Source organism: Mizuhopecten yessoensis, unplaced genomic scaffold (assembly GCF_002113885.1).
Source record: "Mizuhopecten yessoensis strain PY_sf001 unplaced genomic scaffold, ASM211388v2 scaffold2995, whole genome shotgun sequence".
Taxonomy (NCBI): domain Eukaryota; kingdom Metazoa; phylum Mollusca; class Bivalvia; order Pectinida; family Pectinidae; genus Mizuhopecten; species Mizuhopecten yessoensis.
In genome coordinates this window covers 171358-315536 of record NW_018404823.1, presented here as the reverse complement: position 1 = coordinate 315536, position 144179 = coordinate 171358, and the positions used below count along the sequence as shown (strand labels likewise).

The 144179-nt window shown below is 36.2% G+C and overlaps 1 protein-coding gene, 1 long non-coding RNA gene and 7 other non-coding genes across 9 annotated transcripts; 7 read left to right on the top strand and 2 right to left on the bottom strand.

The window, feature by feature from the left end:
- Positions 1 to 21484: 21484 nt before the first annotated feature.
- On the bottom strand, positions 21485 to 27515 carry LOC110446766. Its single transcript, XM_021492061.1, has 3 exons — positions 26943 to 27515; positions 25621 to 25723; positions 21485 to 23552 (listed from the first exon to the last, which is right to left on the bottom strand). The coding sequence occupies exons 1-2, from the start codon at positions 27439 to 27441 to the stop codon at positions 25644 to 25646; spliced, it is 579 nt and encodes a 192-aa protein (XP_021347736.1). The 5' UTR covers positions 27442 to 27515; the 3' UTR covers positions 21485 to 23552; positions 25621 to 25643.
- A 36541-nt stretch (positions 27516 to 64056) lies between these two features.
- On the top strand, positions 64057 to 89153 carry LOC110446764. Its single transcript, XR_002462502.1, has 3 exons — positions 64057 to 64133; positions 64583 to 64636; positions 89091 to 89153. It is a non-coding gene; the product is annotated as an uncharacterized LOC110446764 (long non-coding RNA).
- A 23459-nt stretch (positions 89154 to 112612) lies between these two features.
- Trnag-gcc lies at positions 112613 to 112683 on the top strand. The gene has a single exon. It is a non-coding gene; the product is annotated as a tRNA-Gly (tRNA).
- A 350-nt stretch (positions 112684 to 113033) lies between these two features.
- Trnag-gcc lies at positions 113034 to 113104 on the top strand. Its single transcript has one exon. It is a non-coding gene; the product is annotated as a tRNA-Gly (tRNA).
- An 843-nt stretch (positions 113105 to 113947) lies between these two features.
- Trnag-gcc lies at positions 113948 to 114018 on the top strand. The gene has a single exon. It is a non-coding gene; the product is annotated as a tRNA-Gly (tRNA).
- Positions 114019 to 115053: 1035 nt separating this feature from the next.
- Positions 115054 to 115124, top strand: Trnag-gcc. The gene has a single exon. It is a non-coding gene; the product is annotated as a tRNA-Gly (tRNA).
- A 459-nt stretch (positions 115125 to 115583) lies between these two features.
- On the top strand, positions 115584 to 115654 carry Trnag-gcc. Its single transcript has one exon. It is a non-coding gene; the product is annotated as a tRNA-Gly (tRNA).
- A 378-nt stretch (positions 115655 to 116032) lies between these two features.
- Trnag-gcc lies at positions 116033 to 116103 on the top strand. Its single transcript has one exon. It is a non-coding gene; the product is annotated as a tRNA-Gly (tRNA).
- A 5730-nt stretch (positions 116104 to 121833) lies between these two features.
- Trnag-gcc lies at positions 121834 to 121904 on the bottom strand. Its single transcript has one exon. It is a non-coding gene; the product is annotated as a tRNA-Gly (tRNA).
- Positions 121905 to 144179: the final 22275 nt, after the last annotated feature.

Genomic DNA, 144179 nt, shown 5'->3' with positions numbered 1-144179 from the left:
TTTAGTGGAGACAGTGTAGACAGTTATGGTACTTGAAATGAGAAAATTAATAAATGTGCTGATGTTTAATTAACATTAATGATAAGAGCTATACTAAAAGACATGCACGTCTGTCTAAAGTGTGGTCTACTGTAGGAAATGGTCATTTATCACAGAATGTACCTTGTTATCCAGTGAATATACCCATGTCATACTAGGACCAAGTACATGACGTCACAGACTAACGCACTGGCGTCAAAATGGCGGCTTTTTACATTGTCCTTTTACACGAATAAATGCCACAAATCTTGATTATGTGATAAAAAGGATCTTACACACGTTTTCATTTTATATGAAATTTATGAAACTCGTCACGAATTTTACATTTTAGCTCGCCAGAGGCTCGCTAAATTGAACGATTCTCTNCACCTACCTATGGTCAGTACCTGGCAACTGCCCCACGTAGGCCTCGAACCCGCGACACAGTGGTGGAGGGCTAGTGTGGTAGCAGAGTTAATTATCATCAGGCCACCGCGGCCCAAGCTGAGGAAGGTGAACGACGGACTAATCGGTCGGACTGACATAGATGGGTTTTTTTTTATTCAGGAACTGTAGTTTCTGTGAGATCTGTCTCAGGGCGTTGTAACACATATATCTTAGGATTACTTAAAGTGTATTTTGATGGAAAACAAGATATCTATGAAAAACTTCAAAGAAAGTTTAATCAAACGGGATTAATTGCTTGACATGGGTTTGGCGTACTGCTGATTTGCGACTGTAGCGATCTATGGCATGGCTGCTCGCTTTTTCAGTTTTTAGTGGAGACAGTGTAGACAGTTATGGTACTTGAAATGAGAAAATTAATAAATGTGCTGATGTTTAATTAACATTAATGATAAGAGCTATACTAAAAGACATGCACGTCTGTCTAAAGTGTGGTCTACTGTAGGAAATGGTCATTTATCACAGAATGTACCTTGTTATCCAGTGAATATACCCATGTCATACTAGGACCAAGTACATGACGTCACAGACTAACGCACTGGCGTCAAAATGGCGGCTTTTTACATTGTCCTTTTACACGAATAAATGCCACAAATCTTGATTATGTGATAAAAAGGATCTTACACACGTTTTCATTTTATATGAAATTTATGAAACTCGTCACGAATTTTACATTTTAGCTCGCCAGAGGCTCGCTAAATTGAACGATTCTCTGCTGGCTCGTTTCATAAATCTCATATGAAATGGAAACTCATGTAAGATCCTATATATATAGAGTATGGCTGAGTATTAAATGGCCGTAAGATAGCTAGGTTGGTCAGAAGATATATTGCTATTAAAAAACTCATAAGAACAATACTACAGAGATGAGATTACTCCCATGCTAACAGACGTTCACAACCAAATAGCATGTCGATGTGATGAGTAATGGCAAGGAGAGAAATATTTCGCTGTAACCAGAAAAACCGGAACAAATTAAAATCTCATCAACTTTGTGGTAAAAGCGAACATTGCTGTCAACGTTTGGTAACGTTTCTCGACAGAAAGTTCGAGATAAAGCAAAGGCCTGGCAACTTTAATTACCCTGCACGGCGTGTATAGGGTTCATGTAGCACAACCAGTGGATGTTTATATGCGACGTTTCAATAACCGGGTCATTTTAGTAGGGGTACAGAGTTAGCAACCTTGATTATATTATAGGTGTATTGACAGACGGGGCTAGTACCTGTGGTCGAACTTGAAAGATGCACAGATAACGAGGACTACGAATTTATTACCAATAATAATGACATAATTAATTTACAATTCTAATGTCCATCCTGTTCCACCATGTATTATTGCCACCCATTTGTATATATGTATTCTCTACACTGTATTGTTTATGAGAATAAAACAATTGTCATTGTCATTGACGCTAGTAACAACGATAACAGTAACATCAGCATCAGAAACATTTCATGAACAAATATACCACCACATCAGGTGCATCACCGACCGAAGTTTTCAATTATATAACGTGTCAAACATCCTTTGGGACACCCCCACTCCCACCACCATGAGAAACAGAAACAAACAATTACATCTATATATCAGAATCACGGTAAACCAATCCGGGTTGACGCAGAAGCAATAGACGAGAGGTCCGACACCCGATGCCTGATTGTGTAACATGGTAAGCAGTATTTATACTCTATCCGGCTATCCAGGTTTTCCTCGGCCCTGAAGATGAAAAGCTGTGGCCATTTAACCAAGACAGACCACATCTGTTATGGAGTGATATACGAGACGAACGCTACTGTGGCGCTCAGGTCCCTCTGTGTTGTGGAGGTAAAAACGCATCTCTTAGCCTTTGATTATACATAATTGTATCTATCGTTTAATGGTTAATATCAAGGCTCCATTATATCTCAATTTTCTCCCCCAAAAAACCGTGTCTGCAGATCAAGGTTCATAGACATGGTATCAAATCGCTTTTGTGTGTGTACTTATGTATTGTCCAATAGATGCCGTTTGGCAGATGATGCGGATTGTGGTCTCCGGGGGCCGGTGTAGCCCTTTACATTATCCAGACCCGACCAAACAGCTTCTTTGTTCGGCCTCTGCCCATCTTTTTATCGCACTGCCCCTTTGATATTCCGTTTAGGATGTGAATTCAGCATCTGTTCCAGTGGAGTCCGAGACAAGATCACAAAAATATGGTCGAGCATCACTCGTTTACCTAAGCGACCTTCTTCAATATGGCGTCAACTTGCTTGTCAAATGAGACAAAGGACAAAAATTATATAAAACGTCCCACAAAAAATTATTTTTACAATAACGACATGCGTTCTGTTCTGTAACATTTTGTTGTGAAGAAACAGTCTTGAGTCTGACAAATACATTTCACTCAGCAGAGGCGTTGACCGTCATCTGTGATATAAAGTACAACGCAACGCACACACGACGTTTTAGAGAACCCACCATGATCTATTGGTAACTATGTTTTATCTAGCGAGCCGTATGCGTAGGAAAGGAGAATTCGTCAAGAATATTAAAATCTCCGGCATATATTAACTCAAATAATTTTAAGCCACAGATACATACATATAATCGCGAATTAAATTCGAGAGGATGGTCGCAAATATCAGGAAATAATTTGCGACTTGCATATTTGCAAGCACAAAGCGATGTGCAGTCGATGAAATGCGATATTTATCATTCCACAGGGCTATATATAGCATTAGAAAAAACACTGGACATTACGCTATTTTGGAAAGTTACGTTACGTTGACAATGATGTAATGGAAAGTAGAAAATATATACTATTGTATGACGTACCAATAATTGAACAGATTGAAAGGAAAAGATAATTTGCTGCATTTGTAAAATGATTGTATTCGTCATAAAGATATAAAAACACTGTGTAATTTGGTAGATTATGACACACAACGAAAACAAAATTTAAATTTTCTGATATTATCTTGTTTTTCTTTCCCAGCCGAAAACAATCAATCGCGAATGTTCGGGGATCAAAAATTAACAACATGCATTAAAAAACAAGCATACGATAAAAACTAGAAAATGCTCATTTTTGTGCGGAAACATACGACAAAAACTAGAAATTAGAGCCATGTGTCATCAACCATGCGGAACTTGCTATAACAATGTAACATGGAAAACATTCGGGAATAAAAACACTGACAAGTTCTAACATTAACAAACATGTTTAAACAAAAAGGAGGGCTACGAACAGCATGTAGTAACAAAAGCGACAATCAATCGACACATGTAAAAGTTCACATAAAGAACATGGATGATCAGGTGACGTTTGATGAATCACCCGGTCACATCCTACTGACTTTCCAGCGCACACGTAACAACCGTTGATAGAGTACGATGTGTCCCCACTAACTTTAACTTAAAGGGGCGTAAGGCGAAGTGGATGCATATTTAATGATAAAAAGCATGCACTAAATGTTGTCGTGCCCAATTTAAGATACTATTTATTGAAGTTTACACTAAAAGCTGTTTTCCTCGATTCTTGAGAATCGGAAATATAAACTCAGGATTTTCAGAGGACATAATTGTAGACATTGGAGTGTGCTTCATTTGGTTTGAGATATTACTTGGTATTACATGTAAACCGATATGCTGATAGTTAAGTTGGTTAATCGTATTATTTGTATCAAATATTTGAAATCACAGTAAAAGAAGTGAAAATATAAATTATTGCTTTAATCGTTGTTGTTTTTCAAATGAAACGCCCGGTTACATGACCGAAAAAAATTGAATAAATAAATAAATAAAACTAAACATGACCTATGCACTGATAAAGAGTGCATTTGTTCTAATCAAGTTTGAGAAGAGTACTTAAAAAGAACCTGGCCGTTTGATTAAACTGTAAACAAGCTATGACACATATCCCCTCTTTGGTCCGGACATAGTAGGTCGACGACTTTTCTATTTGTTGACTTTCGAGATTTAAGTAAATAAAATAGAATCTAATTGCTGATCGTTCTGAGTAATAAAAAAACTTAAACTATTTTACTTGCGCAATACACGTGTTTATCTATTACTCAAAATAAACTATGTTAGGTAGTTTCGGGATATTTTATGAGGAACTTATCGTTAAGTTAACGCGATATAGAGATAGAAGTCTGCATCGTGCCGCCGTCTTATCTGTAAAACGCAGAGCAGACTCGGACAAATCACGGTCGTTAGAAAGTTTGTATTCATGTTTCCAAACCAAATATTTAATTATACATTCCGCCTTTGATTGACTGTTAGCTATGATCTGATAAAGACTGGATATATCAGCATGTCTGTTTGATGTCCAATAGGGCAAACAGGTGAGATCACAGGTACCTCCCAAAAACTTAATCAACCCACAGACACAGGGAAAACATTGACAAAATTCTACTAATTCATGGGTAAATAGACTACAGAATGGGCCGCTTTTTATCCCCTCCTCATTAAATTGGGACGTATTGATTTTGAGCCTGACTCTGAGTCCTTCCAACCGAGCTATTTGTACGCTGTAGAACTACAAATCTGACCTGCTTTATATTGAAAGCTTGCGTTTATATTAAATATTTAACAATATTTTGTCGCACAGAAAATACAAAATCTCAAACACAAGATATCACAAGTGCATTTTTTATCATGGAAGTAAATGATATCTTGTACAGGAAATATGTGTATCAGGGCCGAATTTCCTCAATTTCTCTCACTATATCACAAACGTCATGTAGCAATTCCTACGTTGAGCCACTAAGTTATACATGGGTCAGGTAGAGGGTGTCCGGTCGTTGTCCGAAGTAATAAAATGACCATTAGGGCGGACATACCGGGGCGGTAAGATTTCCGAGTGTTGTTTACGTCTGTATGTCCGTTTCGGCCAGTCACGGGTATTAATTGTGATGAATCAACAGATAAGTACCCATAATCCCCGTAATTAGTTTTATTCACTTCCGGTAAGCAAAATAGTTTATTTCCGAAGGCAGGAAAGGACAGTCTACAGCGCACACGACTTGTTTACAAAGACTGGCTGCCCGGAATATGACGGGATTTATAGACGGAGGGAGAAGATTTGACCACGTCATTTCATTCAAATTAGCATCCTTTATTTTAACATTTGTTTATAAGTCATAAGATTACAAAAGGTTTACACGGATTACCCTTTGTGAAGACAGAATCTGTCGCAATTAATTTTTCAACCGAGATCTCATAAAAATAGTTGTTTCGTAAACTTTATTAACCTCAAAGTATGATATATATCTTTTAAGTTTACTTTCTAAACAGTGTTAAGTATTTTCATCATGATCTGGCTTTAGTGTTCAGTTGAAACACCAAAATTAATAAGTAAATAAATAAAATAATTACAAATTGAAGTCAACAAAATGTATCGCACTGAGGAATTTTTGAACAGAACATTTTTAATAAAGAGTTTATTTTTTTATTTTTCAACCGTTCAAAGTCGTGCTCAAGTACGTGTACAGTAAACTGTGAAGTTGAAAGGAGCTTCATCTAGTTGTTTACAACAGCCCATATACCTAACGCGTAAACAACAACCGGTGTGAGACGATATCCTGCTCGATCGAATAAAAATCAAACGCCTAGCCTATAACAGCCGGATGGTGTCTGCTTCCTGATTCCGTCAAATACACATCCCATCTATAGTGCCTTCATAATATACATAAGATACGAGCTTGTACGTAATACAAATGTAAATAAACAATGCACGTCCATAATTGTATGCATTGCAATTATTTGTTACTCGTAAAAGCAATTTAAAACATACATATGTACACGTCATTTACCGTATATTCACCGACGTAAGGGAACTCAACCATTTGTTTCCTGCTGATAATTATTTTAGATGTTTGTAATTTAATATGTGTCTCTGAGGAAATAGAGGAAATGATGCAAATCGCATAATAAGTTGAAACAGTGTAAATAGGCTTAGTAAGAAAAAAAAGGTCGGATCTACGTTTCTATTAATACAGTTAATTATAATGCCTCTTTTATATTTAATGTGTTGTCTTACATGGCTGACTTAACGAGCTATGTACTTCAGTTCACTTTTCTGCACCGATACAAATCTATAGGATCAGAATTGGACGAGGGTGAATTCCTTATTTGGAATTGTATACATTATAAACTTAATTCCATCTTCATGTATATCACCAACTCAATCAAAATCGCTGTGGTGCAAGTCCAGTTTCGTTTGGTTCGGGGTTTTGATGAAGACGGGTGTTTAGGAAGACACTGCCGAAACAAGTAGGATGCATTGTATCTAAGATATCTTCAATCTTAAAAGAGATATATCTCTATTACTTCCCCTCCATATATCTTTTAAGTATAAAATGTTAAGTTGAAGGCCCTATACATGTATAAGATGTGCATATGTATTCAAGGAGAATATATTTTATATACTGGGCCCGAAAAGATACTGTACATTATGTAAAATATTGCATATCCATGACAGCTGAACTAAAAAATAGACGATATTGCATTGTAATATTGTCCCAGGGTATTGGCTCGAGATTAGTCATGTAAACAGTGTCCTCGATGTACTATCGGAAAGTTTTGCACGTGTGTGTATACACAGTGTTTAAAGGTCTCGTTTATCCTTCTATCGGCTCAATAGACATTACAAGGAAAAAATCGCTGCCTCAACTTGATGACGTAAGCCGTTAAAGGCTCATTGGCGTGATATAGGGTGGGATATAGGGCGGGATTTTCAGTTTTGGCAAAACCCTCGGCAAAGCTTCGAGTTTTACCAAATTTGAAAACCCCTCGAGTGGAATTTCCCTATCTTACACCCCTGGAAATGAAAAACTCTTTTAATACATGCTTTGGAGTAGGTTTACAGCCACAAATTGGAGAGCCGGTGGTTCAAGGTCGGGAGGCCACGCATTACGACAAGTAAACAGAACAATATCTGCTTACGTCATCTGCGTAATCGGACAGTACCGGCGGCAAGTACTGCTTCCAGCATCCTTAATCACCGTCGTCGCATAAGTCCATAAACTGTAAGCTGTCGATTTGCCGAGGTAGGGCTACGTTCTTGCCGCCCGTATTGAATACCTCGATTGACCCGACGTCATAGCCAAACTCGCTCAGCAAGGACACGACAACATTTACAATGGTCTCTACGACAGTGGCAACAAGGTGTTTTCAGGACGCCCGTACAGTAATACTGCTCGTTTTGGCATTGGAATGTGCGGGGTGGGATATCAGGCAATGGGTGCACATACCTTGTGATCGTCGATAGTAGGCTGAACGTTCAACGTTTAAGGGAGCAGATCTTGGTACCACATGCTGTTCTATTCATGGTGACAAATGGCGGCACGTTTCAGCAAGATAACGCACGTGCTCAAGTCACGCGCATACCTGGTCTGTTTTCGTCAACAAAATGTGATTGATTGGCCAACCCCAGATCTCGATCCTACTGACACCTCTGAGATCAGTTGGATAGAAGAGTGAGTGCGACGTCGTTGTCAGGGGTAATTTCACGCGATATTGATCCTGTGAAGTTGGGTTTTACGTAGGATGGATAAACACTAGTAACGTCGCTTCATGGTGACATTTAAATGAAACTGAAGGTACAAACGCCTAGCTTTTTTAAATTAAAACGTTGCTATTTTTTTAGCTACAAACATATGACTTACACTGGCAATATCTCACTCGTTCTATATTCTACATATACCTCATTTAAGATGTATTTATGCATGTATAATGTCATTCGAGTACATTTTATATTGTTATGTACTGAAAAAACACCAACATTAATTATTCATTTTCAAAGTTTGTGTAGGGAATTCGTTATGGATTAACTCACGAAAAAGCAATCCCAGCTTGATCAAGTTCGCGCTGGTTCCCGTAAAGGAGCTAGGTATTCTCTTGTTTGGTAAAACATCCATTTAAACCAAAAACCGTTACATCATTTATAATATATTTCCAATAAAAAGACTGGGACACGATGACTTTTAACAAGACAACTTCAATGGAATTAAAATTTCCGTACAGAATTATCGATCCATATTGATTTGTGTTATATTTTGTCTTTGTATGTTGACGCTATTGTATATATTTTGTCCTTGTATGTTGACGCTATGGAATATTTTGTCGTTATGTGCTGACGCTGTTGTATACATTTTGTCCTTGTTTGACATGTAGCATGTTTTGCCCTTGTGTGCTGACGCTGTGGTATATTTTGTCTTTGTATGTTGACGCTGTTGTTTATATTTTGTCCTTGTGTGATCTTTATTATGTTTTGCCCTTGTGTGCTGACGCTGTTATATATATTTTGTCCTTGTATGTTGACGTTATGGAATATTTTGTCGTTATGTGCTGACGCTGTTGTATACATGTTGTCCTTGTGTGACATGTAGTTTTTTTTGCCCTTGTGTGCTGACGCTGTTATATATTTTTTGTCCTTGTATGTTGACGTTATGGAATATTTTGTCTTTGTGTGTTGACGCTGTTGTATACATTTTGTCCTTGTGTGACATGTAGTATGTTTTGCCCTTGTGTGCTGACGCTGTGGTATATTTTGTCTTTGTATGTTGACGCTGTTGTATATATTTTGTCTTTGTGAGATCTGTATTATGTTTTGCCCTTGTGTGCTGACGCTGTGGTATATTTTGTCTGTGTATGTTGACGTTATGGAATATTTTGTCTTTGTGTGTTGACGCTGTTGTATATATTTTGTCCTCGTGTGATCTGTATTATGTTTTGCCCTTGTGTGTTGACGCTGTGGTATATTTTGTCTGTGTATGTTGACGTTATGAAATATTTTGTCTTTGTGTGTTGACGCTGTTTTATATATTTTGTCATTGTGTGATCAGTATTATGTTTTGCCCTTGTGTGCTGACGCTGTGGTATATTTTGTTTTTGTGTGTTGACGCTGTTTTATATATTTTGTCCTTGTGTGATCTGTATTATGTTTTGCCCTTGTGTGTTGACGCTGTGGTATATTTTGTCTTGACGCTGTTTTATATATTTTGTCCTTGTGTGATCTGTATTATGTTTTGACCTTGCGTGCTGACGCTGTGGTATATTTTGTCTTTGTGTGTTGACGCTGTTGTATGTTTTTTTCTTTGCGTGTTGACGCTATGGAATATTTTGTGTTTGTGTGTTGACGCTGTTTTATATATTTTGTCCTTGTGTGATCTGTATTATGTTTTGCCCTTGTGTGCTTACGCTGTGGTATATTTTGTCTTTGTATGCTGACGCTGTGATATATTTTGTCATATTGTGTTGACGCTGTTCTATATGTTTTGTCCTTGTGTGATCTGTATTATGTTTTGACCTTGCGTGCTGACGCTGTGGTATATTTTGTCTTCGTATGCTGACGCTGTGGTATATTATGTCTCTGTGTGTTGACGCTGTGGTATATTTTGTCTGTATGTGCTGACATTGTTGTCATTTCAGACACAGTTTATGTTATTTCCGGTCAGAGTTGTTACATACTGGACTCGTATTTATGAGTTACTGTACACGTAAACACAGATTGAGCCTCTATTTCACTGATTCTCACATCAAAAAAAATCAAAACAATGTTGTTCAATGTAGCCCGCGTACCTGCGGGTTACATTAACAAATTAATGGGAAACACGAGATAAGAAACATACTTTCAATTAAACTGAATCACACAAATTGAATAAGAGGGCAAATGCATTAGCGCCAATTTGACATCGTTATCTCTGGCTATTGGCTTCCGTATTCTATCCTTATACACAATGGTACGACCATCGAATAGGTTAACGGTATTCGATAAGGATTGATAGTAAGTGGAGGGCACATTATCTACTGGACCGAACACACACACACATTTAACCTGGCGATCAGAATTTTGTCCTTTTTTCTGTTGTCGCTTAAAATCTTCAATGAGTAATGTTGTGGAAAATTTTATTGCAGTGCGCTAGACTTCAAGATGTTGTAAATTACTCGCCTATCTGCTTGTTTTATTACAAACCTGGAATGTTTAAATCGGATTTCATTCTCAGTATGTTTAACGTCGCGTGAAGATATCAATACCAGAACGCCATTACAATGAGGACTTCCATGTAATATGCACTCTCTGAAGAGCTGTTTCTAGATAAAAGCAGGCATGATTGAAATGTTGTCGTTAGCATTTTTCGTATAGGCATTTCTATTATGATGAAAACAAATTAAATCTGTTGGTTAACGAAATAATTTCGGGCGGTTTCGATAGACTATAAACTTATAACTATCGATTTTGTGTCAAAAGTCGCTGAATTGTGAAAACGTACAAACTATATAATACATGAGGGGCCAATACGTAATGCCTGGTGTTACCGCGACTAGATGCACCGAGTCACGCCATAACCACAAGTGCGCGTGTCATATCGTGTGAAGGGTCCACTACATTAGAAATACATGGAGTCTGGGAATCAAGCGCGTACACTGCACTGCCACGACAGTGTGTAAGTTCATAAAGTAATCGAGTTTATGGTGAACTCTTGTCCAAATTAATATACGGTGCCATATATTGAACATGTCACGCCCATGTCACGGTCGGAATATAGCCATCAGTGCGCGTGCTAATTGCAGCGTGGCACGTGTTAATGGGCCCGCTAATTCGGCGGGACATCGCACACGCGATGGATAACGTTATTAGGTTGTGTAAGTGGCTGTTCGGGAACTGGTCAGTGTCATGCAGTGGTCACAACCAATTTAATCCTGGATATTGACGGTTAATTTGACACGGTCACTTTGTCGGACTACTTCAACGAGCCCGTACATCTTTCCTGTTACCGGGCCTAATGGGGACACACGGGTGAAAGGTCAAACTCGATATTGTACAGATCCCACGGACCGGATGTTTTACGGATGCTGGAAACGTCACGGGAGTGAATCCAGCTCATCAATATCTCCATATCTACCTATGCTGCTTCTGTACCCGACCACCAATCAAAACACTGTATTTGCCATAGTAGCGCCAATGTCTATTTCTGTCAGGCTTTACACTTTCTGTCGCTTTTACACGCTCTGTCGTCGGTACAACGCTCTCGTAGATTACACTGCCACGGTATGTCACTTCATATTGTACTCATCAATAATGAACTTTTGATGAGGTGAAAATGTGGTTGTATAGACCTGAGAAAGACGATATGAATTCGAGCTTAATATCATAAGTTCATCAAAATCGGGCCAATGATAGCAAAATTGCATTCATAAAAATCGTTTGTGTCTCACGGTAGGAAGAGAGCACTAGTCTAATTCTTCCTCATAATAAAACCCAAAAGGGTCAGTTTTGTGACGCGGTATTTACGCCATTTCAATGACGCAATATCTAAAATCGATATATAGCAAATGCCTTTCTGATGATTATTCTAACACTCTTAATTTCATGTGAAATTCAAAGAAGAAATAATGAATTCCTCCCAATGATGCTTCTTATTAGAAATAAAATAAGAACATCGGACTTCAGTACTTTATGGTGCCTTATTTTGTCTGTTTTGGCATAAGATGTGCATTAGTGAGGTTCTTCATAAAGGTTACATCACGTAATTTACACATCTCCCGTGCCCAATATAAATAGTCCGATAACCAGGCTTGATGTAGCTACGTGACCTGTATGCACTAAACTCTATGTAATACCATAATCCCGTCGTACAACGACCTGAGTCCGACGGACGATCCAATCACCCAACAGGGACAACCCGTTGTGCCAAAGCGGCTGTTAACCTCGGCGCCAGCGGAAGTCAAGGTCCAAGACAGTGTGTCCCTGAGATTCACATTTCTGAAGTCAATTACTAAGTATTACATTTTAGGGGTTGGGAATCCTCATCAGCAACCGCGGGATTTCATGACTACAGCTAGTAGTGATAACGGCCACACCGGAAGTACGTCAATAATTACGTTTGGATTAATCAAGTCAATTAAAATCCGGAAGTTACCATTTCCTTTCTTTCTTTTGATACAAACACTGGCCAATTTGTATCATAACCTTACATAATTTTAACTGTTAAAAGAAGTAGACACCATTTAATCAAATCTTATCATAATTGTTGTGTCCGTATGAGTCGAATATCCTAATTTTGCGTGAGATAAATTTACAAAGAACATCCATAATTAACAGAAAATGTGTACTGCTTAAGATGATTTCTTACGTCTGCTATTATCTGAAATAAATACGTCTATTTTAGGTATCAAGCGTTTGCATTGCCTGGCTACCAAATATCTACTTCCGGCTAGGGCCGAGCTCGACTTGCCAGGCACAAATACGTACGACTTGTCATCAAGAGATAAAGAGACTGGTACTACTGGCGTTGAATGCACTTTTTTGTCATGTACAATAAGCAAACTGCAGCGAGCATAAAATCAATACCTCAGATATATTTCCTTTAGGTTGTACCAATAAATCGTAGTAATGTAATTCTTCAATTTAGACATCTTGCTCTCGCTCATAAGCATGGCGTGGTTTCTGTTATCCTTCAGTAGGCTTGCACCCTCGGAGTGTTTCAACAGATGCATGCGTGTTTCTATTCAAGGCTACACGTCAGCCCCTTCTGATTAAAACGTTATGAATTATTTGGCAGGAGAAACTGTATGGTAAGCGGTCACGTGACACATAACCGAATTAGTGTCATTTCTACAGATGGAGAACGGTTACTGACCCGTTGAAAAGAAAACCCAAAGAAATGAAATCCCGTTGTTTGACGAGTTTGCTGTTTCAACAACACAAAATGTTTGCACAAATACATCGGACGCGTTTCATGGTATACATCATTCGGAAAGCCTTGGTTCCATTTTGAGTTACTACATCATTCGGAAAGCCTTGGTTCCATTTTGAGTTGCTACATCATTCAGAAAGCCTTGGTTCCATTTTGAGTTACTACATCATTCGGAAAGCTTTGGTTCCATTTTGAGTTACTACATCATTCGGAAAGCTTTGGTTCCATTTTGAACTACTACATCGTTCGGAAAGCCCTAGTTCCATGATCTCTACTTATTAAATGTAAGATGTAAATAAAATGTCCGTCAACACACTTTTTGAAGTATGACACAATTCCTATACACCCGCTAACACGTTCTAGAAGAAGAAATATATAGACATAAAAATGAAGACACTTCATGCATTTAGGGAAAGGGCGTTCATAAGTCTTTTGTATATTAGATGCAAATAAAAATATGTTTAAATCAAGAGATCATGTGACATGCTAAGTACGCCGGTTTTATTTTCATCATTATACATACAACGAATCTGATATTGGTTCGAATCTCCCCTCGACAAGGGTCACTAGTTTACTTTTCTGTTCATGTAAGAGAAGTATGTAATTAACAATTTTAAATTGCCTTGACGTACCACTAAGCAACGACCGATAATTGCTTACCTTCCGGCGTATCCCCCCCCCCCCCCCCCCCCCCCCCCCGAAATGGCGTCGCCTACAAATGTTGAACTTCACATTCAGTCAAACAGCGTTTAAAAATCTCACACCACATATTAGGGGCGTGTCCTAAATCACACATTTTAAGACATACGATTTCGTTTACAGGCTGATACACCTATTATATAGAACAGAGGCTTACGTAACGCAGGAATCTATAAAGAACACTGTGACATTAAATAATATGCAAAAAATAACTCGCCCTTACTATTACATGCAGTTGTAAATGTAACCTTGAAATATAACGTATCCTACATGTGTATATATAGATACACATATTGACGCCATCAGGTGCAAATACGTACGAGTCTGTATGACTCAGAGCACGTTAGCACTACCGCGACAGGTTATAACAGGGAGACTATCTATCAATAACAGGGGCGGACACCGTAATTTCGAATATTGATGGAAATATATTGATGAGTCTAAAGGCTTATAAGTATATGTAATTGGAAATTTCGGAACATGCTGTTTCATTTCTCTCGGTTTTTTTTTCTCGACAAATAATTTAATTGTTTTTCTATAAAGTACATTTCAAAAGTGGTGTTCTAGACCTCCCTCCATTAAATCATCACGATAATTACCTTGGTAGGATGCTCTTCTTATATGTGTTAATAGGTCATATACGACAACGGGGGGAAAATGTCTGTTTCTTTATTTCCGGGTTGGACGAGCCGGCAGCGCAAATGGCCGGTAGCCCTAAGATCTAATTTACCGAGCTAGACATTGGAGGACCAACACCGGATGTGAATAAAAAAGGTTATGACGAGTGCATGTATTGTACACAAACACAGGGAAGCAGTGCTACAGTCACCGATATTTACTTAGTACGTAAAGGTTACCTTACTTTTCCAAAATTAATTGGTGACACGTCTTGAATGTTATTTACTGCTATGGTCATCACTCCTAATTATCATGCAAAACTTTACACGGAAGTCTTTCAGTGGGGCTCTTTATGGTCGACATGAAGGATTTACCTTAACTAAACGGGGTTTAGCGTCTTGTAACAGCTAATGTCATTTAAGGACGCGGTTGGCGTGATATTGTTGATCTGATGCCGACTTCATAGTGTTACCGCAATGAAATACACTGTACTATGCCATAGACACCCCTGCACAGTAGTCCGCCTGGTCACATTCCACTAACAACGGGTTAACCAGTTGTTGCGCCTAGCTTCAGGGTCTTTTGGATTGAAATAAATAAATAAAGTTAACTAATGAATAACAAGCACAATCTTTAAGGAATATGGTATCGCTTTAGGCAGAATAAATATCAGTAAAGAAATACAGGGTACCATTTTCGAGACAATGCCCCGGCTGCTAAATCTATTTTATTCCGAAAATAACTTTGGTAAACAATCCCCTACACAACAGCTTGCAGGAATACCTACGTGTGGTAGTGCATATGTATCCTAGGAGATGTCTGCATTGTGTTAGGTTCTTTATTAGGTATGATTGGGATGTATCGGTGCGTGTGCATCAAAATCGACATCTGCCTTTTTGCATGCATCTTTTTTGGTCAAAACTATAATCAGAAATGGGTCCAATACGATCTATACAGCGAGATCAAACATGGGTCTACATTCACACATAATCAAGACAGTATGTAGCGTATTGGTAACATCTACGTTCAATTACATTTTATAACACAATGGTCCTTAGTTTTGTGTGAAGGCCTGATGGACGTGTAAATGGGAAACCAAGCAGAAAACTCCGGTTATCACCTCCTGTGCGCGTACGTCTGCACGCCTCTGGTAATTCGAACTCGCATATGCATCGAGTCCAACTGCGCTCTACCGAGACTTACAAAGCACGAGACCAGAAAACGAGCTGATTGATTCCCTCGGGGGCCCAATGTCTTCTTGGCTATCTGTCCGAACTGCTCTCCGGATAAGGAGGTCGAGTTACAAGTGTGCTAGCACGTGAGGATTCAAAATGGCCGACAATAACGATGTCTTTGTTTCGGATATTGTATAGCTAATACATTGGGCTTCTAGTACCATAATAGTGCATCATTAACTATCTGATTTCACACACACTACATGTATATGAGTTTAAAACATGGATAGGGAATCAGGCAAACTCCTACGTAATCTTCTTCAAAACTAATTGAAGAATATTGATAGAATATGTTTAAAATCTACTTCCTTGTGTTCATACTGTACTTATTCCTTCATGATATATCCAATCGAAACTACGCATTAATCATGTTTGATTTTAGAATTAGTGACAAACCCGTCACCAGACTAAACGCCGACCACTTTGTGTTGACGGACAAGTGTGGTCATTGTCGGATACCTGTACCACATAAAGAAGATGAAATATAAACCCATAGAAACGCCTACATATGTGTGTCCTAAATATTAACATTCCCTACAGAACTTTCAACATGACGCTCTTTCACTGATAAATTTGCATAGAGTCAAACTGAATATAAACTTGTGACTTTCAAACGATCCCTCCAGATGTGGTTGGTATCCATTTTCTTCACCAAAAATAACTGTATCGTTATAGGACAAATTAAATGCATAATGACAAATAATTTCTCTGTCAAAAAAATTATCAGCAAAATTAGAAGGACAACTGATGGATAAGAGACTGGTGAAGTAGTTCAAGAGACGTGGTGCGCAGTAGACTGTTTGACTCGCGAAACACATTATCATTCCTGTCAAATTTATCAGAGGAGATTTCCGATGGATAAATCACCCCTATTCATACACAATTTCACGAACGCATCAATTCTCCTCTAGCTCTAGTAGATATCTGAAGTATGTGGACTTGTAACCTACTCTACCCTGGGTAAAATACCCCAACATGACACAGACGACACCAAGGGACATAACTCGTTATACGTTAAACCGATTCATTATCGATAGTATTGAATATGGAACCCAACAGAAAAAACACACTTTTTTTTCTTGTTTAGATTCAAACAGAAAATAACATTTTTTTTCTATTTCATTGTTTACCTTAAGTAACCCTTCCTTTTTGCTTCATACATAGCCTGGATCAGTAGAATACAATCGTAAAAATATGTTCCAGCAGAATCGTAGAATGAAACTTGGTTAATGTATTATTTGTAACTCATTATTAGTAGAATAATAATTTGTTGATAGTTTATACACTTAGAAATATTTGTATTGATTGTACCATAAGAATTGATCTGGTTTATAATTTTCACCAGTGAAATTTACGTCGTTTGGTTTGTACCAGTAAGATTGACCTGTTTTATAATTTGTACCGGTATAATTAACGTGGTTTATTTTGTACCAGTAAGATTGACCTGTTTTTATAATTTGTACCGGTATAATTAAAGTGGTTTATTTTGTACCAGTAAGATAGACCTGTTTTATAACTTGTACCGGTATAATCAGCGTGGGTAATTTTGTACCAATAAAATTGACCTGTTTTATAATTTGTACCGGTATAATTAACGTGGTTTAGTTTGCATCAGTAAGATTGATCTGTTTTATAATTTGTACCGGTATAATCAACGTGGTTTATTTTGTACCAGTAAGATTGACCTGTATTATAATGTGTACCGGTATAATTAACGTGGTTTATTTTGTACCAGTAAGATTGACCTATTTTTGATTTGTACCGGTAAAATTAAAGTGGTTTATTTTGTACCAGTAAGATTGACCTGTTATATAATTTGTACCAGTATAATTAACGTGGTTTATTTTGTACCAGTAAGATTGACATGTTTTATAATTTGTACCGGTATAATCAACGCGGTTTATTTTGTACCAGTAAGATTAACCTGTTTTATAATTTGTACCGGTATTATTAAAGTGGTTTATTTTGTACCAGTAAGATTGACCTGTTTCATAATTTGTACCGGTATAATTAACGTGGTTTATTTTGTACCAGTAAGAGTGACCTGTTTTTATAATTTGTACCGGTATAATTAACGTGGTTTATTTTGTACCATAAAAATAACCTGGTTTATAATTTGTACCGGTATAATCTACGTGGTTTATTTTGTACCAGTAAGATTGACCTGTTTTTATAATTTGTACCGGTATAATTAACGTGGTTTATTTTGTACCAGTAAGATTGACCTGTTTTATAATTTGTACCGGTATAATTAAAGTGGTTTAGTTTGTATCAGTAAGATCGACCTGTTTTATAATTTGAACCGGTATAATTAACGTGGTTTATTTTGTACCAGAAAAATAACCTGGTTTATAATTTGTACCGGTATAATCAACGTGGTTTATTTTGTACCAGTAAGATTGACCTGTTTTATAGTTTGTACCGGTATAATTAACGTGGTTTATTTTGTACCAGTAAGATTGACCTGTTTTATAGTTTGTACCGGTATAATTAACGTGGTTTATTTTGTACCAGTAAGATTGACCTGTTATATAATTTGTACCGGTATAATTAACGCGGTTTATTTTGTATCAGTGAGATCGACCTGATTTATCATTTGAACCGGTATAATTGACGTGGTTTAGTTTCTACCAGAAAAATAACCTGGTTTATAATTTGTACCGGTATAATTAACGTGGTTTATTTTTAACCAGTAAGATTGACCTGTTTTATAATTTGTACCGGTTTTTTTGTTTTAAACATATTTTATTGTCTTTTTTTCATAGCAATGGAATTGGGCACAAGTCTTATAATTTGTACCGGTATAATTCACGTGGTTTATTTTTAACCAGTAAGATTGACCTGTTTTATAATTTGTACCGTTTTTTTTGTTTTAAACATATTTTATTGTCTTTTTTTCATAGCAATGGAATTGGGCTCAAGTTTTATAATTTGTACCGGTATAATCAACGTGGTTTATTTAGTACCAGTAAGATTGACCTGTTTTATAATTTGTACCGGTATAATTAAAGTGGTTTATTTTGTACCAGTAAGATTGACCTGTTTTATAATTTGTACCGGTTTTTTTGTTTTAAACATATTTTATTGTCTTTTTTTCATAGCAATGGAATTGGGCACAAGTTTTATAATTTGTACCGGTATAATTAAAGCGGTTTATTTTGTACCAGTAAGATTGACCTGTTATATAATTTGTACCGGTATAATTAACGTGGTTTAGTTTCTATTCTACCATAAAAATTGACCTGGTTTATATTTTGTATCAGTCAAACTGAACTAGTTTATGATTTGTATCAGTCGAGTAACCTGGTTTAATGTGTGTGCTACTATAATAACCTGGTTTATATTTGAACCACGAGAAAAACCTGGTTTATATATTATACCAGTATAACTATAGTTTCTAACAACATAATTAACCATGGTCTCTAGTTTACCTGTATAGCTATAGTTTATACCAATAGAATTAACCATGGTCTATAGTTACCAGTATAACTATCGTTTATAACAATAGAGTTAACCATGGTCTATAGTTTACCTTTATAGCTATAGTTTATACCAAAAGAATTAACCATGGTCAATAGTTTACCAGTATAGCTATAGTTTACCTGTATAACTATAGTTTATACCAATAGAATTAACCATGGTCTATAGTTTACCTGTATAACTATAGTTTATACCAAAAGAATTAACCATGGTCTATAGTTTACCAGTATAACTATAGTTTATAACAATAGAGTTAACCATGGTCTATAGTTTACCAGTCTAACTCTATAGTTTACCAGTACAACTATAGTTTACCTGTACAACTATAGTTTACCTGTATATCAATAGTTTATTCCGATAGAATTAACCATGGTCTATAGCTTACCAGTATAACTTTTTAGTTTACCAGTATAATTATAGTTTATACCAATAGAATTAGCCGTTGTCTATAGTTTACCAGTATCGCTATAGTTTACCTGAATAGCTATAGTTTACGCAATGGAATTGGGCACAAGTTTTATAATTTTTACCGGTATAATCAACGCGGTTTATTTTGTACCATTAAGATTGACCTGCTTTATAGTTTGTACCGGTATAATCAACGTGGTTTATTTTGTATCAGTGAGATCGACCTGATTTATCATTTGAACCGGTATAATTAACGTCGTTTATTTTGTACCAGTAAGATTAACCTGTTTTATAATTTGAACCGGTATAATTAACGTCGTTTATTTAGTACCAGTAAGATTGAACTGTTATATAATTTGTACCGGTATTATTAAAGTGGTTTATTTTTAACCAGTAAGATTGACCTGTATTATAATGTGTACCGGTATAATTAACGTGCTTTATTTTGTACCAGAAAAATAACCTGGTTTATAATTTGTACCGGTATTATTAAAGTGGTTTATTTTGTATCAGTGAGATCGACCTGATTTATCATTTGAACCGGTATAATTAACGCGGTTTATTTTGTACCATTAAGATTGACCTGCTTTATAGTTTGTACCGGTATAATTAACGTGGTTAAGTTTGCATCAGTAAGATTGATCTGTTTTATAATTTGAACCGGTATAATTAACGTCGTTTATTTTGTACCAGAAAAATAACCTGGTTTATAATTTGTACCGGTATAATTAAAGTGGTTTATTTTTAACCAGTAAGATTGACATGTTTTATAATTTTTACCGGTATAATCAACGCGGTTTATTTTGTACCATTAAGATTGACCTGCTTTATAGTTTGTACCGGTATAATCAACGTGGTTTATTTTGTATCAGTGAGATCGACCTGATTTATCATTTGAACCGGTATAATTAACGTCGTTTATTTAGTACCAGTAAGATTGAACTGTTATATAATTTGTACCGGTATTATTAAAGTGGTTTATTTTTAACCAGTAAGATTGACCTGTATTATAATGTGTACCGGTATAATTAAAGCGGTTTATTTTGTACCATTAAGATTGACCTGCTTTATAGTTTGTACCGGTATAATCAACGCGGTTTATTTTGTACCATTAAGATTGACCTGCTTTATAGTTTGTACCGGTATAATCAACGTGGTTTATTTTTAACCAGTAAGATTGACCTGTATTATAATGTGTACCGGTATATTTAACGTGGTTTATTTTGTACCATTAAGATTGACCTGCTTTATAGTTTGTACCGGTATAATTAAAGTGGTTTAGTTTGTATCAGTAAGATCGACCTGTTTTATAATTTGTTCCGGTATAATTAAAGCGGTTTATTTTGTACCATTAAGATTGACCTGCTTTATAGTTTGTACCGGTATAATCAACGCGGTTTATTTTGTACCAGAAAAATAACCTGGTTTATAATTTGTACCGGTATAATCAACGTGGTTTATTTTTAACCAGTAAGATTGACATGTTATATAATTTGTACCAGTATAATTAACCATGGTCTATAGTTTACCAGTATAGCTATAGTTTACCAGTATAACTATATAGTTTACCAGTATAGCTATAGTTTACCTGTATAGCTATAGTTTACCAGTATAGCTATAGTTTACCAGTATAGCTATAGTTTACCAGTATAACTAGTTTACCAGTATAGCTAGTTTACCAGTATAACTATAGTTTACCAGTATAACTTTATAGTTTACCAGTATAGCTATAGTTTACCTGTATAGCTATAGTTTACCAGTATGACTATAGTTTACCAGTATAGCTATAGTGTGTACCAATATAATTAACCATGGTCTTTGGATCTCCCGCTGCATTCCTCGTGTTGATAAACTTTATAATAAGTCAACAAATAATCAGTGTAAACCTTCAATTTTATTGGGTTTTTCTTTCTTCTTTTTGTTTTACATTATTTTTTTCTATTTCAGTGTCAACAAGAAATAGTTTTTTGACAACACAACAAAGTTGCACTTGATGAACCATGATAAATGGAAACAAGTTGATGAGCGTTTTGAGTCTTTGCACTGTTTTAACTTCTAAAAGTTGATTTACACACTTTCATTTACATTCCTCTTGTTCTCCATACAAAAACACATACATTCCGGTACACATTCACCATTTCATTCAAACATGCAGAACAAATCTTGTAAACTTGCTTACTCAACTCAGTCGAGCATCATTCTCATCTTTCATATCCTGACTAAACCTTTCCAATTTGAACACATTCCTGATTCTGAAACTACACAACTAAAACTTCAATAATGACAAATTAATCAAAATTAATTCCAGGTTTGGTTTTCACCAAAGATGATTGTGACTCAACATAAAAATGAGATCGTTTTAAAATCGGGATTCATCTGGATCAGTAAAGATGGTAAATGACATGGAAGTCTGGGTACTTAAGTTGAAAATAGTTTTTTGAAAACATTCCATGATTAAGCAGAATAACATATAAGTCACTTACCACCGATTTATAATAAACTAAAGGATATCCGTTTGATTTCCTGGAAAATTGTCCAACAACAGCAAAAGGATGTAAAAAATTGAAAAGAAAAATCTCAAAAATTTTGAAAATGCACAAAAAAGGAAAACAAGAGAGAGGATGAAGGCAAGAAATTATTTGTTATAAATAAATTAAAAATTTATTACTTTTTATTGCGTTTAAAATCAAAATGTCTAGAAATAGTAACCGTTTCCACATTTCATACCAACTGTTTTTCAAGTTCAGCCAACATTTGTTTGTATTGTTTTTTTAATGTGTAAAATATTTACATTTTAATTAAATAATTTTATTCTGACAACACAAGTCAGACTGAACGTCATAAATATAGGTCTTCTTATTTGCTTTCACAAATATTTCATGTAATACATATATTATATACATTTTACTTAATTTTAAGTTAGAACATAATTTAAGGCAAACAATAAATAAAATGATAATATGCAAATGAGATCGGCCACAGCATTGCCGGCTAAACCTGGTCGAGGTTAGCCAGCAGCTGCAGTTACACAATATATAGAATTGCACAAGGGTTTAAACTTTTCGTCACAAACTTGGAAAATGAGGGCAGTGTATTATGGGACACACAATAACACAAGATAAAAAACATTTTTCGCTCCACAAAGATATAAATAAAAAATATTTCTCCCAAAGATGTATACATATTTTTCGCCTTTGGCATCTGTGCCCGGTTTTTTCAGTTGTAAATACCAGATGGGGTAGTTTTTGGAATGATTTAAAGTTTATTGAGAAAAAATGTATACCATCCGATGGTATGTTTTGTAGTTTTCACTCGTGGATAAAAATTAGTTAGTAATAGTTCGGCTATCCAACTATCAATATTTAAAACATTTACACCATATTTAGTAACATCAATTTTTGTTTTGTTTTGACATAATCCATCTTCATATATATAGGGTCTCCGGTGGCGACATCTACTGGGCACGCAGAGAACAAGGTACAGGGTAGACAAATCAAGGATGAAAAATATTGAATTTTCTAACATAACAAGAAATAATGCAATAATCATATTTTCATGAATGAAAAGCAAAATTATGAATTACTTTTTGTTTCATATGGCGGGGTCATTTTATTTTTCAAAACCACTACGGCAAGACGTATGAAAGTTCAAATTTTGGCCAAGAATATTGGTGAAATCATGCGCACGGATCCTGCCGCGCTAGGAGTCAATACTTCTGGTGGTCCTTGAATTTACACTGGGTCCAAATTCACTATTGGCAAGTTTGGTCACAATGTGTCCAGTGCTTTTTCTGGGTAATGGAAGACTTTGTCCTGTGTCCAGACGGACAATAAATAATCTTCTGTCCATTATTGTCTGGCTGCCCTCCATACCGCCTCTGTCCTCTCCTTGACTGACTGGCTGGAACATATCTCCAGCAACAAAGCACTTCTGTTTGCAAAATCTGTAATGATACAAAATAGATACCACATTAGTTACAGCACTGTGGAGTACTCTCTGTACAATAAACACATACTTCACATGGTAACACCTGATCATAGGCACGAAAACATGCAGTGAACTGCACTCGGTGACTCCCCAACACCAAATTAAAATGATAATGTATACAGTACGCAGCCTACATGGATATTCAGCCATTTGAATCCAGACCTCAAACAAACACGAATATGCTTAACAACTTAATTTGATCTAAATTTTGGATGTATTTTACATGTGAATTTGATTTTAACATATCTCCACTTTTATGTGCATAGCTTGCCTAACTTTTTATTTTTTTAAATTAAACGGAAACAAGCTGAAACTATATTTAATTTAAGTTTTTGTATATATTGGTCACTCTCCTAAACCCTGAAAATCTTTGCAATTTACATGTCACAAATTAAGTTTCACAAAAAGTCTCTCAAAACATTTACAACAGCGGTGTCAGGTTTTGTCCCTAAAAGGCCCCCATTTACTGCCGATTTCCCCCCAAATGGAGCCCCAGGTTTTATCACCAAGCGATCTCTCCAGCAGTCATTCAATGTCTTTGTAGGATACGCTACCATGTCGGGAGGGCATTACTCCTAAAACGGGTCAAGCTTTATGCAAATCAGTTTACCAGAGTCTACTATAACTACTACTACTACGTTTTGTGTATGTAGTAAATACACACAGTATGTGTGTGTGTATATATATACGCTTTCACTCTTGATCATCTGTCATGGCCGAGCCCGCTGGAGCGTGTTTTTTCCCCAGATCTGGGCCAGTAGCCATCTCGGGTTAAACCGGCCCACGGCCATAGCTCATTAATCTTCCCTTCATGTAGCCTTACCCCTGCGGTGGCTCTTACACACAATCATACTTCATTGATAGTAATGTGTATTGCCACCATGCAAAATTAACATCATTGAAAATTTCCTTATTTGTAACCTCCCAAGATTTCGTGTTTTGTGTATAATACTCTTGCAATATATTAAGAAAATTATGCATGTGTATTTGAATAAATGTACATAAATGAATGTTATTAAAATCCTGTGTCAGGTTTCCAGGGCATTTCGTTATTATTAAATATGATGTTTTCAAGCTGATTGTTTAAAGCAAAAACTGTACCGAAATTTGCTTCAACCTTTCATCAAGCCTGAAGCATGTCCAGCTTTCGCAGGACACCTCAGCTGACCACAGCCTAGAAAATGTCACCATGATGAATGGGACTGGACAGGCATTAACACTTTCAACACTAACAGAACAACGGACGGCCCTGTTCACTAATGACACTGGCCAGCTACCATGGCCGCAGGTCAAATAATGGGACCTTCCTCTTTACTGTTATAAGCACTGCAGTTCTTTTTTTTTATCTCTCACACGAAAGGCATTTTCCCACGAGTTGCCATAAAAGAGATTTTATTCCTGGGTTTTTACTATATTACGACTCGTGATATGTCTGTCTATGATAACTAATTAACTGTAACTTTATATATATTGAAGTTGAGGGGTTACTAAATGCAACTGTTCAACTTAAACCGATAACCATTTTAATTGTTGCAGTGTTTCCACAGTATTTTGCAATTTTTGAATATGTTTAGAAATATATAGCTAAAATGGGGAAGCAAAAATTTATTTAATATGAAGACACTTACACAAAACTTTTATTAATTCAATAGCTTGCGTTCCTAATGAGACCAATATTTCTACAAAGCAGCTACAACAGGACTAAGTATCAAAGATTGCAATCAAATACTAGAAATCTAACATTGTATTATCAATATACCAGTGGATTTCTGGGCGAAGGTTCGTAACCCAGATTCGCTACCACACAGGGTGTTAATTATCTTAATTCTGTTTACTATTGCCATGACGATGCCATCAAATCATACATGTTCGATATGTGATGTTTAAATATTTATCCTAGTGTAGGCTAGCTGGTCACGAATATCTTATGCAATTCACCATCAGTCAAAAACCGCCTATGTCTGCATGGATAGATAGTAGTTGTATATTGATTAGTATGGAACTATGGTCTAAATGATGCCTACCTGTATATGCTAAAGGTTTCTCTTTATTCCAGCCTTCTTGTTTTGCTTGATGTGGTGCTTGATGCAGATTGGGTAACAGCTCTTTTTCGTTTCCTCAGAAATGCTAAAAACAAAAGTAGAAGTGTTATTAATATGTTAATCAATATATGTGCATGTAAATGTTAATTTCAACTTGAAATTAAAAAAAAAATGTTTGAAACAAAATTGACCATTACGAAAATATTCTATCTAGACTTCAAAAGAGTAATTAATCTAAATTGCTGATGTTGCATAAACGTGTTTCCAACACAATATTCAACAATGTATTTTAGTATACATTGTTGCACAATGAAATACTATGTTGTTCATTTATTGTCCAATTAACTAACCCTTCTAACTCAATACACGATATTGATCCATTTTCGACATACATTACTGTTCATTTCCATGGAGCAGAAACAAACATCAGGGGAAAATACGATTACATGGGGCGGGAAACGAACAATACATGGAAAATCATGTGATTGTATTCGTGTAAACCTGTACACATACTACTAGTATTTAAACCTCCCATGAATGAACGTGTACGATCTTGGCGACAAACCTATCTGTGCCTGTACTTCGTACCTGCCAGGACATGTCCTCGACACTCGCCAATCATGACACACGGCAGCCAGATTTGAATGGCGCAAATATTGCTTCCCGCAATTCATATCCAAACATGTTTTCATTTAAATACCCGCGTACAATAAAATCAGCTGTGAACGAACATGTGCTTTACCTTCCCCACCAAAATATGAAAATTGTGAAATTGATGTATTGAACATGCGAGAGTGTCCCCTAGCTACAGTAGTATCCCAAATAGCGATTAAAAAGCGAAATGCATAATTTTGGGACATTGCCACATTTTATTGTTTACGTTCGTAGTGAAAACAACACGATATAATCAAGATGGCCGTCAACATCAAAACCATTGCACATATGGTTATCATTAATCGCAAGCACGATTTTCTCAGCGCCCTGACGCTATCTGGGGCCGCTACTACGCGAATTTACAACCGAGAATGTGTGTCACAACTGATACGGGCGTGATTCTCCCGAACTAGGTCAGGGAAACACAGCAATACTCGACATAAACACTCTACTACGTAACCCCAAACCACTGGCAAAACACCCAACAAAATACCCGACTGAAGCTATCAGAGCTACATTTAAGGACGGGGTCATAGCGGAGTGCAGGTGAAAGGGTTTGCGTTTAAATCGTACATAAAATGGAATACACATCGGCCTAGGGAAAATAGACAGGTCATTTCCCATCCCAAAACAGTCAAGCGGTTACTTACCATCCATGTGCGTTTGTTTAAGTTTCTCTGGGTTTGGTGTAGAATTATTTTTACAATCCTCGGAGTTATTGCACTTTTCCTGACTAGATAAAACACTGTCCTCGTCGCTAGTAGCACTATGTGTGGATAGTCCTTGTATACATTCATCGTCACTATCATCACTGTAGCCCCTACAGGGGAAGCGGGCACACGGTAAACGTGGTAACACTCGTCGGAATTTTGATGTATATCCTCTTTTGTAGAATTCCGGACAATCTGATGCTGGTTCCCAAACCAACGGTCCATCCTCTGGAACATCATTCACTATGTCATAGTTCCAACGAGATTTAGCCTCCGCACAATCTCTGGCATACAAATTTGACACCTCAGCCTTAAGGCTGTCCTTTTCGGGTTTTCCGAATAAACACCGCCTTACTCTCGATACATCCATGGTTTTGTTGTTTGTAATGTTGATATTTTCCTTGAGCTGTACCACGGCGAGCATCTTTGAAGCTATCATTGAAAATAGAGCTCCAAGTTAATACGTCTGATCACACTGAGAGTTACACACCGTTCTGTTTCAAGTCCAGACAAGTAGTCGGTAATCAAACGGACGCTCGACAGTGTCAGCCAATCAGAGGCCAGCTGCATATATGTCCCGCCTCCTCTAACTCCGATGGGCGGAGCGACTTGTCACATGATATGGTAGGGTGATTGATAGTGTAGCGTATACGGTAGTATTGTGAATCATACTATGTTTATATTTACAGTAATACTCACCGATGCATATGCAAATTTGTTTGTTTGTAAACAAAGAAATACGGCATTTTGAAAGGTTTAAAGTGTACAATATTCACAAAAAGCACGGAAATAATGCTTTCTTAAACATCTTTTATTTAAAAACCCTTAGAGAAGCATATATATCTTGAAACTGATTTGCATTTTGTAAATGACGATCGGCGGCTAAAAATAGACACATTTTTAGCGTGTTGGTACTTGCTCTGCTCACGTGAATTCACTGAACTGTGGCAAATACAAACTGTATAGTTTCTTCTTTTCCCCCCGATTCATTTAACAAAACGAGTGCATACGTCCCCGGTACTGGAAAATCAGTCTTTGCTAAGTACCAGTAAACTTTTAAAGGTTTATCTTTAACACTTTTAAATTGGTTCGTGCCTCCTTAACAATTTAAACCAGCGAACTGCATATATTGTGTTGTGAAATTTTTCTTTAACTACAAATATTATTCCGTGTAATTATCTGTTTAAACCACGGAATAAGATTGCTATCCATGTCCGTGGTTTAAACTGACTGTGTGTTAACTTAGAAGATTTGATAGCAATATAACAACTTAACTTTTTGTTAGCCACCAGTACACTTAAACTGAAGATAATTGTGTGTTCTTTACATACTGACATTATAAAAGCGATTCTCACTATACGTCAGTGTACACTGCATTTCAATAAATGAGGTATTGATGAGAATAGTTATATATATTCATATACCGATAGGGTAGTGGAAATTAATAGTTCAATAAAAAGAGTTTTGAATATATATGTATCCTCATAATTTTGATACTAGATAGTATTTAACCAAAATTTGATAAATTATTGCTGATTGACGAACAGTTTTTTGATAATCAATCATAAGGAAATCAAAATTCTGTATTTATTTATTAAAGACCATGTTTCATCGCGAAATTTTAGTTATTAACACAACGGAATAGACAAAAGTTTTACCGATTTTCGAAGTTTGTGTAAAAAGGAAGTTCACTACGGAGTGTCTAGACGAGGGGCAATGGAGTATATATAGGTAAAGAAAGCTTAACCTTGACGAACCAATGAAGGGGGAAACAATTTGTAAAATCCCATTATACACATGTGTACCACATATAATGTATACGTGACAGAAATATTGTGTCAAGGGAGATAACTCGTACGAATTAACAAACGAGAATCAGTTAGTTACTAATGTCTTCTTGAACATAGAAGTGGATCAGCAAAATCACTAAATTGTTATGCGTTTAATAATTCTGACGTCTATATCAGAGCACAATCGATTTTTTTATATTGAATCAATCCATTGTTAATATAATTCCTTACACAAAGAAAATCGATCGCATAACCAGAAGAGCAGATGTCGCCATGCGTTGTCACTAGTTATTGATTAATAAAAATCTCTTTCTTTTCATTCATGAATTCATTCTTGTTTCGTTGGACTCACACTCCCTTCTATATCGATCTAAAACGGAAACCCGTTATTTATGGTTTACATGTGTGATGAAGTCATATCATATATTCAGAAGAGGACTGTTTTTAAAATAAGAAAAAAATATGCTATCCTTTTTTTCTCTATAATTTATTTATAAAATTACTAAAGTAGACATGCAATTCTTTTACAATGATATATGTATTAAAATCACTTCGGATAAAAGCGTATTCTAGAAAATGACAGATTTTTGAGGATTACTCAAAAGATTAACAAGTAAATCAAAATTATTTAAATGATGAAAGTCAAAACAGAGTGATATTTGATACAGCATTGTGTCATTAATCATCATAACGCACACAATTATCCTGATAATGACGGGTAGGTGTGAATTAATGTTCAATTGCAACACTTTAATTGAGATGTTGAATTAAACACCTGTTTATCACACAATTCAACACATTGTACATGCAATTTATCAATTAAAACGATAATTTGCAGTAATTAAAAAAAAAAAAGATTTTAAATTCGCCTTTGATTCAGATTCAGATTATTTATCAGCCAAGAGCCATACGACTCACATGATTACCTAAGGGCACAAAGTACAAATACGCAAAATATTTGAAGAAGCTGTGATGTTTCAATTGTGTCGCAGGGTGATAGTTTAAGTGTGTTATTACGGTATCCTGCTGTGAATTGGAGCAGTACTTCATTGGGTGTTACAACAATTAATATTAAAAATCACAACCATTAAAAAAGTCACCAAAAGTACCACTCAATATGTATACTGTATGCTTAATGAGGGTATAGGAGTAATGCTTACACATATGTTGTTTAGTGACTAGTCTAATAGAGGTACTGGACTCTCAACCGGGAGACAAAGACAGGTTGTATTGACGGGCGACAGATGGTGCTGTACTGCGGACGCGTGGCGGTCCCTGACAGTGGCTAAATAACACTCACTTCCTGGAATCCTTACGTTAGGAAGGTTGTGATGATGAGCAGCACGGACGCCCTAATATACATAGCAATATTCGGGGTTTTGATTAATTAACAAGATAGGGCCGGCCCATGACACGTGTAGCTTGATGAATATTGGCGAGCACAATGGTAGATTACTCAGATACGTATTTGACAATACATAGCCTGATGCTTTCCGGTTATGTATATATATAGAATACACGTGTCAATATGTCTGAAACTGGCGAAATCACACGTGTCATTAATTAATTTAGTCAGATTGCGTTTAAGATACAAAATTACTTAAATTACAGAACTTCTAGCTTTTATATTGTTTAATTTGTGCTTATTTTTGCTACCAACTTCTTTAGTGGTCAGGCCTTCCCTTCCATATTCTTCCGTACAAAGACAAGTTGTTCGAGTATAATACGATGATTTTTATACTGTAGACATTTCCCCGTTTGTTGCTAGTTTGAAATTATCGATATTTTTGTGTTCTTTTCCAGACAGATACTGTGTCACATTCGGGAGACAGATTGACTTGTGTCCGCCCTTTTGTACGACAAAAGTGTCGCTTCCGATAGCCAGTCTTCAGTGTTGACATAGGACCATGTTCATGTCAGACAGTCCCGATATCATGTCTAAGGTATCCCATATGTTCTGTAACCTCAGCTGTGTATTAATAACAACTTACTGTACACCATGCCTACGTGCAAACATGGACACTTCAGTTTGAATATGTCAGCATCTCTCATGTATAACAAAAATAACATTCTTCCAAATTAACAAATATTTAAAAACGACGAAAAGGCACATACTTTACCGAAGAAGTACAAAAAAGAAGAAGTTTGAATATGTGACGAACTATCTTCTTTGCGGATAAACACCATAATTTAAAAAAAAAAAAACCCATTGCGGATCTGCTTGAAAAAACTATAGTTCAGAAAATTAAAAAAACTCCACTGATTGATTCAGAAATCGCTTATAACTCGGTGATTATTTACAACAAATTGCAAGTAATATACAATCAGTTTTGGTTTCCTTTGAAAATTCCGCTAATTTCTAAAATTTGTGAGAGTGTTTGTATTCAGAAATACGAGTAGATAGTATAAATCTGGTTATATATCTTAGTGGAGGTTGTAAGAGTGTCGAATGTCAGGACCAGGCTTTGATCTCGGATAGTTTTAATAGAAACAGGTTAGGAGGGCCGTCTCGTGATAATACATCCATCAATCTACAAATTGGTATCAATCCTCTTATCACTAATTACCTCAGATAATTACCACGCGCAAATTACCGAAAGTCTCGCGCTCACGCTCAAACCAATTTTTGTCCTGCTGTGAGAATTTTATCTTGAAGTTGTCCAGACTTGGTTGTGTCCAGTCTCGGTCAGTTGCTGGTCACTCCGTTTCCTATGATGATATATCATATTTCCCCGCCCCCTCGTCTAATCTCATCACAGCTTATTTAGAGTATACCCACCTTTTTATTTCAGACTTATAGCACGTACTAATCGAAGGAGAATGTTCATATTAAAACTAATGTTTTCGTCGATATTCATTTGCGAGGAGTCGTGAATCTTCTTGTATTATTTTCGCGAAAACCACGAAGGAGACCGCGTAAAAATATAGTACGTGCTTCAAACATTAGTTGTCAATTTAAATAATATATATTTATGTTTATTTGTACATTAAAAGATACAAGAAACGCTATTGCCAAACACGGAGTCCTAACAAGGCAATATAAATACAAATAAGGGAATAAATATACACTATATGATGGTTATAATTGATATTTTATTCAGTCCAAATGGGTGTTTCCAATTTTCGGTAATATTTTCAGTTGAAAGTAAAAACAAAATTATGGTTACCATCCCAGCACCAAAGGTCTGAACATAATACAACCAGCGAAATTAAAAACATTTTTCTTCTGCCTGGATTTGTGACGGTCGTTTAACTCAAAAGTGTATAGAAAGGGTCTTAAACGTATTCCATTACAGTGAGCTTTAGCAAGTTTCATGAAACTAGACGAATGGAGAACGAGTTTGAGATTGGTTTTCCTTATAAATATATTTAAACCAGAAAAGGAAAGACAAACACCACCAGGACCCGGTTGACCGACAGGATCCCAATTATATTTCCTATAAAGTTGTGACGTCATCGTATTAACTTGTGACGTCAGATGCATGAACATAATACTATTGACAGATTGAAAGATAAGTGATACATCAAGGTAAGATAACTCCATACAGCACAACAACTGACACACGGAAATGAATAATTATAAAAAAAATATGTCAAGAAAACATACTTTTTCTTCCGTTTCTGCGTTTTATAAACAACCTACTGTTGCTATTGCAATGTCAGTTTCGGTGCTTTTGGTACTAAAATCGCGGATAAGTGATGAGAAAAAAAAATGTATGTAGGTATAGGGGGAATCATAGTAGTTTTAATAATATTAATAATAATGTACAACATTTGATAAAGCGCCCTATCTAGCTAACATAAGCCACTCTAAAGCGCTTTACAGTGCATAGATATACAATTAATTCAATTAGCATATACATTAATCAATACAATGGTTGAGGAATTCGCAGGAGCTGCCTTACCAGTCCTATGCCACCTGGCTAATATCTCCCTATGTGTGTATGCCTGCGTGTGTGCTGGAGATGTATTGTGTTTAGTTTGTAGTGGGACCGTGCTTCCAACGGCGTCTTTTACTGTGCCACCTCACTTGAATTCTACAGCACAGATACCGCAACATCCACCCCAGACCATTTAATACTCAACCTGGGTTGTTGGAGTTGTGTGGGCAGGAGAAAAACACTTTCTCTGATATTCCATGCGTGCGACGACTTCGAGGATCGAACCCCGGCCGCTTGCGTGGAAGGTCGAAGTGTTTACCACTCGACCAATCCGCCCATACTTTTGACCTTAGAGTTTGAGTCAGAATCGAGGCTTGTCGTTTTTATTATTATACTTTAAGGAAAATGACAAACGGTAGTTCTTTTTCAAAGATATTTGCACAAGGATCCTAGTATACATTTCATTTGCAATCTTACAAAACACATATCTACTTTCAGCGTAGCAGTATTTCGTACTAAGTAGCTTCGTGCTCTCGAGATTGTAGGCCTCTCTCGTCTCCTAAACAGTGAGATCGGCAGACTTTGTTGTCATCATCAAGTATCTAAGTAACTTTACACAGCTTTCAGAAAATATGTTTACGCTAGGATTATCTTGACGATTTCGGTTTTCAGCGTCTTTGTAATCTGATGAATATAAATAAGATGGTGTTAGGGGCGGGGCGGTTCCTTTTGATACCGTCTTTGTCATTCTGATTTTGCTCCCCATGTATTACGTCATAACCGAAATCCCGCGCTGAACGTTCGCCGATTTCCGGAAATAATCCATTGGTTATCGTGTGTTTCCGAGATAAGTTCTACTACAAGTTATCCTATTTACAAACAATCAAACGCCGCCTTCTGTTTATACATACGGTAAGTAGCGGCTCGTGCGCTTACCTTGACGTAATGCAAAACCTCCAACAGTTGTAATCCCTCTGAATTCAATCTGGCCACCACATCGATAGGGAAAACTTAGGGAATGTTACGCATAGGACTTGAGGCAAAGCCCTGAGACGTATACATCTAAGTCATAACACGGTACGAGCATGTTTTACACGAAGCACGGCTAGTTTTCTGTCAGTATTCCTTCCCTGCGATACACGAAGCCAACTCCTGCCAAAATCCGGTATTTTGAAGAATGATCACTTATAAAAAAGATGACAGTATAATTCAGCTATGAAACAGTATACAAAATACTTATGTTTTATACTTTAAACATGTTGACCCAAGATGCCGAAGAAAGAAATCTGACGAAAGAAAAAACAACAGATTTTGACATATTCGGCTTGGTATTATCGAAGTTAATTTATTTGTCCTTGTTTATTTACACAAAAGTCTTGTTGACATGGAAACACAATAAAATCAATATTAACAACAAAAGAACAGAAGTGAAATGTTATAACAAAGGCACAAAATTCAGCGTGCAATGTCAGGTCATATCACGCATTAATATTCAAGGTTTCTGTTCCTGTATTTTTGTTTTATTTAATATATGTTAATTTTATAAGCATATCACACTGTTTCATACGTGAACAGCATCCTACAGGATAATTAGAGGTTAATTAATGCTCGTTATCCCTTAACGGAGAAGTGTACCCCCTGTGGATATCGATTATGTGACCAACAGATATACGATAGTGCAATATTGGGTAGAATCTCCCGCCATAAACTTGATGCCCAAGGGAAGGGGTATTTCTTAAGTATCCTCCCGCCTTCACCATTGCATACATACAAACAACTGAGAGACAAACTTTACACCCAGGGGAGGAGGCCGTATCGCTCTCTAATCCCTGTACCCATTCTCCTACCGCGCCTCTATCCCTCCCCTACCGCGCTTTCTCCCGCCTTTTAGCAAATCGCCATCAACACGATGCTGCCCAGATGCCCCGGCGCCCAGCAAACATTCCTATGAAAATCACAAGTCTTGCGACTCCCTAGAGTGCCGTCTGGCCAGAAACCAAAGGAAACAAATGGCCGTATACTGGACACGTAAGGAAGGCCAGAGCCCATCACAGTGGGGGGACCAACCAAGAGACTGGTCGGCGGCCCCTTAGATCCGTCGTCAGGTTGTTATGTTAAAGAGTGATTTGAGCCTAATTAACGGTAATGCGGAGTGATCTATGCCCGCTGCGAGTGTTAGTCTACGAAAATAATCCTCGTGTTTGTAAGAAGAACTTTTCGGTCAAAGGGAATCACTTCATCCCCTAAATACAAATTATCGCCCTTTTTCCTAGTAAATGAGAATTATCACCCTATAATCACTTGTAGATAAGTCCATCTTTCAGCCGACCAAATAGAACTCGCTTTGATACAGATTTGTAACGGTGCCGTGTTGAAACACTTTAACAGTCTCAGATTAATAATGCATTTGTAAACTAAGTAAAATATGGCCATTATTGTGGGCTACAGCTGTTAAGACTTGTCATGCGTTTTATTTTTCTTAGCTCGAACTTTATTTTCATTTAACCACTGAAGTCACATATAGAGAGATAGACGAGGTTTTAGTGCCCCGTTCTTCATCACTTTATGCAGAGACGTATGTAATATACACGTTTCTGATTTATGGTATATGAGGGAGAAAGAAAGATAAATATAGGATAATTTCGTCAAACTTCATAAAAATATCTTTTTGTCATGTTTTGTATAGTTACATCAATTCATACAGATATAGTATACGGCTCAGAAACGAATATAATCTCCCGAGTATATTGGGGGGAAAACCACACGCACAAAAGGAAAAACAATGAATTGATTCACTAATTTAATTCAGAGCTCGGAAATCAATTTATAAATATGAAAATACATAACGTTAATAAAAAACATGAAATAGACACCACAATGAAGAGAGAAGTAGGTATTATTTCCAGACTACCGATACTTCGTTCGGGTTTACTTTCCTTTGATGTTTCTTGTTTGTTGATTGTTGTTCCCAGTTTGTTTACAAGTCATCCTTTATAAGCGGAGAATCCCCTTACATGTGATTTTATCTCCATGTTTACACGTAACCTACTCTGATCCTGGACAGCCGCTACAAAAACGTACTTTCTGTCACCTTCTTCACCTGCTCATCACAGATCAAAGGTGGCGATAAGGCCGATTAGGTCCCGTACAGGTAGGCCTAAAATACTAGCGGAATCTCCGAAAAGGTCGTAAACTCGAGAAAACGTCAGATAGAGATAACGAAGAGTAACAAATTCACAGTTATCTCGAGTCATCCCGGAACATGTAAACATCTGTGACCCCTTGTCAGGGAGATACGTAAACATCTAGGAAGGTTTTACTCATCTGTAACCATCTGTACTATCAGAATTTGTTTTCCGCAATCCGAGGAATTCGTCTTTACACGTTATAGCTGTCATTTGACATTAGAGTAATATCCTACATTCATATATATATATATATATATAACGCTCAACAAAATATGATATATATATACGTGTCATATTTTGCTGAGCGTTATAATAACACGGATTTATTTTGTAGATTCAAATTGTCTTAGATTGGAACTCTTTTCGAAGTAGGTGACTAGCGAACTCGTAGATTCCGTGATCAGAGGAGTCCCAAATTCATCCGTATGAATAAAATCGGAATTTCCTCACATCAGGATAACTTCATTTAGTGAGAGGTTCGTTGGTGTTACATGGAAATGCATCCATAGCAACATATAACTACTTGCTCTCGATTACCAATATTTTAACAGGGAACCCTAGAAGCTATTCAGTCATACACACAACTGTTACCGGTGTTATACAGAATACGCTTATCTTTTAACGGGTTTACTGGTCATTAGTTTGAGTTAGTTTGTCATTACCTTGAGTGACATTGTATTCGATGTAATTAAACGCTTTAATATCATATTACAAATTTCAAATCAAAACTGGAAAATAGCCCCCCCCCCCTTCCCAAAGAAAGTACCTCCTAAATGAAACGATATATTTCTGTCAAAATAGTTGATCAAGTGTCAATATATCTACGCGATATTTTAATGATTCATGTCATGCCTTTGTAGCCAAGACTTATTAGAGATTTTATAACTATATAGCCCTACAAGTGTCTTTGTTTCTTTACCTGTGTAAATTGACATGCTGAGGATTGAAGGTCGTACCTACTTACCTGTCTGTCTACACCTGCATACACCTGTATAAGTGCCAACTTACCTGCCATCTATATACCTGTAATAATATAACACGCGTCGTTATTGTAACGTCTAATTAAATAAACGAGCGGAGCTGCAGATCCGGATAAGAAATGTCAACAGTTGGTGCGAGTGCCCTTCACCAAATCCCATTAAGCATTGTGAGCTTTAACATAATAAAACACAATCTTTAACGTGACTTTTTAAATCATAACCTGAAAGAACTGGCTACAGCTGGAGGTTAAAGCATCCCAAAGGAAAAGGAAAGAACGAACACATGTTTTTTGAATGACCTTTTATAACAAAATTAAATGTAAAATTCCGTATTCCATTAAGCTAACTAGGCTTTGTAGAAATGGCCCCATTAATTAAACGTAGTGTTGGTGAGATAGTAATAAAGTCATTGGCAGCTTCATTAGCCGCCAATAAATGAAATGATGTTTATATGGACGTGTCAGGGAGATTCTGGTATCACTTTGTTACACCTGGTGCAGGGATGTGTCGATACTACGTCAATAAAACTGGAGGTTCAGTCAAGAAGATGTGGGCGGAAAAACAGCACGCGCCAAAACAACATTCTTCATCGTGTCATGCAATTCAATTCAATATATTTCCGTAAGTTTTACAACTTATAGTGTCATTTTTAAATTTAAAAATGTATCATGTGAACTTGATAAATCAAACATAATTGAATAAAAATATATATATATACCTATTGGAAATGAATGTTTTGAGAAGTCGTTGATAATTATTTGTGATATCTTGTGCAGTGTCAGTTGCCTGACGTTTGGCAATAAATATGTTTAAATTTAAAACTCATAGTATTCTAAGAAAAAAATGGACCTAAAATGATAGTGAACGTACAAGTATTGTTGACCTTTATAATAGTGTTCTATCATCAAGTGTGTACTTTCCTAGGAGAGTTATTTATGTATATATTGGAAACATAAAGAGGCGCCAAATTGATTACAAACCAATGTCGGGGACGACCAAGTACCGCAACACATATAGGTGTGTATAAAATCCATTTAAGTCGGAAACAAATTTATTTTAGACGATATTCCAATGATGCCAATGAAAGGGCGATGGCATGGTATACTCCTCAAAGTAAACATGAGATAACAAAACCTATAACGCACCATGTATTTCTTAGAGATCTATAACGCCGACTGACCATCGAGACAACTGGACATCACATGTAAAGGCTGCGTTTCCACACCCCCTGGTCAGAAAGGTGTGACTGACCATTAGAAAGACACCTTAGCACCAAGGGAAATGTCCTTGAATTAAAAGATCATTAACCAGTGTTGCCTTATCCTCACAAACGATCAAATAATGTATGTTCATGGTATATATAGACAAACATCGGACATAGGTGTAATGTTTACTCAAGGATTTAATCCAATGGCCATGAAACGGTCGTGTAAATTTACACTAGCGAATAAAAATATCTACTTTTGTCAGCAGGTTCTTACCGAAATTGAAACAACCTGTATTACGCTCCCAGTTACATTTCATACCGTTCCAAAAGCTGCGATTCATAAACGAGAACTCTTTGGTCCAAGTAGCATTGCTTGCGTGGCTTGAAATGTAGTTTTAACGTCACGAATAATTTAATCCTTCTACATTCTTATATTTGATTACGTATTCCTAAATGTTTATTTTTTCTTATTATAGAACCAAATGTGTATACATGTAGCAATGATAGCGATATGCACTATTGATTGTTAAATGAAATGATTTGTACAATATTTTTTTCGGGTGGCCTGTTTCTAAGACAGTATGGCAATGACGTAAAACAAAAAAAAACTCAACAAGAATGTTGTGCTAACCTCTTGCTTTTTGGACAACACGTATGCTCTCATATTTTCCCAAACACCCACACTTCTCGAAATGTTTACGATGATTTAATATCGTCATAGTTCATCGACATTTTGAATGTAAAATTACGGAATCACCATCGAAAAGGTTGCCTATCTTTTGATAGAGATATGTTCAATTACGTTTATTCTAAAAAGAAGATTTTTTTTTTGGCGGTAATAGAACCGACACCTTCAGCAGTGTTGAGGAAGAAAATGTGATTTAGTATTGGACAGATGTGCCAAATGTCTTTCTTCAGAGTATATTTGAGTTGACAAGAGGCAAAAAACGTCCGTGATAATTAGCGGTCACTCGTGGTCACTTGTGGTCAGTTCAATGGGGTTTCTCCGGCCACTAATGGACATTTGGTCGAGGTTCTCACCTGGAGAAAGAAAACATGTTCTGGACTGATGTGTTTTACACCTTTAGAGGGGTGATAAATTTGGCATGCCTTATAAAATCAATTGTCCAATTATGTCGTTTTGAGAGCGACTGACCAAGACAAAGGTGACCTGTCCAGTCCATTAAGGCCACATTATAGTCCTTAAACCTGTCAAATTTCCATAATCCATCTGTTGAGGGGGACAGTGTGCATGTATTTATCATTTTCACAGTTTATTTGAGTGACAGTCGCTGACAGTAGCTATTTAATACGACGCGTTTTAACGCCGCCCTTTCAGTTTGGTAATTCGACAAATGGAGATTTATTGTTATCTGACATAATCGCCATCGGTCAGAACATTTAATTGGCAAGTCTGTGAAAATACATATTTCGTGTGTCCTATTATTATTGCTAATTGGACTTGTTCTATTTCATTAAGATTCTTGTTGACAGCTGTCGTCTGTTGAAAGACAAAACACAAACGTTGGGCTACCCTATTATAATATTGACCATACTCGACTTACATTTCTATTGTGGCCAAACATAATCACATTTGTCATCTGTATACATGCTAGTCCGACAGGACTGACCACTGCCACATTCCTTCGTTTGACATTGCGAAAACATGTCTCGATGTGAGGATAACATGCCCGGTCAGTTGTCCAGTCCGATGTCCAGACCGTTGTCCGGACCCCTGACATGTCCGCAGGCACGCTTGTCGATGTTAGATATTGTCTTGTACAGATTTCAACAGAAATTCAATACTCCATCGATGTTTTGCGTAACTTTATCCAAACACAGTTACAAGACTGAAAATGTCATCGGTGTATGGAATTCGGCCATCGCTTGGACATAGACTCGGAATGTCTAAATAGATTTGTGTTGATGTTGCTGATTTGCTGCCACTTTGATAACCGTAGCAAAACATGTTACGTCAAAAACAACAATTCTTCTCTGCCTTAGGATTCCACGTAGATAACGAATAGACGAATTAGTATTGATCTTTTGAATGGTAGTGGTAGACGTACAAAACCACTATATTCGTCTCTGGGTAATTGCGGTACAGAAGTGAAACTTCATTTAAATAAAACATTTATGTGTGATGCATAATATGATATGCAAAATTCTACTTCATCTATTAAAAACTAATGTGAAATCTTTCACAAAATCTAAAAATAGCAAACAGTGTAGTTTAAATTCCTCTCTGAAGAGAACAATAACTCTGAATATTTTGTTTGGAGTTTTGTTAACATTCGCCAATTAATTTGTTTGTTGATGCTATCGCGATCATGAAGAAGAGTTATGCAATGCTTCATACAACGTTAATCTATTGTACCACAACTTTTTAAAATCTTGTTTATCAACCCCGCATTTGATACATTCTATGTAATCAAGAGATATCTATTCATCATCGCCAGAGGGAGTTCCGAATGTCATTGAAAGTGAGGCCGTGTCGAGATGGTATCAAACGGGGAGACAAATCAACACCCGACAATATCCAATTGTTAGATAAGTATACTGTTATGAACTCGGCTGTCAATGGAGCTCTGCTGATAACCATCATTTTACCTGTAGCCACAGTTTCGTACAGAGACGTGGGTCTATTATCTATGTTCTGACCTTCTGTTTCCCACGAGAGAGAAATCGCCAGGACTTTTCGTCTCTATTGTGGAGTGGTAGAGCCGGGTAGCATTATCATTGATTGTGACCTAGTCGTTGTACCAATTTGCCTGTCATATCCACATGGAAATCACAGTATCTTTCTCAATCAATCTTTTCCCGATTTAATTCCTCCCATGAAATCTGCCGGACGTCTTACATTTTTGAGGATATTTTGCTATTTATTGACCGTTGTTTGTCAGCCTTCGACAACACGAACATGAATGATAGGCATTTTTTGACAAGGAACCCATTTCTTTCTTAGATGACATCTTTGATAAATGTGTAAGAGAGATATATGTATATTTGATTATTACTCATAATAATCCTGATAGATAGGAGTGCAAAGGAGGTAAAGTATGATGTTTTCCCAGACGGGCTACCAGCTCTTAGGTTTATAAAGATTTTTCCCAGAAACATTTTCCTACTAGCTTATTTCCCACAGTTTGGGAACATAGGATCAGACATCCAAGTGATCAAAATTATGTAAGTTATTTTTTATAAATAATTCGATATTCTAGAGACGCGACTCGTCTATATGATATCCGCATTTTTCAAAATTGTACGTAAAGTATCTGAGATTTTTAAGAATCAATCTTCTTTTGATACGTAAAAAATATTCATGTTGAGATATTACTCCTTACTAAATTACAAGAAGTAAAAACCAACTCTTGTAAGAAAACAGAAAATTTCATCATAAACGGTGATTTCGTTTAGTACAATCAAGTTGAGAAACAACATTTTGATGCTCAATAATATTTTTTCCTGTAAGGCTTACTAGCGATATTTTGTCTATCAAATTGTGTTCATTTTTAGAGCGTTAATGACACTCATCACGTTTTAATTTGCGAATTCGATCACCCAATACAAGTTTATGTTAAACTAGATAACGGTTTTCCCGCTTAAAAGCCGTGAGAACCTTGTATTCACTGATCCTTTACGTAACAAATTGGTTCACTGCCTTCTGAATTAGGCCTACTACTCACAAATTAGTGCTAAGTACAGCGGTTCCTTTAGTAGACTATCAATACAGAGAATTAATTTCTCTTGTACGGTAATATAAGGTGTGCTAACACCAGCACATCACAAGACCGTCCCGACAATGCCGAGGACTCCCGGGGGCACCGCGCGGGCTCGTCAGATCGGATGTCATCAAAATGTAATTACAGTAATGAGTGGTATTTGCTATAGGTAATTGATACTCGTCAACAAAATCACGTACCTGTAACAACACTTCTCATTGGTCGCCCTGAGCATCGTACATCCGACAATAATGTCAACTGCTCAACTTCCGGCTTACCTATTCAAAATGGCGGCTGTCAATTGAAAGGGGGAAACGGAAATCATTGTTTGAAAAGCCGAAGGCATTAGTCTATACAATCTCAATGTGTTTAGTGCCGTGTAATGTGTTTTTGTAAAAAGGTCAGTCTGTTTTCAATAATATGGCGTAAAAAAGTAACGCCCGTGTCATGTCATTTTGCAGTCATCCGTACGCATACTGACATCGAAACTATAAAAATGGTCGATGTTCTGGGAACTGGCATACCAATGGTTGCGGAAATGTCGATGTCAGGAGGACGGCAGCTAAATTGAACCGTAAAATTTCAGTGTTAAATTCTGACACGATTTGAATAACTGACACACGGTAATTAAATTTGTTAGTGATTTTATCAAGTCAAAAAGTAGTCTACTGGCGTTTTTGTCCTTCGCAAAAAACATGTTACTTATAATGTGCGTTCCTCAATGTCTCCCTAAATGCTGTTTGTGATGTTTTTTACCACGCATTCTACAATAATCAATGTAAAAGTGATACGGGCGAATACAATTATCACAGGCTTTGTAATTGTTTGATTTCCCCCTTTTTTAATGTAAATTTATAAATAATGAGTACTGTGTTCTTCAAAGTATCACTGGACATAAGGAGGGCGAAGGTTAGACTAAGGGTGATGGCGGAACTCTTACACCTACTTTTCAAACTGAGGTTTATGTGTGTATTGCAAGCCAAATTCATATTGTAATAAGTTTTATTGCTAAAAATAGTTTATTTGTGTAATGTTTTTTCTATACAGAAAATACTAACAGAGAGCATCACAGTTTATCAAGATTCAATCTTAAAATGAATATCGTATTTTGTTTTGGAAAATTATCACACCAAGCAATTTTCATTAATATTGATTAAAATAAATTAATTTCTTTAAAAGAATTTTATGACATTGATTTAACTTCGAAACAACTATTTCCAACAGTTTTGCTATATTAATACAATACAATACATCTCCAGCACACACGCAGGAATACACACATAGGGAGATATTAGCCAGGTGGCATAGGACTAGTAGTTAGCGCCTGATAAGGCAGTTCCTGAGAATTCCTCAAAATTGTATTGATTAATTTATATGCTTATTGTATGTACTTTAAAACGCTTTAGAGTGGCTTATCCTAGCTAGATAGGGCGCTATATCAAATGTTGTATATTATTATTAAACTCAAATTGCAATATACATAATAACATAGAAATATTTCAGGATATTTATATTGAAATAGTATTTTCCATCGCTGCAATACACTTACACCTTTCTCACCACTAGACTGTGTTTGTGTGTTCCCGTCGACATACCTGCCCTAACATCACGAATTCATGTAACATTTTCCGTTTGATTAACATCAAACTGATTTTGTTTACATCGGAATCACCAACTTTGATTTTCGTTCAGCCTTCTCAATATGTGGTTTAATGAACAAAGCTAATGACCCCTGCTGGACACACAAAGCATTCCTTCGCACTGACCGGACTAAATTGTTTACGCCCCACACATAATACCAGATGGTATCAGCGCTCCCGTTACAAACACGATAGCTTTGTTGGGGGTCATATCGATAACTAATGACGTAATAACATGGCGACGGTACTCTTTCAAGTCGTCATACCAATCGGTCTTCATTCACAGAGAAATCAATTTTCATAGCCAGATTGGCGTGTAATTTGTCTGTGGGTTGGGACAGTGCCCCGGGAGATCGTATACGCTCAACCCCTGGAGACTGGATAACGGTTTTGGCGACTTGTTAGCGACATTTGTCGAAAGGACATCAGTATCAGAGAAAGACTTCAGGGCACGCGCTCTCTGTCTCATCAAAGGCAATCGTTAGCACGCAGAAGATTGATGATCGAGTGTTGTTGGATTACTTCCCCTTACTTCCCGTCATACCTTCCAGGATCCTTCTGTAATTTTCATTTATTTTCAACATGTCTGATATTTATGAAACCACATATTACCTTTTTTTCATTTATTTACCATTATCGTTTGGTTCCCAAGTTTAACAAGTGGAGGTAACTCTAGTAAAATAACGGGTGCGTAACCTATCTATCGTTATCTGACATATAGTCATGATCTTACAGCATACGGTATATCCCTAGTGTCCCGGAAGTTCTAAAGTTTGATTCCTGACCAAATCATACGAAACACTTGTTCTTTACTCAGCGTGTAGGGCGCCGCAGAAACGAAAGTACTAGTCCGTCGGATATTGGCGTAGAATGGCCCCCTCCATGACAGAAAGACTGGTACCGGAAACTCGATTTTCTCCCGCAACTATCGGCCAAACTCGTTTTGTTAAACCGTCATCACGTAACACCGTTAATAGGCGCAAGGATATGATATGTGTTATTTACCAAACTGCTTGTTTTCATGATGTTTATCGCTTTCGAAACAGCTAGGTATAGACGATGTTTTCTTTGAGAACATAAAGTATATTACGTAGTTAAAAAAAATAGGTGTCAAGACAAATGTAGAAATGCCACTGTCGACAAACAAGCTTTCATTGAAATATTTAGGATACAGAGATGTATTTCTGGAATGTTTTAACCCAACGACCGTCCACAACAGCTGGTCCAGGGGACACGCTTTAGTGATCAGCGAGTGACCAACTCCATCAATTATGTATTTATGGGAACAAAGCTATAGTGATAGCGATACTGACCATATGGGTTTGACAATGGAACAATTTACATTGTAACCATTATCGTATCAGGTTAGAAAGACGGCTAATTTGCATAACCTCATTGAGTATGTCATATAATGAAACATTTATTAGACACCAATTTTCCACAAAACCTACCATTTTGGCTAAACAATGTACGAGTAGCGTATAAGGGGCGGGCCTAGCCGTGTCCATCGGAGTATTTGGTGCTTATTTGTAAACAAGTAAAATCGGGACCTACTCCTGTACAATGACGTTTGTGAGGACACGGGACAATGTCCAGTGACTTCTGTTACGACAAATTACTGTTCTCCCTAGTAGCTGGGAGTGTCATTTAATGACAAACGGTTACAGTTATGACCAATTCTGGTATTTGTAGGCGTGAGCGGCCGGTGAAGGTTCAAAGTTGTTAAATTATAAACTACAATTTGAGTAAAAGCTCTATAGTTGCCATTCCGCAAACAATAAGTTAAATTGTAGGCGTGTTTGTCCAGACATACCAGTAAAACAGATGTCAAATCGCTGTGCAAAGATTCCCGCACAAAATATTAAATCAGGGTAGCCGATTCTTGGAATCGGCGTCAGATAGCTTTGAAAGAACTATTTGCGCGAACAGATGATTTATTCAAAACCATTTAGATTTTCAAAAATCCGATACGAAAGTGAGATTTTTAGATATTGAAGTCAAGTCGGCAATATTTTTTAGCAAACGTAATTCTCCATCTGGAGTTGCAGACGATTTTTTTGTTTGTAAGCCTTTGATCATGATGTAATTAACGAGCGAGATCCTTCAATGCAACCTAACGGGGCGAAGTGAAAGCAGAAAATATTCCGGAAGAAATATTGAAACATTATATTTTGGCAGCGTATCCTAGACATTGACAAACTATTTCATATTACTATTTCAGACCATTTTCACAATGCAGACTTCGTCTGAATGTTCATTCATAACAGTTTATAAATTGTTCAAACTGCCGACAAAAAGGTCCTTGGTTATGTTATAAATCAGACATATTCAGACAATGTTATAGTGTCTGTCTGTAACATCTCGTGTCTTGATTTGTAGTTTGACCGTTTGTCTTAGTCCATTATTTTAGAAATTGAAATGAATGGTTTTGAGATACGATTCCGAAGGAGTACGTACTGCTACACATCCATGGTAAAGGATAGGTTTGGCCAGCACCACTGTCTACGAGTCCATACGTTGCCGTGCCATGTTCAATGGACTGGGTATCGTCAGATGACAAGTAAGATAAACCAGAGATGACCAAGTCCAAGATTACGATCTTAGGGGGCGGAGAGTTTAGTCTGACCGGACAGATGGGTCAGTAAATGTAATGGTCATTGTGATAACCTTTGAGCCTAAGGTCACCCATTAGTTCACAGTTACTGTACAACACATATTGACCTTTGTCGGCAAGGAAGGGTGTAGATACCGCTTCAATTAATGTGCATGTAAGACGATGATGTAGATTTACTCGAAGACGCGCTGATCCCTCGGGGGTCGGTCCAGTGCCTCTAGGGGTCGGGTCAGTGACCTCGAAAAGCCGGGCGTGAAAAGGGCACGGTTATCTTGTCAACGCCTGTCAATACAAGCGTTTTAACGACAGTGTTTTACGGGTATGATATCATTTACATCCTGTGTAGAACTTGTGTAAGGTAAGAAATGACAAATTATGTCGACATAAATATCTCGCCCCTCGGGTGCCGAATCCTTTGTCTGAGTGGGTGATATTGTTCAGCGGTACCTACCATCTTTTCAGAGGTGTCAGTATCCATGTATACGATGCTTCATTATTTTGTCGGCTTTTTCTTGCTGCACAGTTAATTATTTTTCTTTGTTTTCACCCAAAAAATATTTTTTTGCAAAACCTTGAATTAGAATTAGAATGGCCATAATTATTTTCTTATCAATCAGTTATTTGAAGTTGTCGCAGCTGAACGTGTTTTGTAAGTGATTGCTGGCTATACCTACTAGAAATAACACACAGTTGTTACTAGACACAAGAAAGGGAAAGTGATAAATCATTGTCTCTATATCGTCAAGTTCTGTAGAGTGCCAAACGTTTGTTCCTATATCGGGAAATACCTCACAGCGTATAATCTGACAAAATTCCTATAGAATACACTGTACTTCATTCCTATTGCAGGAAGTGATTCTGATAGATATTTCATTTCTACTCCATCCTAACCAGTCGTGACGTAAGCCAGTGACGTAAAGTGGAACTGATACCTGTTACAGAATCTCCAAGAACAAAACTACTGGGATAGAATGGGAAGAAGTACGTGATTGCAGATCTTTATATTTCAACATAAGAAAACAGACTAGACATCGGCTGTTATCACAGTATTAAACAGGTCTTCCCCGCAAGGCGTTATTCTATAAATTGACAATACAACAAAGCTTATGGAAAAAAGTAAAATTTTTCTATCGATATATCTTAAAAATTTTGCTCGGTTAAATTCAGTGTTGGCATTTTTGTATGCTGCACTGCTTAATATAAAGCTCTTCGAGAGTAAGAATCTACCGGTATACGGAAGTAGATTCTTACTCTCGAAGAGTTGTATATTTATTTCAATAACGTTTTCCAGATTTATAACAACGAAAATGAAATCACAACTTTACAAGACCTAAGCCAAAAGGAGCACTTTAGGATTCTTGAAGCCCGTGTCTAGAAGATCAGATGAAGACCAGAAACACGTTAGTCATATTGACCTCCACAATCAAGATACCATGTTTTCCTGAGCATAATACAAGTTGTAAATGAATCCTGTGTACTAAATTATATTGACCTTTTCAATATATCCTGCAGACGTCATGCCTTACGGTAAATGTTTAAGCATTATTCCACGAAAGTCGGGATTATATCTCAATATCTGCTCACATGTAAGAGTGATCAGCAGGTGCGAATGATATTGACAAGTGCGCGTGTCCCATGTTACTTTCTAAGCAAACACGTTATTTCACGTGTGCACAAATGTCAACGCATTTTGGCAAGCCATGGGCTTATCGGTACATTCATCGCTTTCGACCTCGTCTTTAAAATACCATCGTGGATTAGATATGTGTTCGCCATCTGTCACAGAAGCATCCCCTCACAATGGTCTGTACTCATTCGTTATCTCGTTACTTTAATTATTTTGTGTTGGAATTATTGACTCCTTCTAGAGCTAATAAGTTACATGACTACAAGGAATGACGATGAAGTATGACCTTGTACTACAGCAGTACACTATATCAAAATCTAAAATAGTACGCACTGATAATTTGTATTGTGTCATGTGTTGAAACAAAATGACTTTAGATCAGATGAGATGTTCAAAGCGTTTGTAAACAAATCCAATAAATTTGGGGTTAAACGTTGTGAAATTCAAAGGGACAACTGGGGCGATTTGTCAGAAAAGCCTAGGACTAGGTTGAAGGTGATTAGTCATGAAGGTTGGATCCATATTTATTTACGTTTCTGGGTAAATTCAATGTGTGAATGGTAAACCGTTACTTCAGTGCTCTTCATCGTAACACAATGCTGTTTTATATTATGATTCATCCAAAAGAAAAATTGTGACAGTAGTCAGTTTACAACCGTACTTGTGTTCCTGATATTTAGACACAGATTTCCAATTTATAAAATAATTACTAAGTTGTTTGGTGATTAACAGAACACCAATCAATGGATAATTAAATAGAGACTTGATATTCGTGTTGCAGACTTTGTCTGAACCGCGATTCAAAGGGACGCCCCATAGACATGCGAACAGGTTGGACAAACCTGCTACAGCATTTATCTAGAGAATTATCACAGACACTATTACCAAAAGCAATTTGCGTCTTTACAAATGAAAGCAGTTAATATTGATTGTATTTTGATGGGATTACATACCGATGTGAATACTTTCAAATCTACCGACACAGACTGGCTCACTTCCATACCGTTATTCACTATAAACAAACCGCATAATGTGACGAAAATTGGGGACGATTTGGTCATTATCTGGACAATGGTATCCCGTTTTTCCGCCAGAGGGCGCAGCGGTATCTCACATCTAAACAGAGGTGGCGAGATAAATGTTTTATGCGTTTTTTATTACAGAATGACACATTGTTACGACAGACAAGTGCCATTGGTCACTCGGAACCCTTTGAAGTATGGCGGCGACACCATCTGGACAAATGCTTAGCAATAACTCCAAGTGACCAATCACCCTCTGCTGAGCGGTCTTTCATTGTGCATGTTTTATGGTGCGATTTGTTTACAAACAACAAATCTGAGATAAACGAATAAGGTATGGTATTGACAATTGTTGGAATTTACAACTTAACAAAATAACAATGGCGAGAAATGACCCCCAATTAGAAACTGTCCCATTTTTGTCGGTTATACAACACTTTTAAGAGAATTACATAGTGATGTCTGGATATTCTTTAAAACTCTTCACATAATGTAACATCAGATGAAGGTCATTTTTAGTCTATGTGTTCTGTTTCTCTTCGTGTGGTTTATCGGGAAGAAACGAAACGAAACATCATAAAGGGCTTGATTAACCTCTCTACGCCTGAAATCTGAAAGAAAATATATTTCAGTTTTGTTTAAGGTTTAGAGCAAAAATGAAAATTGAAAGCAAAAATGAAAATTGAAAGCAAAAATGAAAAATGAAAATTGAAAGCACAGTTTTCACATAGAAAACCATTGCTGGAGTCCAGAAAATATTTTAAGTTTAGGAGTGGATGGAGATAATAAAAATTACAAACGGTCTCTACTAATGTAAATTATCCCTCTTAATCTTTTCAAAGAAAAACAATACTTGAGGTCAGGAATTACCATAAAGAAATTTTTCTTAACTTCAGGAATGTTCGTTTAACTGGGCCAAACTCATGGATGTTAATATCGAGAGTACACCTTTGTAAAGCAGATAATGTCCACAAGTAGACGAATAACCTACATTTGTGTCAATGAACTGCAAAAGCTCAAAAGTAAATAATTAATTTAGATATCAATACCGTGTGTGAATTCAGTGACTACATAAATTAGAAATGACGAACATTGTAGTTGTAAACGGTTTTTTTGTTGAAAATGATGATTGTATACGGAACTTATAGAGTCATTAGCCTCCATCCCCAGGTTATGTCTAATACAAGTGTATTGTATTACAAACGAGGCGACCATTGACCGATACCCTTAAATGTGTCAAGTATTCACACACGATGCATTAGACACATTGATTGAATCTGAAGGATATCATATGGACAAATCAATTATGTTGCGTATGTATCAAAAGTGTTACACCTCAGTCGCCCTAAGTCGTCAAACACGGGCCTTTGACGGGCGGCCATGTTTAAGTTGTGGACAGATGGCGGCCAGAAACATCAATCATACTGTGTAACAGTTACTAGCGCCGCTTTATCGCCTCATTAAGCATTGCATATGCTTTCAAGTAGACAATTGTGGTGTTGTATTGCAGAGCTTTGAAAATAAATCTTTACGTGGCCGGAGTGATTGGACATGGTCATTATTGACCAAACAATGGCCGAACTCCCCAGGGCAGATAGGGTAGTATCTTCAATTGGTCTGTAGGTGTGGGTATTTATGTTTCGAGTGGTTAAAACGTGTAATAACCAGCGGATGAATCACAAGTAGACTGACCTGCGGTCAGTTAAAGGCTTTGTGTCCAGTAATTGTCCCGACTCCCCTCGACCCCTCCCCTTTATCGGCGTGTGTATATGGTATGTATGGAATGGCCACTGTCCACTATTGTAGTACATATATCCGATACTTATCATTCGTATTACAATTCCACGGTCTCTCGACTGTCAACATCTGGCCCATCCGGAAACTTGTTGTTTAAGCAATTTATAATTCCAATGTGAACAATAGGATCTGAATAGTTCTATCTTTAGAAACCCCAATACATAATCCATGTCATAAAATAATGAAAAGCACGCGATCGTTCGTTTTTATGTTTTAATCAGAGACGTATAAAGCTAGTATATATACGTCTCCGTTTGAATGTAGAGAAATGTAGAAATGCCTAGGAATGAATACCAACGGGAAAATATATGACAAATAATAACAAATTAAAAAACAACAAAACCGACAATAAGCGGTAATGATACAGTAGAAATGAACTCAAACACACATGGCACACCGTTTCGTTTTTCCGTATCGCCTTCCTTTCTCCCTCCCTGTCGATATAATTAACCGACATGTTTGATACATTCCCGCACGCGTCCACAGCGGAAGTTCCTCAATCACGAGAAAATATATTTGAACAGTATTTCCATATTTCATTATCATGTATTTGAAGTACATTTTGCCTTTTGTGCCGGACACGCGTTTGCCAAGGTTTATCGATCCTTTGTTCTCGGATTTATTGCTATCACTGCCGCAGTAAAAATTATGTAGATATCGACTTTTTATATCTGTAATTGTCTAGATGGCACACGGAATGTGAAACAAACGGAACATCCATGCGCCCTATGCAGCATGCTATCGTTATCGCCCGATCTTCAGCACATAAAACAATGACATTTCACGATAGTTTCGATCGTCTCGGTAAGCGATCTTTTTCTTTGTTAGATGACGAATGAGAGTACAGGTAGAAATCGAGTCGAGCTTTGATCTCAGGTAGAGGTTTTCACCTGTCGCCATTAATTTGTTACGACAGATGATCAGAATTGGTACAGCTGCTGACGAAGTGTCAATCTCTGAAAAGGGAAGGTTACTCTAATATTAAATCGTCAAATTTCAAAAGAAGATATGTTCGATCATACTGGGCAATTAATACCAAGGGTATAGTTAAACTAATATTTCATGTACATATTGTATTACATGTATTGTTACTATGGATTGTAATCAACATGACATTCGATATAGATATTATAATACACAGACATCGTCACACGCCATTTCTCTCGGTACGTAGTGTAAGGACGCTCCATTCACATATCCAACTACAAATATAAATCGATGTAAATATGCTCCCTGTTGTACCTAATTATAGTTACAATAAACCGATCTGAATTAAGTTAAGCGTGTATGTTTTATATAAGAACAGCTGTTACCTTATTGTGAATTTGGTCTCCTCTCCAAATTTATTGCAAACGAAAAACTCAGATGTTGTGTATTAATTGTAAATTTGTTTTTTCAATTAGAAGATTTAAAAGAATGCTAGATTTCAATACCTGCCTTAACTTGTCACTGCTTAAAATACTTTCTCTCCGCTAGGCGGCGCGTTTTTATTTGTAGCGAACCCTGGCGGGAGGAAGGAAAACTAGTTGATAAGCTATCAAGTCTAACACAGTTACATGTTCTGTTAAAATTTAAGTGTGAATTATTACTTTCAAACCACGATAATGGCTGTAGAAAATAGATAATTAAAAAAATAAATATATAAAAATAAATAACAACTTTCACTCATTATTAAATTTGTGAGTAATACTAGGTATCGAATATTCTTAGAACGATCTTATCGGAGTCACTTTGATTGAATGAATGAGCGTGTGTGGATTCCTGTGAAAACATTTTTTTTTATTATATCCTCATTTCCCCCTGCTACCGACAGTTTATTAATTTTTGTTATCTGATAGTTTCACACTAAATGCACAAAATCAAGTTGATTCAAAGGTTATGAGTTGAACAAATATGCTCCTATAGTAAAACACATTCATAGTTTCATCAGCTCATCAAAACGGGTTACCAGTAACCAACTTGTCTTTGTCTCTTCTTCCCTACTCGTCCCATCCCCCTTATTTCTCCCTCTTTATCTCTCCCTTGTACATACTCCCTCTTTATTTACTCTCGATCTCACCCTCACTCACCTTTTCACGTTCTCATCCTCTTCTCATACAAATACATGTTCTTGTTAATCTGTTTTACACTAATATATCCGAGAAACAAAAACAAATTCCGCTACCGTTATATGCAAGCAGGAAACCGATATTGCAACGATGATTCTTATATTCTTTATTTAAGTAACCTAGAGCCCCCCCCCCCCCCCCCCCCCCCCCCCNCATACTCAACAGAGTAATAACTAAATGCTTGTAAATACAATTGTACATACATACATAATAAGAACATACTCGAATATCAAACAGTAAAATACTAAAGACTATACTTAAATACTAAATACTTGAAACACATTAAAAGTTGTCACGTTTCCTCGTAGCATAATATAGATACTTCCCAGTGTTACAGAATTCTTCGACACTGCTTTCCTACTGAAAATATCACCAGAAAATTAAAATTTACCCTCGTGTACCTTGAACTTGTTGACCGATAATTGGCTTTATTTGAAATCAGTCTTCACCGTACACTCAATAACAGTCTAACACTGCGCGTGCAACTAAAATTATAGATTTATTAATCACAATATATTAACGAAGCGTCATTACATTTTGGGTAATAGAGGATATATGCCCCTCTCACTGAACAATACAATACAACCACTATACCCTTTGATCTTCATCTCAAAATTATATTTCTTCAAAAGAAATGCTAATTTTAATTCTATTTCAATTAATGTTCATTGGGGAAAAATATCACATAATGATTTGAATCATTCTTTTGCGATTGGGTGGGTGAGCAATTTTTCATCCGGTCACACGCGTTTTAATGTTAGAGAAATATTAAAACACTTACAAACGAATTAATTTAAATTTCTCCGAAGTCACCTGTGGAAATAATGTTAAAATTACATTTTTAGTTTTTATTTGATGTTCGATTTTTAATGTTAAAACCAAATATAATTTGAGAACTGAAATTGCAATTTATTTCCAAATGTCTTGGCAATAACGATATGAATGATATGAGCAATCTGGTTTCCTTAATTGACCTTTTATGACGTAGAAATTGGTAAATATATAGGTCTGCTGCACGTGTATGATCTACCTCGCTATACAGATTTTAAAAGACTTGATTGATATGCAAGCCCTTTATGTCGCGGAACTTTTGTCGACTACTCAATTACTAGTTAACTTTTTTTGTTATACACAAAAGAAAATCGTTTACACGCATCACTCAGTTTTCGTAGGACAATTACAGTTTTCAATATTCACAATTTATTTTTTCGTATCAGATTTCTCGGAACAAACTGAACTTATTACTTTTTCGCAGGATATTTTTCTCACCAAACTAACGTTATATTCAAAAGCAGACAGACATTATCGATTTGCTTTCAAAGTCAGCGAACTTGAAAAGTAATCGTTCTTTAGTCTACATGTATGTCTCTGCGCTGTTAATTTGTACATTAGCTTTGTCATCTGAAGTATACAAAAAACACACACCGTTTGCTATAACTATTTCACCCGGAACCATTAACTTATACAATATGTACATCTCGACCCTGAATTATTGAAGTATAACATTTAAACACCGATTTGTATTCAAGTAGATAACAAAATGCTCCGAAAATAGATCAATCGATATTTTTTTCAAGTCGGCGTCAAGATTTAAAAATAAGCTGTGTCGCTATATAACGATACACAGTGTTCGGGTAGCAACTGAATTTAAACTGTATCGTTTACACGGGCAATGACGTGTGCGCGTCCCCTCCATGGGAATTCTACGGAAGAGGGGCACATACATTCGCTATGAGTAATACAACAGGGTTCGAAAGAAACAAAAATGCCTTAAAATCCACACTTATTGTCATTTGTTTGAACACCTCCCCCGTTCCCATGGTCAGTCATCGTACAATGGAAGGGCACAAAGGCCATGACGGGTTTATGGGGAGGGAGACTCGCCAAGGCCGTTATCGGTAGGTAGTCAGGCATTTAATAAACCCTACCGAAGGCGTTACCAATTACTGAGTAAAACACAGGTAAGATGTATATCCCCTTTATCTATCCCCACTCTGAAACTTTAAGTCATTAGTACAGTATTATGTGGCGTGAAAAAGGCCGAACCAATTCCATTAAGGTTAATTAGACGTGAAAAGGTCGTATTGTTAATATAATTTACAAAACAAAAACGTCGAGAGCCATTCCGGAATCTAAAGGACAAACGCCGGAAAGGTCGATATTGTATTAATATACAATACATACACGTAAACGGCTTTTCCGGAATCTAAGCGGTGTGAAATGATACACAATAGAGGCGTTTACAAAAAGCACTGTCATTCTTTTGACAAAATGATGCATGCATTTCGACGCTCTGATTGTTTAATAGACAAAACGCTGAGAACTCTTAGGGCTCCACATAGATAATGAAACGTTCTGCTCTGAAAATTTACATAAATAACATGGACAACAATAATCTCTCGCCGAAGATAGTTCCCAACAATATACGATAACGAGGTAGATTCTTATCGCGGGGAAATGAATGTTATCCAACACCTGTGTCTAAAGGCACGCTATACCAAATTTCAGAGTTACTTATTAGAACAGGGGCCAGGATTCGACCTTCCATTACAAAAGCCACTTACAAGCAATGGCGTATAGAAATGAGGTGACAATACTCCATTGACTTACCTGTATTTACCTGGCACAGGTACCGTGATTTATTACCTGTCTTGGGTACTTTTGTATTCCACTTTTGTTATGTCCAACAATGTAAGTAAATTGAGACGAAGACTGATAGGACAGTAAAATGATGTCTCTGTTGGCGTCCAACTAGGGCCATTCAAGGAGTCGTATAAAAGGCTTGACAGATTTTGCTGGCATTTGTCTACTGGTATCCTGTGCGCTTTGACGCACGTGTCTGTTTGTTTTAATTTCAATGATTTCGAAATATAACGCCAATTTGAATGAGATACTGATATTTGCTCGGCTCCACAATCTCAGCTAATACACTCAAATTGATTCACGTGTAAGTGCTATTTAACGGCACATTTTGGGGAATAATAATGAAGACAAAACTCTTCATAATTAAATATATACAAATCGAGAACATATCTGTTCTCAGATTAAAAATAATAAAAATCAAATTAAAAATATACCATTTACCGCTGTTTCGTGTAAAATGGTCACATAATGTAATTATGACCTGCTATTTAATTCATACCCTGTTACGCTAACAACTGAAAACTCTACGCTAATCATATCACATGAACACTTTATACTAGTTCGGAAAAGTACAGACGCTATTGTCCTGTCTTCTTCTTGGTTCCAGCTTCTCTGTGCAGATGCGTGGGAATAAGCCGAGGCGCTAGCCATCTTTAAAGGTCCCTCAAATTGCCCCTTTAGGTAAAACTGACACATGTCAGTTTTGATTGTAATGTCCAGCGTTGCCCAATGTCCAGACGTTTAAAGGTCCAAGTTCGATTCGGGTATATGAATAATAATGATAAAACTGATAAAGCAGTTTTGCATAAATTTGAATGGTGTCTGGTTAGCAATATAGCGATCTGATCAGGTAGGGGGCGGGGCACGTGTCATCGGTGTTCACAGGTAGGATATCTCAGGACAGGTAAATAAATCAAGGTTTGCAATATTTCAATAGTCACACATCCAACGATAACAACTAAGTTGACACAAGGCTGGACATCAATATAGCTCTGCTAAACAAGGTACGAGAGCCGTATCATCGTGAGAGGCAGGTGAATGGTCAAGAAATGAAAAACAAATTCGAACGGTTACGGGGTTTGGACAGTTGATGTTTCTCTTAAGGCGAGTGACGCATGTACAAAGGGTATATGGCGTGTACGTGTATCATGGTATGCGAGAAAATAGGTGTAGCGCAACGCGGGTTTCCCAAGGTCAATGGTCAAGTATGCATATCAAAATATCAAGTCCAAATACAGAACAGGTCTGAAATTGATCAACTGGGAAGAGATAAAGTAAAGAGATGCAGCCACTGGTCAAGTGGTGGTTAACATTCTTTCTACCGAAGTGTTTAGTCCAAAAGTCCTAACGGACCCTATATACGCAATAGTGATGTAAATTGTAAACAGTACAGTTGAATGTGTCACACCTGTCCGGCAGGTATAACAACGGGAGATAACTACGTGTTTATCAGTCAGCTGCCTGTACGACTGATATGGATTAGGAACAATAAAGGTGGGCGACAGGTAGGAGATATTAGGAGTGTTACGTGAAGACAAACCTACAGACTGTAGACATATTTAAAGAACTCATAATAACATGATTTGATATGAGGATGATTCAGGGGGGTGTCTTCCACTCTGTCGTTTAATATGACATTAAAAGTTATCATTCTTTCTATTTAAATCTGTGGTAACTTGTATCAGTTACTCAATTCTGTGATTAGTTCTGGATAAAAATGGAACGATTTTGTTTTATATATTCAGAAAAACATTAAAAGGCCTTGTGATGGTTAAATATATAAAAAATGACAATTGTGTCTTAGTACCTCCCCTGGTACTTCTTCCTGGCAATCAACCAATCTGAGTTCTCCCGATGAAAATCTAAAGAGGTGAAAGCGCTAGGGATGTATACTAAAAAAACTCTTGTCATTTGTTATATGTAAATATATCATGCATTAATGAAAATTGTATTGCGCATGTCCTAGCTTAGTTGCACGTCGTTTGAACCCATGGCTGTGTTAATTGCGCGTGCAACAAGATTTCAAGCATACCACCTACTTTATGGACATTTAGTGTTCGAGTTAAAAGTCGAATTAACATACTATGGAGACCAGATTGTCTCCGGCCAGCCATGATTGTTACACAGTTTTATGTGAAATACACCGACATCTCTCTAAACTCAAAGACAACATAAGGACAGGTCATTATGTATGTTACAGTTGTATACTATTAACACTTGGGTTTTATTGCTTGATGAATACCTAAATAATTCATGACATATTTTATCAGAACGATTTTTTTCACGGCAGGTGTCTGGTTAGTGACCGTTTTCTCGATTTTAACTGTTCATTAGAGATCGTCTTTTAATGATCTTGCCATATAGTTCTTCGTTTTTTATATAAATTGTAAAAAGGAACATTATTGTTCATGCCACATTGGTTAGTGACAAAATTGAAAACACATGTTAAATCATTTACCGGTTAAACGGAGACCTTCTCAATATTTTGCTTTTATCGAGTTAATTATTCACGTTAATGTTTAATAGCATGACTTCGTAGTTGTACGTAACAGTATCATTTGGCACGCGACCCAGGTTAGGGAGTCGGTAATCATGACAAAGGACCGCATACGGTCACGTGATACAGAAACACAGATTTCAGGTGATACAAATGTTTTTTGTTAGAAGGAGGAGGGGAAAGGACGAAATGAATAAAGGTTACCTGTAGCGAAACGTTTCTAATAATACCACGTGGGCTCTCCCTCCTCACAATCAACCAATCAGGTAAAAAAAATACCTGTTATCTGTTGGTTGGTTACCGCGTAGCAACAACTCTTAACAAAGAAACAATTCACTTATAAACAAAATGTTTTCTTGAAATCCAATATAGGAAAATGAAAGGGCAAAGAAAGAAGGGAAGATAAGGATCTGCTGTCGTCCCTTGTATAGCCCTTGTAAAGGAGATAAATAACATTAAATGCTTCTGAATCTCCCGTAGCAATTCATTAGGAAGGATTATTTTACTTCAGATAGCAAATCAGGCTCGAGTTTTGTTTTTGTCCAGAACTTTGAAATCATTATCTGCAGAGCGCCTTTGTCACGATGCGTTAGACCTGTAATGAGAAGACTCCCAGTGATTTATAATGACACGACTTTCAGTGATACACATCATCATATATAATTATGGTCACGTGAGATTACACAGGACATGGAAAGACGTATATCTCCCAGAAACAGTCAGTTTGGAAAACCAGCCGAAGAACAATTATTCAATGGAAAGCTGTCATAAATGAATTCCCTAAATTCATTACGATGCAGTCCTATAAAGCCTAGTCATACGGACTCACAACCTGTATAAATTGGAATTCATTAACTCAATTGTTATCCCCCAAGACATCACTACCATGTTGCTAGTTTTAGTCATTGTTAAAACACTGATGTAATTTTATGACTTATTTTAAATGATGTCCTGTTTTTATGTTTTATACGTTGCCGGTATGCTCAATATCAATTTCCCCAAAACGAGCGTGTAAAAATACTTCGAAAACACTTTTGTTTATAAAATGTTTGCCTGTATAGTTTCACTCTTCATTTAAGGATTGAATCTTGCTTTGACCGATTTCATGGGGTGATGAATTGAGTTGGTCTTGAAACAAATTTGATGAATTCCTTCAGTACATTTTGAATTTGTTTCTAGACCAACTCAATTCATCACCCAATGAAATCGGTCAAAAAACGTTGATAGTTCATTACAAGCAAATTATGTAGAAACAAAACAAAAAAAACCATATTTTAAATGACATATTTAATGTTTGTTGATGAATTCATAAGATATCACATTTTCTGATGCGTCATCGCGAAAGAATAATGTCTAGACGCGGTGCGCAGGCTCAGCTGCGAGTCTACGACAGCCATTTTTTACTAGCTCGAAGTAGATAGCCGCTAAATTTCGAGGTTCTACATTCTGGAATTTGAAGCTGCAGTAATTGAATGTCGAATCAGACAGGAAACCGTAAGTGGCTTAAAAGGACGAAACAATTTGATATGGCATTTGGCTGTTCGACCGCATCTACATTGTTTTCGATTTGTACCGGAGGTTGATACTGACACAAGAGGCAGGAAGGGTAGATGGAGGAAGAATTACTAGTGCAGTTCATGACTTGCCACTATTACTAGCAACCGGGAGCTGATAATATTTTGCTGATTGATCGATTTTGGTTGTTTGAACAATGTCTTGTGTAGCTTCACTAAAAATGTAAAATCTCATCAAGTGGCATCTTCTTTGTTTAATCATGTAAATAGTTATATCCCAGCGCAAAACCATACGTACAGGCAATGTTAATCTGGTCAAATTCATCGGCTAATGAAACCGGTTACATTTGGAAGTTGCATTGAGTCCAACTTGAGTAGGAATTGAAATATGTTCTCGTACGTAAGGCTTTCTTAACCAAAAGAAGTAAGACAACTGAGAGGTCCGGTCTGCTAATCTGAAGTACTGTCGAGTGTCTCCGTTTGAGATCGTCAGTTCGATCCTATATCCGACACGAGAGATAAATTACAGACTTGCTTTGGATGGTTTTAAACTTTACGGTTATTATCTTATAGTGTTGTAACAATTAATATCAAACCCTGATACCGCGCATACGTTACTAAGACGAGTCGGAACTCAGGGGTACCTAGCGGTAATTAAATATCTCCACCATCGTCTCGGCGGGGCAACCGCGTCATAGCTCTGCCATACGGACAAGTCGACGAGGCCCCGCCAACCAAGGTAGACACGAGATGGATAGCGGTCCGGGTGAAAGTTTACGGGCCAAACACTCGAGATCCACGCACAAAGTACGTTAAAATGAATAGACCAGGACGATATCACGACGATCTACGGTCCTTATCCAGATTAGATATTCTTAAGCACATTTCAATTGCGTCGTCCTCTGTACTTTATCATGTCTGTTCACTGTTTAAGGTTTAAAATTTGACATTTCAAAAACGTCGCACTAATTGATAGGTCTCTTTATGGCTGGCGAATATTTCATAATCAAATACAAACTTGACAAAGTAAACCAATATTTGATGACCTAGTGTCAAAAAGTGCAGACAATTTAGGGGGATGTATGCTTTCAAACAATGTTTGATTTTCAAATAAAGTTTGATACAGGGTTTAAATTATGTTTGAGTACTTATCAGGGTATGCTATACCAGACATGGACGTTGATATGTTTTTTTTTAAATGCAAACAGATATTTTGTCAAGAGGGATTTAATCTCATAGAGCACTACCACACAAACGAAGTTTTGTCTGATCTATACAACGTAAATATTTAGATATAAAGTAATACTTCACAATCATTCATAATTCTATTTGTACGCATACACGAATTTAATAAATTGTAGAGTGGTGTCATTAATTTCTTAATTAAATTAATTTAAAAAAATACATGCATATATGATTTAGAAAAATAAATCCACGTTATTCGACTGCAATGCATGAAGGCATACTAACAGAGATTATGTTCTTTTTTACACAACCAATGCAATGTTCTATGTGACGTTTCGATGACTAGAAGGATATGTTCAAGTTCTTTATTAACTTTAAGTCTTGCGACTTATCAGTGTAAACATATAATAAACAGGGTATTTACATATGTACAAAAAGCCACATTGGTCACAGGAGAACGAACAATACACACATACAAACTGTCATATATCTGATCAGCGCTTATTTGCCGCTATCAGATACTTCCCAAGATTACATAATTCTTTAATATTCTGTGTATTAAGTAATTGAACAAGCTTATAGGTACACGTCACCTTCATCAGACAAATGACCAGTGAAGAGTATGTACACAAAGGTGTAAAATGTGTACGAGTTGTCCACAAAATCGATGTCAATTTCGGCTACGCTGTAAGCGTATGTACAATAGTTGTTATATATGTACCGAAATGACTCGATCCAGCTACGCTTTGTTTAATACTTGGTCGGCAATAAATCGGCAATCACAGACAATGCCACACAGATAAATCATGTGATTGACTGGTATAACTCCGAAGAACAATTGTTCAATGGAAAGCTGTCATAAATGAATTCCCTAAATTCATTACAATGCAGTCTTATAAAGCCTAGTCATACATGCACTTTTACTGATGTTTTGGATAGAGAGAGCAATCTGTTCAGGCGGCAGATAAAGGAAGTCATCTGGAAACGCCGCAGTGGTCCAGTTCTAAATCGAGACGAGGGGGCTCTAAGACTCTCGCACATCTATACAACACATATAACAACTATTGTACATACGCGTACAGCGTAGCCGAAATCGTCATAGATTTTGTGGACAACTCGTACAAATTTTACACCTTTGTGTGCATACGCTTCACTGGGCATTTGTCTGATGAAGGTGACAGTGTAAATATCGTACTAGTAATCGAAACGTCACATAGAAAATTGTATTGGATGTGTAAAAAAGAACTTTTCATAATCAATACTTACCAAAATGAAGAAAATGTTTAGAAACATACCAACAGAGGTTCTACAATGTGGGAATATTGATTATAATGCTATATAATCCGAAAAAAAACCTCGTCTTATCATTAACCTGGAAAACAAGAGCCGGGTTAACCTGATAGAAATTGACAGAAGCTGACGAATCTCTTTCTACCCCATGTGTATGGCGATCAGTGCCGGTTAATAAAAATACTTCTAACAGGCCTTTATAGGAATTGATGTGAAGTGATAGTCATTTATTTATGTTACTGCTAAAATGTTAGTATGGTTCATTCAAGTCATAAGCAGTTTGTGCAGCATCCTACATGTATATTTAGATAATGATTATGATACTTATGTCGTAATGACGGAGCACAAAGTCATAAAGGCGCTAATCTTCACACCGCCATGTTCCACTTTTCACGATTTTAACCAATTAAAGTGGTGGAAGGTATTATTCAACTGTTTACCGACACCTCATTCGTTTAGTGAATGACCCGAGGTCTGATAAACAGTGTTAACTGTGGAAGAAAAAATCTCGAATGAATATTTTTAACGTATAGCAGGATCTATTTTAACCACTTTGTCCAATGTTTAAAAGGTGGTTAACATTGATACTGTTTGAAGTGTGTTTAGAACACTATTTTACCTCCTGTCGGATGGCAAAAACTACATTTTGTTACAGAAAATAATACATTGGGCGTATTGATAAAAAGATGATTCAAAACGGATGAAAACAATCTATGACAATGATTTTAGAACAGTCGTAATCCTGTACACAGATAATCAACACTCATCTTTGTATATTAGTTACTGGGTTCCGGTTTCGTGATTTTCAGGAAAGATAAATCCCTTTGTGTAACGTTAAGAGATTTTAAAGATGAGTTATGTACTGTTTAAAGTAAGCGTTTCTATACCTGTTGATTGTGTAATAACAGGTGTGGATTACATATATTTCCTTTATGCTGCAAGTCAATAGGGAAGTATTGTAAATAACACTTGTTACTCAAAGTGCCAAACAATAGTAATTTTTTTTAAAAGAAGATTTTTTTGTTATACAGCTGGTAAACAGATGGTTGTAGAATTACAAGTGCATCGCGGTGTAGCGACTCTCACACACCACGACAGCGCGACATACAAAACAACGGTGTTGTTACGGATTTCTTCATTTGTTTGGTTTCCGAAGCCTTACAAGACGATTTTATATTAGTACGCGTAAACACCCTGAATCATCTTCCTGTCAAACAAGAAACAGACCCTTTGATGAATAATAGTTAGAGGCGTCATTATGACAATCTACGATTACTGTCCTTTTGACCTTTTCGCAAGTAACAATCCTCCCGAAATTCAAAATATAACTTATACATGTTATGACTGTTAATACTAGGATCATGTAGTTAAAACTATAGGTTTTCGACACATTTTGATAACTTTACCTTAACCATCGCTCAATATTTTGATAGTTAAACCGTTTATTAAACGTATCTGAATACGTAGTCTTAAATAGTTGAGTTCATGATCATTTTCAATAAATGCACACGGCACTAACCTGTAGCGTTTGGTTTTGACTCCTAGTTTAGTGTCTTTTAAGAAGGCATACATGCAGAAGCTGTTATAGATGTGAGCATTTTATGGACCAATTTTGAAAGCTTACTCCATATTTTACCTAATTTGTGTCATTTAAGAAGGAATACCTGCAGATAATGTTTTAAATGTGACGAATAGTTTTATACTTTAACTTGTCAGGATCTGCATATGTGATATTGTTATTATTTAGTTATATTGCATATGTCATTGTATGTATCATGTCAATGTCCATTGTAATTTGTGTATTACAGGGCCATATTTTAAATTAGATGTAAATCTAAATATGTAACCCTGTCTATATAAAAGGTATTAATATTATATTATTCTAGTTTTGCTATAAGGTAACATAATATCTACATACATTTTGAGTGTAACAACACTTCTTCTTTGTCCTATTCATTATGTTCAGTCATGTTTGTATCATGGGCCATATGTGTTATGTGAATACAAAACACTGTTTTAAGCAAAAAGATAGCAAATATGAATTCTTTACAAAACCTTTGAGTTTTAAACTTGTAATACGAATACCAATCAACTGTTACAAGTAAATGTAAAACAGTGTACTTTTAACGATTAAAACACAAAGTGTGTTCCAATCGTGTATTTCATGAGCTCTTTACATGAGTATAAAAAGGGGGATCATATAACATTAACAAGTTGTATAGAGATGTAACGATTGTATATATTCTACGATTGGATCTCAGTAATTACTTCCTTGTTGTTATGTAAACACAGGTAAAGACTTATACAACACTGCCAATTTTAAAAGCTTGGCCAATGGAATGTTTGATTGAAGAAACAGGTGTATTCCGACCATAAACTGAATGGATCAGAAGAGATCGTAACTTGATCGAGTATATACAAGAAAGGTAAAGCAATGTTATGGGCGATGATTATATAAAAAATAGGAGTTGGCAAAACTGCAATGTTATCCAATTGAGACATTTTCATTTCGGAGATACATCTCACATATAAATACGTTGCATAACTTACCAGACATTAACATATATGACAAACTATTTCGACCTGTGCATAAGCAGTCCTAGCAATGTCTAGTTTTACCTAGCATTCCCTGCAAACGTATTTGTTGTTCCATCAGAAGATATTGAATACTGAACTATAGCTGTATGGTATGTTAATTCCATGACTGCTGTCGTCTGTTTTGGAAGATGTGCTGGTCATTGTGAGACTTTTGTCAATCTATTTGTATGAGCTATCACTAAGGGCTAATGGTTGAGAAAGTAAACAAAGTGCTGTCTTCTATCATTTTACATATACACTTACATATTATGATTTATCATTTGCTGTTTAATTGTAGGTTTTCTATTGACAGAAAACAGCGGCCCACTCTACCAAATTACCTCTTCCAACAGTAAGTTTTCCTAATTTGTTATATGAGACTGGTATTTTATGTGTCAGACGTGTTGAGAGTGTAGAAATTAATTTTGCTTTATATCTGTAAAGAATGATCTGGCATTGAAGGGAGTGAAGCGTTTCCAGACAGGTATTATTTGGTGATTTAAAAAAGGTACAAATGATCTCTCGATAGTCTTCTGGGGTGATCCATTTCACTTTTAAAACGCTAATCTCGATTTTGAATTATTGGTAAGAACCTTTTAATGGTTGTCGTAAACCTTTGATGGCAGTTCGATTAACGAGCAAGATCATTTTACGTAACCTAACGGTCACCGATATTGTTCAACAGATATTCAAAGGTTATTTGATCATTGTGGTATTATGCATTTTTATGGCACGTACCTACCTCCTCAATGTAAACTGGGGAGGTTTTTTTAACAATTGGGGCTAGTACGATAGGCATATAATTAAAAATGGAAGATTGTCGCCCTTAATGAAGTAAAAAGGTGAATAGTTTAACACGTTTTATTGTAAAAAGTAGCAATAGCACTAGGCAAATGCTTTCCCTTCCCTTTACTATAATATAGATATATATATATATGCTTACATGAGAAGAATGGCTATACAGGTAAGTTGTATGGTCTAAATAGGCTTTATAATATGTATGAATACTTTTGATAAAGATAATTGAGAACGTCTGTGATAGAACGCATTGAAAGAAAATCGCAAAATAACCATATCGATGACATAGAAAATATTTTTTCTTATAGATTACTTATCTCATGCATCTTGTATCGACCAAGTAAATCACACTATATGTGTACTAGTTTTGTAAGATCGACAACATGGGGAATGATTATTCAAACGCAGATGAACAAATACACATTGTAAAGACCTACTGCCTATCAAGACTGACGTAAATGGCTTGTAGCTTCCGGTTACATTCCATTGACAGATTGAAGAATGGGTTAATTCCTGTAGCAATAATTGAGAAAAAAAACTATCTCGGGCAATTTTATTCAATCGTACTTAATATTCCCGCAATTAAACCCTTTAAAATACGCTTTCGCGTCTTTAAAGATAATGTTCAGCACATGAAAAGCATTCTTCACTGTGAATCAACGAAACAATTCCCATTTCAAAGGAATATCTCAACCATTTAAAAATAAAACGACACAGTCGTATCATCGTATTGTGCTAAGTCGGTCACTGAAAACGACGAGACAGCGCAAATGGGAGATTTTATTGAAGAAAAACAATCAATGACCTATTAATTACAATTATTCTGACGGCTCCTCTGCAAAACTGAGTATTAGTAGAGAGCCGATTGACAGTGCTAAATATATTATGTATTTAAACCAATTTTCGTCAATTTAGAGTTCTTTTTTGGTTAAGTCGATAAACTCAATTGACCCCAGACATCCAACTTGAAGTTTCATTTATGGAAATAAAATGTACTGTTTGATAATTATCAAGTACGAACTCAAAGAGCGTAATTAAATTATGTATAATTCAAACAATTTAATCGTCATTATAGTCGCTGGAATGGTGCCTTTTTGGTTTCGACGAATGAGAATGTGAAATTGTCTTACTTCAAAACAAATTATTAGATAAAATGGTATTTGTTGTTTGGTCATATACAAAGCCAGTGTGTTTAATCTGCCATTTACCGACCAAACTGCCTCGCTGGATTAACAACGAAGCTGCAAATGTCCGTGCTTGCCATTGTACGATGTCTTTGTTTCTGAATTATTTGCATACAACTGGTACATCAGCAGTCACTTTGCATCACATTGCGCACCAGTAAACAGACTCGAACTGCTGCACCTCCCTCCTACAGACTCGAACGGTTTGGAGGTGTCTCCATATGTACATCTAGTAAGTCTATTGTCTGAGTAATAAATCTGGATTAAGTATTGTGCTACCTTGCCATGATAAAGATGATTCAGTGAACTGGTACTTGGTATAACATCTTTATATGGCCTAAGTTGATCAACAACAACAAAAACAAGCCCATTGTACAACTGTCCCATGACTTAACCATTCATATTTACAGTATTCTATATATAATTGGGGACATCTTAAACAGACGAGAATTTGCATTATGTATTTAACAGATCATGTCATACTTGACAACCTGTTATCGCCACTATCTAATGTTTTGTACACTCTAGTCGTTGCAGCCTCCTGGTAAAATGCTGTATAATTGTTGAACTACTTTCTTTCGCTTCTACTGCCATCCTTCGGTATCGTCTTCTAATGCATCTCTAGTTAACCCTTTGTCAGAACAATCTAACCAGGTGGTTATGAAATAATATTTCAGAATTGCAGTATTATCGTTACATGTTTCTTCGGTTTTACTGTCCGTGTGGCTTTCATATCTTTCAATGTATAACTTCCAATTTTTACGCTTCCTGAGTACAATTTCATATGATTGCGTTGTTTGTAATCGTATTTTAACGAGTATACCCAAAAGAACATTTAAATTTTGATCCTTTTATAGTTTATTTCTGCTCAATTTGATTTTTAAATTTATGTATTGCCTTAGTAGTAATCTTGTCAATTTATTATGAATTACCTATGCATACGCTGTTCGTTGGTTGAGGGCCATATAACCGATCAGTCTTTGTACTAAATATGTTTTAACATAATAATAATAATTAATATTATAAGATATCTGTGATTATTATAATGGGATAGTGCTTGAGGGGCTTCGTCGCAAGTTGTAACATAAGCTGTCACACGTGTTATGTAACAGGCAGGGTTGCAACAAACGATGACCAGGGTTGTGGCTGTATGTTCAGTATGAATTATTGCATACGGTACTTGATTGTTATATTACTGGGAAACAGTTCCCATAGAGTTTTTCAACATTAAACCAATTAATTGCAAACGTCTTGTAAACCAAGAGAGAAGACACACAGTGATCAGTATACTGTTTTACACCGTGTCAATTGATATTGTGTTTGTCGTTTCACCTCTCTAACCCTACCGTAGAATATAGTTATCGATGAAGACGTAACGCTAGACGTACTTTACTGCGGTCACCTGGGGTCGTCGATGTGTGTCGCCTATATTAGTCGTAGTAAGACGGTAGATGACTGATAGGAGGGCAGTGAAGCTGTTTAAAGGACGTGTTCCACGTTCCCATATACGTGCTGTATGTAACTGCGACAGCCTATCCGCATCTAAGGAGCTGACCGACCTTAGGGCGTGACCTGGACGGGCAAGGTTATTTTGAATCTCCGAGGGCCCGTTAAGCAGGAGACTAACCCCCTCAAGACGACAGAACACGGGCTTTGCCCGTGAAAAGTAGTCTATAAACTCATCAACCAACCAACCAAGGTAGCTGACTGCGGTTCCTGTAGGTCGGATCCGTCAATACAATGATAGATGTGTCTACAAAGACTGCCGAAGGCATTTGATTTTCCCCCTCAAATGCCGAACTCAGTTTTTGCAATGGCCCGATGAACTCTCATTTTAAAACCCCTTTGAGTTCAATGAAGACGCAAAAAACGCATGCACCGTGTGTGTTTTGTGCAGACGTTTCTTTGTCTTTGAGTCTAGTGCACTGGTTAATTCACTACTGTGTCTGTTATATTATGTTTACATGTCATTGCTACTCACGTCATATTTACAACTACGTTTTTTATGAACGTCCGATGATTCTTTTCATCAATTAAAGCAATTTGACATGAGCAAAAATGACAATAATTGTGTGTACTTTTGTTTATCAAAAATCTATATCTCGGCAAATTTATATTAGAAATCGTACAAATTATTGGAGTGTATGATGGTGAAATGTATAACATGTAAACTTTAAATGCGTGCACGGTTTTTGTCCATACTTCGTAGATGTTCCAACATGGAAGAATTAATATTAATTAGCAATAACGTTTTATATGCTATTCTACACGTGACAATTCGAGAAACATTTTAGGGAAACGTTACAGCTGACCCATCGGGGACACTGTATTTACCGGTGTTTTCATCTCGTTAGTGTCAATAAAGAACCGCTAACCTATATTGACAGGCTGTCGCTGCTCCTGGTCAATATGTGTCGGTTTTAGTGTGATCGATAGCCAAAGTGCCCGGGTTGCTGACCGTTGTGAGAAGAGACATTAGATGTGAGCGCACAATGATAGATGCATGTTGTTGTCAGTTGGAGGTGAGACCTACTTTGATAAATGGACACCTCAACATTAGTCAGCCGTATTAACATCCCTGACCTTCTCGACAATATCGTCGGATACAAACATCACCAAACGTTTGACACATCTCGTCGGTAAATACACATCGCCAAACGCTTGGAACATCTCGTCGGTAAATAGATATTTCGAAATGTTTGGAACATGTCGTCGGTAAATAAACAACGTTTGCATCCTTGCAGGTCGGGGATCGATAAATGAATAAGGCTGCTCTTACCCACTGCATGTATTGTAAGCGGCGACTAATGAGGGAACCCCTGCAGAATTGGGGACTTGCTTTAGCGACCAAAATAAATCTGCTGCACCCATTGCAATATTTTGGAGCTTTACCTTTCTTTCTATTTCTAACCACCTTTTATTTCCTATCGCCTTGCTTGGCAACACCTTACTTTTGGCTTAAATGTTGAGCGTTCGCCCAAGTGAGGAAGGTAATGGGTTATGTCCCCAGGCCGGGGCATAACAAAGCCCTTACAAATGATATTTGTTATGTCCTGCTTAACGTTCAGCATTTTGGGGAATGGCAACAAAACCAAACCAAATTGGAACATCACGTTGGTAAATAAAAATCTCCGATTGTTTGGAACATCTCGTCGGTAAATAAAAGTCTCTGAATGTTTGGAACATCTTGTCGATAAAAGAACAGCGCCTCCGAACGTACATAATATCGATGGTAAATATATATCCACTAACATTTGGAGCATCTAGTCGGTTAATGAACATTTTTATAAATTTGAAACGTCTCGTAATTTGTTTCCATGACAAACCAAGAACACAATTTACTTGTCAAGCACACAGGGGAAATATCCTTACAGATGTATATTTGCAACATCAGGCAATGTATTTTGTCTCCTTTCTACGAATAAAAATCTATTGTGCCATTTATTTTATGTAGTACCTCTGCTTTATCGAAGATTTTCCTCTGTGTCCTTTCCTTAATGAGATACTAAACGAAACACAAAATGATCTGCTGTTACTATTGTACTACTCTTGACCCCCATCAACATTACTTCATTGTCTAAGTATTCCTACCGTTTTATTTACGGTATGAATACTTAGACAATTGTCTTCAATGTTTCCTGTATGAAATAAAATGAGCTGATTGATCGTTAAGATTTCTTTTTCAAATACACAATAATTTTACAAATTGGTTGCCATGCTTCTGTCTCTAAATTTTTCTTTAATAATTGAACATAAATATATATATTTTATTAACTTTTGACGCGTGGCCATTTTGTCTCTTCAATTATATCTCTCATATTGACGGTTGAAATGTCGCGTGGATCAAAAGTTATCTGGACAGATATTAGAAATAAATTATGATTAATTACATTTTCATGACACGTGTTGTCCGTAAAAAAGGAATCATATTACGTGGAATAATTTAATTTTTAAATTTGAATTATTATTTGACTTCTTTAATAAACAGGTGATTCTGCTAATAATGCCTATGATTGATCACCGGCCAGTGAGCATATGCCCTCTGTGTGTTATACAGATATCATGTCACAAGCGAGGTGACGGAGTAAAACCAGCTCTGGGATTTCTAAGGTATCTCTACAACTACTTGTAATCCTAAATCCTTTTGTGTATCACATTCCCACGTGATAGATTCGTAGCATGGACAGTATATCAGAGGGCAGGTGAACGGCGGTAGCACATGGAAGTAAGTCCCTTGTAATTATAAAAGAAAATCGTGAACTTCAGCAATGCAATTTTAATGTGGAACATATACTTACAATGGAAATGTCTATTGTCAAAATATGCATTTTCTATAGAAGCATTTATTCTAAGTATTTATTATGAGGGACATGTCAGATCCATAGCCTCGGTTTATTGGCTGAGTGTCTCATCCTTGCATTACTTTTTATATCATGTCTTTCAATAACTGTGATATTGTTATCTCTTTTATATTTCAATGAGAACACACAACGTGTATGGTACTAGCGGACCCCTGAGTTCCTTTTGGTCTGTAAAAATGTAATGTAATGGTAAATTCATATTTGGAAACGTATTTCATAATTTCTTATCCCCCCCCACCCCACCTCCCAAACCACCCAGTGTTAGCTTTGTTTGTATATTTGGGAAGTTGTTCTAGCCTTTGTTAGTGTGCGTGTAGAACAGCAAACAGTATAAAATACACTTGATGATTTACAACAGTATTGAATTAGCTGTAAACGTTTTCTGCTCTAAATACAAACAAAACCTGACGCGGACTTTTTATCACACCGCTAGTATTATCTTTTTATCTCGAGACTGTTAACCCCGATACCCCGACTAAACCCAAAACACCTCCCATATTATAACCAATAACGATATTTAAGATTTTTCACAGCGATAGTTATGTCACAGCATTAAGAAGTGCTTTTGAAAGTTTATTTTACCTAGTGATGTGTTGTGTGTGAACACGCTTGCGTGACTGACTATTGATGTAACATATGTAATATCACACCCCTCTGCTTACTCGACTGTTTGGCCTTTTCCTACCCGCCCTCTCCTTTTTCTGGTCTCCTTTCTCGATCATTCTCTGTCCCACTCATCCCCACTCCTCCGCCTACTCCGTTTCATGCCCAACTATTATCCGTCCTTTCGGTTTCTTCCTTTCTGTATCCTTCTCCTTCCCTCTTCCCTTCTATCACCTCCCTGTCATCTCATTTTTCTGTCTTTTATCACTGCCTTTTTTTCACCTCGTCTTTCTCTCTTTTTCATTCCACAGCCTCCCTGTCAACTACTTTCCATCTAGTTGTTATCCTCGCCCAGCACCGACTCTTCCTTCTAACCTCTTTACCTCTCCTCCTCGGCTCCCTATATTTTACGGCGCATCTCATGGGATGAATATCATTTTACACCTTTACTACATCCACTGCATCGAAGTAAGAAAGATATATATTCCCTTGATTTAAGGAAGTATCACAATTATGCATGCAAAATATGGACATTGTCTTATCAAAACCTCTAATAGTAGGCCAGCATACCCGATATTCACTTGCAGAACATTTTACTCCAAAAAATTATTAGAGTGATGTATGGTGTATGGTGTTTTATAAGGCCGTCAAAATAGTTGTTTTGGAATGGGTTTTTTCGATTAATAAGTAACTTAAATAATACCAATTGTATTTACTTTATTTCTCTATCTGTTTATTTTCTGTAAAATGGCAAATTCCATTTAAACTTAAAATTAGGATGAGCGATATTAATAACTGCACTGTGCATGTATAAACAAATTCTGGATGAGATGTCCGTTCTTGATGATTTACAAGTAGTGATCTTCAACAAAGGATTTCGAGAATACCGACAAGGTAAGCCGCAAAGCATGCAAACAAAATGAAAATCGATTCTGCTGAATTAGAGCCAAGGTAATGATTTGTTTCAGTCAAATATCTTCTTAGAGTCTGCGTTGACGCCACCATGTTTCATAGCGCACGATAACATAATAATTTACCTTGACTACAAAACACTACTACTATTAAAATTACGTTCATAACGCGTCTTTTGTATTTATTTAGATTTCGATATTTGACCCTCTATTTATCTTCGTTAAACTTTGATTGACTTTCTTTGTATTGCGATCAGTTCTATTGGCGTACAGCTATGCCTTGCACCTTGATGGATGAGAATTCGATGACCGTATACAAAGGCACACCTGCTGCCGATGTAAGGCAATAAGCTATTTGTCTCTGTGCGCACGCGTGCAGGACGTGTGCATGTTACGGCAGATGGAGTAACGACCAATAACAGATCCCCTGTCTTATTTGACAACCCCCGTACTAAGACAACGCACACGTGCTCTCTACATCCGGCAACACGTATAAATACGTCTGACGCGTGTCTGGTAGTGACAAGGCGGGTATGGCACGTCACGAGGTGGCGGCACTTCAACAGGTTAGGAGTCTGACTAACCACGTGACATTTATTACCCGTCTTTGTGCAAACAGTGAGCGTTGTTGGTGATGCGTCTACATGATGTGTGTTCACGTGCTGCATTAAAAGCATTTTGTTACGGGCGCGGATATTGGGGAAGCAATTTTGATACAAATGTCACAAAATACAAATATCGCATTTTTATGGGTTCTTTGTTCCCACTTTATTTTTTTGTTTCATTGAATTTATACCATTAACCAAACATGTTAACATACTTTCTTCTGTAGTATTTATTCTAAATCGTACAAACTTCTGAATGTTTGATTCAAACGGTATTTCTTAACGGGTAAACATCTACGAAAATACAAGAGCAGTTAAGGTAACATTTTATTTATATATAAAATGTATACAGAAAGTATTAAGAAAAATCATTTTACATCTTTTTATTATTCTTGGTTGTATCAGCATAGGGATAGAAAAGCTATAAGTAAGGAAAAACATGAAAACCATTAAGCACGTTCAGGGTTATTATTGTAGGTACATGGAACACAAGGTCATTGCTATATTTGTTAGAATATTTCTATGTCGCTGACTATTTAACATTCAAAACAAAATTAATATACGTGACAAAATTAACTCGAATTTAGAGCCAAATAAAAATAATGTTTTTGTAAGCACTCTTACAAAACGTTTTAACGTTTTATTTATAACGCAAATGTAAACATGTTGTTGTCATAAAAGATCTTGCGGTCATACGACCAGGAACGTTGTTGTTATACAGCCATACACTTTGTTTACTTATGTTTGTGAATTATTTGTATATTGCTGACGCATTGGAATCATTTTATAATGATTCCCTCGCTCTTTCATTATTTTATTGCTTTGCATTGCCTTAGCCCTGTGGTCATTTTATAATTGTTCCCTTGATATTCAATCGATGTTTACGTTAACACAAATGGAGCGACGTCATTTGGAACAGTCGGTTGATGTCTGTTTGGTCAAAGACACAGTCGGAAGATTATTTACAGCCAGGTTGTGAACAAGTGAAAGTGGTCACAACTAGGTAGCAAAAGTCGTCAGCCGTGACGATTACAATCTGTTCAGCTAATGCATCACTCGTCTGATATTACACAAAGTATGGATATAAAAACGACATTCGGGTAGCGGGGTACCGACCTACTGTCGGCACGATAGGGCACTGACCGTACCGGCCGGTAGCGGTGGTACGGCATTACAAAAAGGCCATTAATTGTTTCCTTTTAGATATGAAGAAAATACATTTAGATTAAAATTGAAAGGTTAACGAGGAATTTTACTGTCCCTTATATTCAACTACTGTTTAATATTAATGATGGAAACTTGCTGTTAAGGATGTTGCTACTGAAAATGAAAAAACTGCAACAAATAAGTGGCACTTACATTCAATCATTCATTCATCACTTATTCATTTATTTAAGTACATATCGCTTTTTTTTTTTATTTATGTATATACATTTTTGTTTATCTAATTATTTATGTAGGGTTTTAATAATTCATTCCTTGTATTAATCAATTTATTTATTTATTAACGTCTTCACAACAGGCAATATCATCCGGCAAATTCAATAGACCCCAGATTATTATATATTACCCCTGCACTATGTCACATTGGTCTCACAACATTTAAATTCAATAGACCCCAGATTATTATATCTTACTCCTGCGCTATGTTACATTTGTCTAACAACATTTAAATTAAATTGACACCGTATTATTATAACTAACCCCTGCACTAGGTCACATTGGTCTCACAACATTTAAAATCAATTGACACCGTATTATTATTTCTTACCCCTGCACTAGGTCACATTGGTCTAACAACAGTTAAATTCAACAGATCCCAGATTATTATATCTTACCCCTGCACTAGTTCACATTGGTTTAACATCATTTAAATTAAATGGACCCCAGATTATTATATCTTACCCCTGCACTAGGTCACATTGGTCTCACAATATTTAAATTTAATTGACCCTGGATTATCAAATATTACCCAAGCACCAGGTCACATTGGTCTAACAACAAGTAAATTCAATGGAGTTTGAAATTGATAAGCTAAGGTATTTTAGGCACCCTCCACCTGTTTCAAAAGTAGTTTAGACAAATTTTGTACTTCCCCACGTTTTGCCCCTAAAATCACCGATGATTCCTAGAAGGACGAAGCAGCTGTATGGCGCAGTGTAAACTATTTTTGGCAGACTTTATCTATTACTAAATATCAAACGTGCAAACACCTGTGTGTTGTTACGACCTCCATTAACTTGTAGAGGTGTTTATATGAAGTATACTGAATACATATTTACACATGACAGGTGTAATCAGCCGACAGACGGCAGGTACGTCTCAATAAGTGTGTTTAATTCAATTAGCATTTGCAAAAACGACTCTTTAAACATGTGGAATACGAGGCAGATTGGCATGTAACGTGTTATCAGTACCGTTGCTACTTTGGTTGGCAGTCAGAAGGGTACTTTTGACCTGTGCAACGCTACTGTTACAATATGTTACCTGTCATGTTTTACACCTGGGTACACCTGTAATCAGTATCACGCACGCTGGGCTTTAATACCAGGTTCTAAGTTTACAAGCGGATAATTAAACTTCGTAGCTGTTGCGTTTCCACGTTCTCACGTGACATATGACTAACACCTTCCGGTTTGCATGTTCACCTGGATAGGAGGTCTGAAATTGAACCTATTTCATGTTCTCCGTGTTGACTCGGGTTGAAAAAGGTGTAAAACAAAGACAAGGTAAATTCAGTTTCAAATAGCGACTGTCCACACATTGCAAAGCATGCACGACAACAGGGAAACACATTTTTCTCTCGCCTGTTATATTTAATTTATTCACAACATTCATCAGACATCAGGTTTCGGTAAAAGACATTTTGAACGGTTAAAACCAATCTGTAATGTGAAGTTTTGTTAGCTTAATGATAACGTAACGCTAAGATGCGTTTTGCGTATTTTTACAACAACGTAGTTCGTAGCCTTACCTCCATATATCATAATGTAACATTATTATTAAAACCATACTGAAACATCAGTATTTTAAACGTTGCAATCAAACTATTTTGATGTTTGTCAAGAATAATATTTTCCTTCTTTTTCTTCTCCATTTACTTGTTAAAATAGAACAGGCATTTTGAAGTAATTAATATTCAGAATGCCTGCATTTCTTTCTCGTTAAAACGAAACGGGATTCTCTTTATAATGTTTTTCTCAATCTTTTTTCTTCCGTCAAGATATATGAAGAAGTTTTATTCATCTTTTCACGCTTACAACAATAGTACGTTCTCTTTATTTAAACTCCATTTAACATTAAATAAAAAATTGAGTTCAGGCGAGCGTGACGTAGTTGAATTACTTTTACAACCCCGTTCACGTTCTATTTACACACGGCATGAACATAGTATCTGAAAAATCAATACAGATTTATGGCCATGTTTTGTGGGAGAGGGATGTTGTAATATTTATGCATAAGGAAACATCTGTACGATAGGTTACTACTGGATGTTATCAGTGATTAAATCAACGTTAAATACAAATTGAATATGATACATTGCATGTCATTTTGAAACATGGCAATTAATCAGCGGCCTGGTCTTACATACCTTGGGTCATATTCACTAGCCAGCTGTGGTACATGAAGGTTAGCGAATGAGTGGAAAGGGGAGGAAAGTGGAATGTAGGGAAGGGAGGTCGATGGATGATCAAAAGTTTAATGGTGTTATTTTTAAAGAATAAAATAGCGATCGGGAGGGGAGTAGGTGTTGGGTTGCGAAAAAAGGGGGAGACGGGGGTCGCCCCATCATCTTTTCAAGGCCTTTTTGTTTATGCTTTTCTCATATAGAAATGTATTTTGGAAGTTTTTCTAAATCATTTTCTCGCGTTCAGTTATCAGAAATAGGGGAACTCCCAAAAGGACACCCTCTATCCGACACTGACTACTGTATGTCACCAAACCCTTACACAACACTGACTACTGTGTGTCACCATACCACTACACAACACTGACTACTGTGTGTCATCATACCTCTACACAACACTGACTACTGTGTGTCCCCATACCTCTAGACAACACTGACTACTGTGTGTCGCCATCCCTCTACACGACACTGACTACTGTGTGTCACAATACCTCTACACAACACTGACAACTATGTGTCACCATACCTCTAGACAACCCTGACTACTGTGTGTAACCATCCCTCTACACGACACTGACTACTGTGTGCCACCATACCTCTACACAACACGAGGTATAGCGACACACAGTAGTCAGTGGTGACATACAGTAGTCAGTATTGTGTAGAGGTATGGGGACACACAGTTGTCAGTGTTGTGGAGAGGTATGGTGACAAACAATAGTCAGTGTTGGGTAGAGGTATGGTGACACACAATAGTCAGTGTTGTGTAGTGGTATGGTGACACAACACTGACTACTGTGTAGAGGTATAGTGACACACAGTTGTCAGTGTTGTGGAGAGGTATGGTGACAAACAATAGTCAGTGTTGTGTAGAGGTATGATGACTACTGTGTGTCATCATACCTCTAGACAACACTGACTACTGTGTGTAACCATACCTCTACACGACACTGGCTACTGTGTGTCACCCATACCTCTACACGACACTGGCTACTGTGTGTCGCTATACCTCGTGTTGTGTAGAGGTATGGTGGCACACAGTAGTCAGTGTCGTGGAGAGGTATGGTGACGCACAGGTGTCAGTGTCGTATAGAGTTATGGTTACACACAATAGTCAGTGTTGTGTAGTGGTATGGTGACACACAGTAGTTAGTGTTGTGTAGAGGTATGGTGGCACACAGTAGTCAGTGTCGTGTAGGGGTATGGTGACACACAGTAGTCACCATACCTCTACACAACACTGACTAGTGTGTGTCACCATACCTCTACACACCACTGACTACTGTGTGTCACCATACCTCTACACAATACTGACTATTGTTTGTCACCATACCTCTACACAACACTGACAACTGTGTGTCACAATACCTCTACACAACAATGACTTCTGTGTGTCACCCATACCTCTACACAACACTGACTACTGTGTGTCACCATACCTCTACACAACACTGACTATTGTGTGTCACCATAACTCTATACGACACTGACAACTGTGCGTCACCATACCTCTACACGACACTGACTACTGTGTGTCACCATGCCTCTACACAACACTGACTACTGTGTGTCCCCATACCTCTACACAACACTGACTACTGTTTGTCACCATACCCCTACACGACACTGGCTAATGTGTGTCACCCATACCTCTACACAACACTGACGACTGTGTGTCACCATACCTCTACACAACAATGACTTCTGTGTGTCACCCATACTTCTACACAACACTAACTACTGTGTGTCACCATACCTCTACACAATACTGACTATTGTTTGTCACCATACCTCTACACAACACTGACTATTGTGTGTAACCATAACTCTATACGACACTGACAACTGTGCGTCACCATACCCCTACACGACACTGACTACTGTGTGTCACCATCCCTCTTCACAACACTGACTACTGTGTGTCGCTATACCTCTACACACCACTGACTACTGTGCGTCACCATACCCCTACACGACACTGACTACTGTGTGTCACAATACCTCTACACAACAATGACTTCTGTGTGTCACCCATGCCTCTACACAACACTGACTACTGTGTGTCACCAAACCTCTACACAACACTGACTACTGTGTGTAACCATACCTCTACACGACACTGGCTACCGTGTGTCGCTATACCTCTACACACCACTGACTACTGTGTGTCGCTATCCCTCTACACGACACTGACTACTGTGTGTCCCCATACCTCTACACAACACTGACTACTGTGTGTCACTATACCTCTACACAACACTGACTACTGTGTGTAACCATACCTCTACACGACACTGGCTACCGTGTGTCGCTATACCTCTACACACCACTGACTACTGTGTGTCACCATCCCCCTACACGACACTGACTACTGTGTGTCGCCATACCTCTACACAACACTGACTACTGTGTGTAACCATACCTCTACACGACACTGGCTACTGTGTGTCACCCATACCTCTAAACGACACTGACTACTGTGTGTCACCATACCTCTTCACAACACTGACTACTGTGTGTCGCTATACCTCTACCCACCACTGACTACTGTGTGTCACCATACCTCTCCACAACACTGACTACTGTTAGTCACCATACCCCTACACGACACTGGCTAATGTGTGTCACCCATACCTCTACACAACACTGACTACTGTGTGTCCCCATACCTCTACACAACACTGACTACTGTGTGTCACTATACCTCTACACAACACTGACTACTGTGTGTCACCATACCTCTACACGACACTGGTTACTTTGTGTCACAATACCTCTACAAAACACTCCTCTTACTCTGTGACATACATTTATATGCACACAGCAAAAAACATTACCACAGCTGTTGCATCGAGAGGTGAATCACTAATTGCCCGTGACTGCGATAAGATCCGGAACATTCTATACCGTCATGATCGCCGGCTTTTAGTGTCGCCCTGATAATGAAAGGGATTGTATGTTCTCAATCGTTTCTCGTTGACAGCTATTGAGTATTAATTTTATATAAATTGAATCTCGGAAACGAAATGGATGTGTCAAACACTAAAATGACGTACATTACCAAAATCAAAAATATATTATTCTGAGACATTAAACCGTGCAGTAGGGGCTACAGAGAAAGCATGACATTTCCACTAGAAGTTACAAGAACTTATCTGCTTTTTGGGTTCGTACCCTTAACCTTTTACACACCGTCCACAGGGTGTCAAACAAACAGCCGTCTTTGATAATTATTTGATGAGCATAACGATCAACAGTACTATTTCAAAAGAGACAACGAACTTATTACTAATTACTGAATTGTACTCGATTTCATTTTGAAGTTTAACAGACCTATCCCCTTTTTGAAGGCCTTATCCTAATGCTCATATAAAGAACAAAAAATGTAATGTTTTTAAACAGTCATTTCTACTTAGAAACTCGCGGTATAATATGAACATTCTCTTTCGTGCCGTAAGATAATTTATAACTTAATGGTAAAATGTGATAAGTCTTATAAGAGAAAATATCAAAGCTAATCATGAGTTGCGTTGCGCACCTGTTGTTGTCAATGTCCAGTTGAGCACGTGCTTGTACCAGGATGTTCATTTTCATACCTAATGAATGGAAACTAATTTGTACGTAAGCGACATGTTTCTTGCGATAACTGAATGCTTCACATTGGGTACATGGTCATTGATGCGAGGCTAACAGTTAAAGATATAATTAGTAGAATATGACTTGGTCAGGTTGTAGAAGTCATTGAAAGGACTTACGGGTCATTAGCAACACCGGACAACAGGTGTGTACGGCTTACTCTGAGCTTGTTACAGGGTGGAGTAGGAGAGGGATGGAGGTTGTCAGAAAAATGATTCAGAAGATGAGATACATTTTATTCTTATTTGTCCTGCTTGTTCTATACTGAGAAACACATACATTAAGCAATATTACTACCGATGCCCCAGTGTGTATACATAAATTGAATTATTGTCATGTAAAAATATTACAACATTACGAAGATTGGGTATATATTTAAAATATGCTACCGCCAAAAGAAAAAAAACTCGTGCAGTAACATTGCTAAAGTATGTATTCTTTTTTATGTGATAAATGCTGATATGGAATTGTCCTCCGCCATCGTGAACATTGAAATATGTTTTGTGTTCTATGTATCCATTAACCCATATGCTGTGTTGCATTCGGGAAAAAACACCTTGAAAGACTTGTCAGCAGCCTGAGTATGTTGAAGTCGTCGTGGGTTCACGATACCTGGCTCTGATACCTAACTATTATAACATGCAGAGGCACTTCCTCTTCAACAAGGAAACCGTGATATCTTCAAATGAGGTTTGTTCATGGCCTCAATACGTTTTTCAGTTTCCCGTTTGTTTCATTTAAAAATATCACGGTGCTCACGGTAGGAACCGATACGATGAAATCTTAAAGCATTCCAGGTTTCCTTTCGAAGATATTTTTATTGTTTTCTTTTTTGCATCTAATACGTTGTTTATAAATAATTATTGAATCTTCCGCGCGTAAATTATACAGGAAACAAAGTTTTACCCACAGTACCAGTAAAAGGTGAAAAGGACACATGGGTGTGCCGTAACATTGTCAACTCCTCTCCTGTGATATGGCACTGCACAACAACTTTGACCTAGATTCAAACGTATTTACTGCCAATAGTAATACCATCATATGATTTCCCTACAGCCCTGTGGTAAGGAACAGTCATTAATCAGGATATCCCAAATTATATTTACAGGTGACTTCCGTTTTTATGGACATTATTATATGAAATGACACGATGTTATCAGAAAAGCTAGACGTACGTTCTGGCAACAGATCGAGGATCTACATGAGCCGCATGACATGTAATCTGCAGCCAATGGGCAAAAGGATTGTATTTCATACAGTATGTATCTATACAACCGAACACAGGTAAACGACTTTATCATCAAATAAGTCGTATGAAGTGAGCCGCATGATGTTGACGGTAACAAAACACTGAATCCTGTCTGTGTTATACATGCAAATTTCCCATGTGGGCTGATCAGATAATCCACATATGATTCATTTTATACCAATATCGTGTAACACTGCACTTTAAAACCCATGTTTGTAAATATCATGTTCTACCTGTACCATAAGTAGTTTTCTTTAACCTTTTGCATCGAATTCCCCCACTTGGGGCAGTTACATAGAACCAAAGTTGGCTATAATGATGATTGTATGTCATTGCTTTAATTGATGTTAATAACGAATATCAGATTCCATGATTGCGGAGCATAAATATTCATATATTTGCAGGGTCTGGGTGATTTGTTAAGGATGTAACGACTAGAACACGAGTGTAAGGATCATCCGGGTACCTACTGCTGAAGACTTGTTATGTACCTGTATCGACCAATGATTTGTTATGTACCTATATCGACCAATGATTTGTTATGTACCTGTGTTGACTGCATACAGCATCTGCAAAAACTAAACACGTGCATTCGTCAACAGCTGCCTTGAACGATCGAAGTGTTTGTGTAAACTAGATTGTATGTCCCGCCATTTAAACGCCTATCATATTTAATTTCTAAGCTTCACATTGCAGATAAAAAGTACAATTATCTCAATTTGGCACTGATTTCATGAAGATGACACTTCGTTTTAAAAAGCAATGCAATAAAGCACAATTGATGTTCAAATGAGTAGTTCGTCTTTTTGCCATCACAAATTTAAGAAGAAGATGACATTTTCCCTGTATCAAACTATTTGTAGTAATTTTATGCTAGCAGATCAGTTGCAATAAAAGAGTACTTATATAGTGCAGATTTATGACAGGATTGTAACGGCGTTTAATTGATGGTAACATATTAATGGGGTGAGGATTACTTCAAAAGTTGGTTAACCATAGGGGTAAAAAATGTGTTGGTTGATGCTCATGTTGGAGTAACTATGTTCAGATTTTGATCTTACGGCTTATTACACTACTAGGGTTACGGTAACAGTATTACGGTGTTTATCGAACCGGTAGCTTAATAGTATGTCTATCGACGCATTACACATTGTAATCAGTAACACTATATTTACACTTTATATTTGTAAGATAATTATAAAAGGTTATTGATCCTGTCAAAAATGCATTACATTATTTGTACATCATTAAGTTAAAAAACGTAACTTGTGTATCGACGTTATATGGGCCTCAGATAATGGCAGACAACTGCTTAATGGAGAATAATTAAACTGAGCTTGTTACCGAGTAGAAGTAAGTCTGTGTTAGCCAGGTAGATCCTCGACAGTACCTGACGTCATCGTGTCACTGACACGCCAGGTTTAAATACAGACAATAAAATCAAACCAAAAGCTAGGATTAGATAGCTTTGTAATAAATGGTCAAGATAGCAAAACTGACCACTTAAAGGTCAGCCCAGGCCAACAAACCTTATTCACTGTGTGGTCAGTGAAAATATGCCGAGGACGATCATGGATTTAAAGACCAATAAAGCTGCGGCAATTCGTATGCAAATTAAATAGGACTGGCAGTTTTGGCGGGAAACACTAAGGGAAATAAGGAAGTTATCAATGCGCGTTTGATAAGGCACATCGGCACCTATACGTTACCATTGTTCTCCATCCTTATGCGGGTTCAAAGACAAAATGGACCTGATGCATCCGACTCCATGATTCCAATGGCGTAGGGCAACCTATAGAATCAGCCTTTCATTCTGTGCTCTCTGCCTTAGGGACATTGGACAATGCTGTTTTCTCTGTTTTCTCATACAAACCATGTAAACATGTGATACTACGACCGTCTGAAGTGCAATGATACCAGTTTCACTGAGATGGAGCAATTAAGTGACCCTGTGCGAGCTATCAACCGTTGATAGCATCGTGGTAATATTGGTTTTTGCACCAATATTTCATCACTAAACTGCAAAACAATCACAATACTTACTATTGAAAACCGGGTAATGATAATTTATTTATGTTTCTATTCATTTAATCACTATTCATCAGGAAAGAAATGTGAATATGAGAGGTTTTAGCAAAATACACAATAATTTATTATATGTTAATTCCATATGAAATATTTAAAGTTTTGGATGCCCAACATGCAAATCAAGATATATACGAAAATATAAACAATAGCATTGTATTCGTGTGAGTAAATAGGGATTGTCCAGATATTCTCAGTTTTGTCAGTCCATGGTTTAAACAGAAAAAATATATGGCCTCTGCTTTAAATTTGTTAACCTTTTGAACCAAAAGAGTGAGTGCACATCCTCATTCAATACGAAATTTTGAATAATCCTTACAAAAAATATTTGAAATTTTTCCAGTATTTTTCTAAACTGAAATTCATCATTTAAGGTTTCAATTCACATCCCCTTCGATATCAAGTGTTGTTCAGACCAATTTAGATTTTCCACATTTTGTCCTTAGCTAGCATCATCTAAGTCTTAGAAGGAAGAAACTGCTCTATGATGCATTGCTGGTGCAGTCATGTGTGTGTGTTACGTGCATCCATTTGATAGACGGAAAACAACTGTTATACACTGAACAGATAAACTAATTGTTATCTCGTATTTAAAAGTTTCTTTATTGATTTAATGTTCACATACTCAAGTTATTTGTTCAAACAATGTTTTTCTTCTAACTAGCCGATTTGTTTTGACCAGTTAACTCTTAACACAAGAATAAAAGTATATTACAAATTCGGGGTTTCGTTAAGTGGTTATAACATATAAGATATGTATAAAAAACATTTTGAAAGATTCTTTTCCCTTAAATCAGAGCACAGAATCTGAATCCTTACAGTGGAATAAATAACTGATTTCATTTTACACACCGTCCACAGGGTGTCAAACAAACAGCCGTCTTTGATAATCATTTGATGAGCATAACGATCAACAGTACTATTTCAACGAATTAATTACTGAATTGTACTCGATTTCATTTTGAAGTGTAACAAACCGATCCCCTTTTTTGAACGCCTTATCCTCATGCTCCTATAAAGAACTTTCATTTTTTAGAACTGTTTACGCTGAAACACTGTAATTCAACATTACTGGTGATGCATTAACCTGGGAAACACTTTGACTTCATTCTCTTGTATTCATTTACATACTGAAATGTAATCACAGGAAGTGAAAATATTCGCCTTTTTCACACAGGAGAGTTCGCCACGGGCGACCAATGATTAGAAGCGTAACAACGAGAACTTGGCGTTGTCAGGTGGCTGCTGTCCATTCTTTAAAAAGGCCATTAATTTTGTGTTATACGATAACTTCAGTGTTCGATCTGTTTAAGGGTGTTGCTTTTAACACTAATCGCTTGTGATGTACTCAACCGAAGGGTCCTATATCTCACCATTAAGAGGATATTTAAGAAGCCATTTTAAACAGAATTCAAAAGGAACTGAAAGGAAATAAATTGATATAATTGTATAGTTCTTAAACAAATAACAATCGCGTTGTCATAAAGATCAGTATCACCCGTTTATGTGCGTTACCTGGCCGAATGTCATGACCTCATTGGGTATCACCTGGCCACCAACAGGAAATGACCATCTACGGCGGAAGTGGGAGAAAAGGGTCGACTCAAAGGTCTAATTTTTCCAGTGAATCTAAAAAGACATACTCAAGCACTTGTAGGTCGTTTTTCATTTCAAACACAAAAGCAATTTTACAGGTAGCTGAATAACTAACTAACAGGTGGGTTTGTTATATTGTGTGTATTTCGAATACTTTAGTACGGGAAGGACATTCGGACCAGCGAGTCTTACAATTATATAGATATAATTTTTATGATCACAACAGAAACGTTCATTACAGTCACTAGATCCAAACAAGCGTATATATTTTGGTATGCATAGGATATTTATCTATATATATTGGCAAAGAAGTGATAAGACTATATACTTGTTGAATCAAACAATAATTACACATTAGTGTGCTATAAATATACCGATAATGTCTTTATATAGATATTTACAAAAAGTAATAAGACAATATTATGATTTGTACCAACACTGATTACACATTAGTGAGCTATAAATATACCGATAATACATTTATACATATTTGCAAAAAGTAATAAGACAATATTATGATTTGTACCAACACTAATTACACATTAGTGAGCTATAGATATACCGATAATACATCTATATATATTTGCAAAAAGTAATAAGACAATACAATGATTTGTACCAACACTAATTACACATTAGTGAGCTATTACTATATACCGGTAACTCATGCGTTGTTTCGTTGATGGCGTTTAATCAGTAGTTTATGTATGCGTTTATTAAACGGGATCTAAATTGTATTCATGTCTTTGGAAAACACAGAAAAATGATAAAAAGTAAGGAAGCATCTATTTGAAAATTGAGTTAAACAATGCAGAAGGACAACAATGTTAACATTTGTTCTACACCATATGGCCATTTCGTCCATTTATGGTTCATCAGTGTTACTTCAGGTTAAAAGGAATGAAAATGTATGCATGGCGTCTTGCAACATTTATGTAGAAATAACAGAATGGTAAAGTTGCTTATATAGACCCTTCACTAGTATAACATAACAAACATACATCGTTTTGGTGCAACATGTAATCTATTCTTAAAATGCTCTGTCATGTTGAACTATGTCAGAATAAATTCTCGCGTCACAGTTATTTGTACCAGAATCTCCGACTTAACGAAAGGATTTTCAAAATTGCTTGCCAATAGTGGACATTGAAAATGGACGCCAGGCAGTCTGACGGCGGATTTTATATAACGATACGGCTAATACATACATTATAATGATAATATCGTACGGTAAATTGTTAGCTGACATTTACCTTGACCTTGATCATGGGAGGGAAAGGTAGGTTGGCAGGTGCGAAGGGGCGTTCGTCAGAAGTTGATGATTTGCACATTAGGGTAAGATGGTTTGTTGACTGCGCTACTCGTAACGACCCTAATATGTACCTGTCGGCATTTGATGAATCTACCTGACTCTTACCTGTATACAGATGTGTATTCTGATCACAGAAACGCACACCTGGGCGACAGGTTGACTCGCTGTGTAAGCTTAATACCCTCGTTGTCATGGAAACGTGATGTATTCACGAGCTGAGTTATCTATATGTCATATAGACTAAATTTGATAATCCTACCGTTATAGTCCCATAATCTTGTGTTCAGTTTGCTAACAACAATATTTCAGTTATTTTATTAATATAGGCACTATGTTATTCTTGTTATTCGGTCAATATCATAAATCTTTATGAAAACATGACATTGTATTCCAACGACTCTTCGCCGTACCACTACAAAGCATGTACTGTATAGGGTAATAGGGTTCTATTCCGGGGACATAATAATCCCCTATTTCCTCAAACATTAAATAATCTAGAATATCATTTTTGCTATAACTCGCATCTCAGTTATCTTTGAAAAACTTAAAATGTGTGTTTATGATAAACAATTTATCTCTGATTTCTAAATATATACTGTTCATTGATCAGAGCTACGCATATATCGACGTATTCGATAAAGTGAAATATTTAAAAGTGTTAGAATGTTCTTTAATCCTGATATTACGAAAACCGTGCAAATCGCAACCACGTGTTACGTATCTACGTCATAACTTGCGTATCGCTACCGCTAAAGTCTTTGTTCTATAAATGACTCTATGATTTGGAGTGAAACATATGTACGTTATTTGCCCACACAGAGCACCACAGAGGGATTTCCTCAGGCAGGAACACTGGGTTACATCTGTTACATGCAATACGTGTTTTCTACAGGTCGCATATAAAACCGGCGATGCGGACCCAAATGTGGTCACAGGTTGTCCGGAGACCTTTGTGCGGGGGTCTTATGTTGCGTAAACCTGGTACGACCTGACTCAAACAATCCCTTTGTTTCCTCTACATCAAAACATCATTCTTTAATTCACGTCATCAGATTTCGGATAGTGCATACACAAACCTTTCCATGAAAAAACGTCTGTACTAGGGCACCTGTCCCTTTTGTACGTTAATACTATTATTTCAAAACGTGTTACGATGTATACAGGTATGCTTAAACACGGTTCGCTTACCGATAAGTTAACAAAAAATGGTCTTGTCCATTATTTATTTTAAGTACAGAAATATAGATTCCCACAAAACTATTTTCTATCTCGGACAAAACCACACACAAAAATGCAAATAACGAAACTTTGGTCAGATATGTGTGTAAATCAACACCCTCACCAAATGTAACCATCGGGAATTCAGAGTATATATATGGTAGATAGAGCTCTATATGAGAACAAAATCATTATGCCATTGGTTACGCAGCATTTATCGCGAAGGAAATATATCGTTCTTCTATCAAAACCTGCGATATAGTAGATAGTTAACACAGCGTTCACGTTCCTTTAACTCATTACAGACAGCAAACAGTTTTATCCATGTCCAGTAAACTTCAATCGAATGAAATTATGGCTTTGTGGAAAACATCAAAACTGTACAAACTGAGAGATATTTTCAATTTCTGGTCTAAAGTTTTCTACCGTGGCACAGGTGTGGAAAGCGTTTGATCCTAGCGCCTCTGACAGGTGTAAAAGGAGTAAACGTCACACTTGGGTTTTGTGTGATAATAACTCGTGTCAACAGGATTAGTCTCGCTCCACGCTCAGGAGAGCTAGAACCCGAGAAAAACACAAGTTTGTACAAATAAAAAGATAAAAAGGGCAATTTCCAATATCTAAATATTAAGGAATTTCACACGAACGACAACTTCCGGTTAAAAAGACAATTATTTGCCAATGAAAATATTTTTGTTACACAATTAGAGTATATCAACACGCTAGAAAGCAGTCACCTTGTAATCAGAGAGAGTAACTTCCACCTGGCTTCATCTCAGAATAATGGATACTTGTTTGATCTTATGCTGCACAGACATAATACCTCATGCAGCTAATCCGTCGTTTGTCAAATGTTGACCATTGTTCTCGAAGGCTTTTAAGTAGTGATAACCAATACATGATGTATATCGATTTTCATTGTTTGCTTTACAGAACAGTTTTACGGTTCATCTGGGCTTAAATTATTGTACAAATAATTCATAGTTATTCTAGAGGTGAACAGGTTTGTTTATCATGGTATTATGTGTGCTTCCTTCTGATATATATACGAATACTGCTAGGACCGAAAGGGAATGTGACTTATGTGATCTCAATGATATAGAGGACGAATTTCACTTTATTTTGAAGTGTCCATTTTATTGCAACATACGCTCTAAATACTTAAAGCCATACTATTATCGCAAACCAAGTGTGTTTAAACTTATGCAATTACTTAGTGTAAATAATGTTAGAGAAATAAACAATCTAGGAAAGTTCATACATTTCGCATTTAAGCAACGTTCTCGAGTATCATAGTCTTATATATATATATACATATGTATGGCATGTATTACTCTCCTTATTACATGTACATGTTCAATTGCATGAAAGCTATGTATGTAATTGTTATATAATAACTGTATTGTACACATGTAATTTAGACGTGAAGCCGAAATGATTCTACAGTTAAAAGAATTGATAGTATTATCACTGGTATATCAAATTCAGTTATTTTACACATTAACGTTAACGTTTGATTCTGGTAAGCATGTATTGAATATGTATGGTTGTAGAAATATCCTGTACCTATAAGTTGTAAACTTTTTGTAAAATAAAATGAACGAACGTGATTCTTCGTAGATGATGACGTTTTGAGGTTATCCAGATTGATTCAGGAGTCTGAGTACGAAGCATCCATATCAGGTTTGGCGGAATTTTTATTTATTTGGTTCTAATTTAATTTATCATCGTTCTGTCATTGTCTTTGTTTTGTTTCAGTTGCTTATATCTGTGCTGGGAAAACGTTTTCGCTGGACGTAACTTGGCATTTCAGTTGTCAGTCAAGCAGACACAAATGATGTATCTCACTACATATTACAGTGTTAGAATATTGGATTGGCAAACACATTAAATCGGTAAATATCAACGCTTTAACATAATGGTGCATGTTTGTTATTTTGAAAATCTATTTAAACTCTCGTTCGATTTTAAACAATAAAAAAGACCATGGTTATGTCTCTTTTATCAGGTTCACCACACATAAAATTCGCCGAATAATAGTTAGGAATCGAAGTTTTATTGCAATGTAGGAAATTATTAATACAAATATACACTATCTTCACACCTTTGTACCATTAGTGTCATTCTATGTAAATACATTGTCCGATATTGACCTTAACTTTCAGTGCATTATTGGCTATAACGTTACCATCCGTGTATCATACCTATGACAAGACAACTGACATTTATTTAAGAAACAATTCCAATCCCTTGTTTAAAACGATTGTATAGAGATTTTATATGTTTATGAAATAACTTCTATATTTAGATTCTTTTATTTTCAGAGGATAACTTTGTTAAAGCGATGGTATACGCTTTTTTGATATTTTTATATCTTATGTGTTTATAATATTCTTATATTTTCATAAGATAACTTGTTTGTCTATACGATATCTTAAATAATAATAATAATGATATACAACAGTTATATAGCGCCCTATATAATTTGTAAAATTACTCTGAAGTGCTTTACAACATATGGATAGTAGTAATGGTTATAATTGTAAAAACAAAAAACAAAGGCTTAGAATCACTTTAATAATTTAAGCAAGCAATGCGCACATGAATGAACAAATGAAAGGGTGGTATTTACATAACGTCTTTGAAAAGATTCTAAAATGCAGACGTGAAGAGGTGAGTTTTACTGTCGTCTCTCTTGAACTTGGCCAGGGTATTTGACTTTCTAATTGCAGATGGTAAGCTATTCCACAATGTAGCCGATCCCCCCNATTCTGACTCCGACCGCAGTGATCGTGACGGCTGATACAGGGTAACAAGCTCCTGTTAAATGAACTTTTCAATAAACATAATATATATCAGTAGGCAGTTTTATTAAATATTGCATCCTATTGTTTCTTGAATACCCCAATGTATGAGTATATCCTATTTGTTAAAACATTATCCTAAATATGTATAAACTTTGCGAGATGTTTTCTAAAGATTTGTAATTTTATGAAACACAGCATTTCAATGATCCTTGAATGCGTCTCTACCGAGGTCGTTTGTATTCTGTAGGACCGTGTATGAGAAGTCATCAGTGTGAGATCTCCCAGGTGTGGACACGACTTGCAGAATCAACATAGCTGTCTAAAGCAGTGGCCACCGGTCACTCTTTCTCATGCTAGTGTTAATAAAGCCTTTGTAAGGTATCGTAAGGGAACATTATTAAATAAAAATCAATAATTCTCAAAACGAATATTGCTACAGATACATTGATAAGGTTTTGTCACGGTATTTGAGGTGACACGACCATATGTCCCCGCGGATTATACTGAAGTTATAAAAATCGTCAGATATCCAACCCCTTTTCTGTTTACTCTTCCCCAACACTGCCAACTTTTTGTGGGTACGGCTCAAAGAAGAGCAAACAAGTCTCCATTTCAAGTGTCAGCTAGTTTTGTAAAATTTGGAGTATCAATTAATAAGTTTCAACCTGTCCTGACGTTAGAATAGACTTACGGAGAAAATTCAACAGATAGTCAGAGTTGAATTATACTTAAGTATTTATCTTTGGTCAGAGGTCAAGTATCAACACAAACACGCACCTGACTCGGATTGGCGATCGTGCTGCACCCTGATGGGATGATTACAAACTAAACTGATAATTTATTGTATAATACATTGGCTTTAGAATACACACAGTAAACTTCAATTGTAGATACCTGGCAGGTTAACACAGGTCTCGAAAAGATTAATAACCGATCTTGACATATATATTATCTTGTAGTCATGTGAAAATGGCGATGGCTCGTAATTCGGCAGCTAGTGGACATAATATAATTATAAACACGTAGTTGCGATTACCATATGAAAGGAATACTTTATGGTACTACTTTCCTCTGAGTTTATTGACTTTGTTCACAAAATGCATAATACAACTACTATTTTCTCCAATCAGTAAATATTTTATATTTATATAAAAAGTATATGGTGACCAATTACCGTAATATAGGTTTATGACATATTTAAGAGTGCTAGATCCCGGCTGATATAGTTATAATGAGCGAGCGAATATCTGTACTGGACTTGATAAGATGGTTTGCGATGGGACGGGTTTGTATTTTTATGTTTTCTAGTCATGTACAGAACCTGACTGCTGCATTTTTTCGATTAAAAGAGAGTTTTAAGAAAACGAATTATCATAAACCCAGTCTTTGTCAAAAACTGTTTTAACCTTCTGTCACTGTACCGTTAACTTTTCTTTAACATGTGTGTTCATGAAAGGTTCTATTTCAGCTAGAAAACAATATGGCATTGCTTTATACTTTCTTAAAAGTGAAATATTGCCATAAAAGGAGCAGAAGTCATTTTAAAATAAGAAAGCGTCTTCTTATAAAGCTATATTTTTCATAATGGTCTCAAATAAACCAATATTTCAGCTGATTTTGAAATATATTGTAACTGAGTTTAGGTGTAGTCTCCATAAGAGATAAATGGAACACATTTATACCCCAGATGTGTCATATATAACAAACTACACTATAGCGTGCATCAGTGTGTGTATGTATCATTGAATATTACAGGGCCGAATTCAGAGCAAAAGGTCTGTTACCTGGATTGACCAGTTGACCCCTATGTTCTGATCACGCCATAACGCATTTTCGCCACTGGTCAAGATTACCGACGCTTTTATCCTCCAAACAATAACACGAGAATGCATCCCAGTTTACGTTCAACAGTACTGATCACTATTAGTGAGGTGTTTTATGTAAGCATCTGCGTCGCGATTATAATGTCTATTATAAAAATGGAGGTCTTTCAACCTGTGACCGAGGTCGTTCGTACACGTGTCCTTAGCACAGAGGGATTCCGGCCAAATACTGGTCAGTATACTTTAATGGGACAATCACATGACATTTCTGTACTCTACCTCAATGTACATGATTTTTCTTTTAGTACTTTATATTTATAAAAGAAAAAGGCAGGAGAAATTTGAGGTCGTCAAATTGACTTAATTTCAAAATACGCTATTCCGCTCCATGATTAGTCCTGTTAGTGTCTTTGTTGATGATCAACATAATTTTCTAAATTAGACTATAGACATACTTTTAGATGTCATTTATTATTATAGATGTATTTTTACTTTATTGACAGATGATTTCAATACAAATGCACTTAAAATGCAGTTAAAAATAAGTTTTCTCTCTATGCAGAGCATTTAATTAAATAAAAAATTACAAAATTAACTTTGTTTATTGACACAAATTATGAAACAAATTATTAATTGTTATTAATCAGCCGTATTGATTCGATTGGAAGCATTTGTCTTTTAGGAGAGAGATGGTGATAGTCTTACATTGCAGCCTTTAAATGTGGAAAACTACAACATATGTGTAACATTAAGTGTTCAACATCACATTGTGGATATACATCTGAATTTTGAAGCGAGTATTTATATATACAAATTACCGTAAAAGAAGCAGTGACAGACTGTTTACTTGTCATTAAAATCCAGCTGTCCGCCATGAAGTGCTGTGTATTTTACATTAGTTTGTGTACACACAGGTATGCCCTGTACCTCACTCACAGTGGTCTATGTGATTATGTAAAGGGCCGTATTGGATACAAAAACCTGCGTCCTCCGAAATGCATCAACTGCAGTTTCAAAGATTTGAACATGATAGATAATGAAAATGATATATCTTCTCGTTAACATCATTAAGAAATAAGAAAACATACCCTTTATATATTGCACATAATATAAAGCTTTTACGGACAGGATGGAACAGAATAACATTAATGAACTTTTATATAAGATCCAAATGAATTTTCTGATTTTTAACAGAAGGAAAACGCCCAAAATTATTATACTATTTTATCTGGTGGTATTTAATTTGTTTTGTGCCTTTTTTGACTGTGACAGGTATTGTAAATGTTGGTCCTAATCACTTATTCTATTCAATATTGATACGTCTTAAAATGTTGATGATGACAATACGTTTTTCAAACCTATGTTAATTTCTATAATGAAGATGGTCCTTTTGACGATTCCTTTAAACGTATAACTGTTATTGTTTACCTCGACACTATATTGGAGTGTGCGCGAACAGAGACACTTGTTAATAAACACCGCAATCCTTATAACTACTTCCTAAAGTACAAATCTCAAATATGTTTCTTACCGTAATTGCATGTTTTTGAGTTGTATCGTTATTTAAACAAGACAAGGGACGTTAAATAGTTAACAAAATAATCGTAAATCAAAGGGTTAATTGGCATGGCGTTCATATCTAAATATTAATGTAGTTTTTGTAAAAAAGACTTTAATGCCTCTTGCGCAGAAGTATCCATTTATTTTCGTTATAGCTAACACTACAGATTCTAATTTTATCGATTTAGTTCGAAAATGTATTTGGTAATGTCCATAAAATAGAATATTATACATTATTTGAGTCACACTAGTGTTATATAAAGATAATAATCTCTTTTGAAGGAAAATAAGCAAAATTTGTATCATTCTTTATCCACACTTAAAACCTTAAAAGAACACGCACTGATTTGTACGCCCGTTATAGATAGCCATGTACAGAAGGCGAAGGCAGTATTTGTTAATACCCGTATAAATGCCCATGAAGTGCTCTCTCTATTGTAATGGAATTGATGATTAATGTCCGACGTCACTATCCTTGTGTGTACATATTGATGTATCAAACGCCACAAATATAAAAGTACTATTGTTTCTTTGTCCGACAGGACGATAATAAGTGATGAAATGTTAGTATTAATACAGGTTACACACGCTCGTAAAAATAACGCTTGGAATATTAACACGATGGAGTTGATAATCAATGTCCGTTGGTTAACCCTCTTTATGTACATATTGCTATTATAATAAGGAATGGATATGGTTTTATTGTCAAATGTGACTCGAACATTTGCTACACATAGCAAAAATGTGTTTATATTCAAAACGTTAGCGATCATTACATCTGTTTAATACTGATTGGATGGAGCAATTAACTAATGCTTAATTTGAAAATCAAAGGAGTTATTGAATGATATTAGTACAGGGGGGACAAAGAGAAATAACTGTTAATAGCTAATGGCGTAGAGTTGCAAAACTTCAATACGCAACGGATATAAAACTGGACAGTTGCTGCGGACGTGATATAATTACAGACCGATTCGATTGATATGGTGACCAATCCAATTTTCGAAAACCTTACAGAATGTTACTAAATATGACCACGTGTCTTTCATTGATATCATATTGTACATAACGAAAGAACAAAGCTACATAAGAGTACATTGTCGCACATTAAACGCAACGAAACGTAACATGAATTTAAATTAAAAGAAAAAAGGAAAACGTCGATGATATTAATCATCACAGGAAATTTCGATACTGTTTTATTGTAATTTAACTTCAAACTGGAGGTCTTATAGTGATATTGATTCAATGATTTTAAACAACATTATTTAATCAATAATCTCGCATTATGATTTTAATATCTTTCCGTAAGATGCCGACGCGACATCATATTTTAAAGAACACATGCCAAATTGACATTGTTCGCCATCCAATTAATTTATAATAAACAACATCATGTAAAAATGTTTTTTGTTTGTGTTTGTTAGTACCACAGTAGTATTAGTTGTTGTATAAACTAATACGAAATGTTTGTTGGATTTGAATTGTACCGGAAAGTTCCGGGGAGCAAATTGAGCATTAATACCGGAGAACATCCGTTCCGTTAAAGGTACTTTACAGCGCCATACCACACAAAGGTGTTCATCTGCCGTTACTGATACATACAAAACTCTAGTGTATTCATCCACGCAATTCATGTTCTACACGCATACGTGAGCATATTCGTCTGCGCAAACAGTCGTTTATCTATATAACGACCGATAAAGACATGTGTGTTTTGTTGCTTATTTCTAATTTAAAGTATCGATTCTTTGTAAAAGTGCGCATACAGCTATTGTTAACATATGTGTACTGTCGCTGGAATATCGCTGTGTAATTTGAAACTTACAGTTATTCCGGTCGTTTATTACACAAATTATTTTAGAAGTTGAAATAAATTATGCACGCTTGCTACTATAGACTGTCTTAACTCATGCATGTATAATTTTTTCATGAATACAACAAACCACTGCACAAGTAGACAGGATTCTGTATGTTAAATTCAATGTATTTGACGTGGGTAAATGGTAAACGGTTAACTAGTAAATGTCGAATGTTAAAATTTTCCTGACATGTATATGTTAAAAAGGACCTGGTGTCATATAATTATAACACCGGCCTATGAATAAAAATGACAAAGGGAAATGACAATAGTTAACAACTTTAAAACGTGTTACCAAATTTGTCCAGGGTCATTTTACAACATAAATATATTTAATGGCCCCCAGACGGTCAACGAAGGGTTATATACGAATGATCGTGCAAGGAAAAACAACCATTGACATACTTTATTCTCTAAACCACATAGACATGTTACTTTACAAATTTACCCGATATTTTTTCTCTCAAAGGGGTTAGTAAACAATGCCCTGTTACTGCTGTATATGGGGTAGACCATTACCATATAGAAACAATGAACAGTCGCCTATTCAAAAAGATCACAGATGTTTCACGTTTGTTCGGCAACATGTATACCGTTACTTCAAATGATTTAAAAAATCTGTCTGCATATTTTTGTCTTTGTTCTTTATTGTCCGTACGTATGGGGCCTCGTGGCACGCGCCGCCGACGTCACGAACACTTTGAGATGGTCACCCTTCATTTACTTACTGGACATAAACACTTACCAGGGTCCGAGATCAATGGGTAAAGGGACGCAAACAGGACTGGACCGTGGCATATGTAGTGCTTTGATAGATAGGGCCATCATTTATTGATGATGCCTGGTGTTACTGCTATTAACGTGTGTTGGACGTTTGTATCAATAGTTGTACTATTTTCTTTACGTTTAATTGGATTTATATAAATACAGAGTTTTACGCACCTTCCCTTCTGTTTCAGCAACGTTACAACAATTTTGGTTTCCATCCTAATGACCAATGTCATCATCATTGAGGGACGAAACAGTTGCATAGAGCTGAATACAGTATATATAACCAAATTTTATAGGCGCAAGTATATGCGTGTGTCTTGCGTTCCTCTTTAGAGAAGAATCCTTTGTGATCCTGTAAAATCATAAAATTTTCGTGGGACATTAAATTCGTTTATTTCGTGGATATCACAAAAAATCCACAAAATTAAATCCCCACGAAAACATAAATTTGGTATGATATAGACAGGGGGAAATCAGAAATCGTCGAAACATAATGTCTTTGAAACAGGCTAGTATGTGAAAACTACGACATTTTAACCCCACGAAAAGAAATGATTCTACAGTATTTGGTTTTATATTTGCAAATTTATATATTTCATAACGATTCTGTTCGTCTCACTTAGTCGTACGGTGTCAATTGAAAAAATGCATTTGTTTTGTTAATTTCAAATGCAAGTAGGGCAAAATAAGTACGTACTTCTGATTTTGTTTATACTTTTATGAAATATGAAGTGAAGACAAATTAATTGTGATATATGATCAAGCCATGCCATAAACAATAAATCATATATTTTTTATGCAAAACTCAAATATATACATGCAAATTAATTCAAACGAATTAATTCACAACAAAAAGATTATTTGACTAAAACGAATTTTGTCTCATTCTCTCGCAATGTACATATCATCAGACCAATATCACAGTGAGTGAAAACTAATAAAAAATAAATGAATTCACAGAAATAGCAATATCCTCCTTTTACAAATGAAAATAAAAAAATAATCTTAGAAATAAAAAACAACAACTTAAATTTGTATCAGTACTATCTCTTGGAAATGCTACCAACATGACATACTTCGAACGGAATTACGATAAAATTCAATTTTTATTAGTTAAATGGCTTTTTTTTTTTTGCATGTGTTAGTGCCCGCTGCTGTGTAAGCATCTGTGTGTTAGAAGAAACATATGACTTCGCAATGCAGAACACACCACCTGGACGTAACAATGCACTTTGATATTTGGATTTTATGACAAATATATTTACAGAAATTGGTCAATTAATTGATTTTTATTACTCCCGTTAGCTTACATTATTCTAATATCGAAACCACAAAGCCAGGCTGCACTTCCCGTTACGTTTCATATTCACAACAAAACTTTCACGATTATTTAACCTTTTAATAACATCAACAGAAAAATACATTAATCAGGTGATATTGATATCATGGAGGTAGAACAAACACATAAAAACATCTATATTCAATACCAGTGGCACAAACTGACATTAGAAATACAGCTGTACCCATTCTCCTAAAGACGAATATAAAATGACAATCAGATGTGCTATTTATGTTAATTTGTTCTTTTATTTGCGCGTGCATAGCTATTTCAAACAGCCGAAGAAGGGTAATTGAAAATGTCTGCTAAGAAATTAATATAGAAAAAAATCTGTATCATCAATAATTTGGGAAAAAAAGCGTTTGGTTGTACTCGATTTTGGTATCCTGTATCTATTACCAAACTTTAAAGGTGCAGTAACATGTGTGTGGGCGTGCTACGTCCATCTTCCTAACATCCAAAGTATTGAAACCGAAAGAGATTACTACCGGATACTTGGATGATACAATACAGTGTACCCAGCATAGCAGTGGTGAAGCCTTAGTAAAAACCCTAAAAATCATAATATGGCATTCACACATACACCCACAGGTACTAATTGTTACAGTTTTAGCCATTATGCCTGGGCTAGGATGATTCGCTGTTTATCTTCATTCTATTGAAAACAACTAACATTCTGTCTGTCTTGTATACGATGAGTAGCCTTTCATAATCATCTTGTATTGTTGTAAGATCGGCGCATATATATTCTTACATTTCATGGACATGTGGTGTTTAAATATGAACGCTTTTATCATTTGTATCAGAAAAGAAGGAAGATATATTTTTTGTCCATAGTTTGTGGACATTATGACTTAATGTATGGATGCCTTTAAACTCGTTTTAAGATATTTCTTTCGTTTCTTTTTAAATTAATTGATTTGTACTTTCCTTAGATTGTACAATGAACAAAGCTGGACCAATGCTTGTTTTTTTTACTTTGTATCGAACTTAAAAAGCTAATCACCACTTTGCGAGGTTTTGAAGCGTTACTTTGAACTATATCAACACAATACTACTGTTTGGGGTTGAAAGTAAATCATGTAATGTGTAAAGAGTGGTAACACGTTATAAAAAGTTGTAACAGGTTGTAAATCTACACGACAAAACCTAGTAAATCTGAGGGGACAGAACGCCACACAATAGTTGTGTGCGTCCATGACATGGGCGTTACCAGTCTCGGTGCAGGGTACGGGGATGTTAGAGACCTCCGCCAACCACCTGTGTCGCGTGTGTGTTAATGGTGCGAGGCGAGGTCGATCGGAACGGCTAACCAAATTTGGGGGACTCATTGTTACCTCCTAACGGTCGAGTAAATTGTTTATAAAAAAGACAGGTAGCTAGCGAGTGTCTAAGCATTGATTATTTATACGGTAATTAGTGTACCTCTGGGTTGTTGGTCACTTTACCGCTCCCGGTATGTTACCGGTATCATTAGGGTACTGATTTTAGAAGATTGTTTACTTGTTTACTTGTCAATATAAAATCAAAGGTCTGTTTGGCGACACACTCTTTGCATATTAATCATACCGAAACATAACATATGTATTTTCATAATCAAACGCAGTAAACATGCTTTGTCAAAATCTTTCCTCTTGATTGAAATAATGAATAAATAAAAATTAAATGAAATTACCATTTTGCCCCTTTGAGGATATTTTTTTTATTTTAAGCAGTGCACATTTATATAATATTTATATAACCAAGGCAATATCAGTGATTCATTCATACATCATTAAAACTTAAGCGTAATGAAACCGAGTTCCTGTAGCAAGTTTCATCAGTAAAGTTATAGATAAATATCGATTTCAAATCAATAACTATTGTAACAAATAGAAAAGCTAGATAAACAAAAAACTCAATCAGTAAATTACACACGTGAATGTAATGGGATTCGAAACTATCACCTGAAGATAAATATACACACGAAAACCCTTTTTCCTACATACGTTTAAAAGAATGCTAGATCTTAATGTAACACTCAGATGAGAAAGCTTTATAAGACTTATTCCAGCTCAGCACTCTTTTCCAGGTAATTTTGCGCCAATATAAATGTTACACAATTAAATGATTTAAACAGAGGCAGTAACCCTGTGTTGTCATCCCTGTTCTGTTAATTCTCTGGTGATGTGGGAAAGCTGGAAAGATAGCATATGATGGAAAATGTACATTAAGTTACGATATATATGATATGCTGTGAATCTAAATATGTAAACTTTCCGTAATTTGCATTTTAGATGTTTATCTCCATTGCTTTATGTGATGTTAACAAAGCAGTAAGGAATTGAAATTGTGTGTTGAACCAAGACTTTATTTTGCAAAATGATTTTCTTTGTGTGTGTTGTTAGATTCCTTACCAACAGTTACATTTAAGAAAGCGCAGATGTCCGACTACTACGTACTTATACTGCTTACCCTTAAAATGCACAGAAATACATGTAAGTTTATAAAATTCAGATTTGTAAGTTTCCAATATTTAATTAATCGTTTATTCATTAATAAAATAGAACTTGATAACAAACAAAAAATACAGAAATCGTTCTCCAACGTTATTTTCATCTATTTCTGTCGAAGTTTAAACTTTTTTTTTGCTTTGAATTAATTTAAACATTATTTCGGTCATTTGGATAACAGAATTATATTATTCCTTTTTAAATCCGTATTATATAGCTCCATTATATTACTCCATTATTGTATTATCTAATTCAGGTTCCTGTATATTTTGTGTCGTCAAAAAAGTTATAGCAATGTTTTAACGTGTACAATTGTACCTCATCAAATATGATTCCAGTGTATATTGTCATATATCTTTATAAAGTACGCTGTCAAATATACATAAGGTACGTCGTTAAAGTATGTCATCAAATATCAAATCGATCCATGTGCGACATGTGTGTGAAAGTGACGATTTGTTTCTAAAATATCAGTTTGAAGTGCGCTCCGGGCGCGGGTCGCATATTTCCAGCATATTATAGAGGGCCGGAGTTCTGACGTTAATCGACGACAGACCGATATGAAAAAAGCCGTTAAAACGTCAGAATAATTCGGACTAGGGAGGTACTAGAAAACTCTTTGTATTTGTTTGTTATATATGCATGTATGTACAAGTGTGTGTGTGTGTGTGTGTGTTCCGCTCATATCTAGTTAGTATATAGCCTAATATTTAAAGAATCGAATCGGATTAACATGTTTGTCGTTATATAAATATTAATTAAGTCGTAAAATATCTGTCATCAAAGTAAGTTAAAACTGTGTTTAGTGTATATCGTCAAATTTATCTCGATTCAGCACATTTTATATTTGAAATCCATACTTAATTTAGCGACATTATCATTAAAGCAACTGCTGAGGTCAGCTGCGACCTCATTTTACGAACTGAATATCTGTTTTGCTTGTTGTGCATGTTAAAGAGATTGTCCTGAAAGGGCTAGTTGTAATGCAAAATGCTACCACTCTGTCCATACCAATGGCGTCAGTCGAGTTCATTTTCGAAACACTAATGCAGCCGTATTAGTTCTATCGTGTGTGATTGTCTTTCACGTGAATCGCCATGTCTGGAATAAGCAGCTGTATTGACCATTTCTGTATTCCAGCATACATAAAAGAAACATTTTGAATCAAGAAATATGATTTGGCTGTTGTGCTTTTTTCTAAGAAAGGATTGCGTCTGCAGAATAAAAACAGGTGACGGTATTTTTTATGACGGACGCTGATACTCATAGTCCGGTTTCGATGAGCGTCGGCTCTTTGAACTCTTCGAAATTCGGAATCAGAGAACTGGAATAACGTAAATAGAGCAAACATTTGGTCGCACCAGCTGGAAAAGCGGCCGCGTCCCCCTCCCGTATGGAACTTGAAAGAGATCCCGTCTTATCCTGCAATTCTTTGAATACCATTCAGCAAATGCTAGGATATCCTATTTTGATACCGTTATACTGCAGTACAAAGCAAGCTCTGATGGTATCTGAGCGTACTTGAATATCAATAGAGCGGTTCTGTCTTTCCACAATGGCCTGATAGTGGTAACGCGCAACATATTACCCATCATCATCAGCCCTTTACATCTGGAAAATTCGAAGCTAAAAAAACGCTACCTCCCTTTGTTTTAGACAAGCAGAAATGAAGCATCACCGATAAACCTTGTTGCATTGTCTTCGGGTCTTCACGGAGACAATAGGATAGAAAGACCATCACCTAACACCGTCACACCTGGTTAGTTAGCCAGGTTTACACTACCTCATCTCATAATAGCTTTGTCAGGCAAACTGTTTATGAACTTGTATCGGATTTCAAAGAATAGCATTATCATATATGGTGGAGACGGACCATGGCAAATTCGTATAGTACAAATTAACTTAACCGCAAAGTGTGAAAGTATCCAGAAACAGATGGAAGGTATATGGTAATATTTATCTATGTTGATCGTTATCAAAGGTGTTTTAAACCCCATGTTTTCTTCAAATGACATTTAAGATACATAAAGTATAGTGCATTGCAAATGGTTAGCTAATAATGCATAGAATCGAAGTGATACGGGGTTAATGCCTCTTTATTTTATTTTCTGTCATTTTACATCTGGCATTTTCAGGATGCTGGTAACTTATTTGTATTATTACTTAATACTGTACAGGTATATGACGCTGTTAATGGTTAATTTCTCTCTTGTCCTTTATCGCATATATAGAGACAATATGGACAGCTGTACACATACAATACACTCAATGTGAAATGATTACACCTGACAGGTAAATTGTAATAGTTATAATGACTTAATGGATTTATGAAATTACTTCCGCACCCATCGCCCATCTCGGCAATTTACAGGTTTATAAAGAATGAAACACTCAGTTTCCGGGTGTCCAACAAATGGGTTGAATCCGGGGTGATGTATGCAGCTAAAAGCCTATTAATTAATATGGATCTGGTTCGGTTTAGGGATACAAAGACCGTTTTACATTTCTGTAACGACCTGTGCATGACAAGCCTTACAGCGTAACTCGTTTGGAATCAAACGTAAAATAGTAAGGTACATTTTGTTTCTCTTTTAAAAGGTTTGTAAGGAGAGTTGATCATGACAAACACATCCTAGTTTTATATGTGCTTTGCTGAATGTAACATTTTTTGTCTTACTTTCAATAGAGAACAATGTATGCAGTCTAGATATACTAATATTTCATAATAATGTGCATGTTTAGCATAGCAAAGAATTCATTATGTTCCTAATCTGATCTGTACATGCTATTTTTAATGGGATTTTCTTGAGGTAAATCTGAAAAAATCCCCATTCGTCATATGATATAAAGAAGATGGAAATAATGAAAAGAAATACAATCTTTTCTTTGGTTACAGTTGAATGATCCCGCGCGTGCCTAATGAAACAGTGTATGCCATCAAACGGACGAGGGTGATAGCAGCCACTTCAAAAATGCAACAAAATGAAGTGCTCTGATACAAAACTCCGCTCTGATGTAATGGGGCATGAATGTAAGTCATTAAGTCAGAATAGAATTTTTATCACAAAGGATCATAGTTCGCCGAGGATCATCCGTGTCAGATTAATAGATTTACAATCGCTGTGTGCGTTTCGTTTTAATATCATTCTGTCTTTCATAACGACTCTATAAAACATATCCAGTCTTGCTCCGTGACGCAATGAGATCAAAAGGGCTTGCTCGATTGGTGTTTTCATTAAGATGCAGCAGTTACCCAGTCAATGTTATCTTGAGAGAGGTTGGTACACCTGTCGAATGCGCCCGATGATGTGACAAGATGGCGCTTTGATCCGTATGGCGGCCATTATTCGGTGTTGCCCTGACAATAGGGAGGAGACAATGCCTGGTCGCGTGCTGCAGCATGTGTGATGAAGCGATACATCTCAGAGATTGTCTCGGCGTTACGCATACTTCAGAGGAAACATGATATAACAGATTAAGTAATCAGGACAATTTGGAAGCCACGTCATCCTCAGTAATGCAAAACATTAAGAGAAAGTTTGTTTATATATTTATATAATAAAACCAAATTTATCAGATTTGAATGAACAATTAAATAAATGACAACACCAAGATCAGGAGCTCGGTGTCAAAAATCTTACTCATCATCACCATGTCCTCTGGATTCTCCAATATTTCATAGAGTGGTCGGCTAAACCGTCTTGACAGCAAAATAGCAACACTATTGTGCAATTTTAACAAGGTTTTTGTATAAAAAGGATATATGAATTTGCAATATTTATTTTTTGTAAATACGTATTACTTTATTCAAGTCTATCTTATCTTGTTTGAATTTACCAGAACTTTCCTCTCCGATGAACATAGACTTTTAGGCTTCAATGCCGAAAATCATTTTCATTCCGCTAGATTTCTAATTTGGTGCAAGTACGCGAAAAAAGTAGATCGTAGACTTAAATATATCCCGAATATTTAGTCCTTCGGTGAGGCTATCTCATAGGAATATTAAAACAGGCGATATAAATGTGTGTCAATTTTCATCTGTCAACAAATTTAAATCTCCTGGAATAAATGCTCTGAAGAGTAAAATCTAACAACAAGTTGTCGACAAAGTTAAATGATTGACGTTAAATATCTAAGATTTACCAGTTCACATACCTACAAACAGTTTGAACATGTTTTAAAATCATCGTCTCAAGTCACAATACTGAAAACAATACACATAGTTAAGATTTTGAATATTGCATTATCATTGCTAAATTGTTTAGAAGAATAATTACTAGAATATATCAAAATATGTTAATCACGGTTTTTTTCCGCATAACATTTTTTAGCTTTAAGTACTGATCGTAAATTTAGGCATCATGGGGACAATAATTCAAACATAATGTAAAACATACACCTTGAGTAAAACTTGAATTATTGTCGTCGCTCATACAGTAATGTCGCGAAATAAAATGCACGCAAAAAAATGTACAGTATATTAATTTGAAAGTCTTTTTTGGATAGTTTCTCTTTTCCAAGAAACTTATCAATCAAATTTTTTGGATAAATATGTTAATTTTAAATCACTCTCACTGACTCATTAATCATTAACTAGTCTTCATTGGACCTAATTAATTATAAGAGACTATATTAACAGTAAACTTTGTTTAGACAGACACCGTTTACGTCTTAACCTTAATTTCCAGGGAAAAGAAATAATTGTTATTAACGACAATTGAGTTACATTTTCCTTACTTTTAATCGTAATAAACTTTCTTGATATTTATTTTTCATATCAAATGTTAGCAGTAACATTTATGAATATATATTTTAGGAATTATATTGTGTATGTGTCAAGTATTTGTACTATCTTGCTCCTTAATAGTGTTTGTTCCTGTGGTCAAATAAACTCTAGGTACCTGTATAAATGCATTGTCCACTATTAGAATATGGATTGGACGTTAACTGACTGTACAGCGTCACACTGTCCCGCCGACTGAAAAATGGAAAAGGGGAATCGGAATCATTGCATTTGGTTGAAAGATGGCAGCCCCGCTCAAAGTCTGTCTTCACCAAAGTCCATTTACTCACCGTTAGTTTAAACTTTATTTTATTATCGGTATAATATTCCAGTAATGCAAGCACGATATACATGTACATACACAGAGTACTTGTGCTAATCCGTCTCTTTAAGAGAGTCATTATTGATTAATTGTCACGCTGTTCACAATAATTGTTGAGTTTTCTATCCAAACACAATAGACATTTTTAACTTTCTGAAACAACATTTATTAATAACTTTAAGACCAAAATCGAGAAAGGAAAACAAAGAAAGACGACTGCAGTATTTGTTCACCTGGGATTTTCGGTATCCCCGAACAATGGACGACACGGCGTTATGTTCCGTACTGGACAAGGCAACAGCCATATTGTAGGAATCCACGTCATTTATGATGCATTGCGGCATATTCCTACTATTCTACATCAGTTAAATATTTCGGGGACTGTTTACATTAGACTTGGCGTCCATTGAAGTATGACATAGATTGATCTCCAATGAATATGTCTTTGTGGGTCTAACATAGATATTGACTAACGCTGCAGATTGGTGTCGCCATCAAAATCTCATTTAATTTAGCAAAATTCAATGTCTAGCCGATGCAACCTAAGATAATGGCATTATCAATTGCGGTAATGGAATAAACACAACCAAATCGCACGAATATCTAGTAACTTTTAATTTAAAACCCGTCTTACTACAAATGTATTTATTTTTGAATATATTTCATATCGATATTATTAGTATAAAACATTCTGTGAAGCAATCTGTATAAAAACAATTGTGGTAATAAAGAATTAGAAAAAAGACTGCGCAAATGAATTTAACATGAGTAATTAATTATCACTTAAACCTTGTTCCCGCTTTTATGAATATACATTAGCTTTAATTATAATATTTCTGTAAATTAAGCAATACTTCTCCTTATTTAAGTTTAATCTTAAAGTTTGAGCCAAGCCACATGTTCGTTCGTGTAGGATGTATGTGAAGCCTATTTGAACAAATGATTTGAAATGCTTTAATCTGAATAACAAAGAGTGATCAAATTCATTGCTCCTTACTTGTAATACAATACATCATCGACATGATTCATGAAATGAAACTTGGGTCATTTGTTTGATCACAGGTCACGACCTTTTAAGATGAATTACATCCCTGAGTGGCAACTCGATGGTAAGTTTGTTATTTTAAAGCAATAAACATGTTATCAAGGGTCATGACAAAACCTATTGGAACGCCATTTAAATGTGTCTCGACTTTCTCGTTAACATCGAGAACCATATCGCCATAAAAATGATTCATTCCTAAATTGAAATTCCATTTAGTCATCAACATTTGCAACCTCTAAGCACAAAATACCCACTAAAACATTACCGGAACGCTTCTGCCTTTGAACGGAATGTGGAGCACAACAGAGGGAATGTCCTGACTAAGTGTCCATGACACGCGACTGACATGGAGGTAGGTTCTATTACGTACTCAGGTCACGCTCCAGACCGTCTCAAATATCCAAGCAGGGTCAGAAAGATGTGCTCTCATGTCCACAGATCATGTTTTAACTACAAAACTTCAATTACGTTAAAATATATATTACATACCTCGTATTGAAACTGGCATGAAGTTATATCGAAAATTAATTCCATGATTCAATTTTACTCAGAAAACGTGCTCATCCTATAATGGCATGCTGTACGAGGCCTGCGTGTCGGATTTCGGAGCGCCCAGGTGCGTAATTAAGTCTGTATACGTACTTGTACAGTACAAGAGATCGACTTTAAGTACAAACTAGACATGATACATTGAACAGCGAGTTGATCAACCCTATCTAATGGTATCCATTGGATGCTTGCAAGTAACATGCCGAACACCAATGATGTAACATACGCAACACATAATATATGACATCAGTAAAAATTATCATTGCTTTTAGATATTAGATTAAACCCTTAACTGTATTTAAATACACATCTTTGTCTTTCTTTTGATTTAACTATATCATTGAATACATGTAGTGTATATCCTGTCAATTTTTATATAATAGCATGCATACAATTATAGTCCACTTGACACAGTGCATGAACCGTTGGTTATATATACTTATGTAACACACTAGTATTTCAATTTATCATTTTTTTCTATAACTCTGAATGCTGCTTGAAGTTGTCTGTGTGTGCTGCTTTATGTACCTTGTTTTACTTGGAATTTTCCACTGATAATTAAAAGTCACTTCTTAACTATCCTTTATGTCATAACCTGCATGCTGCTTCTTACCATTTGTATCTTTTGATTGTCGCAAGGCCGTTCTGATGTTTGCTGCTTTAGTTATGAGACGTTAAATACAATTCAATAATTGTATTGCTCATTTATAGTTACATAGTAACTTAAAGGCAAATAATAAAACAATAAATATACAAAGAAACTGCAATAGTGAACGATATATATACATACACAGAAGCCAGGCCCACACTCCTCAGTTCAAGTGACTGTTTCATATATAAGCATGAGTCAAGTATAAATAAGTTGCATATTGTCAGAAGATGAAATATGTGTTAAAGTATTTGTGTCTAGTATAGAATAGTTTTGAATACATTTTCTTAAACAGTCCTTTATCAGCTGTGCATTATAGCCACACTCGAAGAAGAAGTGTTCCTCATCTTCTAGAACAAATGCTAACGCGGTATTGCTTGATTCTTCATATTGAAATATATCTCGGCTATGTAGTACATATTAGTCTTCCATATATATATAATTGTTTGTGTCAAGTTTACCTACAGACAGTGTGATGATCGGGTTGGTATACAATAACTGACTTCTTAGAGTACTTGTTTGACTTTGTTGAAAGTTTGTTGGTGGATTTCTCTCAGAGTCAATAGATTATACAATGATGTATGAGGAAAGAGGTTATGGGTGTCACGTGACCTTAAATTCCCTCCAGCCAAATCTTTATTGAAGTCCTTCTTTACACATGCCCTCGTTTGATCCCTCCTGATTTGGGGTATTGGAGAGACTTTGAATTGTTACTAGATAGCTTTTAACCCCACAACAAGTGTGAAGACGAGGCATTTCACCCTGGTTACCTCGTCAGAAACTGACAATGGGGTCAGAGGTTAAACGACTGGCACTCGATCAAAGGACGAATGGCTTAGCTAGGCAGAGATCGTGCGAATGACTTAATCAGACTTCAAATACCTGTAACCTATAAATCATAGCATCTATCGTTAATATAAAGACTAAATTATCAGTTCTTCTATTTATTAAAACGGCCTTATTAAAATCTCAATACCTTTATTGGCCGTGTCATAAACGGATGTCATTTCCAGGTATTATAATTTTAATTTACGTCTGGTGATACAGAAGCACCCCAAACAACATTATGATAAAGCAAGTGAAAAAAGGCAAAACAGTATCACAGCATAATCGCAGAAATGTAAAATCATTTTTTCCTTGATCGAGTTTTTATTTGTGTAATTGACGATGGTCAACCTGTTTGAAGTGTTTGAAGGTGGTCAATTCGTGTTAAGTTGATGGTGGTCTGGTCAGTGTCTCTTCGTGTTTGACAGTGTTTTTTTTTGTGTGTAAACTTGCGGTGGTCAGTTTGTAAAGGTTGTTCTGAATCAAGGAATTTGCTCTTTTTGTTGTAAGCTTTTTATAAGTAAGACAATATCGTGACTCTCAATAAGTATATAGGTTTATGAGAATTTGTATGTAGATTCCATCGCCAAACAGTACAGTATCTCAACTAACCTAGTCCCTTAACAAACTTTAGGGAATGCCAAATTTTAGAAAATATATCCAGTCCTTGCGGAAAGTGCGTAAGTGCATTAAGGAATAGATAAGGGACATATCTTTGTCTTAAATCACATGTCTATAAGTGATTGATTAAATGTAGGTAAACATTGACTTGCATTTTAATCATACAAAATAGTTTAATTAAATAATCACACCTGGCATGACGAGAGTGTACATTTGCCCACCTGCGTTGGAAAACGACACGATACCTAAATGTCAGGGTCCTGCTCTGAAACGTGCTGGTATTCTTATAGAAAAAGCTAAATCACGTTTATTAGACACGGTGTGTACTTTTGAATTCAATATTTGCAAAATTGTTATATTTTGTATCATATGATAGTAAGAAGGACTTGACAGGCATATTCATTTGACCGGATTTTTCTTTTCAGGACCTAAACAAAATGTTGATATCATACTAATTACCATAAACTCTTGAAGTATATTATCCATTCGGGTATTCTCTAGGTAAATGCTAGTTACTTCAGTGGTGGTAAAATGTAAGAAACTTTATTTATCATTGGCATAAAAAAGATGATACCCCGAAAATTCTATACAAAGGAAATTACTACACCAAATAAGGACATACCCCAATTGTAAGTTAATTTCAGAATAAATTATCCTTATAGATCGTAAAAATGAATTCGTCATCAGGGAAACTTTATGTATCTAGTTAGATAACTTATCTACATCATATCAAAGTTAATAGCAAGGAATATTAACAAAAAACCTGCACCATGTTGTTAGATACTATACCTACATCATATTGAAGTTAACAGCAATCGTAAGCAAGGATTTGCAGATTTCCTTATTTAAAACAGTATCAGCAAATACTTAAATGAAAGTGACCCCTTAAACTCAAAAGCAACACAATACGTTATAATAATAACTCAATCCCCCATGTATATCGATCGATAACCAGCTGCATGGGTCGAACTTAAGGAAAGTAAACTGGTGAGCATATGGCATAGCTTAAGTGACCTAAAAGTAGCATAAATATCAGACTTATTGTCAAGTCCGTGCACAAGCGTCTGTCGTATGCGTGCAATTCACGTAATACGGAAAAGATGAAACGATTATTATTCTCAACATCAAATAAAAATTTAAGAAAGGGATTTAATGACCTTTAATGAACTCATCTGATTTCTTATAATTATGTTCCAACTTGGAACATTTCGAAACAAATGACTCGGGTGTATAATGATTTGTAACGAGAGCCCCGACCATTTTATCGTTTGATAGGGCCCGACGGAGTTTATAAATATTCAGCGAGTTAATTATTCCAAGGCGATCAAAGTGGGCCGTATTAGGGATTTAACTGGCCATCTAATTACCTCTTCACGTGAGCTCATCCTTGGACATCAAATTAGGAATTCTAAATCAGGACCCACCTGCAGGGCATACCGTTATGTTGAGGGTCGAAGTCTGTATCACTTATGACCCTCTGTCATTGATTATAACATTACTCTATTTCACGATATTTGGATAGTAAGAAAAAATAATTATGACTGAAGACGAGTCAAGAAACATTTCATATAAAATTTTCATCGAAACGTTTCACATATATTCGTTAAATTACAGTTGAAGGTTTGAATTCTAGACATTTTATCGGAGTTTCTTGTCGACAGGGGGATATGTTACTATTACCTGTCAATGATAATATACACTCATAAAAAGACGAATTTATTAAAGCTACAAGATCCCTCTGAATTGTCCGCGTGTCATATACTGTAAATTTCAGTAAGTGGATATGTTACATATGCATTAGAGATTCACGTCATTCCAGCTCCAATGACGCAAATACAGTAATTGTAGTGATTTCATAACTCAATTAATCACAATGTAAAAAGGACAAGGCGTTAATGTAAAACAAGACACGCAATGTGTAGTTATTGTTCTAACGGCGTCCATGACAGGAGGATAAACATGTACAGGCACACCGACCCGAGAAACCACTTCAATCAAGAGACCACCTGTGTTAGGACCACTGTTCCTATCTCCCTGAAGTAGGGAGGGATTAGTTTGTATGCTGCGCTTACTCTTGTACAGATTCATTTCACTCAAAGTCAAGTATTTTGAATCATGAAAGTTCAGCCAGTTTAATGGTTTCTCGGTGACTTGCACCAGATCTTGGACAGGTGCATGTGTAAACAGACTAATCAAAGTCAATTTTATGAATTCTTAAAATGGATATTATCCAATATCAATAGAAGATATAGTCGCGTGCCTTTCATCATTGTTTCATCAATGCGCGTGCGGCGTTGAAATTGTTTAAAGATATTATTTAATAATTTAAAATCATAAAAGGGCAACTAGGGCACTGATTGTCATCATTATTCTAACATTAAACCCAAAAGTCACCGGGGACAATGGACCATAATCAGGTAGATTCTAGAGAATACCTGTCTCTTAGAGAAATCATTAGTTTATAGTCAGTCAAATAATTCTCTTTGTTTATTGATGTATCGTTATAGGGGGCTCAAGGGGACTCGGTATATAGTCTGATCCCAATCAATGATGGTACAATTGTTATGCACTAGTTAATGTGACAGCAACAGGCAGGTGGGTCCTGATTGAAGTGCTTCATGTCACATTAATCTAAAGGATAACACTATTTAACTCATTACCAACAGTGAATTTGACAAACACGTAATTATTTCATACTTTTTTTTCTTAGTACTTCCCTCGATTTTTGTTAAATGTTATCCTATGATAAAATATGAAACATTGATTTGAACATCGTTCGTTGATTGAGAGAGATATAGTAATCACTAACACAGAAAATAGCCGTAGTCTGGTAAAAGAACAAATGGATTGAATTACTTATGTGATATTATCTTAATCTTACATTAGTTGAATTTTTCAGTTATTTTTTATATAAGTTCAGGAAACACGGCATATAGCCGATAGATATATATCTATCGAACAAAATGTACGTCTCTTTATTCCATACAGACTGACTGGTGTTGTATAAAGAACAGACTTTTAACGGTAATTTATCAGTAGTTAAACAATGAGTTTATGATCGTTATATTTTGTCATTGCACTTGTAGTAAATAGCAATAAGAACACAAAAACATAAGCTATAGCAGAGACGTACATACTGTAATATATACGTCACTGGCTATAGTAACGTAACCATGTACATTCGTTGTAATACCAATTTTAGTTCGGTTTTTATAACATTTATGATTGTATCTGCTGATTCTCGGCTATCTATCTGACTACAGTTTACTTTACCGTGTATTAAAAAAATGACAACATTAAATGACAATATTAAACATTGTGATGTATATATATATATAAACACTGTAAGCAACGCAAGCGTGAGATTGACCCAGTTTGGAGATAACTTGTGTGTAGTTAGACAGTTCGGTAAATAGAGAAGTGCCAGTAACCCAACAGAGAAGTTCGGCAGATAGGACTTAGTCTGTAGAGCTGCGAGCCACACCGGCCACGTGGCCTGTACTTACCTTCCGGGACATATATTACGCCACGCTATTACTTGTTTAGTTCGAATAAAAAGCATAAAAAGATCATTTCATGACTTTACTTGATAGCAAACTCTTCCTTCTACTAACTGTTAAATCCCGTACAATTAACTATAAGCTGGGTCAGTCAATCTACATGCTGGAATTATGTTTTCAAGCAGTAATCAAGAAGCATCGGTGGTTCAGTGGTAGAATTCTCGCCTGCCACGCGGGAGGCCCGGGTTCAATTCCCGGCCGATGCACATTTTTATTTTTATTCAGAGACGTCGAACATATTGGCACGTAGGAAATATATTATTCTCAAATACAGGTCATTAAACAAAATCATGTTATAATGTAGCTTGACATTAATATAAATCAAAATATCAATAGAGTAAGAATCGCTTATCTATATGTTATCAGATATTTTTTTTATAAATATTTTAATCAAAATAGGTTCGCTTTACATTCTAGATTTCTAACTGCATTATCAACCAATACCTCAAATAGGATAGCATTTCCGGACGTTAATCGCAGAACATTCGAACTATTTCTAAGTACAAGATGTAAGGATGTTCATGGTGTAAATAAATTATCGTTCAATGTTCAAGAAGCATCGGTGGTTCAGTGGTAGAATTCTCGCCTGCCACGCGGGAGGCCCGGGTTCAATTCCCGGCCGATGCACATTTTTGTTTTCTGTCGTTGTTTTCAGCGACGACGAAGGAAATGTATCATTTTCATACACAATAAACAATAGCCAGATTGGTAAAATAAATAATTATTGTACTTGATGTATTGCAGCTTGATTTTAATATATCTCAAACTAATGATAGAGTAACAACATGAAGAATGGATGTTCTATTTCAGTTTTTTTAACATCTAAAGTCAGAATAGGATTTGCTGTATATATTGCATTTACAATTCTAGATTTCTAACTGCATTATCAACCAATACCTCAGAAAGGATAGAATTTCCGGACGTTAACCGTAGGAAATTCTAAGTTTTTCCTAAGTACGAGATCTTCATGAAGCATCGGTGGTTCAGTGGTAGAATTCTCGCCTGCCACGCGTTTTCTGTGGCATAACCATCGCGGACGCCGGATCGGTCCGTCCGCGCTTGGAGGCCCGGGTTCGATTCCCGGCCGATGCACATTTTTATTGTCTACAGAGATGACGAACATATTAGCACATGTAAAGGAAATGTATTATTTTCATACACAATAAACTACAGCCAGACTGGTAATATAAATAATCATTGAACTTGATATATTATAGCTTGATTTTGATATATCTCAAACTAATAATAGAGTAACAACATGAAGAATGGATGTTCTATTTCAGTGTTTTTAACATCTAAAGTCAGAATAGGATTTGCTGTATATATTGCATTTACAATTCTAGATTTCTAATTGCATTATCAACCAATACCTGAAATTGGATAGAATTTGCGGACGTTAACCGTAGGAAATTCTAACTTTTTCCTAAGTACGAGATCTAAGGATGTTCATGCAGGTAGTATTTCCATGAAGCATCGGTGGTTCAGTGGTAGAATTCTCGCCTGCCACGCGGGAGGCCCGGGTTCGATTCCCGGCCGATGCACATTTTTGTTTTCTTCAGAGACAACCGACACAGCAATAAGACAGCAAAAATCCATATACAAAAATAATGATCTTCAAACATTTGAAAAAAGACAAACCGTCAGTGACGTTTGTTTTAGCAAAATGTAACTATTCTCAAGCTGAAGGTTTAAGTGAAGCATCGATGGTAGAATTCTCGCCTGACACACGGGTGTCCCCGTTCGGTTTCAAACCATTGCATCATATATTTTTTGGGGGTGGGGTGGGGGGAGACATTCTTTATATTTCTTTAATCTGGCTGAGAAATCCGTTGAATCTTAATTGGACGTTCAGCATGGCAGGTATCATTTTGCGCACCTTGCCACCGACGCTTTCTGTAGGCAAGTTCAAAAATTAACATTCCGTGCTAAATAAATGTTATATAAATATATATGTTAACTACAGTAAAACAAAAATTAAATACCATGCAATTGTCAAAATAACAATAATGCTTAACGCAAAGTCTATATACAAAGACAACAACAAGAACATCTTAGGATACACACAGTAATGGCGTTATGAATCCTCACATCATACCCGTATGATCACATCCGGCGCCACATGTGACACTAGTGATAGCATTTCCTACAAACAAATCTATCGACAACTACGAATGAGCACCAGGAGAAAATACAAAATACAACGACAAATGTGTAGGACCACCAACGAAGGTTATGATATAATTCCATAAAAACTAAATCCGGAACCAGATACTCCGGAACGTTTAACGCTTCTCGTAACGCATGAGGCTTCCGTCCCAGTGTCTTCTGTGAAATAAGGGGGTTATTTCCATTAAGGAGGAACTAATAGAGTGAATGAGAGTAACAACATGAAGAATGGATGTTCAATTTCATTTTTTTTAACATCTGAAATCAGAATAGGATTTGCTGTATATATTGCATATACAATTTTAGATTTCTAACTGCATTATTTAACCAATACCTGAAATAGGATAGAATTCAGAATGTTTCTCACTTTTCCCAATTAGGAGATGTAATGCTGGTAGTATTTTCATGAAGCATCGGTGGTTCAGTGGTAGAATTCTCGCCTGCCACGCGGGAGGACCGGGTTCGATTCCCGGCCGATGCACATTTTTGTTTTCTTCAGAGACGACGGACATAGCAATAAGACAGCAAAAATCCATATACAAAATTAATGATCTTCAAACATAGGAAAATGGACAAACCGTCAATGACGTTCGTTTTAGCAAAATGTAACTATTCTCAAGCTGAAGGTTTAAGTGAAGCATCGATGGTAGAATTCTCCCCTGATACACGGGTGGCCCGTTCGGTTTCGAGCCGTTGCATCATATATATATTATAATTATTATTATTATTATTTATTTGGGGGGAAGACATTCTATAAATTTGTTTACCCAGATACTCCGGAACGTTTAACGTTCTTCTCGTAACGTTCTTCTCGTAACGCATGAGGCTTCCGCCCCAGTGTCTTCTGTGAAATAAGGGGACTATTTCCATACCGGAAAAACTGAGTGAATGAGAGTAACAGTTATTTCTGAAATTTAATTTTACGTGATTACTTAACACAGCATCGGTGGTTCAGTGGTAGAATTCTCGCCTGCCACGCGGGAGGCCCGGGTTCGATTCCCGGCCGATGCACATTTTTATTGTCTTCAGAGATGACGAACATATTAGCACATGTATAGGAAAGGTATTATTTTCATACACAATAAACTACAGCCAGACTAGTTATATAAATAATCATTGTACTTGATATATTGTAGCTTGATCTTAATATATCTCAAAATATTGATAGAGTAACAACATGAAGAATGGATGTTCTATTTGATTGTTTTTTAACATCTGAAATCAGAATAGGATTTGCTGTATATATTGCATATAAAATTCTAGATTTCTAACTGCATTATCAACCAATACCTCAAATAGGATAGAATTTCCGGACGTTAATCGCAGAACATTCTAACTATCCCTAAGTACGAGATGTAAGGATGTTCATGCTGGTAGATTTTTCATGAAGCATCGGTGGTTCAGTGGTAGAATTCTCGCCTGCCACGCGGGAGGCCCGGGTTCGATTCCCGGCCGATGCACTGTTTTCTTTCATGCATCCTTTTTTGCCAAGTAGGTATTGTTTTGGATATGTACGTTTCAGGGACTGCGTGAATAGTATCAAGCAACAAATTGTGTAAGTAGCATATTTATCCGAAATGTGTGGTCAACTCAGCTCAAATTAAAGTAAAAGAGACATTATGTAAAAAAAAAAAAACACAGAAAGATAAATCGACTGGGTCTCTAAAACAAAAGAAAGGACACTTTTTCTCAACTTGTAATAAATCGTACGTAACTAATCGAAATGTCATTAACAGTGTCATGCAAAGTATAATATTTGTTCCATTCTTATCGGAAATATAATTGGAACTTTTCCCAAATGTAATTGCTTAACAGAAAAAGTAAATAAATACTACATAGAGCGCCAATGTTGCAGGACAAATTACTACAACTAAACCACGGCGGCTACAGTTAACATGAAATGCATTACTCCGGCCTAATTGATACCGATATAAAGGAAATGTAATGTTAAGCGTATTGAAGTATATCGTATAATCCTCACACTCGATAAAAATACGGAAACAAAATGATTCTCAAAGGAGGAAAAAAGCCAATAACAACAACTAAATGATCAACACAAGTTCGAAAAATACCCGGAAATTGATTATGAATCCCTCACAGTAAAGTAAAACGGGACATTCCAAAGGGCGAATGCTTCCTGGAACCGGTGTTGCAGGTGTGATATTATTTCCTATGGAGTCAGGAAAATAGGTCTGTCACCAACGACAAATAAGATCTCAGATTCGATAGGAAACGCACCAAATACATAGGATACACCAATACACAAAGTAAGGCCATTGTGAATCCTCACCCAAACCTGAATCATACACTCTGGATGGAGGATGAACTATCTCAGCACCACATACAGTACCCGTTGTAATGTCTACAGTGAAATCAAGGGAAGTATCTCACCAAATCATACAGGCCAAAAACAGTTGCTTCTAACACTATGAATTATAATTTGCACAATGTTTGACATCAATGGATCAGCGATGGAATCTCGCTTGCCACGAGGTAGGCTTAATATCGATTCCCATTTTCCCACGCATAATAGTGCTTTTATACTACCTTACAGATTAGTGTATGAGGATTTACATTGATTTATACCATTTTCTTTGGTCATTGATTAGATGAAAGGAACATGTACCGGCCAGGATTCGAATTTGGCCTCCCGCGTAGCAGGCAAGGTGTCTACTGAATTGACAACTTTTAAAAATTGCAAATTTGCTAAGTTTTACGTCTTGGATGACGTATTCTCTTTAGAAATTGATTGACTTACACCATAAAGAATTTGAGACATTTAAAATACAAGCATGATGTCTGTACATTACAGAAACACCAACGCCTACTGCAGTAATTCCAGTTAATAAGATGTGAATATAAAAGATGTCTCATGAAAAATATTTAACATATACCTATTTATTACATACTTACTAATAAATACGTTTTTTTTGTATATGCGATACGACACAATTGTTCTAACCCATATCAGCCCTCGCCGTATCACACCCCAAAACCCGTATCAGCCCCGCCGTATCACACCCCAAAACCCATATCAGCCCGCAAAACCCATATCACACCCCATTTGGAAAAAAAATCGTTTTTCAATATTTAAAAAATGAAAATAAATCATAAGATAATAGTTTTTATTAGTAAGTATATAATAAACAGAATAAAACACGCCTTTTTCCATATCACACCCAGTATCAACCCTCGACCAATATCAGCCCGCGGGCCTTCGGCCCTTGGGCTTATATTGCAGTCTCGGGTTGATACTGGGTGTGATATGGAAAAAGGCATGTATTATTCTCTATATACCATACAGTGGGCACACTAGGAAATATCCGTACTGAAAATCGATATAAAAGTCATATATCTCGGATACAGTGTTACCTGCTCAATATGGCGTCTCCTGTTGTGACAAGGGAAGTACGTTACTATTTGTCAAGCACTTACAAGTTAAGACTGTATGGATAAGTTATAAAGAACAAAATATTCAATTGACCACATGTATGAAATAATAATCTAAACCTTTTATTCCCATTTGATTACTTGTACGAACTAAAATAAAATCGACAAGGACCACTTCATAATACGGTTATTTTTTTTATATATTTTTAAGGTGACACTACAACATTGATTCTCATTAGAATGATGAAATGCTACCCGAGGCGTATTAGCAGCGATGATACGTTTGGTGATATTCGGCATCAATAGCCATGCAAAAATCTTGACCAAGATAACCATTGATCTGCCTCTTCGGCCAGACGCCATATCCATTAGGTTAAAAGTATAGCCGTTCACTGTTCATCAGATAAAACAGTGTGATCAAGGTTTAAAGGAACATGTTGTGATTCATGCAAAATCTGGCCATTATTCATCAAATTTGAATCTAAAAAAAATTGAAGTCGTATGCCTTCATCTCGAATGCAATCTGTGTCTAAACGACAAAACGGTTGGTCATTTTTACTATTTCGTGACCCAGATGATACATTTCAACGTATCTTATCGATTTTAAAACTCGTGTTTGTGGGTTAATCATCTGTTTGACTAAATATCACTAACCATCGAATTCAGGAAATAATATATCAGATTGATTTCGAACGTAAATTTTTCTCCCTTTTCTTAATAACAGTAAAATGCAGTAAGTTATTTGTACACACGTCTCACATGAATAAAGATTACATAAATATTCCTCCCACATATAAAGAGCCGAAGTGGACTTATCACCTTATGATACCACGTTATATAAATAGGGAACTAATTTATGTGCATGCACAGTTTGAACGTAATTTATTTGTCGTTATTTCGTGTTTATGACCTCGGTAAATATTTACCTTGTAAACTACAGTAAAAATAATCAATTGATATCAACCACCCAAGTTGTTTTCAAATATCCTTATATCGCATACATATCATTGATAATAAAACTTGAATTCGTTTTCAATATACGTAATAAATTGCCGGCAGTAAGTGTTGTCTAAAAGTAGATAGGTAGGTAGTTTTATTATCTGTGATATCCCTCGGTCTGCTTATGCCTAGACAGCACGAGGCGTTATTATCTATACCACAAGGAACACAGCCTATCCCGTGACACGTTCGTTCTTCTAACCATACGATACCATTGACCGTGTATTGTATTATGGAACTTTACAATTTGGTTCGATCACTTCATTGCGATATCCAGATAGAGTTTCAATCCATGTTATCAGCTGTAGGCTCGGAGACGTTATATAATCATAACCTGCTCCTTTCTATGACATGAGTATAAGGAAAATGGTGGGACCCCCAACACACTGTCAATGATTTCGTTCTATGTTGTCGTCTTTGGGACACACGGTGGATTAACATTGATCTGCTTTCCTTTGCGTTAATTGGGATGAGGGTCTGTCCTTTCTTCATCTTATCCATTCTTTATTTCGACATTGGTTTTCAAAGGTAATATAGTAGGTTGCTTTAGCAGTAATACGATACTCTGGAAGACTGTTCCAGATAATACACTATTCCGAGTGAGGAGGAATGTTTCCTCCTGTCTGTAGAACTTGATTGTGGATATAGTTTCATGGTGTTGACTCTTCTACTATTTCGTGTCGTTGACTATGTAAAAAAACCAAGTATGTTTATAATGATAAATCTATTTAATGTAAATAACACAAAGGAACTTGTCAATTTGGCCAAATATATAAAAGCGGCAAAGGTGAGAAGAAACATATTAACGTAATTTGTTACACTCTCCATACTGTTTGTACATAGCTGGTATGGTATTGTATGTATTGTATTGTATTGTATTGTATTGTATTGTCTGTAGATATTGTAAATATATCTTACTTTTGAAACCGATGGGTCAAAAGACCCAAGGTAATAAAGAACTTGAACTTGACTCTTCTACTATGTCTTGCCGATGACTCTTCTACTAATTCGTGCCGTTGACTATTCTACTATTTCGTGCCGTTGACTATTCTACTATTTCGTGCCGTTTACTATTCTACTAATTCGTGCCGTTGACTATTCTACTAATTCGTGCCGTTGACTATTCTACAAATTCGTGCCGTTGACTATTCTACTATTTCGTGCCGTTTACTATTCTACTAATTCGTGCCGTTGACTATTCTACAAATTCGTGCCGTTGACTATTCTACTATTTCGTGTCGTTGACTATTCTACTAATTCGTGCCGTTGACTATTCTACTAATTCGTGCCGTTGACTATTCTACTATTCCGTGCCGTTGAAACGAATTTCCTTTTGTACGGTGACCAGTTCTCACTAGACTTGATCATAGTGGTACGCATGTGTCGATGTCCATATGCTGAAATGTTCTCCTTATTTAAGAAAATAGTGAGTTAGTTTTTATAAAAAAAAATCACTGATATGCTTACAACCTTCTCGATCTCGTGTGTTTTACCCAGATGCATAAACTTGCATTTCACTGGGTAGAATTTCAGTAGCCATGTATCGAACCATCTGATCATCTTGTTTAGATCTCCCTGAAGTTTATCATGATCCATGCTTTTGCTATTATTCTGAATATTTTGGTGACGTTAGCATATAGCAAATCTTCCGAAGGTTCCAACGTGGCAGGTCATTAATAAAGATGATAAACATGTATGTTATAAATTATTCATTAATACTTTTTAGATATATAAATCGAGAGTAAAACCGAGTTATGAAATGCATCGGTGTTGTTTCGCCTTGAAGAGAGTATTATTTCCACGCAGTTATTTATAACGAGGGGTTTTTTTTTCTTCGTTTTCTTTTCTTTTTCTGAAATAAAAACACTCACATTTCAGTACCTTGATATAATAAAACTATTTAACCAGGCCGTATTATGCTTTCGTGTTTTCATTGGCCTCTATGTAAATCTTCCATTTGTTCTTATTTTAAAACACACTGTATTTTCAACAATTTTGAGTTCGAACAACGTTATTTTTCGCGTTTTGGTATTCCCACGTTGATTTTTGATAACAAAATAACCTGTAAATGTATTAAGTTGATATGAATACATTATCCACCGGTAAAGATAATGAAACGTTCGTCATTCTTGTAAACTAATGATAAATGTGCTTGATGGTAAACTCGTCTAAAGCTCGATCGGTTATTTGAGTGAGGTTACTGTTTGAACCGAAATGACATGGTCACTGCATTGAATATTTCAATGACATTAAGTGCTCAAAGCAATATCATTTTATATTTTGACCACGATGACCGCGTGACCCTCATCTCCGGCCAGTTGCACTTAGAAACTGTCCCCGCTGGTCAAGAGTGACCCCGAAAATGTCATGAACTATACAACAAAGATAATAATGGTGGATAAAAAGTCAATTACTAAATAAACCAGTGTGATTTGGGTTGAAGAGGGGTGTTATTATCCTATGCGAAACCTGGCCGATGGTCTTTAGACCAAAACAATAATTTCGCGTTATTACTAGTATTTTGATGACCACCACTTTTAAATTTCTATTTCGACAACATGTCGGAAATACTGTTGAATTTTCTGTATCTAAATGCTCAGTGGTGTATTTTAGATCGTCGGTCGTTTACGTTTATATATCGACTCGCTTGTAAAATATGTCCGTTTTAATATTTCATAAATTGTTAGTTGTTTGAAAGCTTGTAATTCCCTGGCTGTAAGCCGTGTTTGGTAGTTGTGTTCAAAATGACGTTCACTGACAATGATGCAAACTTTTCTTTTATAAACGAAAAAAAAGAAATGTGCATCGGCCGGGAATTGAACCCGGGCCTCCCGCGTGGCAGGCGAGAATTCTACCACTGAACCACCGATGCTGCATGCCAAGTTATGATACCAAAAAGATTTTTATGGATAGTTTCGTATTTCAGTTCGCTGCCTATCGAAGGCACGATGATGACAATGATTTACAAAGAGTGGAATGAAGGGCTTTGATTCTATATCATCACAAATCAAATGAGTTCAAAATGGCATGGAAGGAGAGAAAAGTGAAAGCAAAAATAAAGTGCATCGGCCGGGAGTCGAACCCGCAGGGACCTGATAATTTGTTACAGCTGTATTTTGACCTACACTAAGATGCTAAGGGTAATTGTGGATTCGATGGACTTTTGGTAAAAATGACACCATCAATGATAATATATCGAAACATATAAAATTACTCTTAACACCTCAGTTTAGGTCTAAATATAGCTGTAACAAATTCTCACGTCCCTGTGATCGGACCTAGCCCCCCTTCGGTATAGCCAGAAAAAGAAATCCGGTGAAAGTTGTTTATTATACATGTACAAGTTATCAAATGTCTCAAATGAAATCATGCATTCTAATATATACTTCCGCCATGAGCTGAAGTCCACGACGCTGACTTGTGTGTGGCCACCTGTTTGGCAAAAGGTATATAGTTAACGTGTAAAACAGAAATTGGGCTTAGCCATCGCAAGCTGTCAAACGTTATCACAACACTTGGTATATAGTTGTTACTGATGATATACTGAGCCAAGGTTCAACTTATCATATATTTTCAATGGTGTAGGAGAACTGTAAATAGCACTGAAGACTCTTTATTAAGGATAAAAATTAACAGGAATTATAGAGAAATGGCAATTCGCTTAAAATGATTAAATTCTGATAGTTAATGTAAGCTCCAGACATGAACAGCTCTTTACGGAGGCAATTAGCTTTTATTTTGTAACTTCTCTTGATTAGCTGAGATAAACTACTCGAGACCAACGTACTTCCATTTTATGTGTAATCATTCACAATCATTTGAAGATAATCATTGAAAACCGACTCAGAAATACCGTTAGAGATTTGATACGTGTCCAATGGGATGCATGGAAAATTTAAGTGCAATTCAGCATTAAAGAACTATATGCATTCACATTTTGACGATTATATCCCCGTGACCTGCCTCTCCGGCCAGACGCCATGTAGGACAAAAAAAATCTGTCCCCGCTGGTCAAGAGTGACCCCAAAAATGCCATGTACCATTCAACAAGACTAATAATAGAGGATAAAAAGCCAATTACTAAATAAACCGGTGTGATTCGGTGTTGAAGTGTTATTATTAGCGCAAAACCTGGTCGAAAGTCTTTATACCAAAAAAACCATAATAATTTTGACGTATTATGGCTTCACCTAGACAGCTGGACTTTGAATATGCTGTCGATGACCGATACTTGTTATTCATATTTTTTCACACTTAGCTGGTCATCCGGATGTGGCACGTTCTCCGGCTAAATGTCCAGTGGAGGGTAAAATTGTGTGTAGCATCTTCAATCGTTTGACGCGTGTTTCACAGTTGGTCATTTTTAATATTTTATAAAACCGGTATTTTATGTGGATTTGTCGTATTAATGATTCTGTTTAATGGGATGATTTTGGATATTAATATCAAGTAAAATATTGAATTATTAATTGATTTCAAAAGATCACAAGGGTTATTGTTCGTGTGAACCGGTGTATATATCGGTATATATCGAAACATCTGGCCCGAATCATTCCAAGTCTGGTTAGCTTATCTAGCCGTTAAGGCACTTTTTTTAAAGCGTGATTATCATATTTAAGAAACATATTGATGGTTATAACAAATATTTCTTGTATATTTTTCCTAATACGATCTTCTTGAATACCTCTACATGCAATTTCAGCTAAGAAGCCAGTTGCCCTTTTAATTAATCTTATAGATTAAAGTTTTATGTCAAGCTTATGAGGTTGTGATCAGATAGTGACAACTAAAGACTGGACTAAGGCATTGCATTACGAAATGTTCACATGAGTATAATGATACGATGTCGGTGTTCTATGGACAAGGATTTCAATATTTCATTTTAGAACTAGGCGTGGTATCTTTACCAGCTAAGGTAGTATTGATGTATTTTTTTTTATATTAAATCATTTTAAAATGTATGTCTTCTATGTCTGTTCTATTCCAAATTTGAATTTGTGAATTCTCCGCTAAAAACGCCGACGAATTGTGTACAAAGTGTGTGTTTATGGCCCCCTGATATAGACTGTGAGAGATTGTGTCACCCTGCCATTTCTTCGCGTCATTATCGTTGTGCAACGTTACAATGTCCACAGTTCTTTGTTTCCTCTGACAATGATAAGTAAAGTACGACACCGTTATATAAATATGTAAAGATACCTGCCTTCCAAATATTTAAATTATCCTTCACTTTCCAGAACTAAGTGAAGTGTCATACCGGCCGCCATGTTTGTTTATGACGGGTAGATGCCATCACCGGCTAACAAACGTGACGTAACTCCAGTACTGGCCTGCTTGATCAGTGGCCAAACTGGTCAATAAACGTTATCAATGTGTCCAGTATGTGCCAATAATGACATACACTGACCGCACACACAAAGGTGGTCAGTTAATTGTGTGAGGTGAGAAAAGACGCGCCTTAATCAGGTGTCAACATTCGCCATGACGCGCTAACTTAGTTCCGTGTCAAATGTTTTATATGCTTGTAATACGACTTGAAAGAAATGTGTGAGGCAAGTTGATAACCCGTAAAGTAGCCGGTCAATAAAAGTCCAGCTGTGACAGTAGATAATCGGACTTCTATGCAGTTTCTTACTTTTAACTTTTGATAGCGGTGTATTTATATCAGTAAATACTTTTGATCAGTTATATTCAAAGATACTGGTTTCCAAACATGAATTCGAGAAAAGTCTTAGTTTTAAAGGAACAAATTCAGAATGCGAGGTCGACAAAATCCCTTTGTTCAGATATTTCGAAACGTTTTCTTTATGTTGATAAATACATATCGTATATAACAGATTCACATACTACAAGCATTGAGATTCCATTTAAGCTTGTTGACATATTTTAATCTGTATATATCGTTTAGTATTCGTACATCTGTGGTATTTTAGGAAACAAAACGTTCCATCAATTTACGAATACGTGACAACTTTAAAACGTGGTTAGTTGCGTTATACGACAATTATACTTTCCAGTTCACACTACAGTACCAAGAGTCTGGACACGTTCTTAAAATTCGTAAAAATAATTGTTCAAGCCAAATTTAGAACGCCCTAACGCAATATGTATGGTAGTTACACCACGGACTTAGATAGCTAATCTAATTCCATGGTTATACATATTATGAAACCGTCCTCGATACCCATGGGTTACGCTCACTGTCGCTCCCTGCAGAGAGCGTAAATGAGCGTAATCCCTGGAGTATCGAGGATGATATGAAACAGACTGACAATTTATCGCAGTCTTTTCCTTCTTAAGATTTATCTTATGACGAAATCACCATGAAAACTTAAGATATGAAATCAAGATAATTTATATTTGACAGTTCCAAGAATCTTGATATCGCATTGAAAACTTTCGTTTTAATGTCATTAGGTTTTCTTTCATTTGTATAATGAAAACTCCGTTGGCGAATATTGTATAGAACACCCATTAGATACAATGTTACTTCGTGTTTACGATATACAGGTACATTACAGACAGGTAAAATCGAGGACCACGTGTACAAGTACCGTATTCGATGATAACGTGTAAACAGGACTGCTACTTCAAACTGATAAACTGTGCGTTATCGCGTGTTAAATAGTCCCGTCTCTGTTCTCGGATTAAGATACCATGCAGAACAACTAGTTCATCCATCATGTATAAATATCAAAGTTGGCGAGGAATTTGATATCATACATTGAATTGATAAGATTGGGATTAGCGCTATCAGAGAGATGGTGATTTGTATATCAATGCCCTTGTTCGTTTCATATCAGTGAACTCTGGCAACGTTTAAATTACATTTACATATAACACCAGCTGTAAAGAAAAATTGTAAATATAACATGAAAAAGTTGTAAATAGATTGATCAATTGTAAGTGGAAAGATGCACATTTAAAAGTAACATTTCATAAATGGGGCATTTGCTTTTAAGCTTTCACACTAACCAGAGTAATAAAGGAATTTGAACAGAACAGTTAATGACAATTACATGTTAGCTGTGTATAATGATGTGTTAGTCATATAGTAGTAACATATTAGCTATATAGTAGTGACATATTAGTTATATAGTAGTGACATATTAGCTATATAGCAGCTACATATTAGTTATATAGTAGTGACATATTAGTTATATAGTAATTACATATTAGCTATATAGTAGTGACATATTAGTTATATAGTAGTTACATATTAACTATATAGTAGTTACATATAAGCTATATAGTAGTTACATATTAACTATATAGTAGTTACATATTAGTTATATAGTAGTTACATATTAGCTATATAGTAGTTACATATTAACTTTATAGTAGTTACATATTAGTTATATAGTAGTTACATATTAACTATATAGTAGTGACATATTAGTTATATAGTAGTTACATATTAACTATATAGTAGTGACATATTAGTTATATAGTAGTTACATATTAACTATATAGTAGTTACATATGAGCTATATAGTAGTTACATATTAACTATATAGTAGTTACATATGAGCTATATAGTAGTTACATATTAACTATATAGTAGTTCCATATTAGTTATATAGTAGTTACATATTAGCTATATCGCAGTTACATATTAGCTATATAGCAGTTACATATTCGCTATATAGCAGTTACATATTAGCTATATAGCAGTGACATATTAGTTATATAGTAGTTACATATTAACTATATAGTAGTTACATATAAGCTATATAGTAGTTACATATTAACTATATCGTAGTTACATATTAGTTATATAGTAGTTACATATTAGTTATATAGTAGTTACATATTAGCTATATCGCAGTTACATATTAGCTATATAGCAGTTACATATTCGCTATATAGCAGTTACATATTAGCTATATAGCAGTTACATATTAGCCATATAGCAGTTACATATTAGCTATATAGCAGTTACAGATTAGCTATATGGTAGTTAAATAAAAGCTATATAGTAGTTACATATTAGCTATATAGTAGTTACATATTAGCTATATAGCAGTTACGTATTAGTTATATAGCAGTTACATATTAGCTATATAGCAGTTTTATATTAGCTATATAGCATTTACATATTAGCTATATGGTAATTATATATAAGCTATATAGTAGTTACATATTAGCTATATAGCAATTACATATTAGCTATATAGTAGTTACATATTAGTTATATAGTAGTGACATATTAGTTATATAGTAGTTACATATTAACTATATAGTAGTGACATATTAGTTATATAGTAGTTACATATTAGCTATATCGCAGTTACATATTAGCTATATAGCAGTTACATATTCGCTATATAGCAGTTACATATTAGCTATATAGCAGTGACATATTAGTTATATAGTAGTTACATATTAGCTATATAGTAGTTACATATTAGCTATATAGCAATTACATATTAGCTATATAGTAGTTACATATTAGTTATATAGTAGTTACATATTAGCTATATCGCAGTTACATATTAGCTATATAGCAGTTACATATTAGTTATATAGCAGTTACATATTAGCTATATAGTAGTTACATATTAACTCTATAGTAGTTACATATTAGTTATATAGTAGTTACATATTAACTATATAGTAGTTACATATTAGTTATATAGTAGTGACATATTAGTTATATAGTAATTACATATTAGCTATATAGTAGTTACATATTAGTTATATAGTAGTTACATATTAACTATATAGTAGTGACATATTAGTTATATAGTAGTTACATATTAACTATATAGTAGTTACATATAAGCTATATAGTAGTTACAGATTAACTATATAGTAGTTACATATTAGTTATATAGTAGTGACATATTAGTTATATAGTAATTACATATTAGCTATATAGTAGTGACATATTAGTTATATAGTAGTTACATATTAGCTATATAGCAGTTACATATTAGTTATATAGCAGTTACATATTAGCTATATAGCAGTTACATATTAGCTGTTTTGTAATTACATACTAGCTATGTAGTAAATGCGTGTTAGTTATATAGCAGTTACATATTAGCTTTGAAGTAGGTACATAAGCTATATCGTAATTACATGTTAGCTTTGTCGTAAATATGTATGTTTGCAAGCTCCCTGATCACTAATTGATTAACTCTACTGTCCTTTGCGCTCGTGCCTTTACATAAGTCGTATGGCGCCAAAATAAACGAGTACCAACAGCAACTACTGAAATAACAAAATGACATTCGAAGACAAGCTTGAATCATTCTTTGAGCTGTTGCTCTAAAACTATAGACCACTTCTCGTTAGTGATCCTATCAATACGAAGGAAAGCAACTCGTTGGTAGACATTTATAAGGTTTTTATAAGGTCCCGGCTTTGAACGACAAGCGTGTGACGTCGGCTCCTTGGTATAATACGAGGTCGATACCCTCCCCGCCCCCCCCCNTGACACGAGATTACACGCTTTAGAAAATCTCTATCATTAATGTGATTATTGTGGTCAGTTTTGTCACTCCGGACTGACAATAAGTGGTCATCTGGCAGGCCTTATGAGGATATACCTACCACGTTCACTGGACATAATAAGCTACCTGATACACCAGGTGTGTTCCGACCACTTTCACATTGACAAGGTAACACTCTAACTGTGAACTTTGTCGGCCTTGGAGGGGAATCATGTCCAGCTCGGACACCTCCCCGGGTTCGGACAATGGTCTGTGGAGGGTGTAATAGATCGTACCTGCCAACCTGGGGTCCAGTTATTGACGGTCGCGGCAAGGAACGTGAGAACACTGCCCACATTAGCTAATACATCTAGTTCACAACAAAAGTCACACGCTGGGCGGAGAAAGATGGTCACTAACTATTGTTACAGAGAACAGTCTTTGACCAATGACACTTTTGGTGAAGCTCGCATCATCTTAAAGATCTGTTAGTTTAAATTTTCAAACAGCCGATTGTTTAACACTTTGAATATTTACCAGTGTTGTTGTGTTTTTGTCTCCAACGTATAAGTTGTAATCAACATTCAAGCATTTACATTTTGGTTTCAATCTTTAAGGCGGAAGTTGCATATAAAAATCCGTTAAACTTGTCGTTAACTCGGAGATTTGATAAATGACAAGATTCTAGAAACTTCATTTACCTTTCATAAGGATGAGAAGGGATCATTTTAGATCTTTTTCAAAAATGAACCCCACAACAAAACGTATAGCTTCATGGACAGTGTCAGTCGGATTTAGAAGATCTTCGAAATCCAAGATTACCTATGTTACAGGCAGAGAAGATCTAGAGCGATACCATTCGATTGTAATGAGGAATTAAAACAGGTTTTCTGAGATTTAGAAAATCTCCCCTTTCCTTTTCCAAATGCCCTTTTTATTTCTTTTTCCTTTTCCTTTTTAACAGTCATATTTCCCCAATTTTGTACCATTTGGAAACCTTCATTGCCATTTGGAAACGTCCTCCCTCAAGATTGGTTTCTGGATACGCCACAGTGTCAATTTAGCTATTCATGCTTAAGGTATCCTTACAGGTGGTCAAGGTTTTAGCTGACACAACAAACCGAAAGGGGTAGCTTAACACCATCGATATGTGAAGTGTTGTAACCTTTCCAAGTGCCTCTCTCAGGAGATAAAGGGATTCTATAAAGGTATCATTAGGGAACGGGAAAGTGGCGGGAAATCCGAGGAACGAACCAATGTTCCAAGTACATGCAATTCTAATAGATACTAGGCATAAATGTAGAAAGATTGTTGTAATATGTAGAATGCTTGTTGTAATATGTAGAAAGATTGTTGCAATATGTAGAATGATTGTTGTAATATGTAGAAAGATTGTTGTTATATGTAGAATGCTTGTTGTAATATGTAGAAAGATTGTTGTAATATGTGGAATGCTTGTTGTAATATGTAGAAAGATTGTTGTAATATGTAGAATACTTGTTGTAATATGTAGGGAAGATTGTTGTAATATGTAGAATGCTTGTTGTAATATGTACAAAGATTGCTATAATATGTAGAATGCTTGTTGTAATATGTAGAAAGATTGATGTAATATGTAGAATGCTTGTTGTAATATGTAGAAAGATTAATGTAATATGTAGAATGCTTGTAATATGTAGAATGCTTGTAATATGTAGAATGCTTGTAATATGTAGAATGCTTGTAATATGTAGAATGCTTGTTTTAATATGTAGAATGCTTGTTGCAATATGTAAAATGCTTGTTGTAATATGTAGGATGGTTGTTGTAATATGCAGAATGCTTGTTGTAATATGTAAAATGCTTGTTGTAATATGTAGAAAGATTAATGTAATATGTAGAATGCTTGTTTTAATATGTAGAAAGATTGTTGTAATATGTAGAATGCTTGTTGTTATATGTAGGATGCTTGTTGTAATATGTAGGATGCTTGTTGTAATATGTAGTATGCTTGTTGTAATATGTGGAATGCTTGTTGTAATATGTAGGATGCTTGTTGTAATATGTAGAATGCTTGTTGTAATATGTAGGATGCTTGTTGTAATATGTAGAATGCTTGTTGTAATATGTAGAATGCTTGTTGTAATATGTAGAATGCTTGTTGTAATATGTAGGATGCTTGTTGTAATATGTAGGATACTTGTTGTAATATGTAGAATGCTTGTTGTAATATGTAGAATGCTTACTGTGGAATGCAATTCTTACTCATACAAACACTGTAACATTTATATGTCAGCAGCCATTTTGTTTTGAACAATGAATGTGATTTTTGAACTGAAACTAGTTCTTATTCGGAGCTTTGTGAAAATACAGTTCAATTAGAAAATATGTGTGCTAAATATATACAAAAGTGCAAAATGCATTTAATAGCAATGTATATAAATATGGCTTTTAGATCCGGATCTTTACGTTAATCATTTGACTACGGGAAAGTGTTCTGTTAATATGCCCGTATCGTCCAGAGGTGACGCGGGGTAAGAAAGGGTCAGTTCCGGCCCCGACGCCGTCTCCCTAAAATACCTTGTCATTACAGGTCAGGCCCCTCGGGGTCAAACTACCTACAAACATGTAGGGATTATTTTTTTTAGCATTCCTTGCATAAAAAAGATGTCGCGACTTATTCCAGATAAGCTCTCTGAGACATGGTTCTCGGGTCAGAGGTGACATATGGAATTATAATAACTAACCGGAGTTTAAAGGCAGTGTGTGAGCGACGATTGTCCCCGCGTGCACGGACCAATTATTTTGGGGATACGGCAGTAATCAGACGTGACCGGACTAAGCTGACCATTACGATGACCATTGGCGATGCACAGTACCGGTCAACGTGTGGCGATAATCGACCACTGACGCTTGTTTCTGTCACAATTTCCTTTATTTGACAATTTTGTCGGTAAAACATAATTACATGTACCTGTCAGACCGCCCGGACTGACCAGACTTTGTCCGTGCGGGTCAGTGGTCACTGAAAGGTCACTCAATGACCAAACCTGGTCGTTTTAATTCGCATATAAAGAAGACACACTGATATCGTATGACACATTTTGTAGTTCAATTAAAGATTTCATATTTTACAGATAGAAAATGATTGCAAAACCTTCGCTAAAACTTTGAGAATATGTTCAATACGCGTATACACTACTATATTTGGTCAAGTGAAAAAATCACATATCAGTTTTAGAGCACGGAATTAGCTTATGGAAGTTCGTGTTGGGTTTAATAGATTTTTTTTTTGTGTTTGTGTGTGAGTGTGCTTTTTTCAATTAAAATTGTTTGTATGTGTAGCAGAGTGAAATTCACCTGAAAATTGTCTAACCGATATATCACATCTATAATTGGTTTCACAATATCCCTCTTTTACAGTGTTTTTGGGCGAAGAGCTTCGCTGCATCGCTGTTCACGTAGTGATGTAGATTTTTAAAGCAAACCACCGTGTACGATACTGATAGAGTATGACACAGGATGCTAAGCGTGGTATCGTATCTAACATCTTCACGATACCATAAACCACGGTCTCGATGCGGAGTAATCTATTTACGACATCTCGTTGTTTACGCTAGCTATTTATAACATGTGTAAAATACGATTTTTTTCGATCTTATCACTAATTATTCAAAGTGCTCATTACATTTTATCAATGACTTTAACTGAGTCGCTCTTAATCGTAAAACGCTCGATTATTCAGTAAATACACTTTCTCTGTACGGTATTGAAGCGATTGCTCATAGACTGTGAAATAGTTCGACACAACGGTGGTGATGGTTAAATCTTGTTTTAAATGACGATAGTTGTCAGTTTTACTGGGAAAACAAGTGTTTCTTTAAATCTAAATTGAAATTGCACGACGAGTAAATAATATTTTTAATCATTATTTTACTCGAATTCGATTTAAGAAAAGAGGTTCGGCGAGTTTTTCTCTTTCTTGAATATTTGAAACTGATTAACAAAAGTTGGTTAAAGATGATAAACAAATTTCACTGGTCCTAGAACTTGTCAATGCAATCAAAGGAATTTTACGACCAAGCTATGCACATACAAGGTATGGCAGTTTTGCAATACATTTCCAGATGAAACTTGACACACGTATACCTGTTAAGTTATGCAATTTTGTTTCTTGATAATCCCTATGAAATAAAATGCTTGCTTAAACGACATAGTAATGAATAGTAATGAATTTATACCGCTGCCCTTTATCAACATCGACAGGAAATTACATATGAATGTTGTATTGAAGCCTCGTTAACTGTTTATACTCCCGGGCTGGGGAGGGGCACTGGTTATATAGGGACCAACATAACTCGTGCTGTAGAATGTGTATATTTTCTAAATTTTCGATTTCTCCCGATACCTTTAATGCCTTTTAAACACTGTCGATTTGTATAAACCCAGGTTAAATCCCCGTAGTTCATCTTTTAAGGGGTTGTTAACGATATCTAGTTAGTAAACATCACATTACCTTTACTATGTTTTCCCGTGAGTTACAGGTTGTTTGTGATGTGTCATATACCTAAATAGGTTCTTATAGAGATCATCTCGAGGCAAGCCTTACGGTAAAGGTATCGCTTGTCCGTATCTTATCAGTATTTTTTAATCGAAGATATACCATCTATAATTTACCGTAATACTTTTGTTTTTTCCTGAACTAAATCTCATTAATTAATATCATATTGATATTTTGTGATTTTTTTTTCTCACGAACAGGTCCAGTGGTAGAATGACACGATGGTCGTACACAATGTATGAGCACCCATGTGTACTAGCGAGGTGTTCCGATCGTCTCAGAGATCGAACTCCTTTGTGTTTTTTCATCTGATACTGTAGGAATAGTGGATCGGATGACACAACAAATAGTTGTGTTAATGCATTGAAATGTCAGTGTCTGGACGCCTCCATTCATATAAAGTAAGATTAGATACGGTGATGAAAAAAGGCCTTTCGTGCAAAAATTAAAAGCATGATCGAATTAAACGATAGGCCAGCAACCGTGTCTGTCAGGAGTTATGATTTTGTAAAAATTACCCTTGTACAAACTTTATAAATACAAATTCAACTAACAAACACATTGTCACCCCATTTCTAAGCCATTGTCGTTGGGATTTATTTCTTCTACACATTTTTACCCGTGAACCATAGGTCAATATCACGAGATTTACGATACAAGGGACATAACTCGTATAGATTATTTTTTAAGAGGCATAAAAGAAGTCTGAAGTTGAGTCTTATATTGCAATATGCCCAATACTATCATATTGCCACGTACCAAATGGTCGTTCGCAGAGGCACAATGCATCCAGATAGCTGATAAAAATACCTGGTCATGATGATGTAATCGATTGGTTTCTATCTTTTATCGTTGAAAACAATATTCTTGATCTATATTTGTAACGTATGCATCACTGATTCATTGACAGAGAACACCAATCGGCATGTAACAGAAATACATTTATCAGACGACGGACTCATTCATATAAATTACAGGTTGTTTTGTTGCAATATCCATTACCTCACTGTCACGCTTTGTTGAAAAATTGAATTATAGATATTTTCATAATTTAAAAAAAAAATATAAGTAAAATTAAACATACATGTTCGGAGAATTAGATCGCCCGAGGACCATCAGATAATCACAGTTTTTAACTGTTTGTTTTTCTTCTCAAATTTAGTTAAAACTGAATATTTAAGTATTGATAATGAGTCATTAAGCTGATGAATCTTTTTAACTACAATAGTTCTTTGTACTTTTAACCATTAAATGCAGCGTCATTGTATTTTCAGGTGCACTACTGCCGTAGTGAGAAACAAGAGAACTGTACATGTGTAATTACAACGATGAATCTGCATTTATCTAGATAAAAACGGAGACGCTAATCAAATAGAAGCTATTTTTTAATAGGTTTTTGTGTATTTTCTTCCTTGACTTTGGAAAAAAAGAAAACGTGGGAAGATTTGAAGCGTTTATCGAAACAGGTGTATATGTATATGCTTTGTGTAAATAAATCTTCTGTACGTGCTATAAAGAAGCAGAACTGCAATCTCCGATTGTGAATGACCTCCATATTGTTTATAACGCCCTTCGGAAGTCACCGTGACTTGTGATAGATAACAAAGAAACCGAGATAGGTCAGGGGTCAAACCAGAGGGTCCACGACTAACAAAAAAGTCTGAACAACAAATTGGGGAAACCACAGAAGAACAATCCGACACCTAAACCTCCCTCAGTTGCCCATACAAACAGATACCTGTATTCACGTGACCGAATACTCAGTGATACCGACTGTCTACTAAGTTTTGTATTTGTCTCTTTGCTGGACGGCTTCCCCTATTTCTCTTATAAGCATGACAACTTGAATAAATTGGAGCTTAATTTCCACACTTTGAAAGGTACCTGTGTATTAATGGTGCTAGTAAATATTTTACTTAGAAACGTATGTTCAGATCAGGAACAGCAGATTAGAGGACGCCACGGTCACACGGACATGACCATCAGCTACAGTGTTTTAAGACCTATCCGTATGTGTAGGGAGTGTTATAGACGTTTGAGGGGGTTTCGCTTGCTTAAAATGACATAATCTACACCCCCACCTACCCACCTACCCTTCACCTTCCGTCTGTAAAAAAAACTAGAAACGCATTGGAGTAGTTCCGCATTTTGAAGAATTGTTCAAATAAAATATATGCTAAAACCAGCAACCTCCACTTGAGAAATGTTCTCACCAGTTTAAACAGAAAGCCTCGGCCGGACACAAATTGACCTGACCAGACGCTGACCAGAGGCTTTACACTCCAAACAAGCGGGTGCGACTGGCCTTAGATGACCAGTGCATGACCCCACGATGACCAATGGTCAGTTGCCGAAATGAAATGACCCTAAAGACAGGATTTAAACACACAGACGCTAATACTTTTGACCGTAGAATTAACCATAGCAAGTTACAATCTACGAAAATGTGTAGAATTTTATCTTTTTATGAATATACACGGGATCTTTGGACACTGGTCACTACTGACCGGGCGGGTAAACACGTGTACGTTTTTGTACTAAAGACAGATATCCTGCTATGCGACGCTTTGTAAAAATAAATCTGTTTGTTATGTATACGAGTACATTTAGATATATTTGCATTCAAACATATACATTTACATTCAAATAAGCTAATTATATGTCCGCATATCTTTTGAATGAAACGTATCTTATTCATCAGTGCGTGTGGATCAGAGGGTTTCTATCAACTACACATCGCAATACCTAATGTTTGTATTCATTGCGATAAAGATACTCATATCATCAATAAACGAATAGTCACTAAGAACAGTTAGGTAGCATCAAAGCCTCGTTGTTTGAGGCCGTGATGGTGTAATGGGTAGATGATTTCTCTACCGGGTGGAGTGCAAGATTTCGTGAATTCTAAGTCCAGACAGGACGCTAATTAAAAAAAAAATTCTTGGTAATACTGTTCTAGGTTTCAATATTTCGCAAAGTGAAACAGACCAGTTTCGTAATAAATAAAAAAAAGTCCAAAGCAGTCACGACAACATTTTTCCACTTAGGAAGTATTGCAAATCAGATCGCATGGATAGGGCCAATCCATATGTGTATCACTTTCTATTGTTAGAGGTAATGATCTTAACTGTTTCAAAGTTGTGAACAAGAAACCAATTACTTAGGTGTGCGAACACAGCCAAGTGTCAATTCTAATATATCACGTTTGTGTTCGTCTCGTTAGTGCCATCCTGGTTGTTTGTGTGTTTCCATCCTTTTATACTCAGTTATACAATTGTATTGTTTGGTTATAGCGTGAGGATCTTTAATTATTTCCAAGTTAGAAATATTGAAACACAATTAATTTATAGTGAGGGGAGAGAGAGACAGACAAACAGACAGAGACACAGATAGTGAGAGACAGAGACAGAGAAAGAAAGACAAAGACAAAGGGAATCATTGGGAGGGAGACAGAGAAAAAGACAGAGACGAAGACAGAAAGAGACAATGAAAGGAAGAGAGAAAGAAACAAACACTCAATATGTTTTCAATATCAAGGAATTGTGTATTGGCCAGTAAATGTTGTGATATCAAGTATCAAGCAATTTTTCCGGGGTAGCGCCCTTTAAACAGTGTCTCCGATTTTAGAGTTATTGCACTGTTAGTCAATTATTGGAGGTACTTAGCACCATTAGACAGACTAAGATGTCTACAAGCTCGTCAGGTAAATAGCGCCTGTATATTGATTACAGACATGAAACCTATAAAACGGATCTCCGTTTACTGACAGAGATGGTGAGAGAGGTTGTGTGTACATAAACGCTAAATGGCAGGATTATTTTAAACGTTTAACGTCCGTGGACTTGTGTCGATAAAAACCTACAATTGATCCATTACCGGTGATATGGCGGAAGAGAAACATAAGAACTCTCCTGTGGCGGGAAATCGTCAATATTGCAGGTAATAGTACGCCTAAGATTGCCATTGAGGTTAACGTCTCCACGCGTCCGGCGGAACGCGATAACGAATTATTAGTTCGTTGAGGACTTACACACCACGAGACAGGCACGGAAAAATCGGTGACGCACATAGCTAGGTTTTGTGAATAGGATATATTTCGTTCCGTGTTTAGTTTGAAATCGACATTGACAGGGCGTTGTCCGCTCGTCCAATGCATCTTTACCAGTCTAAATTCATACTAGAGAGTGTATTAGCGTTAAGTTATTGAATTTGAAATACATGAAGACAAAGATGAAAAAGAAATATGTATTTATTCATGCAAGTACGTAATATATACGAGAAAAAATTGGTTAATGTATTCGTAAACACTGCGGGTGGCAACATCCCGGGGGCTTATAATACCCACACCACAAAATGATATTCCATATACACGTGTAACACGAATATCTGGGCTCAGCTTTATCAGTGTACGATCATCTATGCATATATAACCAATTTAGTTGGCATTCTGAACTATGAATGCCACGATCTAATTGTTGTGACGTCATATTTGTAGCGTTGGGCAACACTCGTCTTTCAAGAAGATGTCATTTTTTTATTTTTTTTTATTATTAAAACAGCATACACGCAATGTTTGAACATAATGATGGAGTTTGATTAAATATTATATTTTATGAGTTTAAAATATTTAATAAATAAAAAATATTTAACAGTTTCAATTTTGCAGTTATAGTCATTATGAGTTGCTTTTATGTGAAGTATGCATGTCAACACGGTAGTTTTAACGGCTCATCAATATAATCAGGACAGATAAGACCACGGATAGTCTTTATAGATCATCAACACAATTAGTACATATAGCGCCACAGTGTAGTCTTGATGGATCATCAACGCAATCAGTATATACAGCGCCACACGGTAGTCTTGACGGATCATCAACACAATAAGTATATACAGCGCCACAGTGTAGTCTTGATGGATCATCAACGCAATTAGTATATACAGCGCCACACGGTAGTCTTGACGGATCATCAACACCATAAGTACATACAGCGCCACAGTGTAGTCTTGATGGATCATCAACGCAATCAGTATATACAGCGCCACACGGTAGTCTTGACGGATCATCAACACAATAAGTACAGATAGCGCCACAGTGTTGTCTTAATGGATCATCAACGCAATTAGTACAGATAGCGCCACAGTGTTGTCTTAATGGATCATCAACGCAATTAGTACAGATAGCGCCACAGTGTTGTCTTAATGGATCATCAACGCAATTAGTACAGATAGCGCCACAGTGTTGTCTTAATGGATCATCAACACAATTAGTGCAGATAGCGCCACAGTGTTGTCTTAATGGATCATCAACGCAATTAGTACAGATAGCGCCACAGTGTTGTCTTAATGGATCATCAACACAATTAGTACATATAGCGCCACAGTGTAGTCTTGATGGATCATCAACACACTTAGTATATACAGCGCATCGCGGTAGTCTTGATGGATCATCAACACAATTAGTACATACAGCGCAACGCGGTAGTCTTAATGGATCATCAACACAATTAGTATATACAGCGCAACGCGGTAGTCTTCATGGATTATCAACACAATCAGTACATACAGCGCAACGCGGTAGTCTTAATGGATCATCAACACAATTAATATATACAGCGCCACACGGTAGTCTTGACGGAACATCAACACAATTAATACATACAGCGCCACAGTGTAGTCTTGATGGATCATCAACACACTTAGTATATACAGCGCAACGCGGTAGTCTTGACGGATCATCAACACAATAAGTACATACAGCGCCACAGGGTAGTCTTGATGGATCATCAACGCAATTAGTATATACAGCGCCACAGGGTAGTCTTGATGGATCATCAACGCAATTAGTATATACAGCGCCACACGGTAGTCTTGATCGATCATCAACACAATTAATATATACAGCGCCACACGGTAGTCTTGACGGATCATCAACACAATTCATACATACAGCGCCACAGTGTAGTCTTGATGGATCATCAACACACTTAGTATATACAGCGCATCGCGGTAGTCTTGATGGATCATCAACACAATTAGTATATACAGCGCCACACGGTAGTCTTGATGGATCATCAACACACTTAGTATATACAGCGCAACGCGGTAGTCTTGATGGATCATCAACACAATTAGTACATACAGCGCAACGCGGTAGTCTTAATGGATCATCAACACAATTAATATATACAGCGCAACGCGGTAGTCTTCATGGATCATCAACACAATCAGTACATACAGCGCAACGCGGTAGTCTTAATGGATCATCAACACAATTAGGTCATACAGGGCCACACGGTAAAATGTATGGACCATCAACACAATAAGGTTATACAGGGCCACACGGTTAAATGTATGGATCATCACCACAATAAGGTTATACAGGGCCACACGGTAAAATGTATAGATCATCAACACAATAAGGTTATACAGGGCCACATGGTAAAATGTATAGATCATCAACACAATAAGGTTATACATGGCCAAACGGTAAAATGTATAGATCATCAACACAATAAGGTTATACAGGGCCACACGGTAAAATGTATAGATCATCAACACAATAAGGTTATACAGGGCCACACGGTAAAATGTATAGATCATCAACACAATAAGGTTATACAGGGCCACACGGTAAAATGTATAGATCATCAACACAATAAGGTTATACAGGGCCACACGGTAAAATGTATAGATCATCAACACAATAAGGTTATACAGGGCCACATGGTAAAATGTATAGATCATCAACACAATAAGGTTATACAGGGCCACACGGTAAAATGTATAGATCATCAACACAATAAGGTCATACAGGGCCACACGGTAAAATGTATAGATCATCAACACAATAAGGTCATACAGGGCCACACGGTAAAATGTATGGATCATCAACACAATAAGGTCCTACAGGGCAACACGGTCGTATTGATAGTATATCATCACACTAAGGTTATACAGGGCCACACGCTAGCCTTAATGGATCATCAACATAATACGGACATACAGAGCCACTCGGAAGTCTTTATGGATCTTCAAAATACTAAGGTCATACAGGGCCACACGTTGAATGTATAGATCATCAACACAATAAGGTTATACAGGGCCACACGGTAAAATGTATGGATCATCAACACAATAAGGTCATACAGGACCACACGGTAAAATGTATAGATCATCACCACAATAAGGTTATACAGGACCACACGGTAAAATGTATGGATCATCACCACAATAAGGTTATACAGGGCCACACGGTAAAATGTATGGATCATCAACACAATAAGGTCATACAGGGCCACATGGTAAAATGTATGGATCATCAACACAATAAGGTTATACAGGGCCACATGGTAAAATGTATGGATCATCAACACAATAAGGTTATACAGGGCCACACGGTAAAATGTATAGATCATCAACATAATAAGGTTATACAGGACCACACGGTAAAATGTATAGATCATCAACACAATAAGGTCATACAGGACCACACGGTTAAATATATAGATCATCACCACAATGAGGTTATTCAGGGCCTCATGGTAAAATGTATGGATCATCAACACAAAAGGACACACAGGGCCACACGTAAAACTGTAAATATCATCAACACAATAAGGTCATACACGGCCACACGTTAAACTGCATGGATCATCAACACAAAAGGACATACAGGGCCACACGTTAGGACCAACACGGTAAACTGTATAGATTATCAACACAATAAGGTCCTACAGGGCCACACGGGTAAATGTAGGGATCATCAACACACTAAGGTTTTAGAGGGCCACACGTTATAATGTATGGAGCATTAACACAAAAGGACAGACAGGGCCACACGGTAAAATGTAGGGATCATCAGCACAATAAACTCATACAGGGCCACACGGTAAATTGTATAGATTATCAACACAATAAGGTTATACAGGGCCACACGGTTAAATGTATGGATCATCAACACAATAAGGTCATACAGGGCCAAACGGTTAAATGTATAGATCATCAACACAATAAGGTCATACAGGGCCACACGGTAAAATGTATAGATCATCAACACAATAAGGTCATACAGGGCCAAACGGTTAAATATATAGATCATCACCACAATAAGGTTATACAGGGCCACATGGTAAAATGTATGGATCATCACCACAATAAGGTCATACAGGGCCACACGGGAAAATGTATAGATCATCAACACAATAAGGTCATACAGGGCCACACGTTAAACTGTATAGATCATCAACACAATAAGGTCATACAGGGTCACACGGTTAAATATATGGATCATCAACACAAAAGGTCATACAGTGCCACACGTTAAACTGTATAGATCATCACCATAATACGGACATACAGGGTCACTCGGAAGTCTTTATGGATCATCACCACAATAAGGTCATACAGGACCATACGGTAAAATATATGGATTATCATTTTCGTAAATTATTAATCATTTAGAAATTCGCTATGAAATCAGCAGTTAGACGTTCCCTTATATTTGTTCCCGCTTACTCTAACAATAAAATGGAATTGGCCAGTTTTCAAACGGAATATAATGCTATCGTTACAACATTTTGATTTCAGACAACATGACGGACTGTTCCGAAGGTCGTGAGAATACGTCAGGCATGGTCTGTGGCGTAGCATCGTTAAGAGAAAACTTTTCAGTAGTTTATTTGATCTAAGGTTAAAGGCTTACGTTAATTTTCATAAGGCCAAATTGTCTGTATGTTTTCCAGTAACTAAATAGAGCAATTTTTGTTAATAAATAATGCAGTTCTTCTATCAGAACACGCTAACGTTTTTGAAAGTTAAGCTCCAGTAACGCATGTTCCCGCGTAAGAAGTCCGTTACTGAACGAAATCGTTGAATTTTCATTAGACATGTTATATGTTGATGTAAAGAGAGATACAGATCGAATGGCATGTTTTAGGCATAGTTTGATCAGCCTGAACGATCTATTTCTCTTAAAATCCCGCGTACAGCCAGATATTATCAACTTCCACAAAACATTAAGGTGTACGCACCAACGAATTTACCGCTCTCATTTCACCTCTCGAGGTCCACATTTATCGGTTAGTCATCTAACGTGTAACCGAAGCATTCCTATCAGATAGAAAGCATGGATTATTTAATAGTATTTAATTTCTATCCTGTTAAAAGGAATGTTATCGCTCAGGCATTTAAAAAACGATATAGGTGTTTCAGAATTCATTAAAATAAATCTAGTAACTTTACGCCTAAGATTAATTCAATATTAATCCGTGTTTGATAAAATGTTAATGACATTAACACCTTTAGGCTATACCTTCAATAATCAGCATGTGCAATCGTTATTACAAATGTAAAATCCGCGCTCTGGACTCTAACTCGGGTAAGGTGACCCATTTTAAAGACCCCATACCTCGATTTAACAACCGAGCGGGCTATACGATCAATACCGAAATGTGAAATATCAGATCTTTATCGGGAGTTTTAAATCCTTTCCTCCTGTATTTCCAAACGTGACACAAAGTGTTTCCTTTGTCCGGACATAACAACTATCGGCCAAGGCTTCCGTGCGAACGCCAAGTCTCCTGTCAGGGAGCCAGACGATCGGAGGGGTTTTAGTTCGTGGGGGGTATAGATATAGGGCACTAAAAGAGGGGAGGGATATCAGGACACAGACCCACCTCTGACAATGATCTTTGCTTCCCTCTTCTTTCCCTTCACTCCATACTTTATCCCTTCTACTCATTTTCCCGTCTTTTCTTCGTCTGCTGGAAAACCGGTAGTGAAGCGGACGTAAAACGTATCAATCAATCAATCAATCAATCATCAGGACACAGAAATACAATGCCGAGGGTTTGGTACTCAACAATCTAACCCCGAGGGTTTCCTTCGAGACATTTCGCCAGTTGTTATTCCTTCCATGTAGGAACAATGCAGGAAATAAAGCAGGGATATCTCTGTATTCATTATACATAATGCAAGTGTACTGACAAGGATTACCTACTGACAAGGACTCCATACAAACACAACTTTCTACCAAATTTTATAAGGGCAGTTATATTACTCACGGTGGGAAGCAACATGATATAACGCCCGGTTACTATGGAAATGATATCGTGTGGACACTTGGAGGAAATATCAACCAATTCAAAATGTCTGAAAATTAGTGCTATTAACTAAATAAGATTATTAGCTGTACATTTGAAGTGTCAGAAGAGATGGAAATTCCTGCATAAGTAAAATGAAAGAATATCGCTCCCTACTGATGAGGCTGTACATGTAAACACGTTTAGATCTGGGTTAAATCATACCTTTGAGGAGGTCCTACTGCTCTAGACCCCCACACATCTCACTGTATGTAGCCAACATTGGTAGTTTTCAGGTGTCATAATTAGATCAATATTGACCAGTAAATGTACTATCTATCATTTATCATTATTCTAGATTACAGCGGAAATAATGTGAAGACAACTAACAGACATTCACGACTGGCTGTATAAAAAGGTTAAACACGATTTTGTTACGTATTTAAGGCTTGAAATATAGATACAAATAAGTATTTAAGGCTTGAAATATAGATACAACTAAATTGAAAATCGTTCATTAAGTCATAATAAAACGAATAAAAAGTTCCTTTCGTAAATTCAAATTTCGCGAATAAGTCGTTGGAAGGAAAATCGGGAAACATTTAGATACTCAGAAATCGATAAAAATCACAGTAAGGTGTTAACTTCAGTATAGTATGCCAGAAAGTAAGAATATATTAATTGAGTCACAATCAAATTAAAAACTTTTCGCGAGTATGTCTTTGGAATAACAATCGCGAGGCTCCAGTTCTCGAGAATAGTACGATTTACAGTAGGTGATAAATTAACCACGTGTCTATAGCGTATTTACCACCATCAGATGTTCCGTAGGTTAACGTCAGGCTTTCTGATGGTTATGGATCCTGTCTCGTTAGCTTCAGTGATTACTGATACAGACAAGTTACCTGTCTTTCTTTTTGGTCAAAATTAGAATTAAAACATACCTGACCTAGGATTTAAAATGGCCACCGGAAACAAAATTGACAATACGTTTAGCTTAGAACTTAATAATTATAATTCAGAGCCGACGAAAGATTTGTTTTGCTTTTTATTTACACACTCTTTACCTGTTTCCTGGTCTTTTTTTA

Excerpts from the sequence above, each read along its gene's own strand:
- LOC110446766 (XM_021492061.1), bottom strand. The coding sequence starts at position 27,441 with ATGATAGCTTCAAAGATGCTCGCCGTGGTACAGCTCAAGGAAAATATC. Across the intron at positions 25,724-26,942 it reads TAAACAAACGCACATGGATG|CATTTCTGAGGAAACGAAAA; the intron begins GTAAGTAACCGC and ends TTTTGTTTTTAG.